The following is a 110,038-nucleotide window of genomic DNA, read 5'->3' as shown; positions in this document are numbered from 1 at the left end:
TGTGGAAGAAGAAGGAAGGACTGGTGGGGAGCCCGGGAATCCAGAATGCCTGAGTCTGGCATGCAGATCAGGCCGTTCCTCAGCCACCAAAGTGTCGACAAGAAATTGGAATTTTACGGGACTGAGGAAATGGAGGATGAGACCTCAGCTGGGGGGACTGCCACCCCGGGTGAGGCCAACAGACCCATCTAGCCTGATATCCTGCCCCCTCCCTAACCCTCTGAATCAGACCCATGGGCCTGGGAAGCACGTGGAAACTGCCTGTAATATTTATATGACCATGTGACGTTATTAATATGAATTGCGACCATACAGATCATTGTTGCAACCAAGGTCATATAGTGGCATCAAATCTTGTACAAAGGAGGTCAAGTAAGGTGTCTATGAGGAGGTTAGGATTTGCTGGTTATGATTATGCTTTCTGTATGCAGGTGTCAGTTTTGTATTTAAAATTATAAATATTGGCTCTCTCCTGTCTGTGTTTCATACTTGTGCCATGCTACTGGGTGACACCCCACACAATTTGGCATCAGCACTAGCTAGCCTGCTTGATGGCCCTTTAAGGACCACCAGCTACACAACTGACCCATTGAGACAAGGCAGATATACCTTGTGACTCAGCAAGGCATGCAGGGACATGCCTAGGGACAGAAATCTAAAGTTTTCTGTGCCGGGTAGCTTGTGTTTGGAACAAAGGAAGCAGAAACCACATGGCAAAAGGACTATAAAAGGCAGCTGCATCATCTCCATTGTGTCTTCAATCCTGCTTCTTACCTTTGAAGGAAATTTGCTACACCAAAACTCTGAACAAAGTACTGAATGACCCATTCCAGCTGGGGATGGACTCCAGAGACTTGATTTGAGCCTGCAGTTTATTCCATCACTGCTACAAGCCTGAACCAAGAACTTTGTCATTTCTGTATGTAATTGATTCCATTTAACCAAATATAGCTCTCATCTGTATTTCTTTCTTTTTTATGAATAAACCTTTAGATTTTAGATTCTAAAGGATTGGCAACAGTATGATTTGTGGGTAAGATTTGATTTGTACAATTGACCTGGGTCTGGGGCTTGGTCCTTTGCGATTGGGAGAACCTTTTTCTTTTGCTCGTGTATTGGTTTTCATAACCAGTCATCCCCATAAAGAGCGGTGCTGGTGGTGATACTGGGAAACTGGAGAATCTGAGGGAGTGTATGATTTCTGGTTAGCCAGTGCGGTGAAACCAAAGTCCTCTCTGTCTGGCTGGTTTGCTGTGCCTTTGTAATAAAGGATACCCAGCCTTGGGCTGTGACTGCCCTGCTCTAAGCAATTGATCCTGAATTGATACTCTCAGTTGTGTCCCACCAGAGGCTGCATCGTTACAGACCAGTAGATGATCTGTTTGTTGCCCTGATGGTTATGACTTTGTTTGCTCTGTGATGACCGCAAGGCACCCAGATACCCCAGTGACAACCACAGTATGAGACCCTCTAGAGAACAGAGCAGACCAGCTGATGCTAGTTACCTGTCCCTGCAAGACAACGCCCAACCCAGCAGCTCTGACAGCTGTTCTCAGCCAGCACGGGGAGAAAGTTTCACAGAGAAACTGTTTTTGGTGCAAAATGCAAATTCAGTAACACCAAAACTTTGTGTGAATCCAGGTCGATTTTGCTGAATTGTTCATTTGGTGAAAAAACTCCCCAAATTCCCCAAAATGGAAAGATATTTTTTAGGCATAATCAAAAAGAAACGTTTCATTTTCTCTTTTCAAAATCACTGTATGGGTTGAAATTTCCTGTAATTTGATTTGTTTAATTAAAAAAATCTCAAATGCTAAAAATTGAAAAAAAAACACGTTTTATCCTTAAACAAAATCTATTTCTGACCGTCTAGTTCGCTGAAAATGTTGAGACTAATTTTCATTTTCAGTTTCACATGAAAAGATTTTTCCCCCCTGACATTTGATTCCCTCAAAATTTATCAAATTATGCTTTCAGATTGATGTCCCAATATTTTTTTTCAAATGTTTGGTTCGCCAAAAATGTAAACAATTTTTCTTTTTGTTTCAACCCAAGTTTTTGTTTCAAGCCACCAGCCAGGTGGGGAATGGGCCACGGGGCCTTTCCCCTCTTGTGGGCGATGGCTTGGATCCAGCCCCAGGGCGGGGGACTGGCTGGCTCAGGTGGCAGAATTGGGATACCGGTGACAATGAGTGCAGGCTGTGTTGCTCGGTAGCTGTGCTGAACAATTTCCCCTTGGTGATGTGCAGATAATAGCAGCCCCCATCCCTGGCTCACACGTCCTCGATGCCCAAGGAGCAGCCCCCGTTCTCCAGGTACCCCAGCATCCAGAAGTGGCTCTGCGCCTCCTCCAACACTTCTCTGTTGGGGATGTTAGCAGTGACCGGTTTCTCTCAGAAGATGTCAGCTTTACCCAATGAACCAAAGCCCACAGATCCCCCCATCTGATCTGGGCCCTGTCAGTGACCTGAATATGCAGGGGATAATGAAGCAAAGACCTACCCAGGCTCACACTGATTTTGGGACCCTCGGGCCCAGGTGTGGGCTCTGGACATAGAATCCTTCATAAGAGAGATGGGATGGGAGGAACAGGCTATTCTGGAGGGAACCACAGGATGGCGCAGTTACACAAAGCCAGACATAATCTTGGTGCATGAGAAAGTGTTAAGTTTTATGAGAAATGCTGGATTGATTGTGTGCAATATTTTTATGTAGCTGTATACCTCTCTCTCTCTCTCTGTATATATATATACGTGTGTGTATGTATATCTACTTGTTACCGAAATATCGGGTCCACCTAGCTGAGAGCCAATAACAGCCAGACAGGGATAAGGAAGAGTTGCTTTATTCTGCAGAAGAAAGGAGAGCTTTGCACCTTAGTACAAAAACTCTGTCTTACACACATTTTACAGATCCTTTATACACATTCAGACCAAGGTCCTTGCAGTGTTAACACTTGATTGGTGGTGGTCAGACCCGTGCTTTTGCTATCTGGTCAGTGAAAACCAGCTTGGGACCAGCTCTAACTACCTTAAGGCCTTGAAGGGAAGACAATTGAAAAGTTCAGGCTACTGTGTCTTTAAGGTTGTGGAATCTCCATCTCTGGAGATATTTAAGAGTAGGTTAGATAAATGTCTATCAGGGATGGTCTAGACGGTATTTGGTCCTGCCATGCGGGCAGGGGACTGGACTCGATGACCTCTCGAGGTCCCTTCCAGTCCTAGAATCTATGAATCTATAAGGTGTCTGCTTCCCCCTAATGGCCGCTGGCTGACATAACGACTGCTCGGATTAAGCGGGGTCACTAGTAACTTTCACATACTATTATGTTATTATATATCTATGCATATATATACACACGGAGAGAAAGTATATATAGGCTATATATCTAATTATGCTCTGTTTTATGTTAATGTAATATATATGTGTGTGTGTGTACACACACACACACACACACACACACACACATACATACATATATATATAGAAAGAGAGTACATATAGACAGTGCGCACACACATACACAGGATATATACAGATATTGACTATTATTTTAGGATATATTTTATATAATGATTCTAATTATTTTTTTTTGTATTAAAACTATTACTATGGTTCTTGAGTCCAGCAACCCAAAAGTGACCCCACCCACAGTTTCTGTCCTTGGTCAGTGCAGCCCACAGAGTTGAGAAGTTCATCTGCAGCGTTTACCTCCCAGCCTGCGTCGAAGTGGGAGGAGGTATGGTGGACATTTTACATGCTCCACTGCTCGGGTTGACGCCCAATTGCGATGCCTCTCAATGGGGTTCTGCTGCAGTCTTTACTGCTAGGTGCACCTCTCTGCCAAGCCGCCGTGCTTGCCACTCCTCTCCACTAGCCACACCTCTCTGCCAGCCTCTCCTCTCCACCAGCTGTCCTGGTAGCCTCTCCCCGTTAACACAGCTTTCAGTAACTTCAGCTCTTTAGTGATTTCTGTTGTTAGTAGCAGGAACCCCACAGGGCGGGCACACTCAGAACCAGTTGCCTAAAGTAGGTCCAATGTTCAGACCTAGTAAACAATGAGTTGAGCTCCACAGCATATAACAAGACTCTTAATGGAGTCCACATTAGTTCTGCTATTACACCATAGAGAGAAAAGGAATCAAAGTAGTATTTGGTGCCCTCAGGCAACACCCAGAATAGATTTAAAAGTTTTATTAAGATGATGTTAAAAAAAAGTGAACAGAGTTTGAGCATAGAAGTTTCTGGTTATCAGGGAATAACATACAAATTATTGAGGGTGCAAAGTTTGGTTTAAGATCAGGTGGCATAAGGAATACATAATCTGCAGTATCCCCGATTGGGGGTAGAAGGTTGATGGGTCCAAGTACAGGCATTGAGATATGAGGGTATGAAGTTCATAGAGTGGCTATATTCGGGTGTGCAGTATAATGAGTGGATATGATGATGAGGATAGATTGACCCTCATTTGGTGAGATTTAATGTTCAGGGAGTTTACGGTTCCAGTTCATATGATCCAATGGAGAAGGTCACTTGGTCCCTTTCTCGTAGTGGGAGAACGATGTCACTCTGGCTCACACCTCCTAGTACTGTCGGTGGCTGGTAATGTGCTCGATGTAGATGTCCCTGGACCATCGGATTGTGTCTGAGACCATGAGGCGCCACATGAGCCTTGTGTAGCATCGAGCGATCCCGCAGGTCCACAGCACACACTCGTTGCAGGGGTCCCAGGTGCCCAGGGCTCCGACAATCAGGGCATCCATCTGCACCTCATAGCCCTTCGCTCTCAGGCTGTCAGCCAGGGGGGCATACTTTTCCAGCCTATGAGCTCGGGCTTCGCGAAAGGCCGGGGTCCTGTTCTCAAAGGAGACTGTGACGTCGATGAGGATGATCTTTTTCTGGACCTCGTTGGTGACGACCACATCAGGTAATAGCTGGCTATCGGTACCAGGAATGGTGCAGTTCACAGAGATCTCCCTGAGATGTGCCACGATGGCTTTCACCAGGTGGTTCTGGATGGCCTTGTGGCACAGCTACTAGGCTCTGGAGTGGGGTTTGCAGCTGCACAGGACATGGGGCAACTCACTCATTTATTTTCTTATTTCCTTCCTTCCTTCACTAGGCTTTGGAACCCATGTCCCTTGCCTAGCGAGTGCTACTTAGTTGAGGGTGAGTCCCTCTGTCATAAAATGCCAAGTACAGTTCTACTGTCCTTGAGTCACATAACCAGGATAACAACACTTTATTACTCCTGCCCCAATAACAAAGAGACTGGAGATCCCACAGCAGCCAAAGTAACCATTTGGGCAAGTAGTCCCATCATGCTAGGCAGGGTGGGTGTGCCCATGCAAACGAGATCAGCCCCTGAAGTCCTTTTCCACAGCTCACCACCAGATGTCAGGGTAGAGCTCATTCTGACTCTCCTTACAGAGGGAATCTGAGCCAAACACAGTATTCATGCAAAACACTAACAAAATCCCCCACTTTGTCATATCTCTCCTGCCTTCGAGTCTGAACTGAGCAGGGTCCCTTCAGCCAGTGATCCGGGGACATTCAGGTACCCCTCTCTGGAACAAAGCCTCGACTAGAACATTCCCATTCCCATTCCCATGGCCCACCTCCATCTCGTAATCCTGGAGGCTCAGATTCCATCTCAGGAGCTTGGCATTAGCCCCTTTCATTTGGTGCAGCCCATTAGGGTGAGTGGTCAGTGTACACAGCAAAGTGCCACCCAAATAGTTATGGCTGCAGCTTTTTAATGGCCCACCCCACGGCCAGGCATTGCTTCTCTATCACCCCATAGCTCTGCTTCCTGGCAGCAGCTTCTTGCTCAGGTACACGACGGGGTGTCTCTGCCCCTTTGCATCGGCCTGCATCAGCCACCTGCCCAGCTGAGGCATCTGTGAACACGAGAAAGGGTTTGTACTGTGTCTGGTTCACCCTTCTTACACAGCTCCATGGTCATAGAATCAACCACCTCCAGGTAGGGCATCTGTTTAACACCAGCGGAGGGAAACTCTCTAAATAGGAAACTCTCTGTCCAATGGCTTTATGTAGTTCTGCAGCCTGTCTGCAAAATGCCCCTCCCTCCTTCCCCCATGCTAGGCATTCTCATTGCTCTTCCTGTTATTAGCTCGAAGGGTGTCAGCTGAGTCAGCCTATTCCGGCTGCCTCTGATTCCATACAATACAGCAGGAAGCATACGAGCCCACCCTTCTCCTGTATCCAGTACTGCTTTTGCTAAGGCTGTTTTCATTGTTCTAGTCATTCTTTCCACCATTCCCGTGGTACGGTATATTGGAATCTTTGCTTTATTCCTAGTGCCTTACATGCCTCTTTCATTACTTGCTTTGTAAAGTGAGTTCCTTGGTCAGAGTCTATTGACAGTGGTAAACCCCATCTGGGTATTATTTCTTCTGCTAGGATTCGAGCTACTGTTGTAGCAGTACAGTTTTTGGTTGGGAATGCTTCTATCTAGCGGGTAAAAGTGTCAATAATTACCAAAATGTAAGTGGTACCCTCTGCTTTGTGGCAAGGGTCCAGTAAAATCAATTTGCAAATTTTGCCACGGTTCCTCTGGTCGTGGTTGGTGATTCAGAGGCACCTTTTTCCTTCTACCCACATTCACTTGTGCACATGTCACACATCTCTGGAGACATTGTAAAGCATCTTTTTTCATGGCTGGCCACCACCAGTAATCCAGCGCAGCCCTCATTTGTCTCCACCCCAGATGAGCTGGAGAGTGGATGGCATGAAGCAGTAGAGCCAGTATGCACTCTGGGGCTACCAGCTCCCCCCTCCCCCTCCCGGTCCATACCAGAGGTGATTTTTATACACACAGCCTTGTTCTTCCAATTTGCTTTTCTCTTCTGGGCTTATGGTTGCATATAGCTTTCTAAATTCACTTCCTCTTCTGGCACTCTAGCTGCACAAACCTTAATAGGACTTGCTTGTGAAATTCTTTGGCACGTTTATCTGCCCAATAATTCGCTTTTTGTTCCTCACTTGAGATCTTATGGTGGGCTTTTATCTTTACCACTGCTAGTTCTGATGGTAGTTTGGCAGCTTCTGTTAGTCTTTGAACAGCTTCCATATTATTAATTGGCTTGCCAGTTGTTGTTATGAAACCTCTGCGTGACCACACGTCCATGTAGTCATGCACGACTCCAAATGCATATCTGCTGTCTGTATAGACAGTGAGCTTCTTGCCTTCCCCCACTCTCAGAGCTCCAGTGAGGGCTGTTAGCTCCGCTTCTTGTGCTGACTTTGATCCTTCCATCTGACCTGACGCTATCACCGTGCCATCACTGAGTACCACTGCCCATCCGGTGTGCGGCACTCCATTTTCATACTTTCTTGATCCATCTACATACAAAACTATATCTGGATTCTCTAATGGCTCTTCTTTAATTCTTCCCAACACTTCCTCTTCTCCATCTATAAGACATCCGTGTACCTCTCCCTCTATGTTCAGACATTCGGCTACTTTTAGTCCCGTGTCTCTTACTATGGAGTAGTTCGGGTTTTGCAAGCACAATGTTGATTCCCACTGACTCCTGCGGGCATCTGGTACAGATCTTAGTCGCCCGGTGTTGAGGAGATCGATAAGTGTATGGGGAGTATGGAGCACTAATTTCCCCATGAGAGTGTATGATTCTGTGTATTGTGAGTTCCTTTTCTCCCTTGGAGCTGTTATGCCCTAGGTATAAAACCTGCAGTTGTTGCAATTGAGCTTTCTTCTGGCTTAATTTAAATCCTGCCTCACCAAGGTACAGGAACAGTCTGTTTAGGGTTTTTAAATGGTCCTTTTCATTTGAACTGGCAATTAGCAAATCATCTACATACTGCAGTATCACAGTATCCCCTTCCAAAGGCACTTGTGCTATTACTTCTGCCATTGTCCTGTGGAAGATGGAGGGAGATTTATAGAACCCCTGAGGTACTTGGGTCCAAGTGTACTGCTGGTCTCCTACTGTAAATGCAAATTTCTCCTGACTCTCTTTTGCAAGGGGAATACACCAAAATCCATTAGCTACATCCAGGACTGAGAATATCAAATGTCCTGGTGTTATCAAATTAAGAATAGTGGCAGGGCTTGCAACAATATGATGTACCTTTGGAGTCACCCGGTTAAGGTGGGTGTAGTCTATAGCTAACCTCCAGGTCCCGTCTGGCTTCCTGACGGGCCAAATTGGGGAGTTAGTTGTGGACGTGGTTTTTCTAATCACCCCATCTAGATTCCAAATTAGTGACTAAATCTTTAACTGCCTCTAAGGCTTCTGGTTTAATTGGGCACTGCCTGTGGGCTTTGTGAGTTGGTCCTTCTACAGATATAGGCTTTATATTTACTAGCCTACAATCTTGTTTATCTGTTGCCCACACTTCAGGGTGAAGGGAACACAGTATTTCTACTGGACTTTCCCCCCCACCCCTGGTATTATTACCCTACCACTGGCAATCATGGCTATATCTTGAGATGATCTTTCCTGCTTGGACCCTCTGGCCCATTCAATGCAGCTAGATCTGGGGTTGATTACTCCCCCGAGCTCCTTAAACAGATCTCTGTGGCAAATTGTGTCTCCCTGCTTGGGGCAAACCCAGATATGACTGACTGTGACCATATCTTCAAATTCTATTTCTACTGGCTGGCTTAGAGTTGCTTTTAATCTTCCCCCTCCCACCCTTTCAATCCATATGGTTCTACAGGTGAGGGGGAGATCTTGGTTGGTTATTGATACTGAAGGTCCTGTGTCTATTAACATGTTGCACGGTCGGCCCCCCACTTAGGGTGACCAGACAGCAAATGTGAAAAATTGGGACGGGGTGGGGGGGTAATAGGAGCCTATATAAGAGAAAGACCCAAAAATGGGGACTGTCCCTATAAAATCGGGACATCTGGTCACCCTACCCCCACTCGTGCATTAAGAAACATCCTGGGATCATCTTCGGTTCCAATCATAGAGGCCGTTGATACCTATTTGCTAGCCAGGAGTTTGAGCAACTCCTGGATTTCTTTATCCTTATCTTGTTCTTGGGTACTAGTTGTATCAGTTTTATTTTGCTTGTTTGGCCACTGCCCTTCCTTACCCCCTCCGGTGTGGAAGCAGTCTTCCTGTAAGTGCCCACTCCTTTTACAATTACTGCATATTTTGATTGTATTTTTATTTTTACAGTCATGTGCCAGATGTCCAGGCTTATTGCACGTGAAGCAGGTAGTGGTAGACAGGATACTGGGCTAGATGGACCTTTGGTCTGACCCGGTATGGCCTTTCTTATGTTCTTATGATGTATTCCTGATGTAAGCAGAGTCAGGATGAGCTCTACCCTGACATCTGGTGGTGAATTATGGCGAGGGTGGAAAAGAACTCCAGGGGCTGATCTTGTTTGCATAGGCACACCCACCTGCCTGGCATGAAACAACAGCAACTCAAAGTGGTTACTTTGGCTGGTGTGGGATCCACAGTTTTCTCTGTTATTGGGGCAGGAAGAATAAAGTTTTGTTATTCTGATTCTGTGAATCAAGGCCAGTGGAACTGTTGTATGACAGAAGGACTGAGTGAGTCCTTCACCATTACCTAAGTAGCACTTGCTTGACAAGGGGCATGGGTTACAAAACCCAGTGAAGGGGGGGGGGGGGGGGGGGGGAGACAGGTATTTGCACATGATGGTATGGGCCTGGTTTGAAACACCAATTGCACTACCTTCTCTTTCCACTGTTGAATGTCAGAGCTAACTTTAAAAAGCAACAGAGGGTACTGTGGCACCTTTGAGACTAACAGAAGTATTGGGAGCATAAGCTTTTGTGGGTAAGAACCTCACTTTTTCAGATGCTAACTTTGATTCTATTAGGAATCTAGTTACAGGCTGCTGAGCTGAATTCATTTTGGGCCAATGGTGCAGTGGGGCTCCCCTACTATGAGCTAGAATTGCTAAGAGCTGAAGTCACAAAATAGCTAAAGTTGTTAAGAGCTGAGATCACTGAGGCTGTGTTAACTAGTGGGGGAGCCTGAAGCTATATTGCTAAGCGGCTGGTGGAGCAGCTAGCAGAGTGGAGCCTCGTGGGGACGGTTGGAGCTGAGTGGCTCACAGGTCGGTGAGCTGAGCGGAGCAGCTGCCAGAGCAGTTCGTGGACGGCAGGAGCAGCTCATGGGGCAGCTGGTGGAGTGGAGCGGCTCGTGGTGAAGGCTGTGGCGGAACCCCACGGAGAGGCAGCTGGTCAGCCTCGGATCACGTAAGGTGCCCCTTAACACCCTGCGTGCCCCCCCCCCCACTTGAATTCTGGGGCTGCACTGACCAGGGACAGAGGCTTTGGGGGGTTGTTGGACTTTTGGGACTTTGGTGATTCTTGGGTTGCTGGTTTCAAGAACCAAAGGGAAAGGACACAGCCCAATTTGCTGGGGTGGGGTATTTTGCTCATGGTTTGTGTTATGAATCCTGTTTGTGATGTTTTTCCAATTTAATGCTGATGTCGTTTACCTCATGTTATTAAACATTTTCTGTTACACTCAGACTCCGTGCTTGTGAGAGGGGAAGTATTGCCTCTTAGAGGCGCCCAGGGGGTGGTATGTAATTGTCCCAGGTCACTGGGTGGGGGCTCGAGCCGGTTTTGCATTGTGTTATTGAAACGGAACCCCTAGATACAGAACCCGGCCCTTGTTGCTGCCAACTTAGATGGGCAGAAGGGTTACACTTCAAATCCCTTCCTTGTTTCTGTCCTGAGTCCCCTTACTGGTTCACCCTCCGCATTAACATTTCTGAATCTCCTTAACTGTGTTTTGATTGGAGCCATATGCTGTACTTGCTCCCTGGGGCAATTCATCATTGTGGTGCTCCTTTATTATCTCTGTGGGTGCTGAAATTTGGCCTATCATGTGAAGAAATGTGTGGAGGGGGTTTTGATTCCTCCCCTTTGCATTGTGCTGCTGAGTTTTCCCACAGATAGTTAATCGGTGGAGCAGTTCGCTGACAAATGCCAGGAGTGTGCTCTCCCCCTCCCAATCTGGAGGTGTGTCCCAGGCATGGTGAATGTGATTCTCTTGCTTTGGGATCTTTTCCAATTTCCTGACAATTACATATTTTGGAGCACAGGCTCTCATCTTTCAGAGCCTGGTTTTCAAATCTTAAAGTTACATTTTCTCTTTCTTTTATGTTGAGAATATCCAATAAAACTATTACGGCTTTGTCTGTTTTGTCACTTTTCTGATTATTCCACTAAGTAACCAGATCTGCCTCTGGTCCGGCTTCAGAGTAGTTTGCTTTTTTAGCTGCTGCCTGTGGAGTTTTGGTGTATTTATACTCTAAGTACTCTCGAGGACTGATTATCTCTTCTTCTTTTGATGCCATGGGTTTTTAATCACCCTGGCTGCAGACCATGTTGGGAACTTACATCTTCCCCCCCAAATGCCGTAGTCTCAATCTCCACAGCCTGTCAGCCTTGATGAGGATTTACTTTCCCCCCTTCTTTATGCTATGGTCTCGATCTCCATAGCCTTGACAGTTTTATGAGGACGTCTCCCCCCTTTTTAAAATACCATGCAGTCTTAAGTTACACACAATTGCTGGCCTTATTTGTTGGAGACTTTGTGCTATTCGTGCAGTATGATACCCTCTAGAGCAGTGGCTCTCCAATTGTGGATCAGGACCTCATTGGTTACAACCCCGTTTTAATGGGGTCACCCAGGCTGGCTTAGACTTGCTGTAAACTGGGACCAAAGCCCAAGCCTCACTGCCCGGGGCTCTGGTGGGCTCAGACTTCAATCCCCCCTCCTAGGGTTGTGTAGTAATGTTTGTTGTCAGAAGGGGGTTATGGTGCAATGATGTTTGAGAACCCCTGCGAGAACAGAGCAGACCAGGTGATGCTAGTTACTGATCCCTGCAAGACAATGCAGTTTCCACAAAGCCAGTTATTAGCCTGAAAGCAAGTGTTCAGTCTTTGAGAAATGCTGAATTGATTGTGTTTGTCTTTGTGTTACAGTCGCACCTACTATGTGCTTGGATTGGTCCAAATGCAGCAGAATCCTTGGTTTCTAGACATGTCTGAGAATCATAGAAACTGTAAACTTGCAAATAGGAATAAAACTCACTTTTTATTTCCATATGTTTTTCAAATTAGGAAGATCAATTGTGATCAGGAATCAAGAGATACTCCACTGGAAATGCAGGATTGTAATTAGCACATGCCAAAATAAATCGATACCTGTGCTAGGCCATGATGCTTTTAAAAACAACTTATAAACCCCTTGCTGGCTTGCAATGATTCATCCTCTGTTAAATTTCCAAATGTTGTCTCTTGGGCTTGAAGAATTGGCCCACTTAGTGGCATTCCTTTCAGCCTTTCCTGAGCAAACCACATGTGCATGGCTTTGTTTATTGTGGGTTTTGCTGAATAACGCACATGTTTTCGCTTAAGCCCCATGGCAGAATCGATATTTTGTACAAAGCCATTCAGTTTAGATTCATTTTTTATCCATTGTCGGAGAATAGATTCAGCAATCCCAATATATTTTGAAACTTTGGCTTGGGTTTCTCTGCCATTTACTCAATCTACTGCAGCTAACTTTTCTTCTACAGTATAGGAACACTGATGCTTGCCCTATGCCCTCTAGCGTGACAATGACTAAGCATGCATGATATCTCTTTACGAATATTGGTAAAGACGTACAACACATTTTCGTTCCACACTTCCTATTAATTTCTATGTCAGTGAGTTAGTGAGCAAATCTGTAGTGCTACATAGCAAGTTCCTGTACCGCATGTTAATAGGTAGCACTGGGTGGCATGGCGCTACTGCGTATTAAGTGGATTCGCGCGTAAACAGGTTGCGTGTAAACGGTTCTGAACTCTACATACACACACATATATATGTATATATATATAGAGAGAGAGAACAAATAGACAGTGTGCACACACATTGACAATTATTTTAGGATATATTTTATATAATGATGCTAATTATGTTTTATTTCTTGTATTAAACCTGTTACACCAGATCTGGGTTGTTATACAGACTCCCAGGCCCTGGGCTCTCTTGGCTCCGTATGGTCCCTGGGAGTACCCCCGTTCAGTGTGACAGCCCTTCTCGGGGTCACACGTACTCTGGGGGTTAAGTCCTGGGCTCCAGTGCCTCCTGAAACCACACCTCCCCAAGCCTTCAGCCTGCCTGTCTCTCACCATCAGCCCCCTCAGGGAGTCCTCTTCCTATGGTTGCCCACAGCCTTGACCCTGAGAGGGAGCAAGACCCCCCGATCTCTACCCTGCAGTGACTCTCAGCCAGCATAACACAGGAGGTTTATTGAACATCTGAACCCAGCACAGGCAGTTCTCAGGGCCCTCGGGATGCCTGGAATCCCTGAAAATTCCAGTCACACACTCCTCAAACTCCTGGGTGGCTCGCCAGACTGTAGCCTGAATTGGGGTGTGTTAGTAATGTTGATTTAATTGTAGACAATTTCTGGGTTGAATATAATAGTCTATTCCTTCTTGTTGGTATATTGTGTTGCTTGTTCTCAGGCAATTGAGCACAACTGGGTCATCTTGTTTCCTGGGGTTGCAATAGTTCAGTCCCAAATTCAGGATTTTGGCTCAGTCCTACCCTTAGAGCAACAATAAGTGTGTAATAAGTCAGAAATATCAATGTCAATGTCTTGGTTGCAATCTGCTGGGCTCTAGTTGTCACAATTTCATCTGATGTTGTTTACTTAAGTCCCGAGGAGGAAGTTGCTCCTATGACCTGGACGATGGATACAGCTTTAACTGGTAGCATGGTAAATTTTGTCTTTATTACGCTTTCCTCCTGTTATTCTAATCTTATATACTGCTGAACTGAGTTTATCAATGATTTGGAAAGGTCTGATCCATCGGTTACATAACCCACGTTTTGGTGACTTATATGATAAAAACATTACCTGGTCTCTTACCTCCCAAGTATTCTCTTTCTGGTTTTAGTCAAAGTAAGCCTTTGCCTTACGTCTGGATTTTCCGAGTTTGGCAGCTACCTGCAAGTGAATTTGATTTAAATGTTTTTGCAGATTCTGCATGTAGGTATCCATTTTTATTCCCTCTAATTGAGTTCCACTAGTGTGCCAAATTAAATGTTCTGGTAATCGTATTGTTCGGCCTGTCATCACTTCAAAAGGCGTTTTATCAGTAGATGCAGCCGGTGTTACCCTCAATGCCATTAAAATTACAGGCATGACGGTGTCCCAGTTACGTCCATTGGCAGCAACCAGTTTCCTCAACATCACTTTTGTAGTCTGGTTTGTTTGTTCCACCATCCCAAACGACTGTGGTCTGTACGGGATATGTGGTCTCTGTGGGACTCCCATTAATTTAAGACAGTCCCTAAAGAACTGTCCCATGAAATGTGATCCCTGGTCAGATTCTACCTTTGAAGGGATCCCCTAGTGAGAGAAGACTTCCTTTACTAGGATCCTGGCAGTGGCTTTAAGAGGAAATGCCTCTACCCACTTTGAGAAAGGATCAACAAACACCAATAGATATTGGTTACCTCTTTGAGTCCTTGGCAAAGGACCTACAAAGTCAATCTGCAAAGCCATCCAAGGACCTTCATACACCTGGGATTTTAGTGGTGCATTTCTTTTGCATGGAGTTGGATTAGCTTGGGCACATGCCAGGCAATTCTCACAATATTGTTGCACATCCATCCTAAGAAGTGGCCACCGTCCTACAAGATGCAAGATGTTGGACGGTTTTGTCCACTCCCTGGTGTCCTCCTGTAGGAGTGTCATGGACCATGTACATCATTTCCCTCCGTAGGTGAGCTGGAATTACCCACACAGGGAAAGGACCTCCTGTATACATGAGAACTCCATCTACTACCTGTAACTGCTGCTAATGTCTTTTGTACAAAGGGTCTATTGTTAATGACCCTTCTTTTCCTGTTTTGGAAAGCTCTAGGATTACTCTCACTATGTCCTTATCCAATTTCTGCATATCTTTTAAATCTGGTATATCGGGTTTTACCAGTTTAGTTGCAGCTAAACGCCATTTAGGACTAGGGGTAGAAACAAAATACTCCCGATCTTTTCCTTTCCAAAATTCCCCTGATCGGGCTCCTTCTCAGGCGAATTTATCAGCCTTCCCATTTTCTATAGCATAAGGATCTAATTTCCAGTGAACTTTCACTTTTTTTACTTTAATTGGCCGCCCTGGAACAGTAATTATTACTGCTAACCAATCAATGTATTTCATCAGCGATACATACCTAATAGGTATGCCATCAGAAGATGTAAACCCATTTGTTTCCCAACATGGTAGAAACTCTGTGAGAATAAAGCTGGAGAATTTTTATATCCCTGGGGTAAACGTGTCCAAGAATATTGCACTCCCTGGAAACTAAATGAAAAACAGTCCTGTGAAATGTGAGTCAATGGCAATGTCCAAAAGCTGTTACTGATGTCTAATACAGTAAACCAGCCTCTGGGTCAAAGGATTTGGTCAGATCTGGCATTTTGGCCACTGTGGGGGCACAAGTGGGTGTGACCTGATTCAGGTGTCTAATCAATTGTGAGACGCAAAGAACCATCTGGTTTCTTTACAGGCCAAATAGGGGAATTAGCAGCGGAAGTACATCTACATAGTACTCCCTATGTCAGGAAAGACTTGATCGTCTTTTCTATGTACGGATTTGCTTGTTTTGGGTAAGGATACTGTTTTGGGGCTGAAATCTCTCCTCCTTCCACAAGAATAGTGACTGCCATGCATCCACAATCATGTTTGTGTTTAGCAGAGGCATCTGCATGCTTGTAAAGTAACGCCTGTAACTCAGGTTGGTCTCCATGATTAGCCACTCTTTTGTTCAAATCATACCCTTCAGGTTCAGAGTCCTCCACTGGAGATACCACGCCACACTCAGGTATGTCTACTAGAGAGTCATCCTTTGCACCATGCCGACCTATTTTAGAGCCTCTCTGTGCATATGACTTGGCCAGTAAGGCTAATGCCTTTTTTAAAGAAGTATCATTAGTTATGTGCATATTAACCATTTCCCGTAACTGGGGAAGAGAGTTATTAACCAGCAAACTAATGTATGGTGGCTTATCTGTTTCCTCTTTCATATGACTCTGCTAGGCTGCACTTAACCACAGATGAAACTGATGTGGAGTATCTTTAGTTTTCTGCTTTAGGTTAGACAGAATTGCCACTCCAGCTTGCCCTGGACGCCGATGATGTTCCATTAGGGCTACTGTTTCATTAAAAGTGTTTTCTTCAATTCGATACTCAGGTGGCAAAGTACTCCACAATGCTCCATTCACTATGAGTTGCAAGATTTTAACCCAATCTTCCCTTGCTGTCTCTTGCACACGTTGTGCATTGTGACAGACCCAGAGCAGTGGGGTACAGGAGTCTGGTAGAGGGCAAATATACTGGTCACTGGATGAGTAGATTTCTGTTCCCTGAGTGACCAGAGCAGGGGCTGCACTAGAGTAATCAGGAACATGCTAGAACCAGTTAAGGCAGGCAGGCTAATTAGGACACCTGCAGCCAATTAAGAAGAAGCTGCTAGAATCAATTAAGGCAGGCTAATCAGGGCACCTGAGTTTTAAAAGGAGCTCACTTCAGTTTGTGGTGCGAGTGTGAGGAGCTGGGAGCAAGAGGCACAAGGAGCTGAGAGTGAGGCCTTGGCTATTCTGGTGCTGTACAGGGCTGCAACTTGCTGTGCTCAGGGGTGTGAAAACGCCTCCCCTGAGCGCAGCGAGTGCAACGCTGGAAAGTGCCAATGTAATCAGCACCTGCAGCGCTGCAGGCTCGCTCGAGGCGCTGCAAGCTACTCCCCTCGGAGAGGTGGAGCACATACAGCGCTGCGAGAGCTCTCTCGCAGCGCTGGCGGCGCGACTACACTCACGCTTCACAGCGCTGTTGCGGCAGCACTGTGAATTCCCAAGTGTAGCCAAGGCCTGAGAGGGTGTTCTGCTGGAGGACTGAGGAGGACAAGCGTTATCAGACACCAGGAGGAAGGTCCTGTGGTGAGAATAAGGAAGGGGTTTGGAGGAGGCCATGGGGAAGTAGCCCAGAGAGTTGTAGCTGTCATGCAGCTGTTACAGGAGGCACTATAGACAGCTGCAGTTCACAGGGCCCTGGGCTGGAACCCGGAGTAGAGGACAGGCCCGAGTTCCCCCCAAACCTCCCAGTTGACCTGGATTGTGGGTTCTTCCAGAGGGGAAGGTCTCTGGGCTGTTCCCCATCCCACATGGTGAATCTCTGAGGCAAGAAAATCCACCAATAAGCACAGGACCCACCAAGATAGAGGAGGAACTTTGTCACAGCGTGCATTGCAACTGAAGAATTCTCCATCATTCCTACTTGCTTAGCTACTAGGTCCAAGGTCTTAATATCTGTAACAACTGCTACAGGACAATCAGAATTAGAATCTGAAGCTCCTTCTTCTAGATCAGGATCTGGGCTTCCATCTGAGCTTGAATCTATAATTTCTATTTCTCAACTCTTTCTACCTAAATTTACATCTTCCTCATCTGAGCCATCAGAACTTTCCACTGGACATAATCCTGGATATGTAGGATCATTTTCCATAAAACCTCTAAGTCTTACACTCAGGGCATCTCCACACTGACGCAGGACATCTCTTAGTCTGCTAAGGTCGGGTGTAGTAGGGCTTTCTACCGGTACACCAGGGGATACCAGCATATACCAAGGGGGTGTAGAGGACCCATGAAATTCTTGGGGTCTAGGCAATGTTGATTGCCCAAATGACAATAAATGTCCACCCAAAGGGAATGGATCTTCTACTCTATATGGTGCTAATGTAATATTGGGTGGAGGAGCAGGAATTCTATTCCTTGGTGTCATGGCTCTTTCTGTTGTAACTTAGAAATTACTGCTTTCAGAGTAGCAGCCGCGTTAGTCTGTATCCGCAAAAAGAACAGGAGTACTTGTGGCACCTTAGAGACTAACAAATTTATTAGAGCATAAGCTTTCGTGGACTACAGCCCACTGCATCCGAAGAAGTGGGCTGTAGTCCACGAAAGCTTATGCTCTAATAAATTTGTTAGTCTCTAAGGTGCCACAAGTACTCCTGTTCTTCTTTTTACCAACTCTAAGAGGCTAATTAAGTAAGAGAAAGAGAAAAAGAAGTAAGAGAAAAAAACTTTTGTAGTGATAATTAAGATAGCCCATTACAGACAGTTGGACAAGAGGTGTGAGAATACTTAACATGGGGAAATAGATTCAATGTTTGTAATGCACTAGCTACTTGTGTCACTTGTGCCATTGCATCTTCTAATCCCAGAACAATGACAGTTTCTAAAGGCACTGCCTCTTCTCTATCAGGGGCTGGTACTAACAGAGGACAGGATTTTTCCTCCCCCTTTGCTTTGCTCATCTTCTCTTTTGCATTACTAGCTGCTTTTTCTATGACCCTCATCTCCGCCTCCTGTGGTGCCACCTCAGGGCTTCCTTTTCCTATCTGCAGACTGCCGGTGGCTTCTGCACTGCCAACTTCCTTCGGACTCTCCTCTCCAACTGCGCTTCTAAAGGTACTGTTCCAGCCTGAGCTAATTCTCTTGCCTTACGTCTCGTTGTTGGCCTTGTAGGTTTTTCTACCTCTGTCAGTTCCACCGTACTGTACCTTTATCCTCCTCTACCACAGCTTCTCCCCTCTCTAATTCTTTAATCTTTTCCAACATGCGACCACGGTCTACTCCATGGGCCACCAGCATCTGCTGAGCTTCCCCGAGTAACTCTATTTTTTTTCCAATTTCTTTCCCAGTGAACTACAAGCCACGAGCAGGCATTCAACAGCTATTCCCTTTACCAATTTAGCTCTTTTCTTTGTTTGCTCTTTTTCTTCATCAAATCCCTCACTTACAAAACCCCCTGGGTTACCATGCTCAGAAGTCATCTCACTAGTCCTCAGCTGTTCTAATCCTCCTTCACGTTCCTGAATATATTTCCTGGCAAAGTTTTCTAAAGCCAGACTGCGGGCAACTCCAACAGACCCTACTCTTGCCCTTGCTTCACTCTTAACACGAAATAGAGAACTTGTTTCAATTTTACAACTTTACTAGCTTATTCAATAAACTAGAATAAATACTCTGTTGCTTTTCTCTGAAACTGAAGGCGTCCCTTCACCGGAACAACAGGAAATAACACCCCATCCGGTTTTTTACACTTTGTTCAATAAATCCCAAGTAAATCAAATAGAGGGATGGGGGTACGTTCCTTCCCTTCCCTCAATGGATTGTAGTAAATCGAGAGGTCTTTTCCCTGTTGGGACCTGCCAAATACTGTGGAATACTGAGCAGACGGATCAGAGGTGCAGTCCGGGAGAGTTAAGGGGACTGAGATAAGGTATCTTTGAACTGTTCAAATTCTGACTTATTGCGGCCTTTCTAGCAGCGATTAATACCTTGCTGTGTCAACTCCCCCACCACCACTAGTGTGGGTCATCGGATCCAATGCCACTGCTAATATCTTATCACTACCATTCGTTATAACTTCAACCTTTACAAAACCCCTTAAACGCACGGATCACTTTAAATAATATCACTTTAGTCAAAAACTCTATTACTTTCTCCTGCAGTATTGTATTTAAAAAAACCTTAAAATTAAACTTCTAATTCAAAACCACAAATACTTCTAAGTCAAACCACAAAAATGGGAATACTGGGACTGCTGCCAAGCCGCAGTGACAGGAAATTAGGTTTCTGTTATTCTTGAGAGAGAGGGCGAGGCACACAGTTTGTAAGTCTCTGTAATTTTAACCATTTACTTATGCCTCAGGTGAGATTTCTTAAGGGTCTAAGGATGCCTGGAATCCCTGAAAATTCCTGTCACACACTCCTCAAATCTCCTGCCTGGCTTGCCAGCCTGTAGCCTGATTTGGGGTGTGTTAGTAATGTTGATTTAATTTATTAACTTAATTTAATTTTATTCCATTTTAATTAATTAGTAATATTAATAATATTGTGCATATTAATTAGTATGGGTTTAGGCTCGCCAGTTTGTTTGATCAGAAGATGAAAGTTCGTCCTGAATCAGGCTTCACAGAGTTTATAAAAGGACCTTCGGGGGTATGACAGGAAGCTCACACTGAGACAGATATAGTCATAAAGGCCTTTTATTAAAATCAATGAAATAGTAAGTGAATGGTAAAACAGTCAGAATTACAGAGTTACAATTGTATTACTGTTATTCAAGAGTGTGACAGGGTAGTAGCTCACTGCTGTGTCGCCCCCTCCTGGTCGTCTCGGGGAATTGGCTCGAACCAGTAGGGCGCCCCTTCGGGTGGCGTCCCGCCTGTCGTTCCACCTGCGTTGGGTGCGCGGACTTGCGTCGCCCTCAAGGTACGGGGTCCTCTTCCGGAGCACTGTCCTCCGACAGTGTCCCTTTGTCCACTCACACCCCCTTCCGGGGAGGGGGGGTTAAACAACAGTCCCACACCCTCGAGTCCGATCCTCACAGTCCAGGACCTGGTGTGGTTCTGACCGGCCACTCCCTGCGGCCGTGCGCAGGGTAGCACAGCAAACAAAGGGGGAAAAAGGGGGGGGGGACTCAGGCCTGCCCACTACTCTGAGTCCCGGTCCAGAGGCCCTCGAGCGACAGTCTCACTGTCTTCCTTCTCCTTACTCCCCTGACTATCCCTCTGGACCGCTTCCCCAACATCCCTTCGGTACACTAGGTCTCCTCCTCCCAGGTCTGCCGCCTAGCAGGCTATGGAGTAGGGCCTTCTCCCAGTCTCTCAGGCTGGCCTGCACTGCACTGTCCGTGGTGCTGGCCTCCCAGCTCTGGAGACAGACCTTCCCCTCTGAAGGCCTGGGACAGACTGACTGCTCCTGCTCTGGGCAGCCTTTTATATGGCTGAGGCGGGCCCTGATTGGCTGGCCCCAATCTGCCTTCTGATTGGCCCTCTGTAAGCCCTTCCCTGATTGGTTGGGCGGCTGCGCAGGCGCCTAGGCCTGCTGCAGTCCACCCTCTCTGGGTGTGGGGCAATCGCCCCACCACAAAGAGATACATATGAAAATACAATATTATGTATTATACAATATACATATAATACAATATTATGTGCTGTGTCGGAGAATAACAGAGTTCTCACTTTTTGTTTGGATACAGCAAGTCAGATACTTTATTTTCTCTAACAATTCCGTAGAGGGAGAGAGCTAAACAGGTCTCTCTACAGGTAAACAGTTACAGCAAACCTTTATACCTTTTGTTACAGACAATAATAAGCAACAGCTGCATTTTGTTTATACATAGGCCATCTTGATATCTTATTTTTCTCACTTGTTTTGACTCTAGTGTACATACAATATTTTCTACACATTATCTATACAAGGTTGCAACAACTTCTCACACAGTTCTTTCCCACTCGCCTCACACAATCCTCGCTTCTACAAATCTCGCGTTATTAGGGTTACAATTAGCCTGACTCTTGCTAATGAACTCTCATGCATTGCAATCCCCTTCCTGTCATTTCTTTCTCTGCTTCCACAGCTGCAAACGTTGGTTAATACTTACAGTCTGTTTTAATAACCTGGTGTTGGAAGATATAGACGCGTGCAGAGGAAACTAATGTGAAAAGCTTTTAAAGCTGTTTACTCTCTAACTTAATTCAATAAGCCTTAAACTGAAATAAAGCGTAGGAAATCCAAGCTTAGCCTAGTCCCCTTAAAGTTTGAAAAGAAATAAAATATGGCCTATTAATAGTTAATAGCCATCGTAGATGGGGAGCATCGATTCGTTGTTGAAGATGGAGACATTGAAGAGTAGATAGGTGGATAGATTGCATCTAAAATGGCGAGATGAATCTCCTTTTTATAGGGCAAATGCTGGAAATCCTTCCTCTTATGCCCAAATTTCATCCTCCCCCCACAGAAATGTTAGGGTACATTTACCCCAAGGGCTAGTATGTATTTGCGTATGGATGACAGGTATGTATGCACTTGTGGTGTACTTGTTAAGTCTGTGGGTACAACTTTGAAAAATCCCCTTTGCCATCCTTCATTGTCTATCGGTTTAGGTAAAGGTCTCTAGACATTTGCGTGGGTGTTTTATCTATTTGGGTAACAAATATAGGTCATCTTTACTTTTCTGGGTAAACGGTCCCAAAATATGCTAACTTTGGCTTAGCTTAATATACAGGCTTTTGGCCTGTAGGTCTCTTGCCTATTTTTAATATAAATCTATAAACCTATTACACCAAATACTAAAATTCATAAGAAAAGATCTATCTATGCAAGCAAGCAGATTAATCCTTAGGGTTACAGAGCCTAGCAACCCTCAGCAGCGTCCAGCTGGGTCTGACCCTGTCCAGGTAGCTCAGGCCCCTCTTTGTCCCCAGTCCAGAAGTGACCTCCTTCCAGCCGAGCTCCCCCACCAGCGCCGCCTCTACCCTTTGTCTTTGTTCCTGGGCAAACAGGTCACCTGAGTCCCCTCTCTTCTGTGCTTTGTTCCCCGACTGGCCAGAACCGGCTGCCTTCCTGGGACCTCTCTCCTCTGGCCTTTGTTCTCCCACGGGCCTGAACCGGCTGACTCCCAAGATGGGCTGGGTCTCCGGCTCACCGGTTGCTAAGTTCTACAGTGTCCAGGCAATGTCCAGAGTCCAGGCTGTTAGACGAGATCACACCTGGCCCTCTGCAAACACAACTCCCCTCTCCCACCACCTCGTTTCACATGCATCACACAGGGAAACTGAGGCACAGACAGTATTCATGCAAATCACTAACAAAATCCCCCACTTCGTCACAGGCTGTTTTTAAAATAAAAGTTTAGTTTTTATGAATCACACAATTTTTTGGATTTTAGAAAGATTTCACAGAGATCTTGGCCTTTTAAAACTAATTATCACAAAAAATATCCCACACTTTTCAATTCCTGCCCCATGTTTTAAAATATTTTCAGGACACAGAAAAAAAAGACATTTGAATTATTAAGATAGATAGATCTATAGACAGACAGATGATGACTGGTAATGATCTTGACCTGGTGGTTCCAAGGTTTCCCAGTGAATAACGTTTTTCCGAACATCTCAACCTGGTAATTCACAAGACCTAGGAAAAACACATGAGTCATATACTGAGCTCAATACAATAGATTCATAGATTCTACGACAGGAAGTGACCTTGAGAGGTCATCGAGTCCAGTCCCCTGGCCTCATGGCAGGACCAAATACTGTCTAGACCATCCCGGATAGACATTTATCTAACCTACTCTTAAATATCTGCAGAGATGGAGATTCCACAACCTCCCTAGGCAGTTTATTCCAGTGTTTAACAAACCTGACAGTTAGGAACTTTTTCCTAATGTCCAACCTAGACCTCCCTTGCTGCAGTTTAAGCCCATTGCTTCTTGTTCTATCCTTAGAGGTTAAGGTGAACAAGTTTTCTCCCTCCTCCTTATGACACCCTTTTAGATACCTGAAAACTGCTATCATGTCCCCTCTCAGTCTTCTCTTTTCCAAACTAAACAAACCCAATTCTTTCAGCCTTCCTTCATAGGTCATGTTCTCAAGACTTTTAATCATTCTTGTTGCTCTTCTTTGGACCCTTTCCAATTTCTCCACATCTTTTTTAAAATGCGGCGCCCAGAACTGGACACAATACTCCAGCTGAGGCCTAACCAGAGCAGAGTAGAGCGGAAGAATGACTTCTCGTGTCTTGCTCACAACACACCTGTTAATGCATCCCAGAATCATGTTTGCTTTTTTTGCAACAGCATCACACTGTTGACTCATATTTAGCTTGTGGTCCACTATAACCCCTAGATCCCTTTCTGCCGTACTCCTTCCTAGACAGTCTCTTCCCATTCTGTATGTGTGAAACTGATTGTTCCTTCTTAAATGGAGCACTTGCATTTGTAATGCACAAATATCCCTTGCTCAGCTCTGAGATGTGGACACCTCTGGGGTAGGGTGAGGGGGCTGTTTATACAGGGACCCCTCGGCAAGCGCTGAGATGCAGTGACCTCTGGGGTGGGGCATGGAGGCTGTTTATATAAGGATCTGTTCCCTGGCTGGCGCTAAGATGCAGCCACTTCCAGGTGGGGCATCTGTTTAACAGCAACCGAGGGAAACCACCCGGGCAGCTAATTTAAAAGAGTTTTAAGCCAAATGGAGATTAACCAGAGGCAGAATGTACCACACCAAGCTAGGGGCCGGCCCGGACACCGGGGTTCCTGCCCCGGATCTCACCCAATGACCAGGGGTCTGCCCTGATCCACATGGATCCAGCGCAGCAAGTTCTAACCCACTAGACCCGGCAGCCACAGTCCCAGCAGGAATCTGCCCCAGACTCGCCCCTTCCGCCACTGGCTGGGGACCTGTGTCCAATTGGTCATGCCCCAGTGGCCATTGGGACCCTCTCACCTGCTCTCCGCGGCTCTCGCCCAGCTCTGAACCAGCTGGAGGTGGACCAAACTCACCAACTGGAAACTTCCTGTTGTGGAAGATCCACTCAGCAACCAGCCTCCCAGCACAGCCGCCATGGCCCAAACGTAGGGGGCCAGAGCTGATGTGCCACTGGCCTGGGAAAGAGCAGGCCAGGGTCTGGCTGGGGTGGAAGACTCACAAGGACTCGGCCGTTGGGGCTGGTCCCAATGCCACTAGGGGGCGCTGTGTTTGTTTTAGTTCTAGGTTTCCCCAAACCCTTGTGTATCTCAACACTGGGCAAGGAGTCCTTGTATAAACAGTCCCCGCGCCGCACCCCAGAGGCAGCCACATCTCAGCACTGGGGAGAGGTCTCTGTGTAAACAGCCCCATGACCCAGGCCAAATTCAGCTGCGTCTCAGCTCTTCGAAGGACGGTGTCTATGGTGGGCCGTGGAATCCAGCTGCTTCTCCTGATCCAGGCGATGACCCGGGTCCCATCAAACAGGATTCCCCAGACTCAGTGACTCGGGACCTGGGAGACATTTGAGGGACTGAGAGACAGAGAATAAAAGAGACTCTAGAGGGGAAGGATCCCTGGTCCCACTTCTACTCCCCAGAACCAACCAGTGTCGCACCCTGGAGCAGATTGGAGCCAGGACCCTCTACAGGGGAAAGGCCCCGTGCCCCAATCCCTTGATCCCCAGCCAGTCCCCCTGTGGTGGGGCCGGAAGCAAGCTGTTCCTGGGAGCAGGCCTCTGTCTGTGACAATCTCCTGCTTGTGTCAATGGCACCGAGATCTCCAGCCACTGGAACCGGCTTCTGCAAGACATTCTAGGGCCAGATTCACACCCTGACTTCCCCTTCCTGTACTGAAATCTCACATCTCGCCACAGCCCACGCCCTGACACTCACGCCTGCTCCGTCCCAGGCAGATCTTCACACGCACCCGGCTCTTCAAATTGGAGTCAGGATTCGCTAGCTGTCCTAACCGGGCACCTGCTGTTCCAGTGCGCTGTTCCCAGACACCCCACCCGGAGGCAGATGCATCTCAGCTCCGGGTGAGCAACCTCTGGGCAGAGTCGCTGTGTGGCTGTTCCCCAGCTGCCCCACCTGGAGGTGGCTGCATCTCAACTCGGGGTGAGTGATTAGCGTCTGCAGCATGTACAATATGATAAGAGGTTTGAGCTGCTAGTGTTCAAATATTATTGTGTGATGGGGAAAAGCAGTAATAAAAGGATAGAGCTGGGACGGGGGCTGGGAGCCAGGACTCCTGGGTTCCATCTATGGCTCTGGGAGGAGAGTGAGATATAGAGGGTCTCGAAGCCAGGACTCCTGGGTTCTGTCCCTGGCTCTGGGAGCAGAGTGAGGTGTGGAGGGGCTCAGAGTCAGGACTGCTGGATTCTATTTCCAGCCCCACAAGCAATATGCAGCCTGCCGCTGTTGCAGGGAAGCCACAGGCAGGGGCAGGCAGAGGGCGGGGAAGTCCTCAGGATGCTGGTGCTGGGGTTTCAGAGAGAGCATCTACCCCCTCTGTCTGCACTCACTTTTGCTTTCACATTCCCGTGCATGCCGCTTCCCCAGACTCCGAGTCACAAACCCTGGGGAGTCCGGGCTGCAGAGTCAGAGACCCAGGCACCGGGCACCCCTCTGCAGGTCAAGGGATGAGTGGAACTAGGGTCGGTGAGGGACCTGGATGGTCGGTCATGACTGGCGTGCCCCTCAATCGCAACCCGCAGCCCCTTGCGATCCCAGCTCTCGCTCCCTGCCCCCACAGCTCTGCAGGTGCCCCTCCAGCCCAAGCAGCGTCCCACCCCAGGGCTCCTCCACCATGGGGACCACACTGGAGGTGTCGGTCCCAGGGGCCACGTACAGCAGGGGGTTCCCCAACTCTCATACCTCATCCTCCTTCCTGAGAACACCTGAGGGCAGCAGAGGGATGGTGGGAAATAGAACTGCCGGGGCAGTTTTGGGGGGCAGGGAGGACAGGCATTGCAGAGGGGGCAATTATAGATACCCCAGGGGGAGCACATATGTGCCAACTTCTCTCCATCCTCCAGCTGTGCTCACCCCATTGCCCCCTATGGAGCTGTGTAGGTCACAGACCCCCTGGGGTTCCCAGATACTACACTGGAGCAGGCCAGCCCCCTCTGGCAAGGGATGGTGCCATGGGGGATCCAAGCTGAGGTCCTCCCAGCTCACTACCCCAGTGACCAGCCCCAAGGCTGCAGAACTCCAGCCTTGCCCAGATGGGGAGTGAGGAGGAGGGAGTGGCCCAAACTATTCTCACAAGAGTGTGGGGGGCGGGTGAGGAGTGGCCCCTTCCATTCTCACAAGAGTGGGGAGGAGAGTGGCCAGTACCAGTTTCATGGGGGGAGGAGAGTCCCAACTGCAGGAGGAGCAGGATGGAGTGAGGGCAGGGAAGACAGCGGTGGGGCAGGAAGGGCAGTGTAAGTGCCCCACCCTGGGTGCAGAGGGGGGCGCCATCAGCTCTCTGCACCCTCCCCTCCGGGGACACTTTACCCACATCTGGGCCATCCGGCTCCACTGTGTCCCTGCAGAACCGAGCCATTCACCGTGCAGGGGCAACACCAGCAATAGTGGGGGGGAGGGGAAGTGAGCCAACAGGCCACAAAAAGCATCGTGTGTGGGGACAAAGCACAAATCTGCGGATTTTAAAAGCCAATCGCAGGATTCTTAGAGCAAATATCACAATTTTTCATCAATCTCAGGATTTTTAAAGCAAGCCTCGGGGTTGATCAGCAAATTTTGGGGAGCGGGGTTGTCATGCTGTTCACATTACATCCCTTGATTTTTTAGCGAATCCTAGAATCACAGACCCACAGGGCAAGAAGGGACCACAGGGGTTACTTAGTCCAACCCCTGCCCACATGCAGGATTTGTGGGTTCTAAAGCACCCAGACAGATGCTCTCCAGCCTCCTTTCAAAATCCTCATTTTCCGACTGCACTCACAGCTGGGGAGTTTTTCCTGAGATTTAATCTCAATATGCTCTGCTGTACTTTGAAACCATTGCCCCTTGTCCTGCCCTCTGGGGTGAGAGTGAACAACTTTTCGCAAGCTTCTCTATTGCCGCCTTTCAAGTATTTGAAAACCACGATCATGTCCCCCTCCCCAAATCACTTTTCCAACCTAACTATGCCCAGTTCCTTCAGGCTGTGCCCCTAGGGCTTGCATTCCATCCCTTTGATCATCTTCATCCCTCCCCTCTGGATCCTTTCCAGTTTCTCTGCATCCTTTCTATACAGCTGAGGCCTGGCCAATGCTGAGTAGAGCGGTACTGTCACCTGTCCTGACTTGCATGCTCTGCCTCTGGTGATGCAACCTGAAATAGGGGCAATATGACATTTTTCTGTCTTATTAAGTATCCCTTTCTTAAGGATTCCCAACGTTCTGTTCACTTTTTTGATGATCTTTGCACATTGAATGAATGTTTTCACAGAACTATTACTGAGTGGTAACAGCTCAATTTATATGTATAGTTGGGAGTATGTTTCCCAATGTGCATTACTTTGCATTTATTAACATTGAATTTCATCTCAAATTATGTTACCCAGTCACTCAGTTTTGTGAGATCCCTTTGTAGCTCGTCGCAGTCTGCTTTGAACTTAACTCTCTTGAGTAGTTTTGGATCATCTGCAAATTTTTCCACCTCCCTGTTTACCCCTTTTTCCAGATCATTTATGAACATGTTGAACAGCACTGGTAACAATACAGAACGCTGGTGGACACCACTATTTACCTCTCTCCACTCTGAAAATTAGCCATTTATTCCTATCCTTTGTTTGCTATCTTTTAACCAGTTACTGATCCAGGAGAGGACCTTCCCACTTATCCCATGACAGCTTACTTTGCTTAAAATCCTCTTGGGAGGACCCTTGTCAAAGGCTGTCTGAAAATCTAATTACATGGACTGGGTCACCCTTGTCCATATGCTGTGGACTCCCTCAAAAAATGCTACTAGTTTAGTGAGCCATGATTTCCCTTTACAAAAACCATATTGAGTCTTCCCCAACAAATTTATGCATCTGATAATTCTGTTCTTTACTAGAGTTTCACTTTATTATAATTTCAACCAGTTTGCCCATCACTGAAGTTAGGCTTATTGGCCTTAAACTGCCGGGATCACCTCTGGAGCCTTTTTCAAAAATTGGTGTCACATTAGCTACCCTCCAGTCATCTGTTACAAAAGCTGATTTGAATGATAGTTAGTAGTTCTGCAAATTCACATTTGAGTTCCATCAGAAGTCTTCTCCAGCTTACTTCTGAGAATGTCACATGGGACTATGTCAAAAGCCTCGCTGAAGTCCAGGTATATTATGTCCACCACTTTCCGACAGCCCCCAACTAGTTACCTCGTCAAAGAAGGAAACCAAGCTGGTTTGGCAGGGTTTGTTCTTGGTAAATCCAGGCTGGTGATCACCCTTTTGTCCTCACAAATTGAAGGTTTTATACATTTCTCTAGTTGGTTTCCATTTGTCGAGGTCAGGCTGACTGGTCTATAGTTCTCCGGCTCCTCCTTTTTCCCCTTTTAAAGATGGCCACTCTGTTAGCCCTTCCCCCATCTTCTGAGACCTCTCCTGACATCCATTAGTTTGTAAATATTATTTCCAGTGGCTCCAATATTTCTTCCACTAATTCCTTCAGCACCCTGGGTTGAACAGCTTCCCGTCCCACTGATCTGAATTCATTCAGATTGGTTGGAACATCTCTGACGTGTTCTTCACTTATCCCAATCTGCAGCCCATCCCCTTTGTTCTCCGTGGTAACTTCACTAGTTGTCTGCTCACATGTTGTTTTTTTGTGGGAAGACTGAAGCAAACAGACACTGAGCAGCGCTGCCTTCCCACTATCTTCTGTCACCAGATCAGGATTTTCTGGCCGATCTCATGTTTCTTAGAGAAAATCTCAGTTTTTTTCACCAATTTAAGGATTTTTTTAGCCCACGATCTCTCAGAACTGTCTGGTGATTTGGGGTTTTCTGTGTGAGGGGGAGGAGGTCACTGCACTGCCAGCAGCCCCAGATCAGCCCCCTGCAGAGCCCAGCAGTACTGACGGTCCCCAAGGCACATCTGCACCCCCAAAAAGCTTCTACTCTCACACTTCTCACCCACAATCTGTCTCTAGGTCTGTCCCAGCCAGACGCCCCAGCCATGGGCAGAGCCCTTCTGCCACAGCAGGATGCCGGGGAAAGGGAGCTCCCACCTCAGGGCCCCCTCTGGAGAGCAGGGGGTCCTGCCATGCTGAGGGTCCTGATCCTCGCCCTGCTCTGGAGGGGTAAGTAAGCAGCATCTGCGGCCCCAGTGCAGGGGGAAGGTCAGATCCTGCGCTAAGCGGGGTCAGGTCTGTCCCAGAATTTGAAAGGGAGACTGGCCAGAGGGGGAGGGGAGCCCAGTGCCCCAGTGTGGTGCTAGGGGGCGCTGAGTGACAGGGAGCGGGCAGGGGGCTCGATGGAGGGAGGGATGGAAACTAAATGGAGTGAGAATTGGTCAAGGACCCAGGGCTGGACTCGCATGGGGCTATTGGTCGGGAGTGAGGGGCACTGATAGACCTGGGGGGGGGGGGGGTGAGCTCAGGGCTGGGCTCGCAGGAGGCTTCAGGTTGGGAGTGAGGGGAATCGACAGAGCTGTGGGGTGCAGCTCAGGGTTGGTCTCTGCTCTCTATGGGTCCCACTTACATCTCTCCCCGTCCCCTGCAGGGTCCCTGTCCCAGCCACCTGGATTTACCCTGGCAGTGCCGCAGTCAGTGTCCGTGCAGGAGGGTCTCTGCGTTCTCGTCCCCTGCACCTTCACGTACCCAGCCTTGTATGACACTGACAATCCCTCGGCCCAGCTATCCGGACACTGGTACAAGGAGCCTGCTACTGTGGGCCAGGATCCTCCCGTGGCCAGCAATGTCCCCAGCGGGGGGGTGTCACAGGAGACCCAGGGCCGGTTCCGGCTGACGGGGGATCTAGCACACGGCGACTGCTCCCTGCAAATCAGTGATGCCCGACGGACGGATGCAGGGAGATATTTCCTTAGCATCGAGAAAGGCATGTTAGATCACACTTACCGCTCCAATTCCGATGGCACTGACCCTGTGCTCACGATCTCCGTGCCAGGTAAGAGCAGCCACAGTCACCGCTTGTGAGGGTTCCCCCCACTCTGAACTCTGGGGTACAGATGTGGGGACCTGCAGGAAAGACCCTTAAGCTAATATTCTACCAGCTTAGGTTAAAAACTTCCCCAAGGCACAAATTCCTTCCCTTGTCCTTGGACGGTATTGCTGTCACCATCAAGTGAGTTATAGAACAATTCAGGGAAGGGTCACTTGGAATCCCTATCCGCCCAAAATATCCCCCCAAGCTCCTTCACCCCCTTTCCTGTGGAGCCTTGAGAATAATATACCAACCGATTGGTTAGCAATGTGAGCACAGACCGGATTCTTTGTCTTCAGGACACTGAAAATCATCAAGTTCTTAAAAGAAGAACTTTATATAAAATATAAAGAATCACAGCTGCAAAATCAGTTTGGAAGGTAACTTCACAGGGTAAATAGAAGATTTCAAACACAGAGGATTCCCCTCTGGCTCAGCTTCACAGTTACAAAAACAGGAATCAAACTACATCTGTAGCATAGGAAAAATTCACAAGCTAAAACAAAAGATAACCTAACGCCTTTCCCTGCCTACTTACAATTTCTGTGGGCTTAGATCTATTATTCCAGATATATTTTCAGGAGATGTTGTACCTGTTTGGTCTCTCCCTCCGTCCAGAGAGGGAACAACAAAGAGACAGCAATAAACAAATCCTCCCCCACCCCCGCAGATTTGAAAGTATCTTCTTTCCTCATTGGTCCTTCTGGTAAGGTGCCAACTAGGTTATTTGAGCTCATTAATCTCTTACAGGTACGGTGATTTAATACAGCTGCTAAAGAGGGATTTTATGATATTACATACAGAAAGTTGTTACTCTTCCCTCTATATTTATGACACCGCTCATCAGTCCCCCTGAGCCAGCCAGTCCCCGTCCTCAGGCCTGATCAGAGCCAGCGCCCCTAAAGGGGAAAAGCTCCATGTCCCCAAGTTATTCTCTCCCCGTGTTTCAGAGTTGACGGAGGAGCCAGAGATCCAGATCTCGCCGGCGCAGGGGCTGCCAGGGACGTTGCTGACCAGGGAGCCGGTGACTATGACCTGCACAGCCCCTGGGCGCTGCTCCGGGTCCCCTCCCCAAGTCACCTGGACGGGGCCGTTCAGCGACACAGCCCGGAACATCTCAGCCCAGCTGGCGAACGGCACCTGGGCCCACAGGTCCACGCTCAGCTTCACTCCCACCCCGGGGGACCACGGCAAAGAGCTCATCTGCACCGTCACCTACAGCCCACCACGGGGACCTTCCACCAGCAGAACCATCCGGCTCCATGTCATCTGTGAGTTACCACCAGCCCCTTGATGCCAGCCCCCAGCTCCCTCTGCTGGGATCCCCACCCCTGGGCACCCCAGCCCTGCCCTCCAGCCCCTCCCACAACTCAGCCCTGTGCTGGGATACCCACCCTGCACCATGCACCCTCAGCCAATTCTACTCCAGGCCCCTTCCCTCCACACCGTACTGCCCCTTCTCCATAGGGATCTTCACCCCTTCCTGCCCCCCTTTCTTTTGGCTCACCTCTCTACCCCCGACCTGACCTGCCCCTAGGATCCTCCTGTCCTGTGATCCACACCCCCCATTCCAATCCCCCCTTGGTGGGATTTCCCCTCACACCAGCCACCCCAGTTCCCCCTGACACCTCCCAGGCTCTCCCACTGTGTCTCCTCCACCCCCTCCCCTTTTTGCTGGGATCGGTGGATGCTCTATATGGGGCAGAGTGTTAATGGGACCCAGTCACTGTCCGGCACTAAACATGCTTCGGGCTCTGCTGTTCTGGGAGATCTTGCCCCCACCCCGCCCCAGGGAAACCCCCATTAAATGTTCTGTGACCCTGTGACGATGCTGCCTGTGGTCACTCTATTAGAGTGAACTGCAAACAGAACGGGGCAGACAAACCCCAAATGCTGGTGGATATTCCAATACTTAGATTTACCCAAGCCAGCACAAAACAGCTTCTATAGTACCTCACTGGTTACTCAGAGTCCAAACAATGCAGTTCCCTTAAAGTGCCCAGCCTTGGACCTCCACCCAGACACACGTCAGGTATGATGATGATTACTGATAACCTTATCTTATCATATAAAAGAAAAGTTTCTTCCAATCCCAAAGGATCAGCCACATACCCACGTCAAATTATAACTTACATCTTACCCAAAATACACACTTATAGCCAACTCTTATTAACTAAACTAAAATTTATTAAAAAGGAAAAGAGAGAGCGTGTTGGTTAAAAGATCAATATCCATACAGACTTGAATTGAATTCTTTATGTTCAGGTACAGAGCAGAGATGAGCTTGTAGTTGCCAAAAGTCCTTTTAGAAATAGTCCCGAGGTTATAGTCCAATGTCCATGTTCACGGTGACTCCAGTGATCCTTCTGGCTTAAGGTTTCCCCCTCTTGAAACCCAAAGCAGATCTGAGATGAGGAAGGATCGTGTCCCAGGGTTTTTATACATTTCCTGCAGCCTTTTGGCCTTAGAAAACATCCTGGCAATTACAACAGGGTAATTTATCCACTAAACAGTTTGGATACAGGTTCCCACAACCTTCAAAGAGACATAGAGACAATAATACTATTTCACTCAAGTGTCGTCATAAATGTTAATATTCCATTTTTGATCTTTGAATCAAAGCTCTAGCAATAGACAAGACTTGTTTGCTTATATCACAAGACCTGAGCAAACAGCTCCCCTTATCTCTCTAACTCTGCAGTCTGCATTTCAAGCTCTATTCATTTACAGATCTTCCTAACCAGTCTCTAAAGTTCAGCTCTGGGTCAGGTCAGGCTGTGAGTTAATTAACTCTTTCTGGCCCTGTCACCTTTCAATGATATATTATATTAAACTTATAACATCACAGACCCTTGCGCTGCAGATCCAGGGCAGAGCTGAAATCAGTGGCCGCCTTTGCGACGTGAAGGATTAAATCAGGCATCAGTGTAAGGACGGCCCTTGTTCCCTGCAGCCGGAGGGAGATTTAGAAGGATCCCACCCCCCAGTCCCCCGCCCGTGTCCGAGTCCAGGCCCCAGCTTGACCCTGAACTTCTACACAGACCTCGGAGGAAACGTCCGCGCTGCAATCAGAGACCCGCAGTCCGAGCCCCGTGAGCCCGACCCAACGGACCCAGGTTCTGAGGCTCGGCGCCGCGGGACATTGAGGGCAGCGTGGACGGATCCTGCCAGGTCTGGCCAGCCAGTATCAGCGTCCAGCTGTTCCGTGTGTTACTTTTAGCCGCCCCTCTGGGTGCAGCAGGGCTGCAAAATATCCAGGCCTGGCCAGCTATGCCAGAGGATAAAGGGAGAGGGCTGGGAAGAAATGAACCGAGGGAGGAAGGCAAAGGACCCATTACGGGGGTGTCTGATGTTCCTGGTGCTGGCTGGGTCTGGGGTGGGGGTGGGAGTGGGGTTATTTAGACCCCGGCTCTATCCCGCCCTGGGGAGGACACGTTTGGGGAGCAGGTCGCTGAATGCCCAGGTGCCCAGCAGACAGTGGCACTGGTGACGCTCGCTCAAGTACCCAGGCTGGAGCAGCCCGGCCCCTCGTTAGAGACTCTGCCAATTAGGCCCAATTTTGACCAACCAGTTTTTGTCCCTTGGGTTTCCATTTCCCACGGTTCTGGTTCCCCGGCGTGGCCCCAACCCGGCCCCTGGGTTCCGTCGGGCGCCTCTTGGGTCAGGCTCAGTCGAGTCTGTCTCTTCCCTTTCCCGCCTGTGGGTCTTGTGTCACTTCAGGGACTTTCCCGTCCCCCAGCTGAGCTCACAGCGAGGCGCCATGTCTAGGCTCAGTGATCACTAGCGACCCCCCCCCTCCGGTGCTCTCCAGCCCCCCTGATCCTCCCTGTCTGGTTTGTGTTACAGACCCGACCGGGGCCCCCACCATCACTGGGAACCTGACGAGCAACGGATGCCCCAGTGAGAGGCCACGTTGGGAGACCCGGGAATCAGCGAGCGCCTCCTAGTCACGCTCTGCCCGTGCTCAGGGGCAGGACCCAGGCTCATGGGTGGCGGGTATTGCAGGCCAGGGGAGGCTGAGCTGCCCCAAACAGCCCTACGTGTCCCCGCCCATGCTCTGCCCCCAGGTCCTCTCCTGCTCACTGCCCATGCTGTTCCCCCTTGGCAGCGCTGGGGCTGGGACTAGGTTTAGGGGGGGTCGGCCTGGGAGGGAGAATCAGCTGTGACTGGAGCTGCCCAACGTGACGACTGAGACGGGGGGTTCTACAGGTGCTGGGCCCAGAGAGCTCTGCCCAGGGGATGTTCCAGCTGCTCCTCGAGTGTGAGTGAGGTTAATTCAGGGAACTCCGTGCCACTGAATGCGAGTGGGGTAAACCCATGGGACTCCCGGCCACTGGGTGTGAGTGGGGTTGACCCAGATGACTCCCTGCCCCAGGGTTTCTCTCTCAGACTATTAATTTGTTGCTGTGTCTCCTGCGCTCCCCAGACAGCCCCCGGCCGGAGACTGGACTGAACTTGTCCTGCCAGCACCAGGGGCCCAGTGTCAGTTGCAGCTGCTCCCTGTGCTCCCACCCCCTACCCTGGCTCCAGTGGCAGGTGGACGGGGAGCCGCTGGCTGTGAAGGGTTCATGGGGGGGGGGGCTCTGCAGGTCAGCTCCTGGGCCCAGGGGAATGAGGCTAACAGCACCCTGAGCTGGAAGGGGATTGGGGACGAGGGTGGGGGGCTGGCTGGCTCGGGGCAGGGGTTCAAGGGATCTATCCCAGACTCTCGACTTCTTTTACCTCCATCAGGTGGCCTCCCTCGGGCATTTATCGAAATTAGCTGCAAACTCATCTTCATGGTGACTGGATTCTTCCTGGCCTATTAACTCACCCTGCTCTATTAAAGATGGTAACTCAGCTACCAACCCACCCACCAACCTACCCACTCACCCATCTACCCACCTACCCATATATCTACCCACCTACCTACCGTCTATCCACCCCCCCAACTATGTACCTATCCACCCGTCTATGCATCTGTTCATCCCCATACACCCATCTATCTATCTATCTATCTATCCCCATCCACCCTATCTATCTATCCCCATACACCCATCTATCTATCTATCTATCTATCTATCTATCTATCTATCTATCTATCCAGACTGTCAGCCACATAAATACTCCAGAATCTCTCTCACCCAGGAGACCCTGCTGCTGTCGTGGAAGAAGAAGGACGGACTGGTGGGGAGCCTGGGAATCCATGGTGCCTGACTCACCTACCCACTGATCTACCCACCTACCTACAAACTTACCATCCTACTCACTCACTCACACACCCACCATCCCACCTAACTACCTACCTATGTACCCACTGACCCACCCATCTACCTACTACCCCGCATTGCTACCAACCCACTGACCCAACCACCCACTGACCTACACACCTACTGATCTACCAACCTACATACCTCCTATCTATCTAACCACTTACCCAACTAATTACCTAACCACCCACCTATGTACCTATCTACCCACCTACCACCCAGCCTAGCTACCTACTCACACACCCATCTACCTACTCACCTACAATCTCACCCACCCACACATCATCTATCTGTCTATCTATCCCGACTGCCAGCCACTTACATACCCCAGAATCTCTCTCTCAGGACACTCTGCTGCTCTCATGGAAGCAGAAGGAAGGACAGCCCGGGAGCCAGGGAATCCACCCTGCCCAAGTCCAGCGTGTAGATCAGGCTGTTCTTCAGCCACCGAAGAGCCGATAAGGAATTAGAAACTCAAAGGACTCAGGAAACAGAGAATGAGAGCTCAGCTGGGGGGCTGCCACCCCGGGTGAGGCCAATGGGCCCCGTTGCCTCCCACAGTGTTTAATTTCTATTGAAAGAGATGCCGGAGCTCATCTGTGGCTCAAATTAAGCCCTGGCAGGGCGGCCTGATACTGGCGGGCGCTGGCCGGGCACCCAGCTCTGAAGGCAACTCCACCGCCAGCAGCAGCGCAGAAATCAGGGGGGCCTGGCACATGGTGTATTGCCACCTTTCTGCACTGCTGCTAGGGCTTGTGGTGCCTGATGCTCGGCATGTGGCTCAAGGCTTCGCGCTGTCACACGTGGGCTGCATCTCGCCAGAGCCCACGGCCTCCTGCAGCCCTCTGGCCACTCCTGGCTCACCCAGGGCAGGGGAACCAGTTCAGATTTGGGGCGGGGGGAGGAAAATTTAACCATGATTCCAGGGACTACTTAGGCACCTGAAAACTCTTTGGGATTTGCAGATAAGAACTTAGCGATTAGTTGACAGGAGCTCTGTATCTAATTGTTATATAAAGAAAGAAAAAACACATAGAAATGACAATTAAAGACATGTTTAAAATTTATATCTATATTTAGAGGAGATAATACAGCAAGATATACCCAATCCCAAGCCTTGAGGTATCAATTCTGGGGATTTAACTCAGGTATCAGAAATACACGATAATTCACACACTATCTTTAGTAGAGAGAAATAAAAATAAATAATATCTGCTTACACAGATGCACTGTTCCTGCCATTATCTCCTCTATTTTACTCAATGGTTTTTCTCTTAAAACATAATTTTAACATATGTGATTGTGGTATTTTTCCCTCTTTTATTAAGAAAGGGAATTCATTTTTCTAATTATGGTTGCATTTATGTTTACTGACCACAATCATGTATGTGACTCACTAACATTTGACTCCATCATTGCTATTGGTATCATAGTTGGAACTGCAGTTATTTTCATGCAAATTTTAAGTTAATTTACAGATATAACTAAAAATACAATTGGAAAATGTGACCTTCATTTGCGCAGTGTCTCTAGTTCTGTGTTTAGCTAGTGTTTTTGAAACTGGCATCACTAAAGTGAGTACAAGCTACAGTTACATTCTAGGAGAATATTATAATTTGATTGTGCCACTTTACATAATGAATGTCAAAGCACAATATGATAATAACAGTAATAATGCTCATTACTCCGGCCAGGACAGATTAGGCAGCTTAGAACTCACTACTCAAAGAATTCAATGTAAGCACAAGAGAGAAATAGCAACAGAGGGTCCTGTGGCACCTTTAAGACTAACAGAATCCCTGTCTATCAGGGATGGTCTAGACGGTATTTGGTCCTGCCATGTGGGCAGGGGACTGGACTCGATGACCTCTCGAGGTCCCTTCCAGTCCTAGAATCTATGAATCTATAAGAATTATTGGGAGCATAAGCTTTCGTGGGTAAGAACCTCACTTCTTCAGATGCAAGACTTGCCCATGAAAGCTTATGCTCCCAATACTTCTGTTAGTCTTAAAGGTGCCACAGGACCCTCTGTTGCTTTTTACAGATTCAGACTAACACGGCTACCCCTCTGCTAAGAGAGAAATAAAATTATGAAATGTAGAGACCAGTCAAAAACTCGTATAACACCACTTTGAAAGAATAAAATTACAGAGCATCTATGTGCATTGTAGGAAGTAACAACAAGTAACAACAGCAATATAAGTATGTGTTGGGTGGGGTGAGTGTGAAAGAGACAGTGTGTGTGACCTGCGGGTGTGTGTGAGCTGGGGGAGTGTGTGCGAGACCGCATGCTGCCCCTTTAAGAGAGCAGCTCTTAGCAGTCTCAAGGAAAGCTCCTTCAGACACAGCAGCAGCCATCAGCAGCTCCGCCGCACTCTCGGTGAGCCCTGTCCCCCCACCCCACCTGCTCTGCGGAGATGGGGTACATGGGGGGGCAGGGGACAGCCTGACATCAGAGCCCCTCCCCCCTGCTCCTTAAAGCAGACAGGAAGCTCCCAGGAACAGCTGGCCAGGGGCAGCTCCAAGGCAGGGGGCAGGAGCTGCGGGGCTTCAGATGCCAGCAGGGGGGCACCCCTGCTCCGGAGGCGCCCCTGTGATGTTACACTCCATCATGCTTTATAAAAATATGTGTATAAGTGTGAATATAATGTAACTGGATTATTCTTTATGCAAAAGGTCTCTTGTAAAGTATCATTACAAAGTTTATAATCTACATTATAAATTTATCATCACAAAGCTTATAATCTGTGTTCCTCCAATTTGTATGAATGTATCATTCTTGTACCTGAAACTAGGAAGATGTAGCATAACTCTGAAGCCTGATTGTAATTATGCAAAGTGTGGGCCATGAATGGTGTTTTAGAATCTTGATAGCTCCCATTGACTAGGACAATTGACTCTAGATGGCTCTGTTTTCCTGAAAGTCTCCATTGCATAGCTGTGGACCAGTGCTGGAGGAATGGAGGGGGGCTCGCAGGACATGTGATCATGTCACCTGAACTGGAATCCATCTTTAACCTGGTGCTTTTCCATTTAGAACAGGCCTTCACAACATGCGGCCCGCGTGGGCTCACTGTGCGGCCCGCGGGGGTTGAGTAGGTGGCCTCACTGTGCGGCCCGCGGGGGGGTGAGTAGGCAAGCGGGTGGGCAGTGGCGGGGAGTGAGTCAGCGAGCCGGGGGAGGGGGGCGGAGGAGGCGAGCGGCGAATCGGTGGCTGACCTGTTCTACTGATCTGGTCTGGCTCCCATCCCCTCTCCCAGGGCCAGCTCCAGGCACCAGCAAAACAAGCATGTGCTTGGGGTGGCACATTTTTAGGGGTGACATTCTTCTCCGTCCATCATAGGCGCCGACTCCGGGGCATGGGGAAAAAGTGCCCCCGCCGCCCCAGCTTGCCTCTGCTCCGCCTGCTCCCCTGAGCGTGCTGCCGCCACTCCGCTTCTCCCCCCTCCCTCCCAGGCTTGCCACGTGCGAAACAGCTGTTTCATGCAGCAAGACTGAGAGGGAGGACAAGGCGAGTGGCGGGGTGCTCAGGGGAGGTGGCGGTGGTGGAGCGGAGGTGAGCTGGAGTGGGGAGCGGTTCCTCTATCCCCCCATTACTTCTTGTGCCCCCCACCCTAGCTCACCTCTGCTCCGCCTGCTCCCCTGAACGCGCCGCCGCTCCGCTTCTCCCCCGCTCCCTCCCAGGCTTGCCACATGCAAAACAGCTGTTTCATGCAGCAAGACTGAGAGGGAGGACAAGGCGAGCGGTGGGGTGCTCAGGGGAGGCGGTGGTGGTGGAGCGGAGGTGAGCTGGAGTGGGGAGCGGTTCCTCTACCCCCCCATTACTTCCTGTGCCCCCCCACCCTAGCTCACCTCTGCTCCGCCTGCTCCCCTGAACGCGCTGCTGCTCTGCTTCTCCACCCTCCCTCACCTGAGAGGGAGGGGGGAGAAGCGGAGTGGCGGAACTCCCGGGGGAGCAGGCGGCATGGAGGTGAGCTAGGGCGGGAGGTCACGGGAGGCCCCCAGGAAGCAATGGTGGGGGGGAAATGCAACACACTGGGAGAGGAGGCGGGGCTGGGGATTTGGGGAAGGGGTGGAGCTGGGGCAGGGCCGGGGGCAGAGGGGCACACAGAAAAAAGGGGGGGCGGACAAAAATTTTTTTGCTTGGGGCGGCAAAAATCCTAGAGCCGGCCCTGCCCTCTCCAAGGGTTGCAGCTGTCTGGAGGTGCCTGCCTTCCACGCCTGCCTCATTCACACCACATTCATTCAACAGGGTAATTGATTACAAAGTGGGGGGAAGATGTTATTCTACTTCTAGCAAAAAGACATTTTTCTTTTACCTTACTTATACTACCTTAGGGGCCCGCTGTAACAAATTACTGAGGTTCAATACTGCTGTTTCGGTGGGGTGGTGCTGGGGAAGGAGGATTTGTTTCTGCAGGGCAGTTGGCGCTGGGGGGGGGTTCGGCAGTGCTGGGGGGGTTCTTTCCGTGGGGGGGGGTGGCACAGTGGGGGGGGTGTTGTGTTTTGGGGGGGGCTAGGTGGCGCTAGAGGGAGTTGGCAGCTGTCGGGGGGTTTCGGCCCTCAGCTGTTTTCTTTGGAGTAATATGGCCCTCGCCACTTTACGAGTTGTGCAGGCCTGATTTAGAAGGAGGGGTGGAAACTTAGAGAGAGACAAAGGATTCCCGCCTTGTGACAAAGATCTAAAAAGGGATGGAACAGAACAAAAGGGGCAGCCAGTCATGAAGAAATCCCCTAATTACCACCTGAGCTGGAACTAACAAGGATTTTACCAGGGGAAAGGATTGGGCCCAGACTAGGAAGGAGTCTAGTCTGTGAAAGAAGCTTATTGGAACATATCTGCGGGTGAGATTTACCTGTATTCAGTTTCCTGATATATTAAGCTTAGACGTGCATGTTTTGTTTTATTTTGCTTGGTAACTTACTTTGCTCTGTCTGTTATTACTTGAAACCACTTAAATCCTACTTTTTATACTTAATGAAATCAGTTTTGTTTATTAATAAACCCAGAGTAAGTGATTAATGCCTTGGGGAGCAAACAGCTGTGAATATCTCTCTATCAGTGTTATAGAGGGTGGACAATTTATGAGTTTACCCTGTATATGCTTTATACAGAGTAAAACAGATATATTTGGGGTTTGCATCCCACTGGGAGCTGGGTGTCTGCGTGCTGGAGACAGAAGTACTTGCTAAGCCATTTTCATTTAAGTATGCAGCTTTGGGGATGTGGTTCAGACCCTGGGTCTGTGTTGCAGTAGGCTAGCGTATCTGGCTCAACAAGGCAGGTTTCTGCAGTCCCAAGCTGGCAGGGAAAATGGGCTCTGAGGTAGCCTCAGCACATCAGGTGACAGTCTCAAGGGGGTCTCTGTGACCGAACCCATCACCGCCCCATTTGCCCATGGCTAAGGCCAGCCCTGGATGACTTTGTTTGCTCTATGAGGACCGCAAGGTGTCCAGATACCCCGATGACGAGTGCTGTACGATGGCCTCTAGAGCAGTGGTTCTCCAACTGTGTATCAGGATTCCAAAGTAGATCACGACCCCATCTTAATGGGGTCACCAGGGCTGGGTTAGACTTCCTGGGGCCCGGTGCCAAAGCCCGAGAGCTTCAGCCCTGGGCTTCGGAGCTCAGGTTACAGGCACCCCACCTGGGGATGAAGCCCTTGGTCTTTGGCAGGGCAAGATCATAGCATGAAAGCAAGTGTTCAGTCTTTGAGAAATGCTGAATCAATTGTGTTCAATGTTTTTATGTAGATAAATACATCTCTTTCTTTTTCTCTCTCTCTCTCTCGGATTGCCCTTTTTACACAGCTCCGTGATGGGAGCTGCTAGGGAGCTAAAGTGGGACACAAACCTCCGGCAATGCCCTGATATCCCCATAATGGCCTGAGCCTGTGTCTTGGTTTGAGGAATGGGCCAGTCTCTGATCACCTCCACCGTGGATGGCTCAGGCTTTAGGCAGCCACTTCCCACCTTTTGGCCCAGGTACAACACCTCTGCTATCCCCACCTTACTCTTTCTAGTTTTGATAGTCAGTCCTGCCTCCCAGAGACATCCCAGCCCCCTCTTCACCTGGGACACAGGTTCCTCCTGTCCCAGGACTAGCTAACGATACAGATACCATCAATGCCCACCAGGGCAAAGTCATCCACCCCCCACAATAACTGACCCACCCGGTGCTGGGATGTGGCCGATGCCCCCTTGAGGCTGAAAAGCAGGACCAGGAATTCACCGAGCCCCATAGGGGTGATGAAGGCAGATTTCAACATGGCATCTGGGGCCAAAGGTGCTAGTAGCCTTTGATGAGATCCATAGTAGTGAGGTACTGGACGCATCCCTGCTTGTCTAGGATCTCGTCAGGCCTAGGCATGGGACAAGCCGATGGCCTTGAGCTTCCGACAGTCCACACAGAATTGGATTGACCCATCTTTCTTGGGGACCAACCCCATGGGAGATGCTCAGATAAGAGGCTGGGTCACCCCTAACACCAGCATGTCTCTGAGCTCCCTCTCCAGTGCCTGGGCTGTTTTCCTCATGACTGTGAATGGGGAACAGCTAATGGGAGGGTTATTTTCCATCCCTCCTTCCACTGTGGACATCTCGGTCCAGCACAGGCCAACTGGAGAAGAGCTTGTGGTAAGGACACAGCCCCTCTGACCTCTGCCTGCTGGGCAGGGATTAGCTGGTCAGATCAGGAGATTGATTCCAGTGAGGAGCTGGCTCCGGGTCTCTGAGAAGAGACCCACCAGGAATCTTCCCCCTTCTCCTCCCACTGCCCACACATGTGGCCGTATGGATGTCTCCAGGACTGCCGATGCAGGTGGGGGTGAGGGAAGGGGGCAATTGGCCAGTGGCCCAGGTGATTGAAAAAGGAGACCCTGGCCCTTTTAAACTGCCCAGGTGGGCCGTAGGACACCTAGGCATGCAAGACCGCTCTGGGCCCTGCATTTTGGGGGGCCCCGAGGGCCAGTGTGGGTGGTCCCGAAAGTAACAGATTTGTCACTTCCATCCCAGGCCCCGCACCCCCTAGGGACCCTGGGGCCCGGAATTTCTGTTGGGTTCCTGAATGTCTCCCTGTCACAGACATGTCAGCATCACCTCTGCGCCCTTGTCCCACTGTCCCTGGACCCGCCTTCCAACTACTTCAATGGGGATGAGGTGATGACTATCCCACCAGACTCCTTGTTGTTTTTGTAGATACAGACTAACACGGCTACCCCCTGATACTTGACTTCTGGGCAAGACAACCTGGCAGGCAGCCATACTGCCCTGCTGGTTCTGCCCACCCCGACAAGACCGTCGCTCCCAGAATCTCCCCACCACCCGAATGTCTCCCCATTGACTACCCCGTCCACTCCCAATGGGGGTCAGAGGGGCCTGAGCCCAGGGGTACAAGCAGACATATCCGCTGGGCGCGGAAAGGACCCGTCTGCCACCTCCCCATGCCAGCTCTGGCTGCTTCCTCCCCAAGGATAGACACAGCTCACTCTGTGAGCCTGTTACTGGCTATCTCCCCTCCGCTACGTTAACCTGTGACGGTGCACCCATAAGGCTTCCTGGAAATATGCTTAGGATTGTATATAGATGACATAACTGGAATACGTTTTATGCTACATATGCCATGTAACATATCTATCTAAAGGTTATGATCTACTGAAGCTATTCATCCTATTTGTATGGATGTGTCATTGTTGTATTCGAAAGTATGAATATTGGCTGTGTAGTGGCTTGATTTCTAAGTAGCCTTAGTAAAGCATTTGGTCAGCTACTTGAGAAAGGAATGTGCAAATTAAGTGCCCGATCAAGAAACACATAAATGACAATGAATCTTGGAAAGCTCCAATCCACATAAGAAGTCTACCTGAGGACGTTCGGGGTAGCATGTAAACAATGGCTGATGCCTGTAAAAAAGTCATCCATGGACATATGACTTGCCCATGTGACTCCAAAACTCCATCTTGGAGCTGGACTTTGCGTAGGAGAGAGGAGGGGGTCTCCACCCACAAGAGAAAGTCTATTTAAACCCCTGGGAGACATCTCCATTTTGTCTTCAGCTGGCTAAAGAGATAGCTAAGACAGTACTAAGAATGAAGGACAGTAACTACAGGGGGTATGAGTGATTTCTGGACCCAGACTAGCAGGAAACTAGTCTGTAAAAGGAAACTTAATGGAATTCCTCTGAGGGGTGAGGTTTTTATCTGTATTCAGTTTTCTTACTGTATTAGACATAGACTTGCGTGTTCTATTTTATTTTGCTTGGTAATTCACTTTTTCTGTCTGTTACTACTTGGAACCACTTAAATCCTACTTTCTGTATTTAATAAAATCACTTTTTACTTATTAATTAACCCTGTGTATGTATTAATAACTGGGGGGGGGGCAAACAGCTATGCATATCTCTCCATCAGTGTTTTAGAGGGTGAACAATTTATGAGTTTACCCTGTATGAGCTTTATACAGGGTAAAACGGATTTATTTGGGATTTGGACCCCATTGGGAGTTGGGTATCTGAGTGTTGAAGACAGGAACACTTCTGTAAGCTGCTTTCAGGTAAGTCTGCAGCTTTGGGGCATGTGGTTGAGACCCTGGGTCTGTGTTGGAGCAGACTAGCGTGTCTGCCTCAAGAAGACAGGGTGCTGGAGTCCCAAGCTGACAGGGAAAGTAGGGGCAGAAGTAGTCTTGGCACATCAGTTAGCAGCCCCAAGGTGGTTTCTGTGATCCAACCCGTCACATAACTCTTTGAGGTTCTCCTGGCCCAAGATTTGCGTCTTTGGGCCCTGCACTCCTTCCCTCTCTGCCTGCAGCGACCACATCTCCAGTCTCTGACGTCCCCTTGAGACATCCGGCCCCTCGGCCTCTCCTCCACCTTAGGGTTTCCCTGAGTCCCGTCCCTGGGATGCTTCGGTGGGTTCCAGCTCCTTCACTGTCTACACCAATTCAACCCAACCAGGCAGGGACCCCAAGCTATCCCGGACTCCCAGGCTAGGGCTCTCTCGGCTTCATACTGCCCCTGGGAGGAACCCCCGTTCAGGGTGACAGCCCGTCTTGGGGGTGCACTCTCCCTGGGGGGTTAGGCTTTTGGCCATGCCGCCTCTGGGGACCACACCTCTGAACCTTCAGCAGCCTGGCTCTGCCTAGGCCCCCTCAGGGAGTCCCCTCATTCTGCACCCCCAAGTTCCCTGCCACCAGAGGGAGCAACGTCCCCCGATCTCTAGGCTGCAGGACTCCTCTCTGGACTCAGCTTCACAGTTATAAAACAGGAATAAAACTCCCTCTTAGCATAGGGAAAATTCACAAGTTAAGACAAATGATAACCTAACTCATTTCCTTGCCCTTACGTACAATTTTTGTAATCTTAGATGAATCATTTCAGGTATGTTTTCAGGAAATCTTTTACTTGCCTGGTCGCTCTCTCCATCCAGAGAGGGCGCAAACAAAAAGAACACAAACAAAACCTCCCCGCTCCAGATTTGAAAGTATCTTCTTTCCTTTTTGGTCCTTTTGGTCAGGTGCCAACCAGGTTATTTGAGCTTCTTAACCCCTTACAGGTAAAGTGATTTAGTACAGCTTCCCAGGAGGGATTTTATGTACCCTTATCTCTATGGTTATGACAGACCCAAACAGTTTTCAGTTTGCTACAAATTTGACACACTTTAGTTTCAAGTCACTAGCCGGGCGGGGAATGGGCCACTGGGCCTTTGACCTCTTGTGGGCGGTGGGTTGGATCCACCCCAGCGTGGGGGACTGGCTGGCTTGCTTGGCAGTGGTGGGATACCTGTGACGAGGAGCAGAGACCCACCCAGGCTCGCACCGATTCTGGGACCCTCAGGCCCAGGTCTGGGCTCTGGGCAAAGAATCCTGCATAGGAGAGATGGGATGGGAGGAACAGGCTGTTCTAAGGGAACCACCAGGTGGCGCAGTTACACAAAGCCAGACATAAACTCAGCATAAAATTAAATATTCAGTCTTTGAGAAATGCTGAATCGATTGTGTTCAATATTTGAATGTAGGTATATACCTCTCTCTCTCTCTCATGTGTGTGTGTGACTGGGATATAGATATAGATAATACACTGGGTATATACATACGTTGACTATTATTTTAGGATATATTTTATATAATGATGCTAATTATGTTTTGTTTGTTGTATTAAACCTATTACACCAGATCTGGGTTGTGTCACAGACTTCAAGGTCCCAGGCTCTCTCGGCTGTGTAAGGTCCCTGGAAGGACTCCCCTTAACTGTGACAGCCCTTCTTGGGGTCACACACTGTCATAACTAGAAAGGGAAGGGTGTAACAGCTCTCCTGTGTACAATACTATAAAATCCCTCCTGGCCAGAGACTCCAAAATCCTTTTCCCTGTAAAGGGTTAAGAAGCTCAGGTAACCTGGCTGACACCTGACCTAAAGGACCAATAAGGGGACAAGATACTTTCAAATCTTGGGGGGGGGGAGGCTTTTGTTTGTGTTCTTTGTTTGGGAGTGTGTTCGTTCTCCGGGAATGAGAGGGACCAGACATCAATCCAGGTTCTCCACATCTTTCTAAACAAGTCTTTCCTATTTCAAACTTGTAAGTAAATAGCCAGGCAAGGCGTCTTAGTTTTCCTTTGTTTTCTCAACTTGTAAATGTACCTTTTACTAGAGTGTTTATCTTTGTTTGCTGTACTTTGAACCTAAGACTAGAGGGGAGTCCTCTGAGCTCTTTAAGTTTGATTACCCTGTAAGGTTAATTTCCATACTGATTTTACAGAGATGATTTTTACCTTTTTCTTTAATTAAAAGCCTTCTTTTTAAGAACCTGATTGATTTTTCCTTGTTTTAAGATCCAAGGAGTTTGGATCTTGATTCACCAGGAGTTGGTGGGAGGAAGGAGGAGGGATGGTTAATTTCTCCTTGTTTTAAGATCCAAGGGTTTGGATCTGTATTCACCAGGGAATTGGTGAAGGTTTTTCAAGGCTTCCCAGGGAGGGAATCCATTGGAAATGGTGGCAGCAGACCAGGGCTAAGCTGGTAGTTAAGCTTAGAAGTTTTCATGCAGGCCCCTACATTTGTACCCTAAAGTTCAAAGTGGGGTATCCCACTTGACATGGTGGCAAAGCGGTGGGATCATTTTAAACCCAAAAGCCAGTGAGATTTTTTTTTCCTTCTAGCTGCTTGGAAAGCCGAGCTGGAGGTAGATAGATGCATATCTTATCTCTCCTTGCCTGAAGGCAGAGGTGTTAAGTTTTTTTAACAAGGTCCTTTGTTAAGAGAAGTGTTCAAATGAGCAAACAAAGGACAGGGTAAAAGGAATTTACAAGCTGAATTGTTTTTTTTCTTTTTACATCCTCGGGAGTAGCTAGTTAGAAAGTCTCTGTTAACTCAGCAGCAGCCAGAGCTGAGAGCTTCCCAGTTTTAGTCAACTGCAGAGGGGGTGACCCAGCACAAGAAAACAGGAAAATGACTACCAAAGAAGTAGCTTAAAAAATAGAACTGGCCAAACTAGAAGCAGAAGAAAATGAAAGAAAACATCAGAGACTGCTTCAATTAACAAAACTCAAGACAGAGCAGAGAGAAAGAGAAGAGAAAGCCAAAGAGGAGGCCCACAAGAGAGAGATGGAGCTGAAAGAAAAAGAGATGGAGGAGAGAGAAAAAGAAAGGAAGCATGAACTGGAAGTAGCAAAGGCTAGGCCGGATACAACAGCCAATCCTAACAACCCCTCTCCAAGTACCACTTCCCATCCCAGAAAATTCCCCACCTACAAGGCAGGCGATGATACTGAGGCCTTCTTAGAAAATTTTGAGAGGGCCTGCCTTGGATACAGCATCGCTGCAGACCAGTACATGGTAGAGCTGAGGCCGCAGCTCAGTGGACCCTTAGGAGAGGTGGCGGCTGAAATGCCTAAGGAACACATGAACAGTTATGAACTTTTTAAAAACAAGGCCAGACTCAGAATGGGGCTAACACCCGAGCATGCCCGTCAGCGGTTCAGAGCCCTAAAGTGGAAACCCGATGTGTCATTTACCCGGCATGCCTACCACTTTGACAAAAATTGTGATGCCTGGGTATCAGGAGCAAATGTTCAATCTCTGGACGATCTGGTTTTCCTAGTAAAAATGGAGCAGTTTTTAGAGGGTGTTCCTGAGGAAATAGAAAGGTACATCCTAGATAGGAAGCCCAAAACTGTAACTGAGGCGGGGGAGATTGGAGCCAAATGGGTGGAGGTGGCAGAAAAGAAAAAAACTAGTAGCAGTTGGAGCGAATACCAGAAGGGACAAGCCGAAACAAAACCTTACCACCGGGGACAACCCAAGGCCCCACCCACATCCCAAGGGAAACCCCAGACGCCTTCTCACCCCACCACACCAGTCTCCACCAACCAACATCGCCCCGGTGATACCTTAGCAGGGCGATGTTTTAAATGTAATGAACTGGGACATATAAAGGCTCACTGCCCCAAGAACCCCAACCGATTACAGTTCATTACACCCCAATCACACCAAAGATCCCCAGACCCAGATGCCTCTCTCATACCCTCAGAGCGAAGGGAACCCTTGAGAGTGGGCGGAAAGAAGCTTATCGCTTGGAGGGACACTGGGGCCCAAGTGTCAACTATCCACCAATCCCTAGTGGACCCCAAACTCATCAACCCGGAGGCTACAGTGACAATTCAACCCTTCGTGTCACAGTCTGTAACCTTGCCTACAGCCACGTTGCATGTCCAGTACAAGGGCTGGTCAGGAATGTGGACTTTTGCAGTCTATGACAATTATCCCATTCCCATGCTGCTGGGGGAAGATTTGGCCAACCATGTGAAGCTAGCCAAGAGGGTGGGAATAGTCACCCGCAGCCAGGCTAAGCAAGCTTTCACACCCATCCCTGTTCCTGAGCCGTCCACCAGGTCCCCGTCTGTGTTACCGGAGACCCAGACAAAGGTGGTGGAACCGGTGTGATGTTGTGCAGTCTATATGGTTTTATAAAAACTTGATAAGTCAATATAATGTAACTGAGACAGTTTTAGAGAAAATACGGTAATAAGTGAATGTAAGTAACTGGGATATGCCTCATGCAAAAGGTCTCTTGTAAGGTATCATTACAAAGCTTATAATCTACTGAGTGTGATCATCTGATTTGTATAAATGTACCACTCTTGTATCTAAAACTAGAAATATAAAATGTAACTCTGAGGGCCTATTGTAATTGTGTAAAGTGTGGACCATTAATGATGGTTTGGAATCTTGATGACTCCCATTGTCTGCAGATGGCTGTATTTACCTGTGAGTCTTCCTGTATATGTGTGTGCTGGCAAGTGAGTAATGAAGTCTTGCAGTGACATGTGATCATGTCACCTGAACTGGAATCCATCTTTAACCTGGTGCTTTTCCAGTGAGGGGGGGTGGAAACCCAGAGAGACAAAGAGTTCCCGCCTTATGCAAAAGATATATAAAGGGGGGAAGAGAACAGAGAGGGGGAGAAGCCATCATGAAGAATCCCCTAGCTACCACCTGAGCTGCAACAAGAGCTGTACCAGGGGAAAGAATTGTGTCCAGGCCTGGAAGGTGTCCAGTCTGAGAAAAACTTTCTGAAACATCTCTGAGGGTGAGATTATCTGTATTTAGTTTGATTAGGCATAGATTTGCGCATTTTATTTTATTTTGCTTGGTGACTTACTTTGTTCTGTCTGTTACTACTTTGAACCACTTAAATCCTACTGTCTGTATTTAATAAAATCACTTTTTATTCAGTAATTTACTCAGAGTATGTATTAATACCTGGGGGAGCAAACAACTGTGCATATCTCTCTATCAGTGTTATAGAGGGCGAACAATTTATGAGTTTGCCCTGCATAAACTTTATGCAGGGCAAAACGGATTTATCTGGGTTTAGACCCCATTGGGAGTTGGGCATCTGAGTGCTAAAGACAAGCACGCTACTGCGAGCTGTTTTCAGGTAAACTTGCAGCTTTGGGACAGGTGATTCAGACCCTGGATCTGTGTCTGGAGCCAGACGGGAGTGGCTGGCTCAGCAAGACAGGGTGCTGGAGTCCTGAGCTGGCAGGGAAAGTAGAAGCAGGGGTAGTCTTTGCACATCTGGTGGCAGCTCCCAAGGGGGTTTCTGTGATCCAACCCGTCACAGTGGCGTAGTCGGCAGGATCTGTGCACAGTTGATTGCTTTGAGATACTGGTAGTGATTTTAAGTGAGTTTTAAGTGTGGTGGCTGGAGAACAGACAAAGTGGTTACTGGTTTATTATTTTCTGTTTGCTTATTTCGGGAAAGGGAAGTAGGGACAGAAAAGGAAGCAAAATAAGTAAGAATGAAGATCAAAAGAAGCTAAAACTACACAAGTTGCAAATTGCCCAGAAAGACTGAACAATGGGCGCTGGGAATGTCTCTGTTAACTAAGAAGCCCCTGAGCTGAGTGCATCTCAGTTTCAGTGAACTGCAGATGGGTGTGGCCCAACCTCTGTCTGTGCTGAAGCTGACTGGGGTGTCTAATTTAGCAAGACAGGAGTGGAGGGGTGCCTGTTCTGGCAGGAGGGTGTTCTCTGTGGTATCCCAGCTCATCAAGTGATGGTCTCAAGGGAAGACAAATGGAAATTGATGTACAATTTGCCTGGGGAAAGCCTGACCTGGAAAAAGAAAAGGCTGCCCACCAGCCTGGACTTAAGAGACAAAGCAATTAAGACCCAGAAGCATGACCTGGCTGTAATGGAGTGGAAGAGGTGCACAGAGACATGTATCCTGGAGCTGGAAGTTGGGGTCCTGGTGACTGCTGCGGTGGGAACAAACCCCAAGGACTCTAGCTGGAAGCAAACCCAACCTGAGTGAAAGGGGGGGGATTTTGCTGGCCAGCGAAAGGTCCCTCATAGCTGGAAGCTGTGAGCCTACAGCTGGGTCAGGGTCTCTTTCCCTTTTGGGGGACACAGGAGTGTCTGCCCCATAGGGGAGCCCAAAAACGAATTTTAGGTATACTGCCTCCGCCATGGTCAGTGTCCAAGTCTCTGGCAGTAAGTTCAGGAGGAGGGTGTGACGTTGTGCAGTCTATATGGTTTTATAAAAACTTGATAAGTCAATATAATGTAACTGAGATAGTTTTAGAGAAAATACGGTAATAAGTGAATGTAAGTAACTGGGATATGCCTCATGCAAAAGGTCTCTTGTAAGGTATCATTACAAAGCTTATAATCTACTGAGTGTGATCATCTGATTTGTATAAATGTACCACTCTTGTATCTAAAACTAGAAATATAAAATGTAACTCTGAGGGCCTATTGTAATTGTGTAAAGTGTGGACCATTAATGATGGTTTGGAATCTTGATGACTCCCATTGTCTGCAGATGACTGTATTTACCTGTGAGTCTTCCTGTATATGTGTGTGCTGGCAAGTGAGTAATGAAGTCTTGCAGTGACATGTGATCATGTCACCTGAACTGGAATCCATCTTTAACCTGGTGCTTTTCCAGTGAGGGGGGGTGGAAACCCAGAGAGACAAAGAGTTCCCGCCTTATGCAAAAGATATATAAAGGGGGGAAAAGAACAGAGAGGGGGAGAAGCCATCATGAAGAATCCCCTAGCTACCACCTGAGCTGCAACAAGAGCTGTACCAGGGGAAAGAATTGTGCCCAGGCCTGGAAGGTGTCCAGTCTGAGAAAAACTTTCTGAAACATCTCTGAGGGTGAGATTATCTGTATTTAGTTTGATTAGGCATAGATTTGCGCATTTTATTTTATTTTGCTTGGTGACTTACTTTGTTCTGTCTGTTACTACTTTGAACCACTTAAATCCTACTGTCTGTATTTAATAAAATCACTTTTTATTCAGTAATTTACTCAGAGTATGTATTAATACCTGGGGGAGCAAACAACTGTGCATATCTCTCTATCAGTGTTATAGAGGGCGAACAATTTATGAGTTTGCCCTGCATAAGCTTTATGCAGGGCAAAACGGATTTATCTGGGTTTAGACCCCATTGGGAGTTGGGCATCTGAGTGCTAAAGACAAGCACGCTACTGCGAGCTGTTTTCAGGTAAACTTGCAGCTTTGGGACAGGTGATTCAGACCCTGGAGCTGTGTCTGGAGCCAGACGGGAGTGGCTGGCTCAGCAAGACAGGGTGCTGGAGTCCTGAGCTGGCAGGGAAAGCAGAAGCAGGGGTAGTCTTTGCACATCTGGTGGCAGCTCCCAAGGGGGTTTCTGTGATCCAACCCGTCACAACCGGATCCCCTGCCAACGACTGCAACAGCCGTAGTGGATCCAATCCCAGAGACCCAGCCAAAGCCAGTCCCAGAACCGGAACTGGCAATGCAACCAGCACCAGAACCATTGCCAGCCCTGAGTCCAGCGCTTGCAAACCCGTCTACAACTCCAATGCCAGAGGGCACCAGCGAGCCTGAACTGGCAGAAGCAGCAGATAACCCTACCCAAGAGGCTCAGCCGGAGCCTGAGATACCATACACAGCACACACGGAAACTGAGGCACACACAATATTCATGCAAAACAGTAACAAAATCCCCCACTTCCTCACAGGTTGTTTTTAAAATAAAAGTTTTGTGCAAATGTTCCATTTCCTAAAAGTTAATCACAGGGGTTTGTTTGTTTTTAGAAAGGTTTCGCAGCGATCTTGGCCATTTAAAACTAATGATCACTGGGAAAAATTCACTGGCTAGGAATTTTTCAGAAAAACTATCCCACTATCTCGGTTGGGGACACAGAAAAAAACAGACATTTGAATTATTAAGATAGATAGATAGATAGATAATGACTGGTAATTAACCCTTGCCCTCCTATATCAGTAAGAGATGGACCCCAGTCCCCATGATCTCCATGTTATCAGATATGTCAGGTTTCAATCTCGACCTGGCGGTTCCAAGGTTTCCCAGTGATTCTCTTTTTTTCCTGCATCTGAACCTGGTAATTCCCAAGAAATTCCCAGAAAAAACACATGAGTCAAATACTGAGCTCAATGCAATGCACAAAGATCCCTTGCCCAGAGCTGAGATGGGGTCACCTCTGGGGTGGGGGGTGGGGACTGTTTATATAAGGATCCATTACCCAGCTGGCAGTGAGATGCAGCCATTCCCAGGTGGGGCATCTGTTTAACAGCAACTGAGGGAAACTTCCCGGGCAGCTAATAAAAAGAAAGCAAAACCAAATGGGGATTAACCAGAGACAGAATGTACCACACCAAGCTAGGGGCCGGCCCGGACACCGGGGTTCCTGCCCTGGATCTCGCCCCAATGACCAGGGGTCTGCCCTGATCCGTATGGATCCAGCTCAGCGAGTTCTAACCCACTAGACCCGGCAGCCACAGTCTCAGCAGAAATCTGCCCCGGGCTCGCCCTTTCCGCCACTGGCCGGGGACCTGTGTCCATGCGGCCGCGCCCCACTGTTCAGTGGGACCCTCTCCCCTGCTCTCCACGGCTCTCGCCCAGCCCCGAACAGGGGCTGACCGGCTGGAGGTGGAGCAAACTCACAAACTGGAAACTTCCTGTTGTGGAAGTTCCGCTCAGCAACCAGCCTCCCAGAACAGCCGCCGGTGCCCACAGGCAGGGGGGCAGAGCTGATGTGCCACTGGCCAGGGGCAGAGCAGACCAGGTTCTGCCTGGGGCGGGAGACTTGGGAGGACCCGTACATCAGGGCTGGTCCCAATGTCTCCGGGGGGCACTGTGTTTCTTTGTATCTCAACACTGGGCAAGGAGTCCTTGTATAAACAGCCCCCCTGCCTCACCCCAGAGGCAGCCACAACTCAGCACTGGGGAGAGGTCCCTGTGTAAACAGCCCCCAAGACCCAGGGTGTTACCTGCACATGCTAGGGCACCCCAACTTGTAGGGCTCCCAGCAAAAAGGTCCTACCCTTACCCAATTTGTAGGGCTCAGGGCCACCCATACCCAATTCATAGGGGTCAGGGGTAACTAACCTGGTCAATTTAAGTAACCACATCCTTTCCCAATACATAGGTCTCCGGGCGTTCACTACTTCTGCAGGTGTGCGGGACCTTTTATCAGTGAAAGAGCCTCACACAGAAATATCCTACTTAATCTCTATTTATTAACAATCACCCAAACCAGATTGCACACATTATACAGACAGTGCTCACCACTCCCAATCAGACAGATGAACTTTTCTTGATGGCCAGTCAGGATCAGGTCCATCTGGGGGACTCCAGTTTGTTCAGGCCATCTGGGGGACTCCAGTTTGTGCAGGGTCATTGGCAGAGTGTTGAGGTCCGGCAGCTCTGATCTTTGGCGCTGTGTCCTGAAGTTGGTACCCAAAGAACTTCCTTTTGGACCCCAGTTTATAGAGTGAAACTTGAGTCCTTTTTAGCTGTACCGTAACCAATCATTATACTAACAATTTACTAACCAATCCTAACACAGTGTAACAAAATTGTCTAACCAATCTTACTCCACCATCTTAATTAATTTACACCTAGAAAAATAAATGTTTGACAGAAGAAACAATTAAAGAACCAGACAGAGACTATACAGCTAAACAATAGGGAAGTGGGGACCAGAATGACAAAACAATAAAGAAATGAGGATTTTACAATCACAACTATTGATGAGTGATTTTTTGATAGACAGATGCTAGCAAACTACATTTTCTTTAACCATCTTAAGATCTGTTTCTTTTCCTGGTGATAGTGGGGGCCATTGGGACGGGGTCTCCTTCTTAACAGCCTGATCTTACATTGTTTTAATGTCATTGAGATGGAATGTGACTTCTCAGTTAATGGCTGCTGCTCGGCTGCTCTTTGAATCTGGCTGCAGACGAAGGCCTGATCCTTACACAGGCCAGATTCAGCTGCGTCTCAGCTCTTAAGTCAAAGGACAGAGTCTGTGGGGAGCCGTGGAATCCAGCTGCTTCTCCTGATGCAGCCGATGATCCAGGTCCCATCACAAGGGAATCCCCAGACTCAGTGACCTGGGAGGCGTTTGACGAACCAAGAAACAGAAAACAAACATTTGTGCTCAATGGACCGGCTCCAATCTGCTGGGGTCTCCCCTGCTGAGAGACCCTAGAGGGGAGGGTCCCCTGGTCCCACTCCACCCCCCAGAACCAGCCAATGCCCTACCCTGGGGCAGATCAGAGCCAGTGCCCCCTAGAGGGGAAAGGTCCCATGCCCCATTCCCTCCACCCCCAGCCAGTCCCCCTGCGGTGGGGCCGGAAGGCAGCTGTCAGTGGGAGCTGCTGGTATCTGTGACATTCTCCCGCTTGCATTGATGGAATGAGATCTCCAGCTACTGGAAATCGCTTCTGTAAGACATTCTAGGGTCAGTTTCACACCCTGACTTCCCCTTCCTGTCTTGAAATCTCACATCTCGCCGCAGCCCTCACCCCGACACTCACACTCACTCCACCCCAGGCAGGTCTCCACATGCACCCAGCTCTTCCCATTGGAGTCGAGCTTCACTAGCTGTCCTACCCAGGCATCTGCTGTTCCAGTGCGCTCTTCCGAGCCGCCTCACCCCAGAGGCAGACGCATCTCAGCTCCGGGTGAGCAACCCCTGGGCAGTGTCGCTGTGTGGCTGTTCCCCAGCTGCCCCGCCCCAGAAGCGGCTGCCTCTCAGCTCAGGGTGAGTGATTAGAGTCTGCAGCATGTACAATATGATAAGAGGTGTGAGCTGCTAGCATTCACATATTATTGTATGACTGGAAAAAGCAGTAATAGAGCTGGGATGGGGGGCAGGTAGGCAGGACTCCTGGGTTCTGTCCCTGGTTCTGGGAGGGGAGCAGGGTCTAGTGGGTTAGAGTGTGGGTTGGAGGCAGGGAGTCAGGACTCCTGGGCTCTATCCCAGCTCTGGGAGGAGAATGAGGTGTAGAGGGGCTGAGAGCCAGGACTGCTGGGATCTATTTCCAGCCCCACAAGCAATATGCAGCCTGCCCCTGTTGCAGGGAAGCCACGGGCAAAGCCAGCCAGAAGGAGGAGAAGTCGGCAGGATGCTGGTGCTGGGGTTTCTGCGAGAGCATCTCCCCCCAACCCCCTCCTGTCTGCACCCACTTCTACTTTCACATTCCTGTGCATGCCGCTTCCCCAGGCTCCGAGTCACAAACCCTGGGGAACCCGGGCTGCAGGGTCAGGGAGCCAGGCGCCGCCCCCCCTCTGCAGATCTAGGGGTGAGTGGAACTAGGGTGGGGGAGGGAGCTGAGAAGAGTTTTTAGGTAGGGGAGGGAAAGGGGGAGCAGCCTGTACCATTTTCATGGGGGTGTAACTAGCCATTGCCCCGTACCATTTGCACAGGAAAGGAGGAGTGAGGAGTGAGTAGTCCACAACATTTTCATAGGGGAGGAGGGCAGAGGAGTGAGTGGCCCATACCATTCTCACAGGTCAGTAAGGGGTAAGAAGGAGCAGTCCAAATCATATTAACAGGTGAGGAGGGGGGAAGGTGTGAGTGGCCAATACCATTTTCACATGCGAGTGGTGGAGAGGAGGTGCCCCATACTATTCTCACAAGACTGTGGCAGGGTGGGGGGGGGAGTGGTCCTTACCATTCTGAGAAAAGTGAGGAGGAGGGAGTGGCCAGTACCATTTTAATGGGGGGGGGGAGTTCCAGCTGCAGGAGAAGCAGGGTGCAGTGGGGGTGGGGGAAACATCTGTGGGGCAGGGATGACAGCATTAGAGCCCCACCCTGGCTGCAGAGTGGGGAGCCATCAGCTCTCTGCACTCTCCCCCCACCCTCCGGGGACACTTTACCCACCTCCAGGCCATCCGGCTCCACTGGGTCCCTACAGAACCAAGCCACTCACCGCATGAGGGATGGGGGGATGAGACAACGGGCAGCAAACAAAGGGGTGTGCGGAGACAAAGCACAAATCTGTGAATTTTAAGAGCCAATCTCAGGATTCTTTGAGCAAATCTCACAATTTTTAGACAATCTCAGGATTTTTAGTGAATTTAGGGGAAGGGGGTGTCATGATATTCACATGATATTTTTTGTGAGTCCTAGAATCACAGACCCACAGGGTGAGAAGGGACCACAGGGGTCACCTAGTCCAACCCCTGCCAAGATGCAGGATTTGTTGGGTCTAACCCATGCCAGACAGATGCTGTCCAGCCTCCTCTTGAAACCCTCCAGTGAAGGAGCTTTCATGACCTCCCTGGTCCATTGTCCGACTGCTCTCACAGCTGGGGAGTTATCCTTGAGATACATTGGTGACCAAAACTGGACACCATCCTACAGCTAAGTAGAGTGGTACTGTCACCTCCTGTGACTTGCCTGTTCTGCCTCTGGTAAAACTGCATTATTATTTTTTTTGCAACAGCATCGCATTGCTGACTCGTGTCGAGGTTGTGATCCATCCCAAATCCCACCTCCTTCTCAGCAGTGCTGCTGCCAAGCCAGTTCTTCCCCACCCTGTATTTGTGCACTTGGTTTTTCTTCACTAAGGGGAGCACCTTCCATTTGTCCTTCATGAATTTCATTTTGTTGTCTACAGCCCAGTCCTCCAATTCATCAAGGTCCCTCTGAATTTTAGTGCCATCTTCCAAAGTGTTGGGAACTCCCCTCAGCATTGTGTCATCTGCAGATTTGATCAGTCTGCTCCCTAGTCCTACATCCAGGTCATTGATAAAGATGTTAAACAACATGGGACCCAGAACAAATCCCTGTGGAACCCCACTTAGGACCTCCCTCCAATCCAACATCGTTTCATTAACAATTACTTATTGTTTGTGGTTGTTTAACCAGTTATGTATCCACTTAATGGTAGTTCCAATGAGCCCACATTTCTCCATAAGAACGACCATACTGGCTCAAACCAAAGGTCCATCTAGCTCAGTATCTTGTCTTCAGAAAGTGGTCAATGCCAGGTGCCCCAGAGAAAATGAACAGAACAGGTAATCGTCAAGAGATCCATCCCAGCTTCTGGCAGACAGAGGCTAGGGACACCATCCCTGCCCATCCTGGCTAATAACTGTAGATAGACCTGTCCTCCAGGAACTTATCTAGTTCTTTTTTGAACCCCATTATAGTCTTGGCCTTCACAACCTCCTCAGGCAAGGAGTTCCAGAGGTTGATTGTGCGTTGTGTGAAGAAATACTTCCCTTTGTTTGCTTTAAACCTGCTGCCTATTCATTTCATTCGGTAACACCTAGTTCTTGTATTATGGGAAGGAGTAAATAACACTTCCTTATTTACTATCTCAACACCAGTCAGGATTTATTAGACCTCTATCATATCCCCCCTTAGTCATCTCTTTCCAGGCTTAATTTTCCCAGTCTTATTAATCTTACCTCATATGGAAGCTGTTCCGTACCCCTAATCATTTCTGTTTCCCCTTTCTGAAACTTTTCCAATTCCAATTTGAGATAGGGCCACCAGGACAGCATGCAGTATTCAAGATGTGGGTGTACCATGGATTTATATATAGGCAATATGATATTTTCTGTCTCATTATCTATCCCTTTCTTAATAAAAAGAACAGGAGTACTTGTGGCACCTTAGAGACTAACAAATTTATTAGAGCATAAGCTTTCGTGGACTACAGCCCACTTCTTCGGATGCATATAATCCGAAGAAGTGGGCTGTAGTCCACGAAAGCTTATGCTCTAATAAATTTGTTAGTCTCTAAGGTGCCACAAGTATTCCTGTTCTTTTTGCGGATACAGACTAACACGGCTGCTACTCTGAAACCCTTTCTTAATGATTCCCAACATTCTGTTCACTGTTTTGACGGCCGCTGACAATGAGTGGATGTTTGCAGAAAACTATCCACAGTGACTCCCAGATCTCTTCCTTGAGTGGTAACAGCTAATTTGGACCCACCCCCCCACCCCCCATTTTGTATGTATAGTTGGGATTATGTTTCCCAATGTGCATAACTTTGCATTTATTAACATTGAATTTCATCTGCCATTTTGTTATACAATCACCCAGTTTTGTGAGATCCCTTTGTAGCTCATCACAATCAGTTTTGAATTTAACTATCTTGAGTGGTTTTGTATCATCTGCAAATTTTTCCACCTCACTGTTTATCCTTTTTCCAGATCATTTACGAATCTATTGATAACACTGGTCCCAATACAGACCCCTGCGGGACACCACTATTTACCTGTCTCCCCTGTGAAAATTGACCATTTATTCCTTTGTTTTCTATTCTTTAACCAATTACTGGTCCCGGAGAGGACCTTGCCATTTCTCCCATGCCAGCTTACTTTGCTTACAAGCCTTTGGTGAGGGACCTTGTCAAAGGCTTTCTGAAAATCTAAGTACACTACATCGACTGGGTCATCCTTGTCCACATGCTTGTTGACTCCCTCAAAAAATTCTAGTAGATTGGTGAGGCATGATTTCCCTTTACAAAAACTATATTGACTCTTCTGCAACAAATCATATTCATCTATGCATCTGATATTTTTCTTCTTTACTATAGTTTCAACCAGTTTGCCGGGCACTGAAGTTAGTCTTTGTGGCCTCTAATTGCTGGGATCACCTCTGGAGCCTTTTTCAAAAATTGGGGTCACCTTAGCTATCCTCCAGTCATCTGGTACAGAAGCTAGTTTAAATGATAGGTTACATACCACAGTTAGTAGTTCTGCAATTTCACATTTGAATTTCTTCAGATCTCTTCTCCAGCTTACTTATGAGAATGTCATGTGGGACTGTGTCAAAAGCCTTGCTGAAGCCCAGGTATATTATGTCCACTGCTTTCCCCCTGCCCCCAGGTACCTCATCAAAGAAGGAAATCACGCTGGTTTGGAAGAATTTGTTCTCGGTGAATCCATGCTGGTGATCACCCCTTCGTCTTCGCAAATTGAATGTGTTATACATTGCTCTAGTAGCTTTCCTGGTGTCGAGGTCAGGCTTACTGATCTACAGTTCCCCAGCTCCTCCTTTTTCCCCTTTTAAAGATGGCCACTCTATTAGTTCTTCTCCCATCTTCTGAGACCTCTCCTGGCATCCATGAGTTTGCAAATATTATTGCCAGTGACTTCAAGACTTCTTCCACTAATTCCTTCTGCCCCACTGATTTGAATTCATTCTCTTTCATCGGAAGGCCTCTGATATGTTCTTTACTTATCCCGATCTGCAGCCCTTCCCTTTTGTTGTTCGTGGTAACTTCGCTAAACCTGTTCACATGTTGTTTTTTTGTGGGAAGACTGAAGCAAACAGACACTGAGCAGCGCTGCCTTCCCACCATCTTCTGTCACCAGCTCAGGATTTTCTGTCCAATCTCATGATTCCGAGAGAAAATCTCAGGTTTTTTCACCAATTTAAGGATTTTTTTAGCCCACGATCTCTCGGGACTGTCTGGTGATTTGGGGGTCACTGCACTGCCAGCAGCCCCAGATCAGCCCCCTGCAGAGCCCAGCAGTACTGATGGTGCACAAGGCAGATCTGTCTCCCCGCTGAAACAGCCTCTGCTCTCACACTTCCCACCCTCCATCTGTCTCTAGGTCTGTCCCAGTCCGACACCCCAGCCATGGGCAGAGCCCTGCTGCCACAGCATGACGCCGGGGAAAGGGAGCTCCCAGTTCAGGGCCCCCTCTGGAGAGCAGGGGGTCCTGCCACACTGAGGGTCCTGATCCTCACCCTGCTGTGGAGGGGTAAGTAAGTGGCACCTGCAGCCCCATTTCAGGGGAGGGCAGAACCGCACTAAGCGCGGCCAGGTCTGTCCCAGAACTTGGAAGAGAGACTGGCCAGTTGGGGAGGGGAGCCCAATGCCCCAGTGTGGTGTTAGGGGGCGCTGAGCAACAGGGAGTGGGGGCAGGGGGCTCATTGTAGGGAGTGATGGAAACTAAATGGAGTGAGATTTGGTCAGGGACACAGGGCTGGGCTCACATGGGGCTGCAGGTTGGGAGTGAGGGGCACCAGCAGAGCTGGGCAGGGGGGTTGAGCTCGGGGCTGGGGTCACAGGGGGCTGCAGGTCGGGAGTGAGGGGCACCAGCACAGCTGGGTGGGGGGAGCTCAGGGTTGGTCTCTGCTCTCTATGGGTCCCATTTCGATTCCTCTGCATCCCCTGCAGGGTCCCTGTCCCTGGAGTCTAGTTATTCCCTCAAGGTGCCGCAGTCAGTGTCGGTGCAGGAAGGTCTCTGCATTCTAGTCCCCTGCACCTTCACGTACCCAGCCTCGTTCGACACCGACAATTCCTGGGCCCAGCTCTTCAGAAACTGGTACAAGGATCAGGTTGATGTGCACTGGGATCTGCCTGTGGCCAGCAGTGACCCCAGCCGGGGGGTGTCGCAGGAGACCCAAGGCCGGTTCCAGCTGACGGGGGATCTGACACATGGAAACTGCTCCCTGCAAATCAGTGATGCCCAACGGATGGATGCAGGGAGATATTTCCTTAGAGTCGAGAAAGGAAACTTTAAATACAGTTACCGCTCCAATTACTATCGCACTCACCCCACACTAGAGATCTTGGTGCCAGGTAAGGGCAGCCGCAGTCACCGCTCATCAGCCCCCCTTAGCCAGCCCGTCCCAGCCCTGGGGCCGGATCAGAGGGGAAAGGCCCCTAGAGGGGAAAGGCCCCGTGGCCTGGAGTGATTCTTTCCCTTCTCCCCGTGTCTCAGAGCTGACGGAGGAGCCAGAGATCCAGATCTCGCCAGCGTGGGGGCCACCAGGGACGCTGCTGGCTGGGGAGCTGGTGACTGTGACCTGCACAGCCCCCGGGCGATGCTCCGGGACCCCTCCCCGAGTTGCCTGGATGGGGCCGTTCAGCGACACAGCCCGGAATGTCTCAGTTCCACTGGCGAACAGCACCTGGACCCACAGCTCCGCACTCAGCTTCACGCCTGCCCCGGGGGACCACGGCAAAGAGCTCATCTGCAGCGTCACCTACAGCTCAGCACAGGGACCTTCCACCCGCAGAACCATCCGGCTCCACATTGGCTGTGAGTGACCAAACCCAGCCCCTCCACGCCAGCCCCCAGCTCCCTCTGCTGGGATCCCACCCCTGGGCTCCCCAGCCCTGCCCTCCATCCCCTCCCTCAACTCAGCCCTGTGCTGGGATCCCCACCCACACCATGCACCCTCAGCCAATTCTACTCCAGGCCCCTTCCCTCCACACCATGCAGCCCCTTCTCTCTTGGAATCTTCACCCCTTCCTGCCCCCCTTGGCTATGGCTCCCCCCTTCCCTCCACACCCCCAGACCCCCAGGTCCCCAGGCCCTTCTCTTCTGGGATCATCTCTACCCCCGACCTGCCCTGCCCCCAGAATCCTCCTGTGCTGGGATACACCACCCCCATTCTAGTCCCCCATTGCTGGGATTTCCCCCCCATCACACCAGCCATCCCAGATCCCCCCTGGCTGGGATCGGTGGATGCTGTATATGGGGCAGAGTGTTAATGGGACCCAGTCGCTGTCCGGCACTAAACACGCTCTGGGCTCGGTGCCCAGAGACCTCGGCCCGCCCTGCCCCAGGGCAACCCCCGTTAAATGGCCCATGACCGTCACGCTGCACATCCAGGGCAGAGGGGAAATCAGCTGCCACCTTTGCAAGGTGAAGGATCAAATCAGGCATCAGTGTAAGGACGGCCCTTGTTCCCTTCAGACGGAGGGAGATTTAGAAGGAAAGTGCCCCCACCACCCCAACCCCCACTCATGTCTGACCCCAGGCCCCACCCCGACCCCGAACGTCTACAAAGACCTCAGAGGAAACGTCCGCGCTGCAATCAAAGACCCGCAGCCCGAGCCCCGCGAGCCCAAGCCAATGGACCAGGCTCTGAGCCTCGGCTCCGCAGGGCTTTGAGGGCAGCGTGGACGGACCCTGCCAGGCCTGGCCAGCCAATATCAGCGTCCGGCTGTTCCACGTGTTGATTTCAGACACCTCTCTGAGCGCAGCTGGGCTGCAAAATACCAAGGCCTGGCTGGCCAAGGTCAGGGGCAAAGGAGAGGGCTGGAGAGAGACGAACCGAGGGGGGAAGGCAAAGGACCCATGACAGGGGTGTCTGATGTCCCTGATGGTGGCTGGGTCTGGGTTGGGGGTGGCAGCAGGGATATTTAGAGCCCTGTCTCTGCCCCTCCCCCGGGAGGACACATTTGGGAAGCAGGATGCTGGACCCCTGGGTGCCCAGCAGATGGTGGCATTAAGATGGTGACACTCACCCCAGTACCCAGGCCGGAGCAGCCTGGTCTCTCATTAGTGCCTCTGCTAATTAGGCCCAATTTTGACCCACCGATTTTGGTCCCTTGGGTTTCCATTTCCCACGGTTCTGGTTCCCCGACGTGGCCCTAACCCGGCCCTTGGGTTACATCGGGTTCCTCTTGGGTGGGGCTCAGTCGGGTCTGTCGCTTCCCTTCCCTGCCCACTTGTTTCACTTCAGGGACTTTCCCGTCCCCCAGCTGAGCTCACAACGAGGGTCCATGTCTAGGCTCAGTGATCACTAGCGACCCCCCCACCCCCGGTGCTGTCCAGCCCCGCTGATCTCCCCTGTCTGGTTTGTGTTACAGACCTGCCTGGGCCCCCCAACATCACCGGGATCCTGACCAGGAATGGACGCCCCGGTGAGAGGCCGCTCTGCGAGCCCCGGGAATCAGCGAGTGCCTCCTAGTCACGCTCTGCCCGCGGTCAGGGCCAGGTGCCAGGCTCTGTGGGGTGTATCACAGGCCAGGGGAGGCTGAGCCACCCCAAACAGCCCTACATGGCCCCGCCCATGCTCCACCCCCCAGGTCCCCTCCTGCTCACCACCCATGCTCTTCCCCCACGACAGGGCTGGGGCTGGGAGTACAGGGGGCCGGCCCGCATCCCAGGACTCCAGGGGGTTGGGGCCTTGCCTCCCTCTCCCCCAGTGCTCTGGGACTGGGGTCCTCTGGCCACCTGGGGTGGGGTGGGGGACCAGCCTCCACGGTGAGGGGGCTCTAGGCTCCGTTGGGGGTGGGGCCTCAGGCAGAAGAGGCGGGGCCAGGGGTAGCCTCCCTGAGCAGGCGGTTCATATGTCGCCCATGACCAGGCTGCTCCGTGCCCAGAAGGGGGAGGCCAAGGAAGCTGCAGGGCTGTGGGGAGGGTGGGGTGGGGATCAGGCCCGGGTCCTTCTATCTCCAGACCCCAGCACAGCGCTAGGCAGTGCTGGGCAGCGGGGAGGAGATGGCTGTAGAACCAGCCCCCTTGTGCTACCCCAGAGGTGGCTGCATCTTGGTGCCTTGTGGGGGGGATCTCTGTGGGGGCCTAACCTGCCTGCTCATCTCTTCCAGTGCCAGATGCATGGGGAGCTGAGGGCGACGTCGTGTCTCTAGAGACCCAGGAGGGCGACTCCCTGACCCTGAGCTGTGAGGCTGGGAGCAGAGCCGAGTCCACCCTGAGCTGGGCCAAGGGGAATGAGTCCCTGAGCCCTGGCCAGGGAGGGGCCGGGCACCTGGAGCTGGCGAATCTCAGCAGAGGAGATGCTGGGGAGTATCGGTGCTGGGCGAAGAATTCCTACGGGTCGGCCAAACGGGCCCTGCGTGTGCACATGCAGTGTAAGGTGCTAGGGGGCGCTGTGCCAGAGGGAGTGGGGCGGGGAGTCAGTGGGGCATGCTATGCTGCGGGGGGCAGGGCAGGGAGTCCATGTGCTGCGCTGTTGGGAGTGGGGTGGAGAATCAGTGGGGGGCACTGTGCTGGGGAGATTGGGGAGAGGCTCACAGCTCACGGCCCGGGAGGGTGATTCCCTGTGGTTCCTCTGCTCTGTCACGAGCAACCCCCCCGCTGCCCTGGGCTGGGTGAGAGGTGGCCGAGCGTTCAAGGGTGCCTGCCGAACGTGACGGCCGAGGACGGGGAGCTGTACGGGTGTTGGGCCCACAACGAGGAGAGCTCTGCCCAGGGGATGGTCCAGCTGCTCGTTGAGTGTGAGTGAGGTTAACTGACAAAACTCCCTGCCACGGGTGTGAGAGGGGTTAACCCGGGGGGCTATTAATTTGTTGCTGTGTCTCCTGCGCTCCCCAGACAGCCCCCAGCCAGGGACCGGGCTGAACTCATCCTGCCAATTCCAGTGGCCCAGCGTCAGCTGCGGTTGCTCCCTTCGCTCCCACCCCCACCCTGGCTCCAGTGGCAGGTGGACGGGGAGCCCCTGGCTGCGAAGGGTTCACGGGAGGCCCTGCAGGTCAGCTCCTGGACCCAGAAGCATGAGGCTAATAGCACCCTCAGCTGGAAGGGGATTGGGGAAGAGGGGGAAGAGGGCTGGCTGGATCGAGCAGGGGTTGTAGGACTCTCTCCCAGACTCTCGGCTTGTTCTAGCTCCCACAGGTGACCTCAGTCGGGCATTCATCGAAATCAGCTGCAAACTCATTTTCGTGGTGACTGGATTCTTCCTGGCCTATTACCTCACCCTGCTCTATTACAGACGGTAACTCAGCTACCGACCCACCTACCGACCTACCCACCTATGTACCCCCCTAGCTACCAATCCACTGACCCACCCATCTACCAACCTTCCACCCCACCTAGCTACCTACCTACAAACTTACCATCCTACTCACCCACACACCTACTATCCCACCCACCTACATACCCACCTACCTACCTATGTACCCATTGACCGACCCATCTATTACCCCACCTAGCTACCAACCCACTTATCCAACCACCCACTGACCTACCCACCTACTGATCTACCCACCTACCGACCTCCTACCTCCTATCTATCTACCCACTTTCCCAACTAACTACCTACCCACCAACCTATGTACCCATCTACCCACCTACCACCCAGCCCACGTACCTAGTCACCCACCCACCTACCTGCTCACCTACCATCCCATCCACCCATCATCTAATCTAATCTAATCTTATCTATCTATCTATCTATCCTAACTGCCAGCCACTTACATACCCCAAAATCTCTCTCTCTTTTCCAGGACACTCTACAGCTGTCTTAGAAGCAGAAAGATGGATAGGCCAGGGGCCAGGGAATTCACAGTGCCCGTGTCCAGTGTGTAGATCGGGATGTACCTCAGCCATGGAAGAGCCGACAAGGAATTGGAATCTCAAGGGACTGAGGAAACAGAAAATGAGACCTCAGCTGGGGGGACTGTCACCCTGGGTGAGGCCAACGGGCCCGTTTAGCCCAGTACCTGGCCCCCTCCCTACCCCTCCAGCTCAGACCCATGGGCCTGGGAAGCACATGGAAGGTGCCCGTAATATTTATATGAGCAGTAGATAATCTGTTTGTTTCCCTGATGGTTATGACCAGGGCTGGCCTTAGGGAAAATGGCACCCTGGGCGAACTTGTATTTTGCCCCCCATCACTCCTGGCCCCCACGGGCTCCCCCCCCATCACTGCTGGTCCCCGTTGGTGTTTAATTTGTATTGAAAGAGATGCCAGAGCTCAGCTGTGACTCAAATTAAGCCCTGGCAGGGTGGTCTGATACTGGCAGGGGCTGGTCGGGCACAAGCTCTGAAGGCAACGCCACCTCCAGCAGCAGCGCAGAAGTTGGGGGGCCTGGCACATGGGGTTTTGCCACCCTCCTGCGCTGCTTCTGGGGCTTGTGGTGCCTGATGCTCGGCATGTGGCTCAAGGCTTCGGGTTTTTTCAGATAAAAACTTAGGGATTAGCTGACAGGAGCTCTGTATCTAATTGTTATATAAAGAAAGAAAAAATATATACAAACGCCAATTAAAGCCACATTTAAAGCTTATATGTCAATTTAGAACAATCAGGAGATAATACAGCAAGATATTCCCAATCCCAAGCCTTGAGGTGTCAGTTCTGGAACTTTAACGCAGATAGCAGAGACACACATTTGATACACTAACAGACACACTGTGTTGCTGCCATTATCTCCTCTATTTTATTCAATTATTTTTTAACTAAAAACATAATTTCAACATATGTGATTAAGATTTTTTTTCTCTTGTATTAAGAAAGGGAATTATTTTTTTAAATTCTTTTGGCATTTCTGTTTACCGACCACAATCATGTATGTGACTCACTAACATTTGACTCCATCGTTGCTATTGGTATCATAGTTGGAGCTGCAGTTATTTTCATGCAAATTTTAAGTTAATTTACAGATATAACTAAAAATACAATTGGAAAATAAACAACCTTCATCTGCGCAGTGTCTACAGTTCTGTGTTTAGCTAATGTTTATTAAACTGGCATTACTAAAGTGAGTACAAACTAAACTTCCATTCTAGGAGGATTGTACCACTTCAAATAATGAATGTCAAAGCACAATATGATGATAACAGTAATAATGATCATTACTCCAGCCAGGACAGGTTAGAACATTTTAGAACTCACTACTCAAAGAATTCAATGTAATCATAAAAGAGAAATAGAATTATGAAATGCAGAGACCAGTCAAAAAACTCAAATAACGGCACTTTGAAAGAATTAAATTACAGAGAATATCTGTGCATTGCAGGAAGTACCAACAAATAACAACGACAATATCAGTATGTGTTAGGGGGTGATGAGTGTGAAAGAGACAGCATGTGTGAGCTGGAGGTGTGTGTGCGAGACAGTGCGCTGCCCCTTTAAGAGTGACACTCAGCAGTCTGAAGGAAAGCTCCTTCAGACACAGCAGCAGTCGCCAGCAGCTCCATTCCTCATGTGGTGAGCCCTGCCCCGCCCCACCCTGCTCTGTGGAGACGGGGTACATGGGGGGCAGGGGACAGCCGGACATCAGAGCCCCTCCCCTCTGCTCCTTACAGCAGACAGGAAGCTCCCAGGAGCAGCTGGCCAGGGGCAGCTCCAAGGCAGGGGGCAGGAGCCGTGTGGCTGCAGATGCCAGCATGGGGAACCCCTGCTTTGGAGGTGCCCCCTTCGCCCATGCCTAAGGCTGGCCCTGGCTGACTTTGTTTGCTCTGTGATGACCGCAAGGTACCAGATACCCCGGTCACAAGCGCAGGACGATGCTCTCTAGAGCAGTGGTTCTCTAAGTGTGGATCAGGACCCAAAAATGGGTCACGAGACCATTTTAACGGGGTCACCAGAGCTGGCTTAGAATTACTGAGGCCCGTGGCCAAAGCCCGAGCTGCACACCAGGGGACAAAGCCCAAGCGCTTCAGCCCTTGGCTTTGGAGGTCAGGTTATAGGCCCCCCCCACTTGGGGTTGAAGCCCTTGGGCTTTAGCTTTGCCACACACACCAACACCCGGGTTGGCGGGGCTCTGGCGGGCTCAGACTTCAGTCCCCCTGTCCTCCAGTTGTGTAGTAATTTTTGTTGTCAGAAGGGGGTTATAGTGTGATGAAGTTTGAGAACCCCTGTGAGAACACAGCAGATCAGCTGATGCTAGTTACTGATCCCTGCAAGACAATGCCCAACCCAGCAGCTCTAGCGGCTGCTTCCAGCCAGTGCGGGGAGAATGTTTCACACACAAACTTATTTTTTTAATGCAAAATGTAAATTCAGCAACATCAAAACTTTCTGTGATTCCAGCTCGATTTTGCGGCATTGTTCATTAGGTGAAAAAAACTCAAAACATTCCCCAAAATGGAAATATTTTTTTAGGTGTTTTCAAAAAGAAACATTTCACTTTCTTGATTCAAAATCGTTCTCTGCGTTGAAATTTCCTGTAATTTTATTTTTTATTAAAATCCTTGAAATCAAAACAAAATGTTTCATCCTCAAACCAAATCTATTTCTGACCTTCTGGTTTGCTGAAAATTTTGACCAATTTTCATTTTCAGCTTTATGTGATTTTTTTTCCCCTAATTTTGGTTACCTCAGAATTTATCAAATTATGCTTCCAGATTGATCCCCAAATATTTTTTCAAATGATTCATTCACCAAAAAATGCAATAATTTTTCTTTTTTGTTTCGACCCGAACAGTTTTCAGTTTGCTAAAATGTTGACCAATTTTTGTTTCAAGCCACTAGGGGAATGGGCCACTGCACTTTTCCCCTCTTGTGGGCGATGGCTTGAATCCAGCCCCAGGGGAGGGGACTGGCTGGCTCAGGTGGCAGCGGTGGGATACTTGTGACGATGAGTGCAGGCTGTGTTGCTCACTAGCTGTGCTGCAATGAATTTCCCTTGGTGATGGGAAATTCAGATAATAGCAGCCCCCATCCCTGGCTCACATGTTCTCAATGCCCAAGGAGCAGCCCCCCTTCTCCAGGTACCCCAGCATCCAGAAGTGGTCCCGCCTTTCCTCCAACAACTCTCAGTAGAAGATGTTGGCAGTGATGGGTTTCACCCGGAAGACGTCTGCTTGTTCTATGAACCAAGGCCTATAGATCCCCCCATGAGATCCGGGCCCCATCAGTGGCCTGAATGTGCAGGGGATGATGATGCAAAGACCCACTCAGGCTCGCACCGATTCTGGGACCCTCAGACCCAGGTCTGGGCTCTTGCAAAGAAGGCTGCATAGGAGAGATGGGATGGGAGGAACAGGCTGTTCTGCATGGAGCCACCAGATGGCGCAGTTACACAAAACCAGACATAATCTTAGTGTGTGAGCAAGTGTTAAGTCTTTGGAGAAATGCTGGATTGATTGTGTTCAATATTTTTATGCAGCTATATACCCCTCTGTCTGTCTGTCTGTCTGTCTGTGTCTCTCTCTATATAGTTGTGTGTGTGTTTGTATTTATATCTACTATGTTATTATAGATCTATGCATATATATATACACACACACAGAGAAAGTATAGACTATATATCTAATTATCCTCAGTTTTATGTTAATGTAATATATGTGTGTGTGTGTATAGTCACACACACACACACACACACACACACACACACAGAGTGAGTACATATAGACTGTGCACACACACATATGCTGGATATATACAGATATTGACTATTATTTTAGGATATATTTTATATAATGATGCTAATTATATTTTGTTTGTTCTATTAAAACTATCACAGCAGATCTGGGTTGTGTCAGAGACTCCCAGGCCCCAGGCTCGCTCGGCTCCGGAGGGTCCCTGGGAGGAACCCCCCAGCGTGACAGCCCTTCTCGGGGTCATACACACTCTGGGGGATTAAGGCTTGGTCAGATCACTGAGGCCCTCTCTCCTCCAGCCTTTGTCCTCACACGGGCCAGAACCGGCAGGCTCCCTAGATGGGCTGGGCCTCTGGGCCACTGGTTGCTAAGTCCCATAATGTCTAGGCCGGTGTCCGGGGTCCCAGCTGCCAGGCGAGGTCACACCTGCCTATCTGCAACCACAGTAATCCCTCTCCCACCACCTCCTTACACAAGCAGCACACAGGGAAACGGAGGCACACCCAGTATTCATGCAAAACGCTACCAAAATCCCTCACTTCATCACAGGTTGTTTTAAAATAAAAGTTTTGTGCAAAAAATCCCTTTCCTAAAAACTAATCCCAGGTTTGTTTGTTTGTTTTGGTTTTTAGAAAGGTTTCGCAGAGATCTTGGCCATTTAAAACTAATGACCACCGGAAAAAATTCACTGGCTAGGCATTTTTCACAAAAAAATGTCCCACATTTTTCAATTACCCAGCCCCCCCTGCTCCCATGTTTTCAAGTATCTTCAGGATATAAAAATAAACAGAATTATTTGAATTATTAAGATAGATAGATAGATAATGACTGGTAACCCTTGCCCTCCCATGTAAGTAAGAGACGGACCCCAGTCACCATGATCTCCATGTTATCAGCCATGTCAGGTTTCAATCTCAACCTGGTGGTTCCAAGATTTCCGAGTGAATCTCTTTTTTTCCTGCAGCTGAACCTGGTAATTCCGAAGACCCAAAAACATATGAGTCAAATACTGAGCTCAATACAATGCACAAGGATCCCTTGCCCAGCATTGAGATGCAGCTGCCTCTGGGGTGGAGTGTGGGGCTGTTTATACAGGGACCCTTTGGCCAGAAATGAGATGTAGCCACCTCTGTGGTGGGGCGCGGGGGCTGTTTATATAAGGAACCCTTGCTCGGCTGGTGCTGACATGCAGCCACCTCCAGGTGGGGCATCTGTTTAACAGAAACCAAGGAAAACCTCCCAGGCAGCTAATTAAAATGAGTCTGAAACCAAATGGCGATTAACCAGAGCAGAATGTACCACACTGTAGTGGGGTAATCACCCCGCTCCTGCCCGGAGGGGTTAAAAAGCAGCCCTGGGGAGGGCTGTGGGTGGGGAAAGGCTGACTGGGGAAGCGGCCTCAGCTGTGGCCACGCCCCAATCAGGGCCCAGCTGGCCCTTATAAGAAGTCAGTTGGCCAGGAACAAACAATCTCCCTCTAGCTGAGGAAGGAGATGGATGTGGCTGTCTGAGTGCTAAAAGGTACTAGAGTGAAGCAGGGCTGCGGAAAGGCCAGAGGCGCTGGGGAGCTCTAGGCCAGCAACTCTCCAGACTGCAGGGCCTTGTAGAAGGCCCCTGGAGGTATTGGGTTGTAGGGAAAGGTAGCAGGTCAAAAGCTCCCTTGCCTATGATGACTGGCTTATACAGACAAGTCAGCCCCAGTGAAAGGGGGCTAGATGGTGACTGGCAGTAGCCCATAGGCTGAGGCAAGGTGGGGATAGAGGGTTGGGGTTCCCTGGGGAGGGGAGACCCTGTGAGAAAGGGGTTACTGCCAGAGGGCAGAACCCCCAGATAATGGGCCTCTGGATCCGGGAGGGACACGGGGGCCAAGCAGCAGTGGGATACTGGACTACAGGGGCTGGATGAGCTAATTCCCAGAAGCGAGCAGCAGGAGGTGCCATGCTGGTGAGTCCTGCAACGCTACACACCCCAAACTAGGGACTGGCCTGGACACCGGGGCCTGCCCCGGATGTTGCCCCAACGACCAAGGATCTGCCCTGATCCGCATGGATCCAGCGCAGCAAGTTATAACCCACTCGACCTGGCAGCCAAAGTCCCAGCAGGAACCTGCCCCGGGATCGCCCCTTCCGCCACTGGATGGTGACCTGTGTCCAAGAGGCCTCACCCAACTGTTCAATAGGACCCTCTCACACGCTCTCTGTGGCCGATCGGCCAGAGGTGGAGCAAATACACCCACTGGAAACTTCCTGTTGTGCAAGATCCGCTCAGCAACCAGCCTCCCAGCACAGCCACTGGTGCCCACACACAGGGGGCAGAGCTGACGTGCTACTGGCTTGTGGCAGAGCAGGCCAGGGTCTGGCTGGGGTGGGAGGTTTCTTGGGCTGGTCCCAAAGCCCCTAAGGGGAGCTGTGTTTCTTTTAATTATAGGTTTCTCCCAAGCCCTTATGTATCTCAACACTGGGCAAGGAGTCCTTGTATAAACAGCCCCCGTGCCGCACCCCAGGGGCAGCCACATCTCAGCGCTGGGGAGAGGTCCCTGTGTAAACAACCCCCAGGACCCAGGCCAGATTCAGCTGTGTCTCAGCTCTTAAGTCGAAAGATGGAGTCTCTGGTGGGTGGTGGAATCCAGCTGCTTCTCCTGATCCAGCCGATGACCCGGGTCAATCACAGGGGAATCCACAGACTCAGTGATCCGGGACCTGGGAGGCGTTGGAGGACCTGAGAGTCAGAAAACAAACATCTGCGCTCAGTGGACCAGCTCAGATCTGCTGTCGTCTCTCCTGCTGAGAGACCCTGGGTCCCATTTCCACCTCCCAAAGCCAGCCAGTGTCCCACCATGCGGCAGATTAGATCCAGAGCCCCCTAGAGGGGAAAGATCCCATGCCACATTCCCCCCACCCACAGGCAGTCCCTCTGTGGGGGTGCCGGAAGCCGGCTGTCAGTGGGAGCTGCCTGTATCTCCCTCTTGCGACGATGGCACTGAAATCTCCAGCCCTGACTTCCCCTTCCTGTCTTGAAATCTCACATCTTGCCCCATTTCTCGCCCTGACACTTGCATCTGCTGCCTCCCAGGCAGGTCTCCACACGCACCCGGATCTTCTCACTGGAGTTGGGATTCACTAGCCATCGTAACCGGACATCTGCTGTTCCAGTGTACTGTTCCCAGCCGTTCTGCCCCAGAGGAGGACGCATTTCAGCTCGGGGTGAGTGATTAGCATCTGCAGCATGTACAGTATGATAGGAGGTGTGAGCTGCTAGCGTTAAAATATTGTGTGACTGGAAAAAGCAGTGATAAACGGCTAGAGCTGGGACATGGACAGGTAGCCAGGACTCCTGGGTTCTATCCCCAGCACTGGGAGGAGAGTGAGGTGTAGAGGGGCTCAGAGTCTGGACTCCTGGGTTCTATTTCCAGCCCCACAAGGAATATGCAGCCTGCCCATGTTGAGGAAAGCGACAGGCAGCCCCGGCCAGAGGGAGGGGAAGTTGGCAGGATGCTGATTCTGGGGTTTCTGAGATAGCATCTCCCCCCAATCCCCTCCCATCTCCACCCACTTCTGCTTTCAGGTTCCTGTGCATGCTGCTTCCCCAGGCTCCGAGTCACAAACCCTGAGGAACCCGGGCTTCAGGGTCAGAGAGCCAGGCACTGCACCCCCCTCTGCAGGTCTAGGGGTGAGTGGAACTAGGGTCGGGGAGGGAGCTGGATGGTCTGCAGAGACTGGCGTGCCCCTCAATACCAACCTGCAGCCCCTTGCTATCCCAGTCCTCGGTTCCCTGCCCCCACAGCTCTGCTGGTGCCCCTCCAGCCCAAGCGGGGTCCCGCCCCAGGGCTCCCCCACCATGGGGACCAAACTGGAGGCGGCGGCTCAGGGGGCCACGTACAGCAGGGGGGTTCCCCAGCTCTCATCTCTCAGCCTCCTTCACGAGAACACCTGAGGGCAGCAGAGGGATGGTGGGAAATGGAACTGCCAGGGGCGGTTTTGGGGGGCAGGGAGGACAGGTATTGCAGAGGGGGCAGATACATGCAAACTTCTCCCCATCCTCCAGCTGTGCTCACCCCATTGTCCCCTATGGAGCTGTGTAGGGCACAGGCCCCCTGGGGCTTCCAGATACTACACAGGGGCAGGCCAGCCCAGTTGAGACCCGCTCAGCTCACTGCACCAGTGACCAGCCTCAAGGCTGCAGAACTCCAGCTTTGCCAAGAGGGGGAACTTGCCCCGCCTCCTGCAGAAGGGCAGCCAATCAGGAGGAAGGCATCTCCCCGCTCAGGAGCTGAGAGGAGTTTTTAGGTAGGGGAGGAAAAAGTGGGAGCGGCCTTGTGACCATGCTGCCCGTGGGAGCCAGCTGAGGTCATTCAATTAGGGTGAACGGCAAACAGAACAGGGCAGACAAACCCCGAACGCTGGTGGCTATTCCAATACTTAGATTTACCCAAGCCAGCAGCAGCGCAGAAGTCAGGGGGGCTGGCACATGCTGTATTTCCACCCTCCTGCGCTGCAGCTGTGGCTTGTGGTACTTCAGGCTCGGCATGTGGCTCAAGGCTTCGCGCTGTCACACGTGGGCTGCATCTCACCAGAGCCCACGGCCTCCTGCAGCCCCCTGGCCACTCCTGGCTCACCCGGGGCAGGGCACCAGTTCAGATTTGGGGTGGGGGGAGGAAACTTTAGCCATGATTCCAGGGACTACTTAGGCACCTGAGAACTCTTGGGGATTTTTCAAATATTAACTTAGCGATTAGCTGACAGGAGCTCTGTATCTAGCTGTTATATAAAGAAAGAAACAATAGATACAAACACCAATTAAAGCCACGTTTAAAGCTTATATGTCAATTTAGAACAATCAGGAGATAATACAGCAAGATATTCCCAATCCCAAGCCTTGAGGTGTCAGTTCTGGAGCTTTAATGCAGAAATCAGAGACACACATTTGATACACTATCTTTAGTAGTGATAAATAAATATAAATAAAATCTGCTTACACAGACACACTGTGTTACTGCCATTATCTCCGCTACTTTAGTCAATTGTTTTTCACTTAAAACATAATTTTAACATATGTATTTGAGGGTTTTTTCTCTTTTATTAAGAAAGGGAATTCATTTTTCTAATTCTTTTGGCATTTCTGTTTACCGACCACAATCATGTTTGTGACTCACTAACATTTGACTCCATCGTTGCTATTGGTATCATTGTTGGAGCTGCAGTTATTTTCATGCAAATGTTAAATTAATTTACAGCTATAACTAAAAATACAATTTGAAAATAAGCGACCTTCATCTGCGCAGGGTCTACAGTTCTGTGTTTAGCTAATGTTTATTAAACTGGCATTACTAAAGTGAGTACAAGCTACAGTTCCATTCTAGGAGAATACTATTATTTGATTGTACCACTTTACATAATGAATGACAAAGCACAATATGATAATAACAGTAATAATGAGAATTACTCCAGCCAGACTCTTTAGAACTCACTACTCAAAGAATTCAATGTAAGCATAAAAGAGAAATAAAATTATGAAATGCAGAGACCAGTCAAAAAACTCAAATAATGGAACTTTGAAAGAATAAAATTCCAGGGAATATATGTGCATTGGAGGAAGTACCAACAAGTAACACCAACAATATCATTATGGGTTAGGGGTGATGAGTGTGAAAGAGACAGTATGTGTGAGCTGAGGGTGTGTGTGACCTGCGGGTGTGTGTGCGAGACCGCATGCTGCCCCTTTAAGAGAGCAGCTCTTAGCAGTCTCAAGGAAAGCTCCTTCAGACACAGCAGCAGCTGCCAGCAGCTCCTTCCCTCTCTCGCTGAGCCCTGTGCCCCCCCCCACCTGCTCTGCGGAGATGGGGTACATGGGGGGGCAGGGGACAGCCTGACATCAGAGCCCCCCCCCCCGCTCCTTACAGCAGACAGGAAGCTCCCAGGAGCAGCTGGACAGGGGCGGCTCCAAGGCAGGGGGCAGGAGCCACAGGGCTGTAGAGGCCAGCAGGGGGAGGGGCACCCCTGCTCTTAGGGTGACCAGGCAGCAAGTGTGAAAAATTGGGACGGGGGTGGGGGATAATAGGAGCCTATATAAGAAAAAGACCCAAAAATCAGGACTGTTCCTATAAAATCGGGACATCTGGTCACCCTACCTGCTCTGGAGGCGCCCCTGTGACATTGCACTCCATCATGTATTATGAAAATATGTGTATAGGTGTGAATATAATGTAACTGGAATGTGCTTTATGCAAAAGGTCTCTTGTAAGGTATCATTACAAAGCCTATAATCTACTCAGTGTGTTTCCTCTATGGAAAGAATCCTGCGTATGAGAGATGGGATGGGAGGAACGGGCTGTTCTTGAAGGAGCCACCAGATGGCGCAGTTACACAAAGCCAGACAAGGTCTTAGCATGATAGCAAGTGTTCCGTCTTTTCGGGGTCACACTCACTCTGGGGGGTTAAGAGCTGGGCTCCAGCGCCTCCTGGAACCACCCCTCTCTGAGCCTTCAGCCTGCCTGTGTCTCTCTGTCAGCCCCCTCTTTGTCCCCAGTCCAGAAGCAACCTCCTTCTAGCTGAGCCCCCTGTATTCCCTCCCCCACCAGCCCCACCTCCATTCTTTGTATTTGTTCCTGGGCAAACAGGTCACCACGGCCCCCTCTTCTCTATCTTTTGTTCCCCAACTGGCCAGAACTGGCTGCCTTCCAGGGCTCCCTCTCCTCTGCCCTTTGTTCTCCCGCAGGCCAGAACCGGCTGGCTCCCAAGATGGGCCAGGCCTCTGGGTCACTGGTTGCTAAGTTCCACAGTGTCCAGGCCCATGTCCATGGTCAGGGCTGCTAGGCGAGATCACACCTGGCCGTCTGCAATCACAATCCCCCTGTCCCACCACCTCATTACAGATTCAGCACACAGGGAAACTGACCCCAGTCCCCATAATCTCCATGATATCAGCCATGTCAGGTTTTGATCTCGACCTAGAGGATCCAAGGATTCCCAGTGAATCTCTTTTTTTTCCTGCATCTGAACCTGGTAATTCCTAAGACCCAGGAAAAACACATGAGTCAAATCCTGAGCTTAATACAATGCACAAGGATCCCTTGCCCAGCACTGAGATGTAGCTGCCTCTGGGGTGGAGTGTGGGGGCTGTTTATATAAGGATCCCTTGCCCGGCTGGCGCTGAGATGCAGCCACCTCCAGGTGGCGCATTTGTTTAACAGCAACTGAGGGAAACCTCCCGGACAGATAATTAAAAAGAGTCTGAAACCAAATGCGGATTAACCAAGGCAGAATGTACCACACTGTAGCGGGGTGGTCCCCCCGCTCCAGCCCAGAGAGGTTAAAAAGCAGCCCTGGGAGGGCTGTGGCTGGGGAAAGGCTGATTGGGGAAGCAGCCTCTGATGTGGCCACGCCCCAATCAGGGCCTAGCTGGCCCTTACAGTACGTCTATACTCCCCTCCAGATCAGCGGGTAGAGTTCGATGTAATGGGGATTGATTTATCGCACCTTGTCTGGATGTGATAAATCGATCCGCGAATCGACGCCCGTACTCCACCTCGGCAGGAGGAGTAAGCGGTGTTGACGGGGGAGCCGTGGTGGTCGACTCTCCACCGTGAGGACGGCCAGATAAGTCAAACTAAGACACTTCAACTTCAGCTACGTGAATAGGGTAGCAGAATTTGTGTATCTTAGTTCGAACCATCCCGCTAGTGTAGCCCAGGCCTTATAAGAGGGCAGTGGGCCAGGAGCAAGCAGTCCCCCTCTAGCTGAGGAGGGGGATGGACGTGGCTGCTGGAGTGCTGAAGGGTACTGGAGTGAAGCAGGGCTGGGAAAGGCCATAGGAGCTGGGGAGCTCCAGGCCAGCAACTCTCCAGGTTGCAGAGCCTTGTAGAAGGCCCCTGGAGGTATTGGGTTGCAGCGAAAGGCAGCAGGTCAAAAGCTCCCTTGCCTATGATGACTGGTTTATACAGACCGCAGTCATCCCCAGTGAAAGGGGGTAGATGGTGACTGGCAGTAGCCCAGAGGCTGAGGCAAGGTGGGTGGGGGTTCCCTGGGGAGCGGAGACCCTGAGAGAAAGGGGTTACTGCCAGAGGGCAGAACCCCCAGATAATGGGGCACCGGATCCGTGAGGGACATGGGGGCCAAGCAGCAGTGGGACACCAGACTACAGGGGCTGGATGAGCTAATTCCCAGAAGCGAGCAGCAGGAGGTGCCGTGCTGGTGAGTCCTGCAACGCTACACACACCAAAGTAGGGACTGGCCCGGTCACCGGGGCCTGCCCCGGATGTTGCCCCAAGGACCAGGGATCTGCCCTGATCCGCAAGGATCCAGCACAGCAAGTTCTAACCCACTAGACCCGGCAGCCACAGTCCCAGCAGGAACCTGCCCCGGGCTCGCCCCTTCCGCCATTGGCTGGGGACCTGTGTCCAAGCGGCCGCACCCCAGTGTTCAATGGGACCCTCTCCCCTGCTCTCCGCGGCTCTTGCCCAGCCCCAAACTGGGGCCGACTAGCCAGAGGTGCAGCAAATGCACCGACTGGAAACTTCCTGTTGTGCAAGATCCGCTCAGCAACCAATCTCCCAGCACAGCCGCTGGTGCCCACATGCAGGGGGGCAGAGCTGATGTGCCACTGGCCTGGGGCAGAGTGGGCCAGGGTCTGGCTGGGGTGGGAGGTTGCTTGGGCTGATCCCAAAGCCCCTAAAGGGAGCTCTGTTTCTTTAAGTTATAGGTTTCTCCCAAGCCCTTATGTATCTCAACACCGGGCAAGGAGTCCTTGTATAAACAGCCCCCGTGTTCCACCCCAGATGCAGCCACATCTCAGCGCTTGGAAGAGGTCCCTGTGTAAACAACCCCCAGAACCCAGGCCAGATTCAGCTGCGTCTCAGCTCTTAAGTCGAAGGATGGAGTCTCTGGTGGATGGTGCAATCCAGCTGCTTCTCCTGATCCAGCCATGACCCGGGTCCCATCACAAAAGAATCCCCAGACTCAGTTATCCAGGACCTGGGAGGCGTTGGAGGAACTGAGAGTCAGAAAACAAACATCTGCGCTCAATGGACCAGCTCGGATCTGCTGGCATCTCTCCTGCTGGCATCTCTCCTGCTGAGAGACCCTGGGTCCCATTTCCACCTCCCAAAGCCAGCCAGTGCCCCACCCTGGGGCAGATTAGAGCCAGGACCCACTAGAGGGGAAAGACCCCATGCCACATTCCCCCCACCCCCAGCCAATCCCTCTGCGGTGGGTCCGGAAGCCGGCTGTCAGTGGGAGCTGCCTGTATCTCTGACAATCTCCCTCTTGCGACGATGGTACTGAAATCTCCAGCCCTGACTTCCCCTTCCTGTCTTGAAATCTCACATCTCGCCCCATTTCTCGTCCTGACACTTGCATCTGCTGCCACCCAGGCAGGTCTCCACAGGCACCCGGGTCTTCCTATTGGAGTTGGGATTCACTAGCCATCGTAACCGGACATCTGCTGTTCCAGTGTACTGTTCCCAGCCATTCCGCCCCAGAGTCGGACGCATTTCAGCGTCGAGTGAGCAACCCCTGGGCAGTGTCGCTGTGTGGCTATTCCGCAGATGCTCCGCCCCGGAGGTGGCTGCATCTCAGCTCAGGGTGAGTGATTAGTATTGGCAGCATGTACAATATGATAAGAGTTGTGAGCTGCTAGTGTTAAAATATTGTGTGACTGGAAAAAGCAGTGATAAACGGCTAGAGCTGGGACATGGACAGGTAGCCAGGTCTTCTGGGTTCTATCCCCAGGTCTGGAAGGAGAGTGATGTGTAGAGTGTCTCAGAGCCAGGACTCCTGGGTTCTGTCCCTGGCTCTGGGAGGGGAGCAGGGCCTAGTGGGGTTTTGGAGGCAGGGAGTCAGGACTCCTGGGCTCTATCCCAGCTCTGGGAGCAGAGTGAGGTGTGGAGGGGCTCAGAGCCAGGACTCCTGGGTTCTATTTCCAGCCCCACGAGGAATATGCAGCCTGCCACTGTTTCAGGAAAGCGACAGGCAGCCCCGGCCAGAGGGAGGGGAAGTTGGGCAGGATGCTGGTGCTGGGGTTTCTGAGAAAGCATCTCCCCCCAACCCCCTCCCATCTGTAACCACTTCTGCTTTCAGGTTCCTGTACAGGCTCCGAGTCACAAACCCTGGGGAACCCAACTACAGGGTCAGAGAGCCAGACAGCGGGCCCCCCTCTGCAGGTCTAGGGGTGAGTGGAACTAGGGTGGGGGAGGGAGCTGGATGGTCTGCAGAGACTGGTGTGCCCCTCAATCCCAACCCGCAGCCCCTTGCTATCCCAGTCCTCGGTTCCCTGCCCCCACAGCTCTGCTGGTGCCCCTCCAGCCCAAGCAGGGTCCCGCCCCAGGGCTCCCCCACCATGGGGACCACACTGGAGGAGGCGGCTCAGGGGGGCCACGTACAGTAGGGGGTTCCCCAGCTCTCATCTCTCAGCCTCCTTCCCAAGAACACCTGAGGGCAGCAGAGGGATGGTGGGAAATGGAAGTACCGGGGGCAGTTTTGGGGGGCAGGGAGGACAGGCATTGCAGACGGGGGCAGATGTAGATACCCCAGGGGGAACACATACATGCAAACTTCTCCCCATCCTCCAGCTGTGCTCACCCCATTGTCCCCTATGGAGCTGTGTAGGGCACAGGCCCCCTGGGGCTCCCATACACTACACAGGGCCAGGCCAGCCCAGCTGAGACCTGCCCAGCTCACTGCACCAGTGACCAGCCTCAAGGCTGCAGAACTCCAGCTTTGCCAAGAGCGGGAGCCCTCCTCTGGCTGCCATGCACACTTGCCCCGCCTCCTGGAGAGGGGCAGCCAATCAGGGGTGTTGTAGGAGGAAGGCAGCTCCCCGCTCAGGAGCTGAGAGGAGTTTTTAGGTAGGGGAGGAAAAAGTGATAGTGACCTTGTGACCATGCTGCCCGTGGGAGCCAGCTGAGGTCATTCAATTAGGGTGAACTGCAAACAGAACAGGGCAGACAAACCCCAAACCCTGGTGGATATTCCAATACTTAGATTTACCGAAGCCAGCACAAACCAGCTTCTATAGTACCTCACTGGTTACTCAGAGTCCAAACAATGCAGTTCCCTTTAAGTCCCCTGCTTCAGGCCTGCATCCAGACACACGTCAGGTATGATGATGATTACTGAAAATCTTATCTCATTATATAAAAGAAAATGTGCTTCTGATCCCAAAGGACCAGCCACACACCCAGGTCAATATAGATCTTATTCCAAATAGATGCTTAGAGCCAATTCTTATTAACTAAACTAAAATTTATTCAAAAAGAAAAGAGAGGGAGTGTTGGTCAAAAGATCAATATACATACAGACCTGATTTCAAATCTTGAGGTTCAGGTACATAGCAGAGATGAGCTTGTAGTTGCCAAAAGTCCGTTTAGAAATAGTCCATAGGTTATAGTCCCATGTCCATATTCAGGATGACTCCAGTCAGTGACTGGGGATCTCAATCCTTGTGACTTAAGGTTTCCCGCTCTTGAAACCAAAGCAGATCTGAGATGAAGCAGGATCGTGTCCCAGGGTTTTTATACATTTCCAGCAGCCTTTTGGCTTGAGAAAACAATAGGCTTAAATTTCCTTCTCCCAAACATTCCGGCAATTACAACAGGGTAATTTATCCACTAAACAGTTTGGATACAGGTTCCCACAACCTTCAAAGAGACATAGAGACAATAATACTATTTCACTCAAGTGTCGTCATAAATGTTAATATTCCATTTTTGATCTTTGAATCAAAGCTCTAGCAATAGACAAGACTTGTTTGCTTACATCACAAGACCTGAGCAAACCTCTACCCTTCTATCCCTAACAATGCCGGCTGCATTTCAAAGCTCTGTTCATTTACAGATCTTCCTAACCAGTCTCTCAAGTTCGGCTCTGGGTCAGGTCAGTCTGGGAGGTAATTAACTCTTTCTGGCCTGTCACCTTTCAATGAGATATTATATTACACTCATAGCGTCACAGGCCTGTACCATTTTCATGGGGGTGCGAGGAGCCATTGTCCCGAGCCATTTGCACAGAAAGGGAATAGGGTCAGAGCGGAGTGGCTCATACCAGTTTAAAGGGAAAGGAGGGGTGAGGAGTGAGTAGTCTGCACCATTTTCATAAGGATGGGGGGGAGAGGATAGAGTGGCCCATACCATTCTCACAGGTGACGAAGGGGTAATAGGGAGTGGCCCAAATCATATTAACAGGTGAGAAGGGGGGAAGGTGTGAGTGGCCAATACCATTTTCAAATGTGCGGAATGGGGAGGAGAGAGTGGCACATACTATTCTCACAAGAGCTTGGTGGAGGGGGGTAGAGGCGAGTGACCCCTACCATTCTGAGAAGAGTGCGGAAGAGGGAGTAGCCAGTCCCATTTTCATGGGGGGAGGAGAGTCCCAGTTGCAGGAGGACCAGGGTGGAGTGGGAACGGGGAAGGGCAACATTAGTGCTCCGCCCTGGCTGCAGAGCGGGGAGCCGTCAGCTCTCTGCACTCTCCGCCCCCAGGGACGCTTTACCCACTTCCGGGCCATCCGGCTCCACTGGGTCCCTGCAGAACCGAGACACTCACCATGTGAAGGCGACACCAGCGCCCATGTGGCAGGTGTGGGGGGATGAGAAAATGGGCGGTAGTGAACCCATTGCCCCTTTTCCTGCCCTCTGGGGCAGAGGGGGGTGGAAGAGCAACTTTTCTCCATCTTTTTTATTACAGCCTTACAAGTATTTGAAAACCGCTATCATGTCCCCCTCCTTCCCCAATCAGTTTTCCAAACTAATCATAGGCAGTTCCCTCAGGCTGTGCCCCAGGGCTTACATTCCATCCCTTTGATCATCTTTATCCCTCACCCCTGAATCCTTTCCGGTTTCTCTACATCCTTTCTATACGTTGGTGACCAAAACTGGACACAGTCCTCCAGCTGAGACCTAGCCAGTGCTGAGTAGAGCGGTACTGTCACCTCTCCTGACTTGATGTCCTGCCTCTGTTAATGCAACCTCAAATTGCATTTGATTTTTTGCAACAACATCACATTGCTGACTCCTGTCGAGGTTGTGATCCACCCCAACTCCCAGCTCCTTCTCAGCAGTGCTGCTGCCAAGACAGTTCTTCCCCATCCTGTATTAGTGCATTTGGTTTTCCTTCCCTAAATGGAGAACCTTCCATTTGTCCTTCAAGAATTTCATCGTATCATCTACAGCCCAGTTCTACAATTTGTTGAGATCCCTGTGAATTTTAGCTCCATTCTCCAAAGTGTTGGCAACTCCCCCCAGCTTTGTGTCTTCTGCAGATTTGATCTGTCTGCTCCGTAGTCCTACATCCAGGTCATTGATAAATATGTTAAACAACACAGGACATAGAACAGATCCCTGGGGGAACCCAGTCAAGACCTCCCTCCAATCCGACATAGTCCATTAACAGTTACTTGTTGTTTCCAGTTGCTTAACCAGTTACAAAGCAAGAGAGGGTCCTGTGGCACCTTTAAGACTAACAGAAGTATTGGGAGCATAAGCTTTCATGGGTAAGAACTTGCATCTGAAGAAGTGAGGTTTTACCCACGAAAGCTTATGCTCCCAATACTTCTGTTAGTCTTAAAGGTGCCACAGGACCCTTTGTTGCTTTTTACAGATTCAGACTAACACGGCTACCCCTCTGATACTTAACCAGTTATGTAGCCACTTAATGGTAGTTCCACCGAGCCCACATTTCTCCATAAGAATGGCCATACTGGGTCAGACCAAAGGTCCATCTAGCTCAGTATCCTGTCTTCTGATGGTGGCCAATGCCAGGTGCCCCAGAGGGAATGATCAGAACAGGGAATCATCAAGTGATCCATCAACCTGTCACCCATTTGGAGCTTCTGGCAAACAGAGGCTAAGGACACCATCCCTCTCCATCATGGCTAATAGCTATTGATGGACCTTCTTACCAGCTTTGCCTGTTACGTTGGGATACGCTCATTTATTAGGTTTATTTTTCTGGGGTGGGGGGGTCTGTATTTCTATCACTGTATTGCTTGTGTCACTTGTGTTCTCATACGGAGCTCTACTTCCCCCTGCTGCAAGTTTCCTCCCAATGGAACTATCCTGCAGGACCTAGGTTCCCTAGGGCTGCGGTCTTCCAGCCCCAGAATCAGACAAACACACACACCCACTCTCTCTCTCTCTCTCTCTCACACACACACACACACACACACACACACACACACACACACACACACACACACACACACACACTTTAACAGAGTACGTCTGAGAGGACCGGGTTAATCAGGACTCCCAAGCTGACCCTTTATATGCCCCTGTACTCAGTAGACTGCTTCGAACAGCACTTCAAGCTGCTACCCTCGTATGTCCCAGGTTCAGCACGTCCCTATCCCCACGGTCACGTTACAATTGTTCTGGGAGTAACCCACAGGATATTTGGGCACTGCAGGGATCTTTTAGCTTAGGTACGAGGAGCGTTGCTGCAGAGCGAATGAGGAAACCAAAATACACCCATGTGGGGGGGAGAGAGAGAGAAGCAACCCGTTTAATCATGGAAGTTATTTATTGCTAGGTAATAACCATAGGGGAGCCCAGCACGATCAGTCAGGAAAAGATGAAATCCCAATGGAACTGATGCAGATTTTGAATCCAGGGATCAGAACACTTGAGCGTGGGTAGGAGTTTTTGTAGAGAAACAACAATGGTTTGAGGGTGAGCACTAGATTTGTTGATGTGTAAACACGGGAGAATACCAAAGTTATTTTGTTTGGGCTAGACAGGGGAGCTGATCATTCCTGGCATTGGGTGGTGTTCCCTGGAGAGACCTCACAATGAAATTCACTATTTTGGATATCAATCAAGGATTTATTACTAGAATTGGTCTGATAACTGCTGAGCTGGGTGTGGGCAGGCATTGGTTCATTAACATCTGGAGCAGAGATCCCCCATCATGCCGTGATTCCCTGCTTTTCTGGTCCCAGAGTTCCATATGGTTCTTGCCTTGGAATCTCTGTTTTGCATCCTGTATGCTAATGGAGATGCCTCCTTGTCTCATCTTTGAGGCAGATGAGGCCAGGGGAGTTTCCTTAATTCTGTCATCCTTATCCCAGGGGTTTAGGTGTAAGTCTAGGTTTTTTGATGCAGATTTGGTTCAAGCAGAGGCTGGGTGGGGGAGGGTTGTGAGTCAGACAGGCTGGGTACTGCACCCTGGTTCCCCAAGAACACAGAGCTGCTAAGTAAAAACCTGTACTGCATGAATTTAACCAGTTCTTTTTCAACCCTGTTATAGTTTTGGCCTTCACAACATCCTCTGGCAAAGAGTTCCACAGGTTGACTGTGCATTGTTTGAAGAAATATTTCCTTTTGTTTATTTTAAACCTGCTGCCTATTAATTTCATTTGGGGACTCCTAGTTCTTGTGTTATGGGGAGGAAGAAATAACACTTTCCTATTTACTTTCTCCACACCTGTCATGATCTTATAGACCTCTATCATATCCACCTTTAGTCGTCTCTTTTCCAAGCTGAACAGTCCCAGTCTTATTAATCTCTCCTCATATGGCAGCTGGTCCATACCTATAATCATTTTTGTAGCCCTTCTCTGTACCTTTTCGAATTCCAATATATGTTTTTTAAGATGGGGCGACCACATCTGCGTGGAGTATTCAAGGTGTGGGCATACCATGGATTTATATAGAGGCAATATGATATTTTCTGTCCTATTATCTATCCCTTTCTTAATGATTCCCAACATTCTGTGCCTTTTTTTGACTGCCGCTGCATATTGAGAGCATGTTTTCAGAGAACTATCAACAATGACTCCAAGATCTTTTGTGTGTGTGTGTGTGTGTGTGTGGTAACACCTCATTTTATGTACGTATGGAGTGAAGGACCCGCCACTGAACTGCCACCAATCGGTGCTTTTTCTTGGACGCCGCCCTGTTTCCAATGTGCATTCCTTTGCATTTATTAACATTGAATTTCATCTGCCAATTTGTTGCCCAGTCACCCAGTTTTGTGAGATCCTTTGTAGCCCTTTGCAGTCAGCTTTGAACTTAACTATCTTGAGTAGTTTTGTATCGTCTGCAAATTTTGCCACCTCACTGTTTACCCCGTATTCCGGATCAGTTATGAATATGTTGAACAGCACTGGTAACAATACAGACCCCTAGGGGACACTGCTATTTACCTCTCTCCTCTGTGAAAATTGACCATTTATTCCTATCATTCCCCCCCCTATCTTTTAACCTGTTATTGATCGAAGAGAGGTCCTTCCCACTTATCCCATGACAGCTTACTTTGCTTAAGAGCCTTTGGTGAGGGACCTTGTTAAAGGCTTTCTGAAAATCTAACTACACTACATCAACTGGGTCACCCTTGTCCACCTGCTTGTTGACTCCCTCAAAAATTCTAGGTTTCAGAGTAGCAGCCGTGTTAGTCTGTATCCGCAAAAAGAAGAACAGGAGTACTTGTGGCACCTTAGAGACTAACAAATTTATTAGAGAATAAGCTTTCGTGGACTACAGCCCACTTCTTCGGATGCATATAGAATGGAACATATATTGAGGAGATATATATACACACATACAGAGAGCATAAACAGGTGGGAGTTGTCTTACCAACTCTGAGAGGCCAATTAATTAAGAGAAAAAAAAACTTTTGAAGTGATAATCAAGATAGCCCAGTACAGACAGTTTGATAAGAAGTGTGAGCAACTCCCACCTGTTTATGCTCTCTGTATGTGTGTGTATATATATCTCCTCAATATATGTTCCATTCTATATGCATCCGAAGAAGTGGGCTGTAGTCCACGAAAGCTTATGCTCTAATAAATTTGTTAGTCTCTAAGGTGCCACAAGTACTCCTGTTCTTCTTTTTTCAAAAATTCTATTAAATTGGTGAGGGATGATTTCCATTTTAAAAAAAAACATGTTGATTCTTCTCCAACAAATCATGTTCATCTCTGTGTCTGATAATTCTGTTCTTTACTGTAGTTTCAACCAGTTTGCCCAGCACTGAAGTTAGGCTTAGTGGCCTCTAATTGCTGGGATCATCTCTGGAGTATTTTTTAAAAAATGGGGTGTCACATTAGCTATCCTCCAGTCATCCGGTACAGAAGCTGATTTAAATCATAGGTTACATACCACAGTAAGTAGTTCTGCAATTTCATCTTTAAGTTCCTTCAGAAGTCTTCTCCAGATTACTTATGAGAATGTCGTGTGGGACTGTGTCAAAAGCCTTGCTGAAATCCAAGTTTATTATGTCCACCACTTCCCCCTGCCACCAACCAGTTACCTCATCAAGAAGGAAAACAAGCTGGTCTGGCAGGATTTGTCCTTGGTAAATCCATACTGGTGATCACCCTTTCGGCCTCACAATTTGAAGATTTTATACATTGCTCTAGTAGCTTTCCAGGTGTCGAGGTCAGGCTGACTGGTCTAGAGTTCCCCGGCTCCTCCTTTCCCCCTTTTAAAGATGGCCACTCTGTTAGCCCTTCCCCCGTCTTCTGGGACCTCTCCTGGCATCCATGAGTTTGCAAATATTCTTGCCAGGGGCTCCAACTAACTCCTTCAGCTCCATGGGTTGAACAGGGTCCCACCCCACTGATTTGAATTCAGAAGATCTCTAACGTGTTCTTTACTTACCCCGATCTGCAGCCTTTCCCCTTTGTTGTCCGTGGCAACTTCGCTGGTCACCCGCTCACATGTTGTTTTTTTGTGGGAAGACTGAAGCAAACAGACACTGAGCAGCGCTGCCTTCCCACCATCTTCTGTCACCAGATCAGGATTTTCTCTCCGATCTTATGATTCTTAGCCCCAGTCTACACTGGGGTGGGGGGGGGGAGAGAATCAATCTAAGTTACGCAACTTCAGCAATGTGAATAATGTAGCTGAAGTCAACGTACTAATATCGACTTACCGTGGTGTCTTCACCACAGTGAGTCGACTGCTGCCCCTCCCCCATCGACTCTGCCTGCGCCTCTCGTGGTGCTGGAGTACAGGAGTCGACGGGAGAGCGCTGGGGGGTCAATTTATCACATCCAGACTACATGCAATAAATCAATCCCCACTGGATCGATCACTGCCTGCTGATCCGGCGGCTAGTGTAGACATATCCTTACAGAGAATCTCAGGGTTTTTCACCAATTTAAGGATTTTTTTTAACCCACAATCACTCCGGACTGTCTGGTGATGTTGGGATTTCGGGGGTCACTGCACTGCCAGAAGCCCCAGATCCGCCCCCGCAGAGCCCAGCAGTACTGATGGTCCCCAAGGCAGATCTGTCCCTGCCCCAACAGCCTCCACTCTCACACTTCCCACCCCCCATCTGTCTCTAGGTCTGTCCCAGCTGGACGCCCCAGCCATGGGCAGAGTCCTGCCGCCACAGCATAATGCCGGGGAATGGGATCTCCCGGCTCAGGGTCCCCCATGGAGAGCAGGGGGTCCGTCCCCCATTGCGGCCACATTGAGGGTCCTGATCCTCGCCCTGCTCTGGAAGGGTAAGTAAGCAGCAGCTGCAGCCCCAGTGCAGGGGGAAGGGCAGAACCTGCGCTAAGCGGGGTCAGGTCTGTCCCAGAACTTGAAAGGGAGACTTGCCAGAGGGGGAGGGGAGCCCAGTGCCCCAGTGTGGTGCTAGGGGGCTCTGAGTGACAGGAAGCGGGCAGGGGGCTCGATGGAGGGAGGGATGGAAATTAAACGGAGCAAGATTTGGTCGAGGACCCAGGGTGGGCTCACAGGGGACTGGAGGTCGGGAGTGAGGGACACTGACAGAGCTCTGGGGGGTGAAGCTCAGGGTTTGTCTCCGCTCTCTATGGGTTCCGCTTTCATCCCTCTCTGTCCCCTGCAGGGTCCCTGTCCCAGCTGCCCGGATTTACCCTGACGGTGCCGCAGTCGGTGTCGGTGCAGGAAGGTCTCTGCGTTCTTGTCCCCTGCACCTTCACATACCCAGCCTCGTACGACACCTACAATTCCTGGGCCCGGCTCTACAGATACTGGTACAAGGATCCGGCCGTTGTGGGCTATGATCCCCCCGTGGCCAGCAGTAACCCCAGCCGGCAGGTGTCACAGCAGACCCAGGGCCGGTTCTGGCTGGTGGAGAATCTAGTGCGCGGCGACTGCTCCCTGCAAATCAGCGACGCCCGACGGACAGATGCAGGGAGATATTTCCTTAGAGTCGAGGGAGACTTTGACTACACTTACCGCTCCAGTACCGATCGCACTGACCTTACGCTCACGATCTCCGTGTCAGGTAAGGGCAGCCGCAGTCACAGCTCATCAGCCCCCCTGAGCCAGCCAGTCCCCGCCCTCGGGCCGTATCGGAGCCGCGCCCCTAGGGGGGAAAGGAGCTGTGTCCCCGACCTGATTCTTTCCCCTCTCCCCGTGTCTCAGGGCTGACGGAGGAGCCAGAGATCCAGATCTCGCCGACGCAGGGGCTGCCAGCGACACTGCTGGCTGGGGAGCCGGTGACTGTGACCTGCACGGCCCCTGGGCGCTGTTCCGGGCCCCCTCCCCAAGTCACCTTGACAGGACCGTTCAGCACCACAGCCCGGGACACATCAGTCCAGCTGGCGAACGGCACCTGGGCCCGCAGCTCTGAGCTCCGCTTCACACCCTCCCTGGGGGACCACGGCAAAAAGCTCATCTGCAGCGTCACCTACAGGCAAAGATGGGGACCTTCCACCAGCAGAACCATCTGGCTCCGTGTCGGCTGTGAGTGACCCACCCAGCCCCTCCACGCCAACCCCCAGCTCCCTCTGCTGGGATCCACACCCCTGGGCTCCCCAGCCCTGCCCTCCAGCCGCTCCCCCAACTCAGCCCTGTGCTGGGATCTCCACCCCCCACCATCCACACTCAGCCAATTCTACTCCAGGCCCCTTCCCTCCACACCGTGCAGCCCCTTCTCCCTTGGGATCTTCACCCCTTCCTGCCCCCCTTGGCTATGGCTCCCCCCTCCCCTCTGCACCACCAGGTCCCCAGGCCCTTCTCTTCTGGGATCCTCTCTACCCCCGACGTTCCCTGCCCCCAGAATCCTCCTGTGCTGGTATCCACCCCCCATTCCAGTCCCCTCGGGACCCAGTCACTGTCCGGCACTAAACATGCTCTGGGCTCGGTGCCCAGAGACCTCGGCCAGCCCTGCCCCAGGGAAACCCCATTAAATGGCCTGTGACCTTTGCGCTGCAGATCCAGGGCACAGGGGAAATCAGCGGCTGCCTTTGCGAGGTGAAGGATCAGGCTTCACTGTAAGGACGGCCCTTGTTCCCCTTAGACAGAGGAAGATTCGCCCCCCACCCCCCTCACACCTGTGTCTGAGCCCAGGCCCCACCCTGACCCTGAACGTCTACACAGGCTTAGGAGGAAACATCCACGCTGCAATCAAAGACCCACAGCCTGAGCCCCGCGAACCCGAACCAACGGACCCAGGCTCTGAGGCTCGGCGCTGTGGGACTTTGAGGGCAGCGTGGACGGACCCTGACAGGCCTGGCCAGCCAGTATCAGCGTCCGGCTGTTCCAGGCGTTGCTTTCAGACACCCCTCTGGGCGCAGCCAGGCTGCAAAATACCCAGGCCAAGCCGGCCAAGCCGGGGGCAAAAGGAGAGGGCTGGGGAGAGAAGAACCGAGGGGGGAAGGCAAAGAACCCATGATGGGTGTGTCTGATGTCCCTGGTGGTGGCTGGGTCTGAGTCTGGGGTGGGGGCAGGATCAGGGTTATTTAGACCCCTGGCTCTGTCCCGCCTTGGGCAGGACACATTTGGGAAGCAGGTCGCTGAATGCCCGGGTGCCCGGCAGACAGTGGCGCTGGTGACAGTCGCTCTAGTGCCCAGGCCGGAACAGCCCTGCTCTACGTTAATGACTCTGCCAATTAGACCCAATTTTGACTCACCAGTTTTTGTCCCTTGGGTTTCCATTTCCCACGGTTCTGGTTCCCCGGTGCGGCCCTCACCCGGCCCCTGGGTTACATCGGGCGCCTCTTGGGTGGGGCAAAGTTGGGTCTGTCACTTCCCTTCCCTGCCCACGGGTCTTGTGTCACTTCAGGGACTTTCCCGTCCCCCAGTTGAGCTCACAGCGAGGGACCATGTCTAGGCTCAGTGATCACTAGCGACCCCCCCCCCCCCCCGCCTGGGCCTCCCAACATCACCAGGACCCTGACCAGGAACAGACGCCCCGGTGAGAGGCCGCGCTGCGAGCCCCGGGAATCAGTGAGCGCCTCCTAGTCACGCTCTTCCTGCGCTCAGGGCCAGGCCCCAGGCTCAGCTGGGCCAGGCTGCTCTGTGCCCAGAGGGGGAGCCCAAGGAAGCTGCTGAGCTGTAGGGAGGGTGATGGGTGGTGGGGGGAGAGGGCCCAGTTCTCTCTGTCTCCAGACCCCAGGGCGGTGTTAAGGGGGCGCTAGGCAGTGGGGAGGAGGTGGGTTTGGGAGCGATCGCTGTGACGGAGACCTGCTGCTGCCATGGAAAGGCACCGAGATTGTGCGCCCACCCCAGAGGGGCCGTGTCTAAGAGCCGGGTTAGGGGTCCCTGTATAAACAGCCGCCATGTCCCACCCCAGTGTGGCTGCGTCTCAGCTCCTTAGTGGGGGATCTCTGGGGGACCAAACCCGCCTGCTCGTCACTTCCAGTGCCAGATGTGTGGGGAGCTGAGGGCAACGTTGTCTCTCTGGTGACCCAGGAGGGCGACTCCCTGAGCCTGAGCTGTGAGGCTGGGAGCAGAACTGAGGTCACCCTTAGCTGGGCCAGGGTGAATGGATCCCCGAGCCCCAGCCAGGGAGGGGACGGGCACCTGGAGCTGCTGAATCTCAGCCCAGGGGACGCTGGGGAGTATTGGTGCTGGGTGAAGAATTCCTACCAGTTGGCCAGCTGGGCCTTGTGTGTGCACGTGAGGTGTAAGGCTCTAGGGGGCGCCATGGCAGACTGAGTGCCTCCGTGAGTGCGCTGGGCTGCAGGGAACAGGGTGAGCAGGAGATCCATGGGGGGTGCTGGGCTGCGGGGAGGGGCGGGGGGTCATTGGGGGTGCTTGGCTGTGGAGCAGGGGGTCAGTGGGGGTCACTCTCCAATCTAATGCGTTGCCGTGGGTATTTCAGATCCAGTGAGGACTCCAGAAATCACCATCTCCAGAGCTAACAGGAGAGACCCCCAGCTATTCCAAGGTACCGCTAGGGGGCGGGGAGTGGGGATGGGGCCTTTCCCCTCTAGGGGGTGCTGGCCTCGATCCAGCCCCTGGGCAGGGACTGGCTGGCTCAGGATGCAAGTCACTCTGTTATTTCTATTCCCAGACCAGAGCACCACAGTGGGGAACGGTTCACAGCTCACAGCCCGGGAGGGCGACTCCCTGCGGTTCCTCTGCTCTATCGCCAGCAGCCCCCCTGCCACGCTGGCCTGGGTGAGGGGGGGCCGAGCCATCGAGGGAGTCGACCACATGGGGAAGAATCAGCTGCGGCTGGAGCTGCCCAACGTGACGGCCGAGGACGGGGGGCTGTACGGGTGCTTGGCCCAGAACAATGAGAGCTCTGCCCAGGGAACGTTCCAGCTGCTCGTCGAGTGTGAGTGGGGTTAACCCCTGGGACACTGACACTAGAGAGTAGCAGTGTTAATCCGTGCGAGTCCTTGCCACTGAGTCCTAGCAGGTGTCACAGGGTGCCTGGCCCCTTTAAACGGAGACAGTGCAAACCCCCCCTGTGCCATAGTTAATTAGCTGCTTTAGGGCCAGCCCCAAGGGGGGCAGCTGAGGCTTGAAAAGACTCCTGGGCTATCTACGAGGGCCGTGAGTGCCCAGGCTGAGGGCGGAGAAGCAGGTGGGTTGGTGTGAAGCGCTGCTGGCCAAGGATGGGGCCAGATCAGCGCCCAGGGGCTGGCTGAAAAGACATCTCAGGGCAGAGAACCCACGGGACTCCCTGCCTCTGGATAATAGCTGATTAATCTATGGGACTCCCTGTCCCTGGGTATTAGAAGAGTTAACCCACAGGACTCCCTGCCACTGGATGTGAGTGGGGTTAACCACAGGACTCCCTGACACTGGGTTTCTCTCTCTGACTATTAATTTGTTGCTGTGTCTCCTGCTCTCCCCAGACAGCCCACGGCCGGGGACCGGGCTGAACTCGTCCTGCCAGCACCAGGGGCCCAGCGTCAGCTGCAGCTGCTCCCTGCGCTCCCACCCCCCTCCCCGGCTCCAGTGGCAGGTGGACGGGGAGCCCCTGGCTGGGAATTGCTCACGGGGGGCCCTGCAGGTCAGCTCGTGGGCCCAGGGGGACGAGGCCATCAGCACCCTGAGCTGGACAGGAAGTGGGGACAGGGTCCCCCGGATCTTCTGCCTCGGCTCCAACCCCCATGGGACCTACGCCGCCCTGCACTTTGACTTCAGTCCCCCACGGAGAGGTGAGACACTCGGACTCCCTAGCTCTGTCCCTAGCTCGGAGATGGGGATGGGGATGGGAATAGGGAGGGAGCCAGGATTCCTGGGTTCTCTCCCCAACCCTGGAAGAAGAGTGGGGTCTGGGAGTTGGAGGCAGGGGAGTTGAGATCCAGGACTCCTGGGTTCTTTCCCAGCCATGCTCCGTGCTTTTTTGCAGGTGCGGTGGAGTCTGGCAAGCTACTGGGCATCGGGGTGGCCTGTGGGCTGGGGATCGCCGTCGGCTTCTTCCTTCTCGGGCTCTGTGTGATCAAGTGAGTCTGAGGCCTCCCGCCCTGACCCCCAGCTGCCCCACTGAGATCTCCTGCCCTCTCCCCTGTGCTTTTCCAGCCCCCCGCAGTCCCCCTCTCAGTAAGAATCTCCCTCCAACCCCTCTCCCTGGCCTATCCCAGTCCCCTGCACTCTAGACTCTCATACTGGTGTGCCACCTTTCTCCCTCCTATGGGGCTATTCTAACCCCTCCCCTGTCCCATGAGTCCGTCCTGATCTGTCTCCCCACAGGCTGCGGGGCCGGGAGCCGGTGCCCCCCAGTGCTGAGGCCGGGGAGATGGCTAACGGGAGCCAGGCGGAGCACACGGCTGACGAGACCAGCCTGATCTACAGTAACGTCCCCACCATGCCCATGGTATGTACCTGGGGCAAGCAGGGGACCAAACCCATCTGCCCTTCCCACCCCACCTCTGCTCCCCTCTATTTCTTCTCCTCCATCCCCCTGCTTTCCCACCCCTTTAATAAATGCATGAATATAAGCCAGGCTTTCCCCAGGGCACCCAACCCCCCCACCCCCCGAATGCATGCCCGGTGCAAGAAATGCACCCCTGCCACCAGCTTGGGCTCCCCGAAGTGCATGGGATAGGCTCCTGCATGCAGAAAATGCACCTCATCACTTGGGTCTCGCTCAGAGGGGAGGACATGCAGCGAATGCATTCATGTGTATTCACGAAGTGCACAGGACTAGATTGGGGCTGGAATGCTGCTAAAACCTGGGCATCGCCTGGATGCACCAACTAGGCAAGAAATGCATTTCTGCAGCTGCCTGCTATGATATCAAGTGCTTGTCATCAGACAGTGCATGCAGGGTGCTCAGTGTCTGTTGTACCCCTCAGATAATGCAATGAACGCATCAGCATATTCTATGCAACCACGAGATGCATAGGATCAAATCATGAATGCACAGTGCATATAATGCACACAACCCCATGTGTCTTGCTAATGGATTGCCGGTGAAGGCAATGCAGAGAATGCATTAAGTTAACTGGTGCTGCCCCAAGATGCATGGGAGCAATTCATGCATGTTCAGAGCATGAAATCCAGTCAATACCTTTCCTGAACCTGTTCTGCGATGAGATGCATGAGATGAAATCCTGCATTTGTAGTGCATGAAATGCGCACACCCACATGCATCTTTCTAATGCGTGGCCTGTGCAGGTGATGCAGTGAATGCATTAACCGAACTGGTGCTGGTGTGGGATTGGCTCATGTGTGCAGAGTGTGAAACACACCCAATCCCATGCCTCTTGCTAGTGAATGCCCAGTGCAGGAAATGCATTTGCACGGAGGGTGGGGAAACGAGGCCTGGGGCAGCCCATGCAATCAGCTCAGCAGGGTGGATGCAAGTCTCTGCCTGGTGTCTCTGCCTTGCTTCTCACTCAGCGTCACAAGACTCCAGCTGCCCACCGGACCAAAGGCGTCCAGGATGAGGCTGCAGCAACAAAGGCCACGCTAGGCCCCGGGGAGCCAGATGAGCAGTATTACACCTCCATCAACTTCTCCAAGCTGCAGCGCAAAGGGGGGGAGCCTCCGGAGCCCCCCACCACAGAATATTCCGAGGTCCGGCGGAAATAGCCCCTTAGCAACATGGGCCCAGGCTGGGAATCTCCAGCCCATCCAGTGCTGTTGGGGGATCATAACGAGGGGGGAAGGGGGCAAAGGTTTGGCCCAGGACGTGGGAAACGTGGGTGCAAATCCCTGCTTGGCCCCGGACTCAGAGCGGGGTCAACTAGGCCTTGGAGATGCTGGAGCACTGCATTGTGGGGAGGTATCCCAGAGTCCTCTGCAGCCAGGTACTAAAGCCTGCCCCTTCCCAAACCCCACTGCCCCCAGAGGAAAGAGTCTCTGACCTCTCAACCACAGAGAGTCTCTCTTCTACCCTGCCTGAGCCCTCACCCCCTCGTTTCACAGATGGACAGGATTGTCAAGCGCAGGGGCAGGAGCGGAGGGATGGGCTTGTGGCTAAGTTGCTGGCCTGGTACTCAGGCTTCCTGGCTTCTAGTCCCTGCTCCACTGAAACTGCTGTAGGTGAGGTTGGGCCAGTTGCTGCAACTATCTGGCCTCACTTTCCTCACCTTGAAAATTGAAATGATAAAAATATAAACTCTTAGGGTCAGGGACTGTTTCTCACTGTGTTTGTGCAGCTCCTGGCACAAGGAAACCCACATCTCAGCTGGGGCAGGACCTGTCTCTTGCTGTGTGTCTGAGCAGTGCCTGGCATAACAGGGCCCTGGTCTCTGTCTAGGGCAATCAGTGCCACGGGATTAGAACTTCTTAATAACAATGTTCTATTGAAGGTAACAACTTCACTCCAAAGCCAAAAGTATCCGACTGTCAAATGTCTAGTTCACAAGCTGTTACTTGAAATAGATTTTCATGTGTCATTTTTTGCCACTGCTACTTTTTTAACAAAGGGCCACTAACAACTATGACTTATTTGTGTCCAGTAAAGAATCAGTTTTCACTTCTGCCTTTCCCCTGGGAAGGCCCTGATTGCAGCTGATTTCTGGGCAGGGCCGGGTATAACACGGACCTGATCTCAGCTGGGGCGAGGGACTGTCCCTTGCTGTGTCCAGGCAGCACCCGGCACACCAGGGCCCTGATCTCCTCTCCCTCTCTCTGCACCTCGTTACACACACAGCACACAGGGAAACTGAGGCACACCTGCAGCATTCATGTAAACCATTATGAAAATCCCCAACTTCTTCACACCAGCACACGGGGCCCCAATCTCATCTGGCGCAGGGCCTCTCTCTGTTTGTATCCATGCAGTGCCCGGCACGACGGGGCCCTGAGCTCAGCCAGGGTTTCAAAAGCACTATTGCAATACAAATAACATGTTCACATAGGGCCTTACCAGTCCTCCCTCCTGATTTTCACAATGTTCCTAAAGGGAACAGTGGTGATGTAATATCCATCGCCGTCCATAGGGAGTTTCACTTGGCACCGCACAACATTTTGATTAAAAAATTAGAAGGATATGAAATCACCATGACCCAGATTCAAAACTGGCTAATTGCTAGATCTCCAGAGGTAACTGTCACCAGGGAATCAGCAGCGAGTTCATGTTTCCAGAGGGATCCTGCAGGGAACTGTCCTTGGCCCAATGCTCATTAACACCATTTTTAACGACCTGAAAGACAACATAAAATCAGCCCTGATCAAGTTTGCAGATGACACACAGATCGGGGGAGTGGCAAATAATGACGAGGCCAGGTTACAGCTACAGAGCACTCTGGGTCGCTTGGTAAACTGGGCACAAGCAAACAGTGTGTGTTTTAATAGGGCTAAATGTCAACATGTACATCTAGGAACACAGGGTTTCAGCCGGACTCACAGGATGGGGGACGCTCTCCTGGGCAGCAGGGACTCTGACAACAATTCGGGGAATGATGCTGGATAAGTAGCTGAACATGAGCTCTCGGTGTGATGCTGCAGCCCTCCTGGGTGCATCAACAGTGGGCTCTGGAGTCAGAGCAGGGAGGTGATTTTCTCTCTGCCCTGGTGCAACCGCTGATGGGATCCTGTGTCCAGTTCTGGTGCCCGCAGTTCCAGAAGGACCTTGACCCATCAGGGAAGACTCAGAGAGGAGGCAGGAGAATGATTAAATGTTTAAAAAATCTGCCTCAGAGTGAGAGACTCTGGGAGCTCCAGCTGTTTAGCTTAACAAAGAGCAGGTTCAGGGGTGACTTGATCCTGGTCTATAAGTACCCACGTGGGGAAAAAATATTTACTAACGGGCTCTTCAGTTGAGCAGAGGAAGGTCTAACACCATCCAGTGGCTGGAAGTGGAAGCTGGACAGATTCAGACTGGGAAGAAGGTAGAAATGTTTAACCACAGGGCAACTTACCAAAGGCCATGGTGGATTCTTCGTCGCTGGCAATTGCTAAACCAAGATGCGCTGATTTTCTAAGGGCATGTCTACATTGGCAAAGTGCCGGCAGTTACAGCGCCGCTCAGAGAGCACTGAAGGGAAACCGCTGTTGTGTGTTCACACTGTCAGTTGCCTGCACAATAATGTGTTCACACTTGCGGCTCTATTCGGCGTGGTGAACTCTGGGAAGCTATCCCAGGGAGCATCGATTTCTCTTCTGCCGCTAAGACTTGTGGGAAGGTGGAGGGGGTCGCGGGGCATCCTGGGTCCTGTCCCAATGCCCCATGATGCATTGCTTCGCAACCCAGCGATCCCTGTGCTTCTGTCCACATTTGTCGCCACCTCTCAACGGGTTGTGTCCTGCATGCCCTGCCCTGCCTCTTCGAGCTGCAGGAATGGATCCCGAAGTGCTGACCAGTATGCTGCTCGCTCTGACCAACAAGTCACGAGTGGCAGTGGAGTTATTCCTTAAACTACAAAGGCAAGAGGAGTGTGATGTTGATCTTGCCATGCATACTAGCTACGACATGAGATTGCTTGTGGCATTCATGGAGGTGCTGACCACAGTGGAATGCCGCTTTTGGGCTCGGGAAACAAGCACTGAGTGGTGGGATCAAATCATCATGCAGTGGCTGCAGAACTTTCGCATGAGGAAAGCCACATTCATGCGACTGAGTGATGAGCTTGCCCCAGCCCTATGGCACAAGGACATGAGAATGAGAGCTGACCTGTCCTTGGGAAAGTGTGTGGCGATTGCACTGTGGAAGGTGGCTACTCCAGACTGCTACCGATGGGTTGTTAACCAGTTCGGAGTGGGAAAGTCAACTGTTGGACTTGTGTTGATGGAAATGCGCAGGGCCATTAATCGCATCCTCCTCTGAAAGACCGTGATTCTGGGCAACATGCATGACATCTGCGGATGAGTGATAGATGACACACACCAGACCACCTAGTCACTGAGTACATTAATCACAAGGGGTATTTCTCTATGATTCTCCAGGCACTTGTGGACCATCGTGGGCGTTTCACAGACGTTAACGCAGGCTGGTCCGGAAAGGTGCATGACACATGACTCTTTCGGAACACTGGCCTCTTCAAGAAGCTGCAAGCAGGGACTTTCTTCATGGACCAAAAGTTCCGTGTAGGGGAAGTCGAAATGCCCATTGTTATCCTGGGCATTTTGCCTACCCCTTAATGCCGTGGCTTATGAAGCCATACATGGGGCAACTTGACAGCAGCAAGGAGCGGTTCAACTACAGGCTGAGCAAGTGCAGAATGACTGTTGAGTGTGCATTTGGCTGTTTAAAAGCCCTCTGGCAATGCCTGTATGAGAAGCTGGGCATGGCCAATGACAATATTCCTAGGCTTATAGCCACGTGCTGTATGCGCCATAATATTTGTGAAGGGAAGTTGATGTTTTCAGAGAACTATCCACGATGACTCCAAGATCTCTCTTGAGTGGTAACAGCTCATTTTATATGTATAGTTAGGATTATGTTTTCCAATGTGCATTACTTTGCATTTATTAACATTGAATTTCATCTGACATTTTGTTACCCAATCTGTTATGCTCCGTACCTTAGGGGAACACCCTGCACCCCCATGTTCATCCTTTTAATATGATTGTGTGGTATCCAATGGAAAGTTTGTCATGTCGGGTGTCTTCGGAAGGCTGATGATGCACTGAGCATTGTTGTAATAGGTTGTAATTTCATGTATGTAGTTATGAGGCTGAAAATGTGTCCTCATGGCTTAAAACAAGCTGTAGCAGGGTGCTGGAGCAAAAGCACCAAATTAGCCCCTGCCCAGTCAGCTCCAGTCAGGGAAAATAGATTGGGGCTGATGGAAAAGGCCTGATGCCAGCCTGAGGATTGGCAAAACCTGCTGGCCTGACAAGCCAAGGGCTATAAAGGCTGGGAGGGAGCAAGAAGGTAGGGATCAGCCAGGGAGAAATCAGTCAGGGAGGGAACTGGAGGCCTCCTAGCTGAAGGGTAACTCTGTCTGTAAAGGAGGTGACTAATCCTGTAAAGCTTGTATATAGATAGACACTGGTGGGAGAACCTTGTACAACCCTGAATGCTCTCTGAGCCTTATTGGGGGCAGCAAGCGGCCCCAGGAAGAGGGGCGGGTCATGGACCTTGTTACACAAGCCCATGCAAAAACTCTCCAGGAGCAGAGGCCCAGACACAACTCTCCAGGAGCAGAGGGGCAGTTCACCCATCATCCGGGCATGTATGGGACAAATGCAGCCCAGCCTCACAGGAACAAAGGACACTGGCCTAGGCAGCAACAAAAGAATCTGTTGGACTCTCCAGTGAGTCACCCCCCTTCCCTTGGTCAGTTTGGGACTGCGATGAGGTAATGCTCACCTGACTCTGAAGGGGAGGGTGGGGGGGGGGCAAAACCAAGAGGGAAGAAAGAACATGATAAAAGGGAGATACATTTGCCATGCTCTCTCTCTTCCACCTTCATCTACAGCCATCACCACCAAGCAAGTGAAGCGCTGATCAAAGGGGAGAGCCTGGCAGAAGAACAACCAGCCAACCTGTGGTGAGAAGCATCAAAGTTTGTAAGAGCACTGAAAGTGTTAAAATCAGCTTATACTGAGTTTTATTTTCATGTAATTTGACCAAATCTGACTTGTTGTGCTTTCACCCATAATTACTTAAAATCTATCTTTTGTAGTTAATACATGGGTTTGTTTATTCTACCTGAAGCAGTGTGTTTGGTTTGAAACGTGTCAGAGACTCTCATGGAGATATTGGCTAGTGTCATTCGGTTGCCCAATCCAAGCAATGGCTGGCCAAAAGTGCTCACTCACACAGCTGGGAGCAGCTTACATGCCAGAGGCTGTGCGGGAACAGCCCGGGAGTGGGATTCTCACAGCAGAGCAGGGTAAGGCTGGTTCCCAGTGTCGAGGATTGGAGTGACCTAGCAGGTCACTGGTCCAGATAACACCAGGGGAAAGTCACAGCCTCCCAGTGGTGAAAAGGTGGAAGTGAAATTACCATTCTTTTTCAGCCACACATAACTCATCTCTATTTGAGTGGGGCCACTGTCAAGAACCTGCCAGAGGGTGAGAAACACAGCAGATTTCACACACCGGCCCCCCACAATGCACCGACTCTTCCCCCCACCACGGTGGAGGGAAACCGAGTCACAGCAGCCCATTCTGTAAAAGATGGAGCCAGCTGCTGCCAAGGGTGCAGTTTCTCCATGGGCTTCTGCACAGCTAGGAATGGGTATCAGTCCTAGCCAAGTCACTGCACATCAGGAGTCAGGTAGTGGCACGCAGGGGTCTGAGATCCCAGCTCCCTCGGGTCCCGCTGGGCCGAGGCTGGAGGAAGGAGCCGCTGGAAATTTCCCCTCGTCAGCTGAAGCGATGGGGTTACTGGGTTTCCATTGGGCTTTTCCTGTAGGGAGATAGAGCAACTCAGACAGGGATGGAAACAGACGCAAGCCACTCGCTGCAGAGATCAACCCCGAGCTGTGCAAAGACACAAGCTGTTTACAGCGGGACCCCTCACCCAGCTCTGAGATGCAGCCACCTCTGGGGGGGGGGTGCGAGGGCTGTTTATCCAGGGATCCCTCCCCCAGTACTGAGATGCAAGTGCCTCTGGGGTGCAGCAGCTGGCTAACAGCCACACACAATTGGGACAGGGTGTGAAGGAGAATCCTGTAGCTGGGGGGGGTTGATGGATGCAGAACAGATACACCTGGCTGGGGATATCACCAGGTTACTGTGGTTCACGCGCCAGCTTGGGGCGGAACTTGCCCAGGGATCTCCGTGGTGCGTAGCTAATGGTCTCTGCGGCGCAGCCGGGTGGGGACTCAACCACAGGAACACCTGGTGATATGCCAGGAGGAATCCAACCACCATAATACCCCCTGGCAGATCCATGCGATGATGGGTCGCAGCCACAGTGCCTGGGCCGTGAGCCTGGCTGCAATAAGGCTGGAGCCGGTTAGTGGCTTGGGGCTTGGAAGTGAGTCTCCCTTGATTTGCTGTTTCCCATTTTTTTCTGGAGCTGGGTGTTATACTTCAGATTCTAAAGGGTTTCCTTCTCCCTGTTCTCACTACTAGACCCTACTCCCCTCTCAGAGCCAAAGGTAGAACCCAGGAGTCCTGGCTCCCACCCCCCCCATCTAATCACTAGACCCCACTCCCCTCCCAGAGCCAAAGGTAGAATCCAGGAGTCTTGGCTCCCACGCCATCTAATCACCCCTCATGGAGCTCGATGGGGGTCATTCAAACCCAACCTGGAGCCAGAGGACTCTATGGGTGAAGACCCCAACCGCAGGGCATGTGATGCTGCAGACGAGCTCTTTGCTGTGGTCCCCTGGTGCCCGTGTAAAGCTGAGCATGGAGCTGTAGGAGATGCTGCTGTTCACCAGGGAGACTGAGAGGTCCCTGTCTCTGGAGTTGAACCCTCCCATCTAGGTGATTTGGGAAGGGGTCCCGGAGCAGGTCCCTGGAGCCTGGCTGGTCATCATGTTCATCAGCTGCTGGGCAGCAGCACCTCGGGGACCCCCAACACCAGCTGCTAGATCAGCTCTGCGAGACCAAGAATAGGATGGGGATTAGCTTGGGAGATGAAGCCTTTGGTTTTCACCCCTAGGGGGCACCAGCTTGAATTCAGCCCCAGGGTAGGATTTGGCTGGCTCAGGAGGGTGGGAAATGGGATACGGGGCCTTTCCCCTCGAGGGGGCACTAGCTCCAATCTGTACCAGGGCAGGGAACTGGCTGGCTCAGGTGGCAGTGGTGGGATACCTGTGACAATGAGTGCAGGCTGTGTTGCTCAGTTACTGGGCCAGATTGATTTCCCCCAGGCGATGTGCAGATAATAGCAGCCCCTGTCCCCCTCTCTCACATCCTCGATGCCCAGCGAGCAGCCCACCTTCTCCAGGTCCCCCAGCAACCAGAAATGGCCACATGCCTCCTCCAACAACTCACTGTAGAGGATGTCGGCAGCGATGGTTTCCCCCAGAAGATATCCGCTTGCTCCATGAACCAAGAAAGATCGCCTCTCCCATCCAGGGTTGTTTGGCAGCCTGAACATGCAGGAATCCTGCATGGGAGAGATGGGGCAGGAGAAACAGTCTGTTCTGGAGGGATCCACCGGATGGCACAGTTACATAAAGTCATAAAAGGTCTTAGTGCATGAGCAAATGTTCAGTCTTTGAAGAAATGCTGAATCAATTATGTTCATTATTTTATGTAGATATATACCTCTCTCTCTCTCTCTCTCTCTATATATATATATATATATATATATTATTCTATAACGTTATTATATATCTACATATATATATATACACGTACACAAACACAGTATATAGAGAGTATCTAATTATGCTTACTTTTATGTTAATATGTAGAGAGAAAGAGAGAGCCAGAGAGAGTATATATATATAGTGTGTGTGTGTGTGTGTGCATACACATATACTGGATATATATGTATGTTGACTATTATGTTATTATATATTTTATATAATAATAAATGTTAATTACGTTTTGTTGTATTAAAATTACTGCACAAAATTTTGGTTGTTTTTTAAAATAAATGTTTTGTCGAAATGTTCTTTTTCTTAAAAAATAATTACAAGAAGATTTTTGGTTTTTCAAAATGTTTCACAGAGATGTTGGCCATTTAAAACAAATGGTCACTGGAAAAAATATATTGGATAGGAATTTTTTACACAAAAATATCCCAAATTTTTAAATTACCAAATCCACCTCCGAGTTAAAATATCTTCAGGATACAGAAAAAATGGACATTTGAATTATTAACATAGATAGATAGATAGATTAGATAGAGGGGGTGTCTGGGGATAGATAGATAGATAGATAGAGGGGATGTCTGGGGATAGATAGATAGATAGATAGAGGGGGTGAGTGGGGATAGACAGATAATGACTGGCAATTAACACTTACCCTCCCAGAGCACAGCAGTAAGAGATGGACCCAGTCACCATGATCCTCACGTTACCAGCCATGTCAGGTTTCAATCTCAACTTTGGGGCTCCAAGATTTCCGAGTGAATCTCTTTTTTTCTGGAGTCAGAACCTGGTAATTCCCAAGACCCAGGAAAAACATGAGTCAAATGCTGAGCTCAATACAATGCACAAGGATCCGAAGCCCAGCGCTGAGATGCAGCCACCTCTGGGATCGGGTGCGGGGGCTGTTTATACAGGGACCCCTCACCCGGCTGGTGCTGAGATGCAGCCACCTCTAGGTGGGGCATCTGCTCTCCATGGTTCTCGCCCAGCCCCGAACAGGTGGAGCCACCAGATGGCGCAGTTACACAAAGCCAGACAAGATCTTATCATGAAAGCAAGTGTTTAGTCTTTGGAGAAATGCTGAATCGATTGTGTTCAATATTTTTATGTAGATATACATTTCTCTCTCTCTCTGTCTCTCTCTCATATATGTGAGTGTGTGTGTGTGTATCTATATCTACTATTATGTTATTATACACCTACATATATATACATACACACATAAAGTATATATAGACTATATATCTATTTATGCTCAGTTTTATGTTAATGTTATGTGTGTGTGTGTGTGTGTAACCCTTCTGCCCCTCTGAGTTGGCAGCAACAAGGGCCGGGTTCTGTATCTAGAGGTTCCGTTTCAATAACGCAATGCAAAACCGACTCGAGCCCCTACCCAGTGACCTGGAACAATTACATACCACCTCCCAGGCGCCTCTAGGAGGCAATACTTCCCCTTTCACAAGCACGGAGTCTGAGTGTAGCAAAAGCCTTTTAATAAAGGAGGGAAACAATGTGGCATTATGTTGGGGAAACACCACAAACAGGATTCATAACACAAACCATGAGCAAAAGACCAACCTCCAAGTAAGTTTGGCCGTGTCTTTTTCCCCTCAGGGTCTTAAGTCCAATCACCCCAAAGTCGAACAACCCAAAAGTCTCTGCCCCTGGTCAGTGCTGCCCCAGAGTTCAAAAGTTTATCTGCAGAGTTTTACCCCCCTAGCCTGGGTGGAAGTGGGGGGCACACGGGGTGTTAAGGGGCATCTTACGTGGTCCGAGGCCGACTGCCCCGCCTCTCTGTTGAGTTCTGCTGCAGTCTTCACCACGAATGGCTCCACTCTACCAGCCACGCCACGCCGCTCCTCCAGCAGCCTCCACAAAATGCTCCGCTCCGCTCCAGCCTCACCACTCCACCAGCCATCCCATAAACTGCTCCAGCTACCACTGCAAACTGCTCAGCTCACTGTTCCGTGGGCTGCTCCAACCATCCCACGAACTGGTCCACTCTACCAACTGCTTAGCAATATATCTTCAGGCTCCCCCACTAGTTAACACCGCACTCAAGGAGCTCAGCTCAGCAATTTTAAGCTCTTTTACTGATTTCAGATTGTAGTAGGGGAACCCCAGTGCTGGTACACTATTGGCCCAAAATGAATTCAGCTCAGTAATCTCTAGCTAGACTTTTAATAGAAGCAAAATTAGCTCTGCTATTCAACACTCGGGGGGGGGGGGGAGGAGAGACAGAAAAAAGAAGCACAATTGGTATTCCAGGCCCTCAAAGATGTCCACATACCTATCAACATTTTCTCTCAATTCACTGGGTTTTGTAACCCATGCCCCTTGTCTAGCGATTGCTACTTAGTTACTGGTGAGTCCTTTGTCATACAACAGTTCCACTGGCCTTGATTCACAGAATCAGGGTAACAACACTTTATTCTTCCTGTCCCAATAACTGAGAAACTGGGGATCCCACACCAGCCAAAGTAACCACTTTCAGTTGCTGTTGTCCCAGGCTAGGCGGGTGGGTGTGCCTATGCAAACAAGATCAGCCCCTGAAGTTCTTTTCCACCCTCATCATAATTCACCACCAGATGTCAGGGTAGAGCTCATCCTGACTCTGCTTACATCTATATATATATATATACACAGAGAGAGAGAGAGAGTACATATAAACAGTTTGCACACATATACTGACTATTATTTTAGGATATATTTTATATAATGATGTTAATTATGTTTTGTTTGTTGTATTAAAACTATTACACCAGATCTGGGTTGTGTCACAGACTCCCAGATCCTGGGCTCTCTCGGCTCCATACAGTCCCTGGGAGAAAACCCCTTCAGTGTGACATCCCTTTTCGGGGTCACACTCACTCTGGGGGGTTAAGAGCTAGGCTCCAGCGCCTCCTGGAACCGCACCTCTCTGAGCCTTCAGCCTGCCTGTGTCTCACCATCAGCCCCCTCTTTTTCCCCAATCCAGAAGCGACCTCCTTCTAGCTGAGCCCCCTATATTCCCTCCCCCACCAGCCCCGCCTCCATTCTTTGTCTTTGTTCCTGAGCAAACAGGTAATCTTGGCCCCCTCTCCTTCATCTTTTGTTCCCTGACTGGCCAGAACCAGCTGCCTTCCAGGGCCCTCTCTCCTCTGCCCTTTGTCCTCCCACGGGCCAGAACCGACTGGCTCCCAAGATGGGCTGGACCTCCGGGTCACTGGTTGCTAAGTTCCACAGTGTCCAAGCCAATGTCCATGCTCCAGGCTGTAGGCGAGATCACACCTGGCCCTCTGCAACCACAACCCCCCTCTCCCACCACCACGTTACACATGCAGCACACAGGGAAACTGAGGCACAAACCATATTCATGCAAAACACTAACAAAATACCCCACTTCGTCACAGGTTGTTTTTAAAATAAAAGTTTTGTGCAAATGTTCCATTTCCTAAAAGCTAATCATGGGATATTTTAGTTTTTAGAAAGGTTTCACAGAGATCTTGGCCATTTAAAACTAATGATCACTGGAAAAAATTCACTGGCTATGAATTTTTCCCAAAAAATATCCCACATTTTTCAATTAACCCTCCCCACCCCCACCTCCCATGTGCTAAAATATCTTCAGGACACAGAAAAAAACAGAAATTTGAATTATTAAGATGATAGATAGATAGATAATGCATTACAGGTAATTAACCCTTGCCCTCCCATATCATTAAGAGACGGACCCCAGTCCCCATGATCTCCATGTTAGCAGCCATGTCAGGTTTCGATCTCGACCTGGCGGTTCCAAGGTTTCCCAGTGAATCTCTTTTTTTCCTACATTTGAACCTGGTAATTTCCAAGTCCCAGGAAAAATTTGACACGAGTCAAATACTGAGCTCCATACAATGCACAAAGATCCCTCGCCCAGTGCTGAGATGCGGCCGCCTCTGGGGTGGGGTGCGGGGGCTGTTTATATAAGGATCCCTTGCCCACCTGGCCCTGAGATGCAGCCACCTCCAGGTAGGGCATCTGTTTAACAGCCACCAAGGGAAACCTCCCCGGCACCTAATTAAAAAGAGTCTGAAATCAAATGGGGATTAACCAAGGCAGAATGTAACAAACCAAACTAGGGGCCGGCCCGGACACCAGGGTTCCTGCCCCGGCTCTCACCCGAAGGACCAGGGGTCTGCCCTGATCCGCATGGATCCAGCACAGCGAGTTCTAACCCACTAAACCTGGCAGCCACAGTCCCAGCAGGAATCTGCCCCGGGCTCGCCCCTTCCGCCATTGGCTGGGGACCTATGTCAAAGTGGCCACGCCCCACTGTTCAATGGGACCCTCTCACCTGCTCTCCACAGTTCTCGCCCAGCCCTGAACAGGTGGAGCAAACTCACTGACTTGAACCAGCTTCCCAGCACAGCTGACAGTGCCCACATGCAGGGGGGCAGAGCTGACGTGCCAGTGGCCTGGGGCAGAGTGGGCCAGGGTATGGCTGGGTTGGGAAACTTAGGAGGATCCGGCCATCGGGACTGGTCCCAATGCCCCTAGGGGGCGCTGTGTTTCTTTTAGTTCTAGGTTTCTTCCAAACCCCTGTGTATCTCAACACCAGGCAAGGAGTCCTTGTATAAACAGCCCCCGTGCCCCACCCCAGAGGCAGGCAAATCTCAGCACTGGGGAGGGGCCCCTGTGTAAACAGCCCCCAGAACCCAGGCCAGATTCATCTGCGTCTCAGCTCTTAAGTAGAAGGACAGAGTCTGTGGCAGGCTGTGGAATCCAGCTGCTTCTCCTGATCCAGCCGATGACCCGGGTCCCATCCCAAGGGAATCCCCAGACTCAGTGACCCGGGACCTGGGAGGCGTTTGAGGAACCGAGAGACAGAAAACAAACATCTGCGCTCAATTGACCAGCTCGGATCTGCTGGCATCTCCCCTGCTGAGAGACCCTAGAGGGGAAAGGCCCCATGCCCCATTCCACCCACTCTCAGACAGTCCCCCTGCAGTGGGGTCAGAAGCCAGCTGTCCATGGGAATTGGCCTGTGTCTGTGACAATCTCTCTCTTGCGTCGATGGCACTGAGATTTCCAGCCATTGGAACTGGCTTGTGAAAGACGTTCTAGGGCCAGATTCACCTGCTGACTTTCCCTTCCTGTCTTGAAATCTCACTTCTCGCCGCAGCCCTTGCCCTGACACTCGCACCCACTCCCTGCCAGGCAGGTCTCCACATGCACCAGGTTCTTCCCATAGGAGTCGGGCTTCTCTAGCTGTCCTAACCGGGAATCTGCTGTTCCAGTGCGCTGTTCCCAGCCATCCCACCCCAGAGGTGGACGCATTTCAGCTCCAGCTGAGCAACCCCTGGGCAGTGTCACGGTGTGGCTGTTCCCCAGCTGCCCCGCCTGGAGGCGGCTGCATCTGAGCTCAGGGTGAGTGATTAGTGACTGCAGCATGTACGATATGATAAGAGGTGTGAGCTGCTAGTGTTAAAATATTATTGTGTGATTGGAAAAAGCAGTAGTAGAGCTAGGATGGGGGACAGGTAACCAGGACTCCTGGATTTTATCCACGGTTCTACACTCAATGGACCAGCTCCTATTTTCTGGCGTCTCGCCTGCTGAGAGACCCTAGAGGGGAAGGACCCTTGTTCCCATTCCCACCCCGCAGAGCCAGCCAGTGCCCCACCCCGGGGGAGATTGGAGCCAGTGCCCCCTAGAGGGGACAGGCCCCAACCCCCATTTCCCCCCACCCCTAGTCAATCCCCCTGTGGTAGGGCCGGAAGCCGGCTGTCCATGTTTGCTGGCCAGTATCTGTGACAATCTCTCTCTTGCGTCAATAGCACCAAAATCTCCAGCCCCTGGAACCAGCTTGTGCAAGACGTTCTACTGCCAGTTTCACCAGCTGACTTCCCCTTCCTGTCTTGAAATCTCACATCTTGCCGCAGCCCTCGCCCTGACACTTCCACCCGCTCCCTGCCAGGCAGGTCTCCACACATACCCAGCTCTTCCCATAGGAGTCAGAATTCTCTAGCCATCCTAACCAGACATCTGCTGTTCCAGTGCGCTGTTCCTAGACGCCCCACTCCAGAGACAGATGCATCTCAGCTCTGGGTGAGCAACCCCTGGGCAGTGTCGCTGTGTCGCTGTTCCCCAGCTGCCCCGCCCCAGAGGCGGATGCATCTCAGCTTGTGGTGAGTGATTAGTGTCTGCAGCATGTACAATATGATAAGAGGTGTGAGCTGCTAGTGTTCAAATATTATTGTGTGACTGGAAAAAGCAGTAATAAAGGGATAGAGCTGGGATGGGGGGCAGGGAGCCAGGACTCCTGGGTTCTATTCCTGACTCTGAGAGGGGAATGGGGTCTAGTGGTCAGAGCGGGGGGGGGGGGGGGCTGGTAGCCAGGACTCCTGGGTTCTATTTCCAGCCCCACAGACAATATGCAGCCTGACCCTGTTGCAGGGAAGCCGCAGGCAGCCCCCACCAGAGGGAGGGGAATTTGGCAGGATGCTGGTGCTGGGATTTCTGAGAGAACATATTCCCCTGCCCCCCTCAGCACCCACTTCTGCTTTCACATTCCTGTGCATTCCACTTCCCCACACCCTGAGTCACAAACCCTGGGGAACCCGGGCTGCAGGATCGGAGAGCCAGGCGCTGGGCCCCCTCTGCAGGTCTAGGGGTGAGTGGAGCTGGGTGGGGGAGGGAGCTGGATGCTCTGTGGAGACTGGGGTGCCCCTCAATCCCGACGTGCAGCCCCTTGCCATCTCAGCCCTGGGCTGCACATCCCCACACCTCTGCTGGTGCCCGAGCCTGAGCAGGGTCCCACCCCAGTGCTCCCCCACCATGGAGACCACACTGGAGGTGTCGGCTCAAGGGGCCACGTACAGCAGGGGGTTCCCCAGTTTTCTACGTGCAAACTTCTTCCTCCAGCCGCACTTGCTCCATTGCCCCCACCATGGAGCTGTTTGGGGCACAGACCCCTTGGGGTCCCAGACACTGCACAGGGGCAGGGCAGCCCCCCAGGGATGGGGATGTAGGCTGAAACTCTCAGGGCCGGCCTCTGCCCCTCCAGCCCTGGGCAGCGGGGCCTGTCCCACCCTGCTCTGGCAGGGGATGGTGCATGGGCCACGGGAGATCCAGGCTGAGACACCCTACCCCACCCCCAGATCACTACACTTGTGACCAGCCCCAAGGCTGCAGAACTCCAGCCTTGCCCAGAGGGGGAACACTCCTGTGATTGGCTGCCCTGCCCACTTGCCCCGCCTCCTGGAGAAGGGCAGCCAATCAGTGGTGCTGCAGGAGCTGAGAGGAATTTTTAGGCAGGGGAAGGAAACAGGGAAGCGGCTTTGTAACGATGGTGGCTTTTGGTTGGACACTTCTGAGAGTGCCAATTGAGGACAAATTGCTTAAAGCAGCACAGTCCCAACCCAAGGCTGGGGTTCCTATACACACCAAGGCACCAACCAGCTAAACACAGAAGACTCCGGTTTTACCCCACTGGCTAACCGCAAGTCTCACAAGCAATTTCCTTAGACACTCCAGTTTCCCAGTACCACCACCAGTGCCACTCGTTATGGGGACAAATGGTTATGAAAACCAATACCCCAGTAAAAGAAAAAAGTTTCTCTCGATTCCAAAGGACCAAGCCCCAGACCCAGGTCAATATACAAGTTAGATCTTACCCACAAATCACGCTGCTGCCAATCCTTTAGAATCTAAAATCTAAAGGTTTATTCATAAAAGGAAAAAGATAGAGATGAGAGTTAGAATTGGTTAAATGGAATCAATTACATACAGTAATGGCAAAGTTCTTGGTTCAGGCTTGTAGCAGCGATGGAATAAACTGCAGGTTCAAATCAAGTCTCTGGAACATCCCCAGCTGGGATATGTCATTCAGTCCTTTGCTCAGAGCTTCATTTTGTGGCAAAGTCCCTCCAGAGATTAGAAGCAGGATTGAAGACAAGATGGAGATGAGGCATCAGCCTTTTATAGTCTCT

The 110,038-nt window shown here is 50.7% G+C and overlaps 3 protein-coding genes and 1 pseudogene across 9 annotated transcripts in view; all 4 read left to right on the top strand.

The window, feature by feature from the left end:
• The first annotated feature begins 10,014 nt into the window (after nt 1-10,014).
• LOC128827478 (sialic acid-binding Ig-like lectin 12) lies at nt 10,015-38,478 on the top strand. Of its 7 annotated transcripts, XM_054011378.1 has the most exons (7): nt 18,468-18,512; nt 24,602-25,479; nt 29,487-29,636; nt 30,058-30,462; nt 31,449-31,769; nt 35,230-35,329; nt 35,626-38,478. In XM_054011378.1, the coding sequence occupies exons 3-6, from the start codon at nt 29,513-29,515 to the stop codon at nt 35,304-35,306; spliced, it is 927 nt and encodes a 308-aa protein (XP_053867353.1). In that variant the 5' UTR covers nt 18,468-18,512; nt 24,602-25,479; nt 29,487-29,512; the 3' UTR covers nt 35,307-35,329; nt 35,626-38,478. The 7 variants fall into 7 exon arrangements, with proteins under 7 accessions (XP_053867352.1, XP_053867349.1, XP_053867351.1 ...); XM_054011374.1 differs by lacking the exons at nt 35,230-35,329; nt 35,626-38,478 and adding an exon at nt 34,345-35,079 and having other exon boundaries at nt 18,454-18,512; nt 25,271-25,479; XM_054011373.1 differs by lacking the exons at nt 35,230-35,329; nt 35,626-38,478 and adding an exon at nt 34,345-35,079 and having other exon boundaries at nt 25,236-25,479.
• A 21,674-nt stretch (nt 38,479-60,152) lies between these two features.
• On the top strand, nt 60,153-64,894 carry LOC128827372 (sialic acid-binding Ig-like lectin 12; annotated as a pseudogene).
• A 13,727-nt stretch (nt 64,895-78,621) lies between these two features.
• Nucleotides 78,622-95,395, top strand: LOC128826846 (sialic acid-binding Ig-like lectin 14). The gene is made up of 10 exons (XM_054010352.1): nt 78,622-78,899; nt 87,603-87,764; nt 88,112-88,513; nt 88,654-88,974; nt 91,337-91,402; nt 91,529-91,795; nt 92,322-92,627; nt 92,822-92,915; nt 93,163-93,286; nt 94,315-95,395. Exons 1-10 carry the CDS (start codon nt 78,863-78,865, stop codon nt 94,504-94,506), a joined length of 1,971 nt encoding a protein of 656 aa, XP_053866327.1. The 5' UTR covers nt 78,622-78,862; the 3' UTR covers nt 94,507-95,395.
• A 12,646-nt stretch (nt 95,396-108,041) lies between these two features.
• Nucleotides 108,042-110,038, top strand: part of LOC128826807 (sialic acid-binding Ig-like lectin 16) — a 16,010-nt gene continuing 14,013 nt past the window's right edge. Inside the window, exon 1 of the mRNA XM_054010294.1 lies at nt 108,042-108,235. The gene's annotated coding sequence lies outside the window, so the exon portion shown is untranslated. The remainder of the gene's footprint in view (nt 108,236-110,038) is intronic.

This window comes from Malaclemys terrapin, chromosome 21, assembly GCF_027887155.1.
Source record: "Malaclemys terrapin pileata isolate rMalTer1 chromosome 21, rMalTer1.hap1, whole genome shotgun sequence".
In the NCBI taxonomy this organism is placed as follows: Eukaryota; Metazoa; Chordata; order Testudines; family Emydidae; genus Malaclemys; species Malaclemys terrapin.
This window is presented reverse-complemented; position numbering and strand designations above follow the sequence as displayed.

What these genes read in the sequence shown, in the direction of transcription:
- LOC128827478 (XM_054011377.1), top strand. Translation starts at nt 29,513, where the DNA reads ATGGGCAGAGCCCTTCTGCCACAGCAGGATGCCGGGGAAAGGGAGCTC. An exon ending in GCTCACGATCTCCGTGCCAG is followed by an intron (nt 30,463 to 31,448) that starts GTAAGAGCAGCC and finishes CCCGTGTTTCAG; the next exon opens with AGTTGACGGAGGAGCCAGAG. An exon ending in CATCCGGCTCCATGTCATCT is followed by an intron (nt 31,770 to 34,344) that starts GTGAGTTACCAC and finishes TTTGTGTTACAG; the next exon opens with ACCCGACCGGGGCCCCCACC.
- LOC128826846 (XM_054010352.1), top strand. Translation starts at nt 78,863, where the DNA reads ATGCTCCGCCCCGGAGGTGGCTGCATCTCAGCTCAGG. An exon ending in TGGCTGCATCTCAGCTCAGG is followed by an intron (nt 78,900 to 87,602) that starts GTGAGTGATTAG and finishes ATCTGTCTCTAG; the next exon opens with GTCTGTCCCAGCTGGACGCC. An exon ending in CCTCGCCCTGCTCTGGAAGG is followed by an intron (nt 87,765 to 88,111) that starts GTAAGTAAGCAG and finishes TGTCCCCTGCAG; the next exon opens with GGTCCCTGTCCCAGCTGCCC.